The sequence below is a fragment of the Epinephelus fuscoguttatus genome, linkage group LG20 (genome assembly GCF_011397635.1).
Source record: "Epinephelus fuscoguttatus linkage group LG20, E.fuscoguttatus.final_Chr_v1".
NCBI classification, from domain to species: Eukaryota; Metazoa; Chordata; class Actinopteri; order Perciformes; family Serranidae; genus Epinephelus; species Epinephelus fuscoguttatus.
In genome coordinates this window covers 37,380,334-37,519,817 of record NC_064771.1, presented here as the reverse complement: position 1 = coordinate 37,519,817, position 139,484 = coordinate 37,380,334, and the positions used below count along the sequence as shown (strand labels likewise).

Below are 139,484 nucleotides of genomic sequence, written 5' to 3'. Positions count from 1 at the left end.
AAAATTAGGTGGGGAAAAGTGGATATATCGATATCAGTTACCGGCCAAATTAGTTGTTATATATCGGGATATTGGCAAAAAACTGTCCCTACTGAAAATGTCCTTACATCTAAACTCTCATCAATTAAATGAATAAATGTTTTCCTGCAGAGTTTTGCTGAAATGTTCAATATTATCCTGTTCAGAATGACCCTGACAAATTCATTTTACTGTGCAGTTTTTAAGAAAGTTAAGGGGAACATCTGATTTCTTTTCACTGATTTCTTTACATGACGAAATATTTCTGTTGTGCAAGTTTCATTCTGACAGATTCACGAATACTAACATATTAAGATGCCAGATTAGAGAAGCTTCTGCTGGGCTGCAGTGCACTCTTCAGGGCACATTATCGGTCTTCCTCTTTGGTAATTTCCCACAGAGAAGTTACAGGAAACGGTTTCTTTCTCAATCTCAGTTTGGACAAAATGAACCCTTAATGCAACAGCAGAAGTGCCACGTCTCTGCATTTCTCTGCAGCTTCCAGAAAGTCAGACCATTTCTTCATGGACCCACCCTACAGCCCCTTAAATCCCATGATTCATAGCTGTCCTCCTGACCTTTGCCTGTATATGTGTTTGTGTCCAGTTTGTGGACGGGCAGCTGTCCCCGTTTCGTGACAGGTAAATATTGTGTTTCACCTTCCACTCGAAGGGTAGATTCAAAAATAGTTTCTTTTTATCGGCCCCGTCTTGAGCGCTGAGTAAACAGCGCGTGCTGCAGATGCCCCGGCTTGGGTTACTCTGTTTTGTGTCTCTCACCTCACCTATTAAAGGACTGATGGGAATACCCAAATATTTTCCACGACCGTAATAACGTGCACACTCACGTTGAATCTGCGGGGGTCATATTTATTCCACCTCTCACTCACTGGTGATTATTAGGGGAAGGCCTGATTTGTCAGTAACTGTGAATGTCATGTCAATCACACAGAAGTGATTATGACCAGGAGCTTAAAGTGCATTCTGTATCCAGGCTGGAAACAAAGGCCGCTGAGTCACTGCTGTGTCAGTGAAACCAGGAGGATCACAGTATTAAGGCAACTGCAGATGTCCCGAGCTCATCCTCAGAGTCAGTGTCAGGGCAGATCTGAGTTTATTCTGATGCATCAGTATAAAGCCAACGTCTCTCTACATCATCTGTCACAGATTAAAATCTCATCTGCTCAGATCACACCTCGGCCTATAAAATGATATTTATAAATGATTAGTGGAAAAACTTTTTTCTGTCTCTTAATGCTTCTAAATGCAGCACTTGAAGCAGTTCAGTATATTTGCAGAAGTTGACTATTGCAATTTGGGATTGTACCCACATGGGTGAATGCACATAAGCCATCGGCTAAATAAATTCACTGTAATCATTCAATCACATTTCCCCAGAGTCCAAGGTGACGTCTTCGGATTGTGTTCTATGTCTGACCAACAGTCCAAAAACCAAAAAATGTTCAATGAACAATGATGTAAAATCAGGCTCAGCGATTGATCGAATTTTATTTTCAATATAATTTCAACTTCCAACGATTATGAAAAACAAGATAATCGAGACAAAACAACTAATGTGCTGCATTCGCACACTGCTTTCCTTTACAGCGTTGCACCCAGTGCCGTCAACCTGGCAACTTAGCAACTTTTCAGGCCTTCTTATGGCCGGTATATGCTGTGCGATTTTGGGCTGTCCCAGACGAAAGATGACCATCATGGGAGAAACGTGGCGATATCTTTGGTCGTGGCTCTAAAACAGTGGTCTTACGTTGCACTGTGAGACAGGTTCAAGAACAGCCGTTGTCAACGTCTTGCGACCAAAGATAACCTGAGATAAAATTCTGACGGTGTCAGAAATTTAGGATGACGATCTCACGGTGTGACAGCTGCTAGCCGACCTATGTCTACTAATCAGCCAACAGAAATGCAGCAGGAAATGACACAGTGGTCAACGCGACACCGGCGCTAAACCCAAACAAATGGTCGCTTGCCATGGAGGTAAAACGAACAAAAAGAAGTGTGTGGAACTCCCAGAAAGAGGAAAGTTTGGTGGAGCTGTGGCAGCAGAAGTCTTGTTTATTTGATGTTTCCTCCAGCTGCTATCATGACCGCCAGAAAAAAGACGCTGCACGGAAGGAAATTGCGGAGGAACTGCAACTTCCAGGTGAGCAAGCTAGCACCTAGCAAACACAATACACACACACACACACACACACACACACACACACACACACCGGCCGCAATAGTGCCCACAAAACTTAAATAAATTAAAATTAAATTACGCTGATGACGTTGCATATTGACGTACGTCGTAACCTGCGATTCAGTGGAAAACGGCCATCGTACAATCTGCACACATCAACCTTGACGTCGTACCAAAGTTTATTAGACCCACGTCGCACAGTGTGTCATGCAGTGGTCTTATAAGACTGCTAAAATCGCACAGTGTATAGAGGGTTAGGGTTTTATTTTAACCACATTTAAGACAAATTTATGGACTAATCATCTTTTTTTTAATTCAAGCACTGCAGTTAACTATAAAGCTAAGTAGAACGTATGTGTTCCCATGCAGGGGACAGTTTTATGTAACAATGTGGTTATTAAAGTAAGTTAGGTTTATATTTATTTTTTATATATATATTTTTTAGTGCAAGTATAAAGTAAAAAAAAATTCAAGATCCAAAGGTCCAAAGTGTCCCTCAGTGGGATTTTTAAACGGCCCGCAGCTTGTCTTTCACAATAAACATGTCCTGCCACACCATGTTGATTTATCAAGCAAAATCACTTTGCATTTCTTCCGTTCCCCTCACAATAGCAGGACTATCATACACTTGTAGACACGCACCAAGTAGGAACTACGCAGGTGTAACTAATGTTGTCTCATGAACAGACAGTAAACAAGTAAACAAGTGAACGGTTACCAAGTGACAGACATTTCCTGCAAGTGGCCCAAGGACGCTGCTTTCAGGAGCGCTGGAACCTTAAAAACTCAGTCAGTGAGCTCAGCAAAAAGCACCAAAGAAATTGGTTTTTTTTTTTTGGTTTGGTTTTTAACTCAGAGTCAGTAATGGCCGACACTTTGACTTCACATGTATGTCAGCGTGCAGGGTAAGAGAAACATGCTAATTAGCAGGGTTGTGCAACTTTATAAAGGTTCAACTTCTGTATTTATTCCCACAGTTTCATTTTTCTTTCATTCAGTTTCCGTTAGTTTCATTATCTGTCATTCATCTAGTAACACAAACATATTTTCTGGGACGTGTTCAATTCATCACCATACGGTAATACCTACTGGTCTTACTGGTGGATTAAATCCATCAAAGGTCAACCCATCCCTCCTCACTGCTATTTGCAGAGACACAAATAAAGACAGCGGGACAGATGCACTGACCCCAGCAGATGCAGAAGGGTATGGTTTCCAAGCAGATATTCACTAAATCTAAATTTAACCCCTCCGCTCCTATTTTCTCTTTAACAAGGGGAAACAAACTGCAATCAAGGAACATGATCGGCCCGGAACGCTCAGACGGAAAAAACGTGACAAGTTAAAGTAGCAGAAGGGGGGGGGGAGAAAATACATGATCTCTCGTCTCTTTTTATCCGTTCAGCAACTCCCCCTCTGATGTTTCAATTTTACCCCGAGCCGCAGCCAGTTGTGTTGTGTGGTCTTGAATTACACAGAGGAAGAGCGATGGAAAGAAAGACGGGCAGGAGACACACGATACAATGGGGAGAAACTGTGTGAGGCTGCCAACATCTCCGCTCTGCTTCCCGCCCGCTCATTCACTCCAAACATCCCTGATCTGAAACACTCATCTGGGTCTGTCTGCTGAAGTTACGCCGCCTGGATCGGTTCACAGTAACGTTTAAGTCTGAGCTCTCCTCCACAGTCCTCTCACCTCCCACCGTGTTTTCTCTCCACCTTTGTTGTGTGAGAAAAACATGCCGCGTTGACCTAATCACCTGAATGACTGTTTCCTTAAATCAACCCATTGACCTCATTCATGTTCTCTGATTGATTCATCTCTTCATGCAGCTGGTGAATCTCATTTAAATCAAAATTTCCATTAAAGCAATATGAAATAAATCTGCAATAAGTGAAACAGAGTGGGTTAAAATGCTTATCTCAAATTTTCTGCCTTCCTAATAATCCTTCAAGTTAAAACGAGAGTTACCACCTTGCGCTCGTCTTGCCTCTGAGAACCCGTCAAGTTGCAATTAAAGTCTCCATCCATGTCAGTGAAAACATGGATGCTTCACACACAGAAGATCTATACAATCAGCACAGCTTCAAGATTAGAGTCACCAATTCAGTATCTGACCAAATGTCTCCCCTTCTGTTCCTGAGATATGATGCTGAATTATGGCCGGAAAAATGTTTTTGCAGAACATAACGATGTCACAGTGAAGTTGACCTTTGACCTTTTGGATATTAAATGTCATCACTTCATTGTTTTGTCCTATTAAACATCTGTGTGAAAGCTTTTTTGTCATAATTAGTGTATGAACTCCTGAGCTATGGCCAAAAACATGTTCTGTGAGGTCAAAGTGACCTCGACGTTTGAACTTTGGCAACCGCACTCTGCCAAACATGAGGAAATTTCCTCAAGGCGTTCTTGGGATAACGTTTCCGTAACCACTTATCCTGTTAGAGGTCGCGGGGGGGCTGGAGACTATCCCAGCTGACACTGGATGAGAGGCAGGGTTCACCCTGGACAGGTCGCCAGACTATCACAGGGCTGACACATAGAGACGGACAACCATTCACACTCACATTCACACCTACGGACAATTTAGAGTCACCAATTAACCTGCATGTCTTTGGACTGTGGGAGGAAGCTGGAGCACCTGGAGGAAACCCACACTGACACAGGGAGAACATGCAAACTCCACACAGAAGGGTTCCCCCATGCACCAGGAACCCTCTTGCTGTGAGCCAACAATGCTAACCACTGCACCACCATACCGCCCTCTGTGCCTCCATGTCATCACTTCACACAATTAGTGTATGAACTCCTGAGTTATGGCCAAAAACATGTTGTGAGGTCACAGTGACCTTAACGTTTGACCTTTGGCAACCAAATTTTAATTAGATTCCAAGAAGACGTTTGTGCCAAACTTGAAATTCCCTCAAGGCATTCCTGGGATACCATATTCAGTAAATGACATGGATGCAAGGTCACGGTGACCTTGACCTTTGACCCCCAAAATAAATCTGTTTATTGTTAAGTCCAAATAGATGTTTGTGCCAATTTTGAAGAAATTTCCTCAAGGCGTTGTTGAGATGTTGCATTTATGATAGTGGCAGGGACAGTCAGACAACTGTGTCTCTGACCCTGGCTATCGCTCGGGTGAGTTTTTCAAATTTGGCACAAACATCCACTTGGAATCAATGATGAACTCCTACGAGTTTTGGTGGTCAAAGGTGAAGGTCATTGTGATGTTGTCTCATTCTCGTGAACACAATATCTCCAGAACTCCTTGAGGAAATTTCCTTAGATTTGGCACAAACATCTTGGACTCAATGGTGAGCTGATTAGAATCTGGTGGCAAAAGGTCAAGGTCACTGTGACCTCACAAAAATATGCTTTACTTTCTACATCTTTGACTGTGCAAATACTGTTTTATATTATTTGGCGGAGGTAATAAAAAGCCTTCTTTTCCTATTGATTATATATTTTCCTGTATTTCTCATTATTTTGATGTTTGATTTCAAATTGTGCAAAACAAAACTGAAGCTCACAACATAAACACGGCCTGGTAGTCCCCTGCGTTGGTCGGGTGTCCCCTTCTGTCATGCATCTATATCAAGAAACAGCCATTATCGGACCTGGGTGTCGGCAACGTGGGCATGCGACAACTCTTAAAGTCTGTCAGTCCGTATAGTGTTTACACTCTAAAGCCTGAGGAGTTTTATTGAGGCCGTTCACCTTCTTCATGTGCAGCCTCCACCAGGTCACTCAGTGTGGCCTCCACATTGTCGCTTTAAGCTCAGAGATGCCTTGTTGTTACCGGGTAGAGTTCCTTGTTTAAAACAAGACATGGAGGCATTGTGATGAATAGTTTTGCAGTGAAGTTAATCCTCAGTTCCTCCAGCGGCGGCCCTGAGCCTTTAACACCTCGCAGAGCCAAAGAACTCTGGACAGCTTCTTTGCGTGTCAGCCGGGCGCGGTGGACAGTATCAGGTTGGTCACACTGGCAGATCTGTAAATCGTCTGTGTGAAGGTCACAACTGATGGACGCTCCTCACCAGCATTAAAAGAGCATTAACATATCTGTTATAGTCTAATACAGGACAGGCGGGAACCTCGTGTGGAACGAGGTAAGTGCAGAGAACGTGCAGAGTTGATGTTCAGCATTGACGCTTTGAGTTCGCCATTTGCAGCTCGGGATCTGCTGCTATCAAATTACTGTGGCCACAAATATCAAGGTAAATGGTATTAACACGGTATTATCAAGTACTATTAAAGCTGGCATGTAGTAAAATTACCTCACGCCATGTTTACCTTGAAACATGCACACAGTGCTTTCTACAAGTGCTCACAGTGACACGCTGGGTGGGAATAGTGATGGGGTTAATACGGGTAATATGACTGTTTAAACTTTGGAAGAAGTCCCATCCCTCACAGTGATCAGTGCTTTTTTCATCCTCAAACATCATATATTAAAAGTATTTATCTTTTGGTTTTTGTCTATAGACTGAATCACAATGACGTCACGCTAACAACAACATCGAGTAGACAGCTGGCAGATGATTCCAGCTGTGCAGGCACGTAAAACCTGCGAACTTGTTGCTTTCTGTCATTTTCAGCTGTAATGTTTAAAGATGTATAGTTAAACACTGTGGTCCAAACTATCTGAATTTTCTGCTGTTCTAATTCTATGAACCGTGTCGCTCTTCTATGATCTTTGATAAACCACTCAGTCTGTTTTTACAAAAGTGCTCATAACATCTCAAATATAGCTTTGACTTGCAAATGACATGGCGCCCACTGCATAGAGAATACAGATATACATCACGTATCGCCATTCAGCCTGAAAATACCAAGATATGAATTTTTGCCCGTATCGCCCAGCCCTGAAACCCATCATGTTAAGATGTAATATGTGACTGTCTATGCTGTGTCACAAAAGCAATGCTGTGTGTCCATATGAAGCCAGTGTTATAGGAAAATAATTAAAGGAATGAGCTTTGCAAAGCAGCAGTCATGTCAACATCAAGTCATCATCGAGGTGCGTCTTATTATATCATTCATGATAACACCGGCATCATTTCTAATATCTTATAAAACATTCTTATCGTGATACTCACTATTTCGACTTGTTGACATACTGACGTCATACTGTTACCCACGGCAACGACAAGCATGGCTGAAAGCAAAATGATTACAGACTCAATAATATTATTATCACAAAAGTATTCTGAACTATCGTGATGTCATTTCAGGGCCATATCGCCCACCCACAGTGACCACAGCGTCCTGTGTCGCCTTTCCGTCAAAATAAAAGCACCAAGCTAATAAAAATGCAGTGAAACTTTTTAATTTAAAAAATATAATTTACAAGAAAAACCCCAAGCCACTGAGTTAACCTTTTTCTTTCATTGTATTTAATTGTATTACAAGTTATTGTCTATTTCAGTTGTCTGTTTTATTTAATAGGCACTTGATCCTAGTTTTGTACGTTATACCTGTAGTTTGTCAATGCATTTTTTCAATAAAGTTTGGGGCGGTGGGGGCGGAAGAGAGAGGAAAACTGCGTGCATGCTACATGCTCACCATGTAGCATGCTCTATCAACCACAACAACAACAACCACAACGACGACAATATGGTACTAAACCGGAGATGGAAATTGATAGTGCGCCAGAATTTAAAGGTATAACATGTAGTTTTTCCACATAAAAATGTCTAAAAACTACTAAAACAATATTATATATTTTGTTTAGTTGTGTACGTTGATTATCAGAAATGTTTCCAACAATTTTTCAAACCCAGATAAATATGAAATATTAATAAAAGTTACGGACCGTGTCATTAGGTCACATGTCAATGGCAACGTAACTCCAGTTACCATAGCCATTAATGAAGAAGAAGAAGCAGCAGACCGGATGAGACGTCAGAGAATGAACGTTACTGTTGCTAGGCTAAGCTAACTCGTCATGATTATGCATTGACGGTTGCTGCACTTTCTGACACCGAAGCTGTCCCGGTAAACAAGCCGGTAAAACGGAAACGTACGGATCAACCAAGCGATCCCAGAAGAATTTGGGATAAGAAGAGAGCTAAATCAAGGATAAATATTGGTGTGGCCTTTCCGAGATGGAGAGAGCTTCGTGAAAATCTAGGACTACAATTCGACGCTGACCTCACGTGTGTTCTACTAGACAGGTAAGCAAACATCTGGCTGATGTTATCGAAATATTAATCATTTCCACCAGTGTATTGCAAGCACTGCTGCCCGCCGGGGCACCAGCGCTCCGGCCAGCGGAGGCCGGCTAACCACAACATCTAACGATAGGTTTCTATAATGCTGAGCTGATGCCGGTAAATGAACTGCATTTATAAAAGAGGCAGAGGAATAGCTAAACATAAGACGCACTGAGCAAGAGAGAGCAGCAGAGAGGGAGAAGCCATCGCTAACTGTGAAGCTAAGTAACTAGCAGTTTGCTCAAATAACAAGCAGATTGCTAACCACTCAGCTAAAGTAAGTAGCTCACTCTGCCAAAAAAAACTGCCATGGTCGGTTTCAGTTTCACGGAGTGAGGAACGTCAGATCTGTATCTGTTATGTGACTACAACTCCCATGATCCCACGCTACTTTGTGATGTCGTCCAACTCCTCTGTTATTGTTTTGGTTTGAGACCCCTAGCGGCAGAAAATTACATATTGCACGTTTAAAGTTTTACTTAATAGTAAAAAGTATAATAGGCATTAATACATCATAATAATTTAATCCTGGAGTACTGTCTGTTCTCACTCACTGAGGTGCTCTTCCAAAGAAACAAATTATTCTGAAGGTCATTTCCTGTTCAGCAGAAACAGGTCGTGTTTTTGGTTATATGCTGCATCATCATTTTTTTTGCAAACAACAACAATAAAAGATTTCCAGAATCGTTCACTTTTTGTTTCCATTTCACTGAATTTCCTTTTTCCCAGTAGCTGCAGTTCTTCTTCTTCTACATTATTGTTTCTCATCTGATTTGCCTCTGGGGATATTTAACATTTAACAAAAACAAAATAAGGTCTTAGAAACAATAATAAAGTTTAGGCTGATTTAGAATAACATCATTTTGACAATGTCTGGATTTTTTTAATGAATGAAAAATGAAACAGTTTATAGGTTAAATTCATGTGTCAGTGTCTCGAGACAGAACCAAACACACGCTGAGGCTGATGATCTTAATATGCCACAACTTTACTGAGATTTTATTTCCTCCATCAAATGTGAAGCATCTTATTACTGCAGTGTAATTACCAGTAACTGGCCCATTATTGCTTTTGTCTTCTTGTATCTTGTTTCATTTTTTCAATCAAATATGTAATTTCTTACATCTTTTATTCTATTTCACTTTGATTTTGCTTTTTAAAAGCACTTACTTAGTTTACCACTACAGAAAAAAGGTATTAACCACCCAGCCAAATTTTAATTATTAAAAAAAAAAAGCAAGTATATTAGATGAGGTTACAAAATTGTGCGATAACAAAAGAGCACTATGCTCTGCTCTGATACGCTGGTGGCGTTTGCTGTAGGAGGTAAGCTGAGGAACGAGCCATTGAATCTTGTCACCAGCTAACAGCAGCTAAGGTTAGCATGTAGCACACTCCAGCAGCAGTAATGACACGCGTCCACAGGAGCCATCATTTCAAGCCTTGCATTCATTGTAGTCAAGTAGTCCGGGGCTGTTTGGTGGCTGTTTTGGTAAGGAACCAGAACCAGGGTGAGAGAGACAGGAATTCGATGGATGCGCCTTTCTGTCAAAATAAAAGCACCAAGCTAATAAAAATGCAGTGAAACTTTTTAATTTAAAGAATATAATTTACAAGAAAAGCCGGGAGCCATTAAGTTAACCTTTTTCTTTTTTTGTAACTCGATGGTGCGCCAGAACTTAAAGTTTTACTTTGGTGAATTTGGTGAATTACGGATCCACTCTCTAGACCGGAACCAGAATCCAGACAAAATTCGGAGTGAATAGAAACCAGGCTCTTCGCCGTACGTGAAGAGCCTGGTGATGCGAGGCTATGAAGCCAGTATTATGGGAAAATTATTGTAAGAAAGAGCTTTGCATGTTGACATCCATACAGCCAATAAACAACATCAGCAACAGAAAACCTCCAGATTAAAATCAACAACCAACAAAACCATCTCAGCCCTCAACATGAATACTTTAACAGCAGAAAAGCAAAATACTAACAGTATAAACTATAACTGAGCCAATCAGCAGCCAGTAAACATTAAATCAGCTCAACCACACAACAAATAATATTCATAATGCAAACACCAACACTGTAAACAACAACAACAACAACAACAACAACAGGGAGCCACAAACAAACCTTTAAAACCTCAACACAGTCTCATAGATTATTAATGGAGACTGGTGAGAGCCAGACATCAGCACAGACACATATTGTCATAAACATAAAGTCCTTACTGTGTTGATGTGAAGCTGTGACTCCCAAACAGTCTGGAGACAGGTGTAGTTAGCATCCTTAGCATCCTCAGCTAACAGGCTAGGCTAACCTCTGACGTCAGGCCGACGAAGAGGAGCAGCTGAAGGCCAGCTGGTGACAGAAGGCGGCAGGACGGCGCTCAGAAACATAATTATACTCCATTAAATCATAACTTGTTTAAGAAATGCAGCGGTGCAATGGTTAGCATCATAGTTAGCTTCACGGTTAGCTTCATAGTTAGCATCGTGACGTTAGCCGTTTAACAAGGAGGGCGGGGCACGAGCCAGTTAAATAGCTCACCTGATTCCAAAAGGTGCGTTTGATCTGTAACACCTGGAGGACAGCCGGAAGTCACGTGTCAGTTTAAGGCTCAGTGTAAGATGTCTGGTTTCGCCTCATACATGCAGATGAGTTACAACTAATGATCATTACTTTATTGATTAGTTAATCAGTCTATAAGGTTGATTAAGCTGTGAAACATGAAGAAATGTGTGAAAGAAAAATACATTTCCCAGAGTGCAATGTGGCATTATGTTTATTTATTTATTTATTTATTTATTTATTTATTGCAGTAAAAAAAACACATTTGAGAAGCTGGAGAGAAAATGACGGATTATGCTGGATAAATGAAAAGATATTGATCATCAAAACAGTTTCTGATTAATGAACTGTCTATAAATTAATAATCTACTAGTCAAACAGAGACTAACTGTGTCCATGCAGCTATTAAATTATAACATGATATTTTTAATATAATATAGAGCAGGTGGTCAACAAATCGAAAGATCAGCAGTTTGATCCCTGGCTCCTTCAGTCCGCATGTCCAAGTATCCTGAACCCCAAACACCTCCTTGTGTGGTAGCCTCGGCCACCTGTGTGTGAATGTGTGTGTGTGAACGGGTGAATGTGACCTGGTGTAAAAGCACTTTGAGTGCTCATCCATCCATTTACCATAATAACTGGGGGCTGTAGTTCAGTCCATAGGGACCAGGCTTGGGAACCTGGTGGGTCGCCAGCTCAAGTCCCTATAGACCAAGCATGCAGAGTGGACTGGCAGCTAGAGAGGTGCCGGTGTAGGTACCGAATGTGACCGGGCTGCCAGATTTGTTCGGCATCCCGCGACTTCTGATGATGCGACATACTATCATTGGCTGAGTGGTGCGTAGACGAACGGCATTGGCTGAGTGGCTGCATTTGAATGCGAGAGAAACTGCTTTATGCGAGAGGGAAAACAGCATTAGTGGCAGGATGGCAAACGAGTCGAAAAGGATGGAGAAAGATTGAGACACTACATTGAAAATAACACGTACCACCAACTTACAGTGCTGTAAGTGCTGTCTTGTTAATGTTTGCCGCTTGTCAGGTTAATGTAACTAAGACATCCGCTGGAAAAAAATATTTTTTTCACTGACTGTTTAGAGTTAATGAGTCAATACAGACACTGCTAACGGGGCTAAGAGCTAACGGTTAGCTAATTAATTTCAAAACGTGCACACAGAAATAGTAATGTTTGTTCAGTCATTGTGTTTATAGACTTTACAAACACCAGATTAGTCTAAACGGTGATATAGTGACGTGAAAAATGTGAGATATTCATATATATATATGTTGCTAAACTCCGCTGGTTTTCTACCCGGAAGTATTTGTTAACAACAAGGTGATTCCCTCTGAAGGGACACTAACAACTCAAAGTACACATCAAATAAAATTTCTCCAAACATGTTTCTTGTTATTTTAGGTAGTTATTATTCACGCTAATGTATGTTCAAGTGTCCATTTCCCCCGATAAGTTGGTTTTAATTCGTTATTTGATTCTATAAACACAGTCTGACCATCTCAAGCTTTTATTTTGGTACTTCCAGTGAAAGGCAGTGTGAATCTGCATATTAGCTAAATATTTAGTTTCACCCAGAACATTTAGATTTAGCATTTAGATTTAACATTTAACATTTAGATTTAACATTTACCATTTAGATTTAGCATTTAACATTTACCATTTAGATTTAACATTTAGATTTAGCATTTAACATTTACCATTTAGATTTCGCATTTAGATTTAACATTTAGGTGCCACATTTAATATTTAGATTTAACTATTTAATATATTTCTAAGTTAACAAATATTGCTGTAAATGTGGTAAAAGGTGACGTTAAAAAATTCACAACACTTTTTTAAACATTGTTTGAAGCTAAATGTGGCAAAATGTTGATGTTATTTTCAGCGTGAGCCACTTTACAAACGGCACCCCGTAGTTTCGGGCATGTATGGAAAAAAATTAATTTCCCCCTCAGGGATTAAAAAATTATATCTTATATTTCTTCTTCTTCTTCTTCTTCTTCTTCTTCTTCTTCTCAATCCTAATAAAAATAAAAACAGCCTTATAAAATGAATGTTCTGCTCCATTCATGGATAATTTTGCACATTTCTGCACAAAGTACCACCTCTACAAACTGCACAGCTCTGTCATTTTTAATTTGAATATATTGTACATGTTTTTATTGTTATTCTGTCATATCTATATCAGGGGCAGGAATCAGGAGTCACGATACGATATCATCACAATACTTAAGTCACAATAAAATATTATTGCGATCTTAAATATGTTATGACATGCTGAGTATTGTGATAAAACACATTGTTATGCATTACCTTTTTTCAACTGTAAATCATGTCCCCAAAGGAAAACTCTGCCAGCATCTGTTTTATCTAATAAGACAAAGTTTTCAGTGTTTTTTTGCAGCAGCAAAATGTGTCTAGTGGATTAAAAAAGCAATTGATTTATTCTAGTAGGCAACCTAAAGTTTAAATTGGATTTGAAATATTAATAATTTTCACTGTGTGACGATATGATATTCACACAAAATATTGCGATACTTTGCTGTATTGATTTTTTCCCCATCCCTTACATAAATGTGTCTTGATTTCTTGCAATACTTGTTTAGTTAATTTCATTTTCTATGCACCAATACACCAAAATAAAGTCCTTATGAATGAAAACCTAAAAAATTAATGTATTTTCTCCTCGGCTTTAATCGGACCTGTTGAGTCACAAAGGAGAAGCCATATTGCTCTGTAGTGACGACACACTGCAACATGTCTGCAGCTCCTAGACGCTGCAGGCTGTGACTGCATTAACATGTGTTCACATATACTGTGTACAGATCATGCACACTTATCATCTCTGCACACCTGACTGTGGTCTGTGCAGTGTTGTATGAGCTCAACAGAGGAGAGTGGGGACGCTGTGAATGACCTCTTTAATGCAGGTAACATGTAGAGCAGATCCAGGTGTGACATGGTGACCCTTAATCCCAACCTGCAGGGCGTCCCCTCACCTCTGTCTGGACAATTCAAATCTATCTTCTCATTCAGAAAATTAAATATAACATCCTCTAAAATTAAAAAAGCATCTGAATATTTTAATCTTTGGGAACAGTGAGAGGAAAGTGAGTTCATGTTGCCCTCACTGCCATTTCAGACAGCTGCAGCATCCATCCAGCTCCACTGGACGCTATTAATGCATGAAGACATGATTGATGAGAGAGTGACAGAGAGTGGACCTGGTATGTGTCGTGCAGTGTGTGCCCTCCTCTCTCTGTGGGGCATGTGAGGTGGGCTTCATGCAGCGGAGGTGAGATTGCCACGAGATGGTTAACAACAGCTGAACCTGTCAGTGCCACTCGCTCAAACAAAAGCCAGGGGGGTGGCATCGAGGGATGTGGTCTTTCTCTGGGGGGCGGGGCACATGTTTGGCACCAGGGAACGTCACGTAGGCACAAGAGGGGCACCTATGTCCACTCTGGAGCGGACAGGCCTGCACACATCTGAGCGAGCTTCAGGAATAGACGAGCTTAGAGGACGGCTTCTCTTTCTCTGCTCTGTTATTGTTAGCTGGTTTTAATCTTTACAAAGAGTTTTGGGACAGTTTTGTCTTTAACAGCTGATAGAGACAAGCAGGAGAGGACTGGGGACAGAGAGAGGAGGCATTAATACATCATAATAATTTAATCCTGGAGTACTGTCTGTTCTCACTCACTGAGGTGCTCTTCCAAAGAAACAAATTATTCTGAAGGTCATTTCCTGTTCAGCAGAAACAGGTCGTGTTTTTGGTTATATGCTGCATCTTCATTTTTTTTGCAAACAACAATAATAAAAGATTTCCAGAATCGTTCACTTTTTGTTTCCATTTCACTGAATTTCCTTTTTCCCAGTAGCTGCAGTTCTTCTTCTTCTACATTATTGTTTCTCATCTGATTTGCCTCTGGGGATATTTAACATTTAACAAAAACAAAATAAGGTCTTAGAAACAATAATAAAGTTTAGGCTGATTTAGAATAACATCATTTTGACAATGTCTGGATTTTTTTAATGAATGAAAAATGAAACAGTTTATAGGTCAAATTCATGTGTCAGTGTCTCGAGACAGAACCAAACACACGCTGAGGCTGATGATCTTAATATGCCACAACTTCACTGAGATTTTATTTCCTCCATCAAATGTGAAGCATCTTATTACTGCAGTGTAATTACCAGTAACTGGCCCATTATTGCTTTTGTCTTCTTGTATCTTGTTTCATTTTTCAATCAAATATGTAATTTCTTACATCTTTTTATTCTATTTCACTTTGATTTTGCTTTTTTAAAAGCACTTACTTAGTTTACCGCACTACAGAAAAAAGGTATTAACCACCCAGCCAAATTTTAATTATTAAAAAAAAAAAGCAAGTATATTAGATGAGGTTACAAAATTGTGCGATAACAAAAGAGCACTATGCTCTGCTCTGATACGCTGGTGGCGTTTGCTGTAGGAGGTAAGCTGAGGAACGAGCCATTGAATCTTGTCACCAGCTAACAGCAGCTAAGGTTAGCATGTAGCACACTCCAGCAGCAGTAATGACACGCGTCCACAGGAGCCATCATTTCAAGCCTTGCATTCATTGTAGTCAAGTAGTCCGGGGCTGTTTGGTGGCTGTTTTGGTAAGGAACCAGAACCAGGGTGAGAGAGACAGGAATTCGATGGATGCGCCTTTCTGTCAAAATAAAAGCACCAAGCTAATAAAAATGCAGTGAAACTTTTTAATTTAAAGAATATAATTTACAAGAAAAGCCGGGAGCCATTAAGTTAACCTTTTTCTTTTTTTGTAACTCGATGGTGCGCCAGAACTTAAAGTTTTACTTTGGTGAATTTGGTGAATTACGGATCCACTCTCTAGACCGGAACCAGAATCCAGACAAAATTCGGAGTGAATAGAAACCAGGCTCTTCGCCGTACGTGAAGAGCCTGGTGATGCGAAGCTATTGTTCATGTGAGCAGCCATGAAACTCATTCTGGTAGAGCAGCGTTGCACTTTGAGAGAGTGGCGTCTGCTCCTCATTTGCATAAAGTTTAATCGAGACTACTTTGTGTAAATCAGGGCGCCACCTCTGGAGACTCCCAAAAAAACTTATAAACTAACTGTTGTAAATCTAAGATGAAGGCAGATGCAGCAGCTACGTGGCTCATGTCTCATCTCAAATGTTTTGAGAAACACAAATCAGTGAGCTGTTTTACTAACATGAGAAAGTTTCCAAATGAGCCGCCATGTTGTGATTATGTTTGAGCACAAAAGCCACGTTGTTGTGATGAGGAAAAGATCAAGTATTTGGTGGCACAGTCACTACTGGAAATGTTGTAATGTCTCACTGAATAACACCCGCATTTGATGTCACAGTCGCCACTGGAAATGTTGTGATGTGACGCTAAAAAAACACTTGCTTTGGTGCCAAAATCCCAGCTGATCGTTGCCAGGAAACACCCACTTTAGATGCCACAATTTCTGCCGAACACGCTGCAGTTACTTGCTCAACACCTGTTTCTGGTGCAACAAATGCCGCTTGAATGCTGTGATGTGTTGCCAAAAAAAAAACGATACTTGTGGTGCCAAAATCACAGATGAAAACGCTGTGATATCTCACATAAAAACACCTGCATTTGGTGACACAGTCGCAACTGGAAATTCCACGCAAAAAAAACACGTGTTTCTGGTGCCACGGTCACTGCTGGTGTCTTTCTGAGATGGACCACCCATCAGTCGTCTAATGCTGGGAAGTGACGCCTCCCCTTACGTCAAAAAAACAAAATAAAACAAAAACCGTCCCTGTAAACACATGTCGGGCCGGATAGCTGATCCGGGCTGAAAGACTGAAAGGAATAAAAAGTTAGTGACAGCTTTCACTAACGTGCTAATGCTTGTGCCGTTTGTTCATGTATTTACTGGACTTAAAGAACTCAGAGAGTCTGTGACGAACCTGTCGCTCAAACACAGGGGATGGACGAAAGCACACTGATGCTGCTGACGCTCTTCTTAAGTTAGATTTTATATTGTGAGAAAGGGAGAACGTTAAAGATGGCTCCAGTGCATCATCCAGCCATGATATCAGCCCCAAAAACAATCTGGACACAGAAGCTCCTGTTAATGGTCCAATTACCCAATGCAGTACTACACAGTTAAACCATGTACACCGTGCTCAGAAAGAAATCCCTGATTTTTGTAACCTGGACTTTTAGTTCTGCATTTCTTTACCTATACAGGACTACGAGCTGCCCCCGGGCGTAAAAGGTGCTACTGATGCTCTGATTGGTTATTCTTCTTTGAGCACATGTGATTTATCATGTGATCCTGAGAGCTACGCTTCACTCTAAGTACCACAGAACTTTTTTTCATTGCATTCTACAGGTTTAATCCTCAGAGCCTGGTAAATACGAGTCCTGAGCCAAACTTGGAGGCCAAATCGATTCAATTCACAGCCACAGCAAAGTGCACAGAGGTGTATTTGTCCAGATCGCAGGAGGGATGAAAACATCCTACACTTATTATTCCAATTTTGATGAGCCTCATCAGATGACTGTCGAGCTCGGTGTGTCGGGCCAGGATGTGGAGGCTCAGGTACGGCAGGCGGAGAGCCAGGAACAGGCTTTGTCAATCCTGCTGCTGCAGATTTGATTCAATAATTTCATAATGTGCAGTAATCTGATGTTCTCTTGAGTTTAGTAAGCTATCCGTGCTGCATGTCAGGAGGGGCCCCATCGTGTGTGTGTGCAGGAATGTGCCTGCTAAAATGAAAAACATGAATTTTCCATTGAGGAGTTGGAGGACCTCTATAGGAGCCCGCTGTATAGATAGAGAGGCAGCCCTCTGGGGAGTACTTTCCTGAGGGCACCGTATAGTTTCCACCTGTGTTTAGCGGTGGGCAGGTTCACATGTCAGGAGGTTTCTAAGTTTGCCCCGCTCCACTCTCCCCCGCCCCTCCCTCTGCGGTTGTTTTGTGGCGTTGGAGGCAGGAGCAGGAAGCATTTGTTGTGCACAGGATGCCCCCTAAACGCACCGCTCCCACTCGGCTAATAACTTTAACACTTCTTCTTCCCTTTGGCCGCACACAAACGGGACGTGTTCACTTCCTCTTTGGCAGTCGCTTCCTCTGTGGTCAGCAGGCATGGCGTTCACTGTGTGTGTGTGTGTGTGTGGTCAGACCAGGCGAGTAAAGCGATACTATCTTATGCAAGCTGTTTCTCCCCAGGGATGAGCCAGTTATGTATTTTCCAACTGGGTTCTGTTTTTATTTGTTTTTTTCCATTTGATCCAACTGGTCCAAATATTAATAACCCTGAGGAAGGGCCTTGGCCTCCTCCCCACCCCAATTATTTTGGTACAGTCCCTAATGAGGGAAATGGCCTCTTTTGAATCTCCGCTTGCACAGAACCATAATTATCAAGGAAATTTAAATGAAGTTTGAATGTTCTTATATAAAGCAAGAAAAGTCATAAGAAGTAAAAGATTATAACTACGTTTATCTGTGAAACTCGTGTTTCATTTGGACTAAAAACACCTGCTTTCAGTGCCACAACTGCTGCTGGAAATGCAGTGACGTGTCACTAAAATACACTCACTTTTGGTGGCAAAATCACAGTTGGAAATGTCCCTGTGTATCACTTAACAAAATGTCCACTTTTGCTGTCACAAATATCGCTGGAAATGCAGTGACGTGTCGCTTAAACACACTCACTTTTGGTGCTATAAGCATCGCTGGAAATACAGCAATGTCTCCCGAAAAACACCGGCTTATGGTGTGATGATCTCCGCTGGAAATGCCTCTAAAAATGTCATGTTCATTGGTCTTATTTTGTTTAATTTGTATTGTATCTACTTGTTTGTCAGACTTGCATTGCATTATGGTCTATATGCGTAGGCAGAGTTAATAAAATGTCACATTATTTTCAAAGTGCAAAACGTAATACAGAAAGGAAGTCATAACCGTACCGAGGAGCACATGAGCTACTGTAAGTGATTCTAACATGACGACATCCTGGGATTTTTTTTTATATTATTATATGGAATTGCCTCTCTTTCAAAACTTCCCAAAAAGGAGCAGTGTGACCTCATAAATATGAGTCACTCATTGTTATATGTCAGGATTAAAGAAAGCAAACAACATGTCACAGTTAAGTTTTTATTCGCTGAAGCAGGATCTGATAAGTTTTTGTCTGACAACTACGATTTGAATAAAAAACATGAATGAGCGGGAGATGACTTGTACGCTGATGAGCAGAAGTCAGTCAGGAGGAAGTGCCCCTCACCCCGTCTCACCCTCCTCCCTCCTCCCATTCTTACACAAGCCTCACTCTGATTGATTCATCTCTTTCCCACTTTCTACAGAGACGAGCAGGAAAAACAGCATAAACACTTCTGGGATGGGGGGCGAAGGGTGAGGAGGGGGGTTTACAGGATGTTGTTTGAGTTTCAGATCCTGTTTTCATCTCTTTTCCCAAGAAGTAACTCAAGCGCAGGTGCAACAGCAGCAGCCCCCCCTCCATCTCCTCCACCTCCACCTCCACACCCACCCCCTCCTACTGCCAAGCCCCACCCTCGCTCCCTCCCCCTTTTTGCCCAAATAAGTACAGCTCTTCCCCCGTTTGGTGGCAACTCTTCTCCTCACAAAGCCTTTTATTGTTGTACGGACTTTTTGGCATCGGTCATGTATTAGCAGCGTGAGGAGATTAAGGAGGGCGGAGGGATCAGAGATTTTTCAGGAGGACTTTTTTGTTTTATGTAACAATTTTTTTGCTCTTAACAGGATGAAAATATTTACTTGTCAGTCATGTTGTACAGTTTGGACCAGGGCAGCTTGCTGTTTTGCTCTACAGGCTTTTCTCCTGGTGTTATTTCACGGAAGAACAACCCAAATGCCAGAATAATTGTTGAGTATAGTACGTTTCTGCAAACCACAGATATGTAACATTTTTGCATTTTTATGTAGGGGATATGTTGAAACTTGAGGCACAAAAAACACTGTTATGGTGAGGAAAAGATCATGTTTTGGCCTGAAATTCCTGGTTGTGTCTGCTAAGAAACACCCACTTTTGGTGCCACAGTTGCTCCTGGAAATGCCATGGTGTCTCACTTTAAAACATCCTTGTTTAATGCTGCAGTCACAGCTGGAAATGCTGAGATGTGTCGCCAAAAAACCCCCTCTTTTGATGCCACAGCCGCCACTGGAAATGCTGACACGTGTTGCTTAAAAACACCCGCTTTTGGTGCTTTAATCACCGTTGGAAATGCAGCAATGTGTCACCAAAAAAAACCACCCGCTTTTGATGCCACAATTGCCGCTGTTAATGTCATGATGTCTCACTTAAGTACATTCTCTTTTGATGACACAATCACCACTGAAAATGCTGCACAATGTAATCAATAAACACCTGCTTCTGGTGCCACAACTCCACTGGAAGGGCAGTGTTGTGTCACTAAAAATCACCCACTTTTGGTGCCACAATCGCCGCTTAAAATGCAGCAATGTGTCGCCAAAAAATTCTCACTGTTGGTGCCACAATTGCAGCTTGAAATGTGGCGATGTGTCACTAAAATACACCCACTTTTGGTGCCATAATTGCTGCTGGAAATGCAGCAATGTGTTACCAATAAGCATCTGCTTTGGGTGCAGCTGAAAATGCAGTGTTGTGTCACTAAACACACCCATTTTTGGTGCCACTATTGGCGCTGGAAATGCTGTGATGTGTCACTAAAAAACACCTGCTATTGGTGCCACAATTGCTGCTTAAAATTTGATAGTGTGTTGCTAAAAATCTTGCTTTTGGTGTTATAGTTGCTGCTGGAAATGCTCACTGTTGGTGCCACAATCGCAACTTGCGATGTGGCAACGTGCCACTGGATATGCAGCATTGAGTCACTAAAAAACACCCGCTTTTGGTGCAACAATTGCTGCTGTGAATGTCATGATGTCTCACTTAAGTACATTCTCTTTTGGTGCCACAATCACCACTGACAATGCTGCACAATGTAATCAATAAACACCCGCTTCTGGTGGCACAACTCCACTGGAAAGGCAGTGTTGTGTCACTAAAAATCACCCACTTTTGGTGCTACAATTTTTAAACAGCTGCTTGTTTGTTGGTGTCAAACAGCGGTCTGCAGCTTAGCAGCTGTATTGCCCAGGTTTCAAACCATCCACCATCCCCTGGATCTCCCGATGACAATGTCAGCTCATATAGACATAATCCGAACTGGGTCAGACTGTGCAGAAACGTACAATGCCAACATTTTCCTCTGGCGACTGGGCTGAGATGAGACAGTGGGTCAAGTGAGGCTTTGGCTTCCAGTGTTGCTCACAGTTAGAAGCTGCAGGGTGCCGGAGGCAAAACATACATTAGGCCCCACATGTCTGCAGGCACGCTTTGTTTTTTCCAACTAACACAAAAGCAATTCTGTTGCTGGACATGACATGATGTAACGGCTGCTTTTGGTTACTTAGAAACATAAATGTCAAAAGTTTAATGAACATAAAAAATCCCCGCTTGTGCCCCGCGTCCAGCACTGAACCCAAAACTTCACATCCCCCCAGAAAAAACTCAGGGGCTGCATTTCATTATAAATCATTCTGCAGTTTTTAAGTGCACTGCTCAGTAGAGTTTCCATGAGATCATCAGCTGTCAGTATGGGAAGCCAGTCGCTTATATTCTGAAATTCAAACCAGGGCACGCAGCAGCAACATGGCAGGCGAGCGGCGAGGGATCTCCCGCTGGGAAAGATGTAGAACTGGTGACACACAACCTGCAACATGAATACTTTATAATATATGAATGAAAACAGCCAAAGAGACACTGGAGAAAGATAAAGTGTGTATTGCTTTGGAGTCAAGAGGATTTTTTTTTTTACCTTGAGGGGAATAAAGGCTTTAAAGGGAAGTCACAGCAACACAATAAATGTTTATTGAATAAACAGGTGTGGCTGCTGTTTGTAAAGACCAAAATCTGTTCTGCAAATATGAAGAGTTCAGCATCAAGTTAATTTGATCAGTTTTACAGAGGAAATAAAATCTGCATCTTCTTCAGTTTCAAAAGTCTGATTTGAATCAATTGATATTCATATCGCTGTGAAATGACTGGAAGAAAACAGCTGCCTGGAAAACATTTAAAAACATTTCACAAGACCACGCCAAGAGAGTTATAGGTTGCAATTCGTTTATTACATATAATGGATGATGGGGATGAGGGTTAGGGGAAGCTGGGGAGAGGACTGAGGGATGTTGGATGGAGGGAGAGGGAAGAAGGGAAGGAAGGAAGGTGTGGGGGTTGGTTGGGGGGCTGGAGGGTGGAGTCCGATGGCAGTTTGGTGTCGGCTGAAGGGAGGAGGGGGCAATGAATCCAGGGACGTTGAGACATAGTGGGGGAGTCGTCTCTGAGAACAGAGTCACAGGGTGTGCAACTTTTTAGCACATTAGCTAACGTTAGCTTCCATAGCAAAACAAACAAGTGTGGTCCTCCTTTGTAAGATTGGCTTCCTGTGACATCATCCATCCACTGAGTGAGAGCATACGGGTCGGCCAGTCTGGTCCCGTTGGTCAGTGTTTACTTATTCAAGTAACACTGGCGGTCCCGGAGAGTGAGTGACCTGACATGGTGCGTTGGTAAATTCAGTCTGACGCTCTACACTAAAATGAGAGCCCTGTTGGTGGAAGAAACGCAGCGTTATATTTCTACATGAATGAACCAACGGTTAAGTTAATCACACATTCACTCCGCTCGGCGCTCTGCTGCTCCGTCTCCACAGACAGAGTGTCCAGAGTGCGCTCTGCCACTCTGAGAGTGCGCTGCTCTGGATAACCCAACGCTACATTCAGACAGCGCTCCCAATTTATGGGGTCCATGTCATTGATTCGACAGCCCATTAGTCCGACTGTCCGCGGTGCTGAACGGCTCGTGGCGGGCGTATGGTGCGCCGCGACCGGCTTGAGGTGGAGCAGGCTCACGGCTTTTTCATTTTAACCCACACCATGATCTTTTCCTGACCCTAACCAAGTGGTTTTTGTGCCTAAACCTAACCAGACCTTAACCACAGGGCATCACGATGATTTCAGAACGGACTTCGGAACAATGAGTTTAATATGGTCGGAACAATGGGCTGTCGAACCAGTGGGCAGTTCTCAATTTATCAACGCTCCAGTTTGTGTCAGAGTGCGCTACCAAAAACTTCTCCAGCTGTTTTTCTGATGCTGTGCACATTAATCATGTTTGTAAGGGAGTTTAAAAACACAAAATGCTTTTTTCCATCTCTGACATGGATCAGCTTCTATTTGTAAATATTCCTGTAATTGAAATGATCAGAAAAATAACAGATTTTAATAAACAACTCAAAGTGTTGTGAAACAGTGAGACAGTAAACAAAGTCTCCTCCTGCCCACAGAGAGGTGGAGGTGCATCCAGAGGAAACTCAAATGACGTTGGAGGATCGGGGAGAAAACACAGTGTTGGAGCATAAAAAGAAGCCAGCTGTTAAAAATAAACAGAAGAGCGTTCCAGTGACACTGAAGAGTGTTGGGCATTTAAAAAACAGGCCTGTCATCTCCCAAAGCCTGACCTTTAACCCTGAGAGGTGGCCTGATTTACACAAAGTGTCTGGGTTCAGGGGGAGAGAAGTGGGCTGACGGACAATCCTCCGTCCTCATAAACAATAAACACAAACGTGTCACATGTGGATTTTATTTTACTTTCTAAGAATGCAGGATGACGGTTTTCCAAACTGTACGATGAACTTTGATCCACAAAGTCTGCGAGATGCTCGTGAAAGGAAGGAAGACGTTGTGTGGTGCCGTGTGAAGCTAAAAATATCCTCCTCCAGACTTTAAAGTCTGAGGCTAAGACTTCAGGGGGCGGCGGGGGGATGTGCGTCAAAACACACACAGTGTGTCAGAGCAGGTGGTGTGTGAGAAACAAGGAGCGGCAGGTAGTTTGCTTTGTCGTGAGGTCCAATCATCTCCCAGCGCACTGTTTAGGTTTCCTCAGCTTTGTTTTGCTTGTGTCAGCCGCTCACGCTCTCATCTTGCTTTTGTTTTCTCCAGCGGGTGCAGGAGATGTTTTTATTTTCTGTTTTTCTGCACGCATGCTACACTGTGCACGGAAGTTCAACTGGTCCAGTTCCCAGCCCTGAGGCACGCCGCCTTATAGCTGCTGCGCTACGTGACATTTCTCTGGCCTCCTTAGGAAAGTTTACAACCTAAATACTGAATACTGTACATTAGTCCGAGGCCACGAGGACAGACACACAAAGACACCAGCAAGTGAGTTAGGGAAATGCAGCTCAAACACATCATGACGTCTACGCTGAAGTTATACTCAAGATTTTTGTTAGATGTCTTTTTTTAGATATTCAGGTAACATAAACTTTTGTTTTACAAGGATTTAAATCACATTATATTCCACCATGTTGCTGGGACCTGTTTCATAATGAAATAAAAATGCTGTTAACTTGGACTTCTCGAAATTTTCCACACAGCTTTGCCTGGTGTAGAGCTGAGGTAAGCAATTTTATTTTGGCGTCATTGGACGAAAATCCCATCATAAACTTTGAGTATATTGGTATTTAAGCAGACTGAGAGGAAACTGAACTTCTGCACCTCCTCTTGGCTCTGTTTTCAAGCTTTAGAAAATCTAACTTGTGATGGGAGAGTGCGTTCCTAATGGCTGTTCAACCGATGCAGATGTGCGTGCACGTCCCTTTAGATTGTGAAAGCCTGATTCAGTTGCGAAGAATCCTGCAGAGAACATTGTAGCGTCGGCATCGACTGCCTACAGAGCAGAGCAACCCAAAACAGGAAGACGGGCTGATCAAAGAGTCAAAAAGAGAGTCTGACAATAAATAAAATAAAACACGTGTCAGTATCAGTGAAGTGTTTCAGAGATGGAGAGAAAATGTTGCTAATAGTTTCGCTTGTTTATATCTATATAGCTAACATTAGCTTGAAACACAGTGTGCCCTCACCACACCTTACCATGACCTTGGTGATCCTTTGGTTTATCGTCATTATCAGGTCAAAATGTCTTGTTGGCGTGCTGAAATGAGCATGCAGGTCAAAGCACCGCTGTGCCTGAGTACAGCTTCACAGAGCTGCTTGCATGCTTAAGGCCTCAGTTGGCTTCAAAGTGCTTCTCTGATGTCTAACAATGTCTGAACCGCCCTCCTGTGGTGGCTGAAAAGGGCCAAAAACATTTCCATTGGTAAACACGTGCTGCAGCTTCAGAAACAATGCCAGTTCAAAAACACGTCAGAAAACACAAACCAAATACAACAACGTGCTGCAAGTGAAAAATGTTCCTAACAAATACATTTACAGCGAGCTGCAAATACAGAAATGAAGCCGAGTCAGAAACACACAAACCTCAGATGGAGCAGAAAAATGCAGCAGATCCAGTCAACGCAGGCCTCGTGATGGAGCGCTAACGTTAGCGCGACATTAACGCCAGCTACGTAAATCTCTTGCTAATTTGTAATGTTAACAAACAATCTCTTGTCTGGTTTCTCTTTTGGGGGCCTGTTCTACTCAGCACTCCCCCTGCTGGAGGCCTGGAGAACTTCTGCTGTTCTGACTGGATCTGCAGCGTTCTCATAGATTTTAATATTCCGTAGATACCAGATGCTAAAACGGCACTTTTTCATTCCAGTAGAGCTGCTCACCTGGCGCATACACCAAAAAGGTTTCCAGGTTTACTTCCACCATGTAAGACCTGCCTCCCCCGCTTTTCAAGTGTAACAAGGGTTAAAAAAAGAAAAGAAGTATATCCCAGTTTATTTAAAGCACACTGAACCCTCTGGTGTTTTTTACCCCCCTTGTCTCCTAAAGTAAAAGACAAGCCTAAACAACACACACACGGAGCTTATTGTGTAAAAATACCTCTTTTTTATTGAATTTCCATCATTACAATTGCACATAATCAGTTTGAGCAATCTAAAATATTCATAGAAATTCATTGAGCTCTAAATGAACAGTCATCAGTCTTTAGCAGAGGCTTTAGAGATGTGTAAATATACTGAGAACTTCACTTTCCACGGGGCAAGGAGCTGTAGCCACAGTGACCCTCCCCGAACCCGCCCAACAGCAACCGAAGACCCTCGTCCACGTACAGTAGCATCTCTGGATACGTCTTATTCTGAAAAAACAGCCCGCTGCCGCCGCCGCCCCGACACCCCGAATAAAAGAACACAACACCGCAACATCAGAAGTCACATACAGCTGTGTGTACCAGCAGTTTACCACCTGCAACAGAGAAACAGAAAGCCTCACGGTTCACAAGTCATGTCGTAGTATTCGACCTGGAGAACGCTCGAAGCCAGAAGTGTTGTGCAATAGATGGGTAAAACAAAGCCTTCAAGAAACCTCAGCACAGTTCACACACACACAAACGACAGATTTACACTCGATATAATCTGGCGCAACACGATCTGTAAAGGGCTGGAAGCGTTACACACGGGCTTTTCGATATTTTTGATTCATCCGCTGACACATTTTGAGGAGGAGGAAGAAGGTGAGCTGAATTTCCTCTGGTTCCTTTCAAACAAAAAACAAGAGGCATCTTGTTCCAGTAAAAGCTGCTCGCTCACTGGATTTTACCAGCGCATCATCCAGAAATACGTGCCTGTTGTTGGGTACTCAGATTAACTCAGAGGTTAAGAGGGGACTCATGATGGGATGTGACAATAATCGCCCCGCTAAGGACAGTTTCCACTCGGACGTCCTGCCCCCGTTGACCCCCAGTGACAGAGGTTTACTCAGCAGGTGAGCACGAGCCACAAATAGACTCGCAGACGGGAATTCCCACAAGCAGGCAGACAAAACTGTCGGTGCTCACACAGACAACACAAAGCCTGACGTGTTACAAGAGCGGAGACATCAAAAGACCTTTTCTTGATGCGGGTCTGAGGATGGAGGAAGGTGATGACTGTTTTATCAAGTGACTCGCTTCATTATCTCCCCAGAGAGGAACAGCAGAGTAAAGATAGAGCCAGCACACTGACTGGGACAGACAAACACACACATACACAGGAAAATGTCAAACGACGGGTGATTGGACTCGACTCTTTTCTCATTACATCACATTGAAAACTGAATATGAGTCAACAGTAACCAGAAGTGTTGGCGCTGTTTGCTGAGCAGAAGAAATAAACAGAGTTGGAGTTATAAGGTTCTGAGTGACGCTTCGGGATGCTGAGCGTCAAACATGTGACAAAACAGCCCCGTGGAGAATTTTAATAAACTGCTTTCTAAAGAGATCTACACAAACATAAATTAATTTAATACCATAATTAATAGAGAAACTGATAATTCTCAAATGATACTCAGATAACCTGCTGGTTGATGCTGAACGACAGGAAGGGAAACAAAATGACTGTCCCTTCACTAAGAGCTCTGTAAACATTTCAACAGCATCATGTTGTAACAACAGTCTCAAACATGCATAAAAAGGACCCAAAGTCTTAACAACGCGTTGCATGGCGGTGGCATGATGTGTAAGACTACGTTCTCACAACACAGAAACACGAATGCAAAGTCTCCTACGAATGGTCGCAGTTTAGGGAAAGATTGTGGTTTAAAATAACTACGTACGGGATTTAAGTGACATAATCTGGATTTTGCGGTAGGTGTTAGCCTCCGCCAGGGTTGTCCCTTGTCTCTGATCCTGTTTGTGATATTCATGGACAGGATCTCGAGGCGCAGCTGGGGGGAAGAAGCGTGAGATAGATCGGCAGTTTGGTGCAGCGTCTGGAGTGATGCGGCCGCTGTACTGGACCGTCATGGTGAAGAGGGAGCTGAGTGAAGAGGCGAAGCTTTTGATTTGTTGGTCCATCTACGTCCCAACCCTCACCTGGGTAGTGACCGAAAGAATGAGATCGCGGATACAAGCGGCCGAAATGAGTTTCCTCTGTAGGGTGTCTGGGCTCAGCCTTAGAGATAGGGGGAGGAGTCAGACATCTGGAGGGAGCTCGGAGTAGAGCCGCTGCTCCTTCGCGTCGAAAGGGGTCAGTTCAGGTTCGGGAATCTGATCGGGATCCTCCTGGGCGCCTCCTGTTAGAGGTGTTGTGGGCACGTCCCACTGGTAGGAGGCCCCGGGGCAGACCCAGAACACACTGGAGGGATTATATCTCTCATCTGGTCTGGGAACACCTCGGGGTCCTCCAGGAGGAGCTGGGAAGTGTTGCTTGGTAGAGGGATGTCTGGAGTACTTTGCTCAGCCTGCTGCCCCCCCGACTCAGCCCCAGATAAGCGGATGAAATTGGATGGACTTTGTGTAGTTCTGTTAAGTCCATAAAGTCATGCAACTACATGACTTTTAGCTTCATACGGGACACAAACAGCTGTCTCCTGGTCAAAAGTCCATGTTTGTTTGACCGATCCAAATTATTATTTTTGTTTAGTGTTATATTCTTGCTGGATCAGCGATTAGTTACACCAGCTGAGCCAATTTGGAGCCAATACTGATATTTCTGACATATTTAATTTAGTCTATTTTCCCAAGTTAATGTAAAAATTCAACCCTCACAACCAGGTGAGTCACATTTCCTAAATTAGTGCACCTACCGGTAAACGACAGTGACGTCATACATGACTGTTAGCGGTCTCAGTTTTAAACACGTGGGTAATGTGGTCAAAGGGTCGCAGGTAAGATAAGTCTGTAGCAGAGCAGATATTCTTAAATATATTTCAAAATAACGTGTCTCAAAGAGAAGTCTCTGCAGGTGAGAAACTCACGCTGCTATTTGAGAATTTACAGCTTCATTCAAAATCACATCAGAACCTCATACCTCCAGTCTCTCTCAGAAAAAGCCAAAAACCTTTTGCTGCAAGTGAAACAGCATCCACACAGACTGCAGCCTTTCATGGTCAGACCGACAGTTTTCTTACAGTAACAAACCCATAACGTGACTCCGTGACTCGGCTCCTCGGTACAGTGCAAAACATCACAGCAACATGCAGTGTCAGCGTGTCCCAGAGAGGAACCCGAAGGACAAAAACAGTGTTTAAGCATCATTCACAAAGACGGAGAAGTGTTTCAATGTCAGAGTTCACCACAGAAATACATCGTCAGGCACTTAAAGACCCACAAATACCACAGACACACCGAGATCACTGCTACGAGAGCATGCAGGTGATGATGAGTGAGAGCGGAGCAGGTGGGATGTCAGAGTGTCTGGATGTTCATCACGCTGCAGGCGGGTTGCACACGCTCACATTCCTACCCCGGCTCTTTGGTCACACTCTAAAGCAGTGAAATGATGATGGTTATCTGACAGAGGAAGAGGACCAGAGATGAAGGATGATGGATCAGGACAGATGTGTGACAGGCAGCGCTGCAACGTTTCACTCTGCTGAGAAGAAAGACTTCCTCATGCCATAAAACACTGAGGGAGATCACAGTTTCTCAAGAGTATATTTCCATCTTTGGCACAAAAACATACTGATGAGGGAGAGGGAGCCCTTCATGTCCTCATTACGGCAGCTGGCAGTGACTTTGGTCTGACAGACTGCCACCGACACTCTGACTCATCACAAAGGAAGAGTTAGGAAAGTGAGACGCACGTAGGAGTAAAAACGCAATCACATCCAGCGTGTCGTCTGCTCTCAGCAGAGCGGCTGTGGTGAAACGTTTGCTAACCGTGATGGGAGGAACTAATGGAGGAGGGGGAGTAGAGCGAAGCTGTATGAGCCACACATTTGTCTTTGTAGTGACACTTTAATGAGTTACCTGGTGGACAGTCAGCTAAAGGCAGCGGGACCTGAGCCCAGCAGGGAGCAGAGTGTGGTGTGAGGGATGAGAGGAAAGTTACAAAACAGGAAACGAGTTCAACGACAGCGTGGATTCAACTGGACGAAGCACAGAAGAGACTGTGAACGGTGACAAAACAGCACAAGCACAATTTTTTCAACAAATTAAAAAATGCTTATAAAAGGTAGTGAAACTCAGAGTACAACCTGGTGATGCTTGTTAAAGGCCCAATCTGTAATTGTTTTGTGAATTACAACTAAATCTACGTTGCTTGAAGACTTTGCCTGGAGCATGTTCACACAGTCGCTGATGATTGGAAATTGATTTCTAGCCCAGTTTTTAGGGATGCACGATAATATCGGCACATCGCTGGTAGCAGCCAGCACCAGCTTTAAAATGAACTGTCCCATGAAGATAAGTTTTTTTCAACCTCTAGGTATGCACAATAATATTGGCACACCATCTGGATCTGAATCTGCCAACATGCTTTTTCTTATTTTGCCCAACGAATGAATGTTACACACATTGAAAAGTATTTCATGTCTCCATCTGCTGGTGAGCCGTCATGGACGAGCACGATGAGCAAAGATGGAAAACAGGTGCAATTAAAAAGCAATTAATTTATCATATATGAGGGTAAATATAATTAATGTTTGTTTATTAATCGGTCCCTAGTTATTTTGTTATTTGTTATTTTGAGAAAGTGGCCCCCCGGGTGGAGCAGGCTGAATAATATTCCTCACCTTAAGGCGTACAGGAAGTCAAAAACCAGCCTCATTTACCTCCCTGTGACCCCACCCGTTTTCTTTTTAGGGGTTTTGGACTATTTTGGATTTAAAATGGCGATTTTGGCCGAATGCTGAAAAGTTTGCACCTCTGGATATCACCAGAGTCTGCAGAGCATTTTAGCATCTTTTAATTCCTTGTTTTGGTTTTGCAGCCCTGCAACTTTGCTTCAGTCGCACTGCTCCGATTAACCAGCTGCTTTCAGCGTAGTCCTGATACACCAAGTTTAAACTGCACCAAACAAGGGCAGACGAAGTTAGTGACTAGCTGCTGAACATAGACTTTGAGCTGTCGCAGCAGAGCGGGCGCCATCTTGCCATCGCCTTCATCGCGTGACTCAGAGGAGCATTTAGCAACTAAAGTTGGTGGAGACCAAAACAAAGCTAAAAGGAGAGTGGACTCACGTTAGTCGAGTCACCACAAACACAATTAACTATTTTATAAGGTGACAATATGTCAGTTTTGGAAAATGTTCTGCTGCCCCCAAGTGGCCAAAAAAAGACTCAGTTAATGCAGCTTTAAATGAGGCCGTTGTCTCATGTTCCTACTGTAACACTTGAAACCTGAACTACACTTTAACACAGCCAGGTGCCATGTTTTTAAGGTACCTGAATTATTCTTAAAAAGGGGTGTTCTTTCTAAAAATGATCACAGTGACTAAAAAGATGAGTTGAATGTATTCATAAATATATTTTACATCATCATCATATTCAGTGGTGGCATCCTGTGGGTGGTAACATGTTAAAACTAATAAATTTCACAGCAGATTCAAATCCTCTTTGTGTCTTAATTTAAATCACAGAATGAGCCTTTAAGCAACAATCAAACATCTTCAGCACAACAGACAAACACAAATGCAGAAAACATCAAGTGATAACCAGGTAACAAAATATTTATAGGCAATAGGATGATGGAAATTATCCAACTGTGACGACACCCTGCCATCCTGCCTCTTACACTATTTCAAGTTTCCCATTTTGTCATTAGAGTAGTACTTGCATAACAACGAGAGGCGTCAGCTGAGCTCCATGTCGGCAGCCCCGAGCTTCCTGCCATCAGAAACCACCATGAGAAAAAAGCCAAGAGCCAGAAGGCAACGACAGACGAGAAATGAAGAGAAATGCTGACGACCTGGAGCTGCGTCTACAACCAGAGAAACACAGAGCGATGAAACAGGAAGTGGAATTATGATGCTGTGAGTGTGGAGAGGGAGGACGCTGATGTGATGGGAGAGGCAGAGATCCCTGCATCGTCCTTATTACAACATAGTACTTTGTTTTCTATAGAGAGGCACATAGAAGGCTTGCAAGTTACAGTTTCAAAGCATTTACGTGTTTGAGCCAAGACGAACACGACAGGAACATAGAAAGCCCACACGAACACACGAGAGAAGTCTCTGATGGGGCGCTCAAGTTTTCAGAGGGAAAACAGCAGTTGTAATAAATAAGAGAAACTGCAGTAAATATGTCTGGGGAAAAAACCTGGATCTAAATAATAACAACAATAATTAATATAATATTATTAATAATAATAATAATAATAATAATATCCAGTTCTTTTCATGTTGAACATGGAGTGGAGAGGGATGTGATTGGCTCAGTACAGACAACAAGGAGAATATGGGCAATCTTCTCCCACAACTGACCACAATGTCAACACACACACACACACACACACACACACACCTCAATTAAAAATGTGTCCAGTAGGGCTGTACCGTTCGTCAGATTGAAATTGCAGTTTTGTTTACGTGTGCAGTCTCATTACGCTCGTGTTTCTGCGTTAGCAGGACGTCTGCTGCACCTAACTAACAGCTTCTAACGTTCCCTAAAGTTGCACTGTTGCAGAAAAAGTCCCGCATGTGACGTTTTGGTTCGTGGACGATCATCAGGCAAACAGTTCTGTGACAAAGAGCGGCTGCGAGTTCTCATTTATAAACACTGCGTACGCACAAAACGAGGCCTTCAAGAGGCGTACGCCACTTCCCACGCAAAAGCTGTGATCTATGAAAACAGACTTGATGGGAGAAACTTTGACCCACGCTTACGAACATTTTGGAGACGGGAAATTGGTGACGCAGATGATGAGGTGGAGCCTGACTGTAGAAATTGACAAATATTTTTTGACGTACGCCATTTTTGGCTTTTGTCCATACGTATTTTTTGAGTATGGATCCTACACAGTGTTTATAAATGACACCCCTGGTGACAGAATAAAACAGCGTGCAAGAGTTTTTCTACAGGTTGTGTTCTGCTCGTCCTTCTCCTACACACCTGTTTGGAAACAGAAGTGCAAAGTATTCTTTTGTCCTAAAGTTGCACCCACAACATGAGAGAGCGACACAACAAAGCTCTTGTTCTCCGCACATCTGTAACTATTAATTTGAACCACTGACTGTATAAAATAATGGACGCAGCCACTGTGACGTCACCCACTGGTTTGTGGTGACTTCTGAAGCTTTGAGTTCGACGTTTTAGTCGTCACCATCTTGGTTTTTTGGAGCTAGAAGTGACCATATCTGGATGAGAGGGTGGAGCTGTGGAGGAGCCTTAACGCACTCTTAACAGGTGAGTTTTATGAAAATTCAATGTACAGTTGTCATGAATGTTGTAATTAGTTACAGAGACCAAAACTGTTTTTGTACCGTGCTGTAAACGTGTTTATTTCTGCTGTAACGTTGGACATTTTAACTTTGAGGTCTGTGGGGACTGACTCACTCTTGGAGCCAGCCTCAAGTGGACATTAGGGGAACTGCAGTTTTTGGCACTTTCGTGCTGACTTCATTTTTCTTTAGCTTCAGAGGTCACTGCTTGGTCTCATTCATCTTTATGACGGCAGGGTTTTCGTCCCACCTGTGAGTGTCGTTTTTTGTTTGAAAGAGCTGTAAACACTCGGCGGACGACATCATAACCCGGCCTAACATACCCTGCTCACACCACAGAGTGACACAGCACGATTTATTTGGGTCTCCTCATGGCAAAGTAACTCATTCTAGGTCATGCCAACAGTCTACACTTTGTTCTTCCTGGTTCTCTCCATTCGTATGAAGGGCGGTGCCGTCAAACCAGTTTGCAAATGGGTCCATAGCACATATGTGCATATTTAAAGGTACACACTGCAGGATTGTCTGTTACGGTTTGTAAACACGATCGCCAGTGAAAGTAGAAGTAAAAGCCAACACCAGACTCGTTTGGCGTTTCGCCTCGTGATATGTGCATTTCTGTGTCTCTTGGAGCCCTGCTGCTTACGGTCTGGCACCTACTCCCTACCCTTTTATAGAGCCCAGACCTCACCTGAGCGCCTATTAACGTCCTGAATGTGAATCTGCATTTCCTTTTATAGCACAGGCATGACCTGCCTCACTCTCCCTCTGATTGGCTAGTTGGTGCTCGTTGCCTTCATTGGTTGGGTGGTTGGCGAGAGGAACGGGACTGGCTTAAGTATGAACATGATGGTAAGCCAATCACGTGCAAAGCAAGGCAGAGTAGGGCAGGTCACGCTTTCACCATCCTAGGAAATGCAAATTCGCCAACACAGCGCCTCACACTGACAGTGAGTCACAAGTGATGACTGAGAGCGATTAACTCGGGTGCTGGTGTGACCGAGTCTTAAATGGTCAACACAGCTCTGTTTACAGCACGCTTGACGTCTGCAGTGGTAGACGTGTTCATGTGTGTTGCAGAATTCGCTCCGTACATATATTTACAAATTTTAAGTTGCGTGTCGATGGCCCACACAGACTCTCACAGACGTGTGAACACAGAAAGTATCGTTTGAAACTTCGCACAGTGACAAACGTCGCTCTGTATGAACTCAACCAAACCACTGTTATTGTAAGAGTTAGAGATGGGAATCAAAATCTGAGTCCAGTTAAAACCAGTTCTAGATCGTCCGATCCTTCGGAGAGGTATGTCTCCAAACTTAATTCCTTTTATCTATGCTGGCATGTTTTTGTAGGCCTATTTTTTTTTTTACACAGAAAACTGATCAGGAATCATGAAGTGTAACGATAACGACATCATTAAATTTCATCAGTTCCCATCCCTAGTTAGGATCAAGGAAACGTTAGCGAGTATTTGCAACTTAAACTACCACAACACCAATTCCAAAGCTACGGAAACTATCAGACTGAACCGATTTCGGGAAGAAATTTTGCTCTTGAACCCTGTTTCACCGGACGTCAATACAGTAACAAAAATAACTGCAGAAGATACAGAACAGGAGTCAGAATCAAGGAAATTAATGTCTACAACCTGAGTTCTGCAAAAACTTTACGAAGGTTTGGAAAAACCTCAGGAAGGAACGGTTGAGAGACGGTTTCAGATTTCAATACGATGAGCACATGCATGTGTTGAACAGGACAAAATACAAACTACTGCATTGAAACGCTACGACCAAGAAGGACATGAAGGTACCCCAATGACCTGACACCTGCCGCTTTGCCATAAAACACATACACAACAGCAGCGTCACTGTAACTGATGACATCACAGGCACGATGAGACTGCAGAGGAAACATTTCATCAAACAGAGAAAATCATCTCGACTCTGAGCGCAACAATCACAACTCTAATCCCAAACCAGTGCAGCCCTACAAACACACACATATCATGCACCAGCTCACACACACTGACACACACACACTGACACACACTCACAGGCAGCCAGAGCCCAAAACGTGTAGTAGACCTCTGCTGTCATCAAGGGAGAGCAGTTGAAGTGCAGTACCTATGTGTGGCCACCAGGAGGGCCTTAAATCTGCAGGTCTCTACAACTGCTCCTCATCTGAGCCTGTGTCACCCACAGATATATTCTGTACATGCAGTCAATTAATAAACCGATGCAACACTTTGCTTTGAGTATACAAACATTTAGATTATACATAGATAGCATTATATCATTCATCTTTTTATATAATCTGCACCTCTTTTCACTTCTGTTTTTCAGCAAAAAGAAAAAAACAAAACAACCTCGAGTGTGACCGCGACGAGGCCGAACTCCTCACGGTCGCTCACTAACAACGTTTGAGTAGTAGGCGGTGCACAGAGGAGGGACACATCTAACCAAAGAGGGAGTTTTTGCATACAGACATCTTAAATTATGTGTGAGGCACCCGTCTCCCCCACCCCTCCGTGTCAGGTCATGTACAGAGGACATGGAGGCCAGGTGGGGGCGGGGACAGACTCCTCGCTCTGCTCCGTCAGCGTCTCCTCTGGACTCCTTCTGGAGGGAGGGGTGAGAGTAGGCAGGGGGGAGTCCTGCAGGTAACTGGGTGGGGGGGCTGCGATTGGTGCTTCTTGTTAGTTTGTTGTATTTTTTCTCTTCATGACAGATCTCCCCTCCCTCCTGTGCAAGTGCGGCGACTCAGTCCCCCAAGATGACTTTCACAAAGCTAGCCACGTCGGTTTCTTTGGCCTCATGGGAGGTGAAGAAGGGATGTTGCTGAGGAGGAGAGGACAAGGAGTCAGCCTGAGGTCAGGAGAATATCAGCTGTGTGTCTAATGATGCACTGAAGCACCTCCAGCAGCATCTACTCATATGTGAGGGACTGTCAGCCATATATAAGCTACGGTCTTAGTGCGCCCTCCAGTGTCTGATTAACAGCATTACAACATACATGCAGGCTGTGCATCGTTCAAACTGTAAAAAAAATGAAAATAAAACTTTTTTTTAAAAAATATTTCATATTCTTATTACTATATTTTAATTTTTATATATTTCTTAATTTTTATATATATCTATATCTATATATGTATATATAGATATAGATAAATATTTAAAATATATATATAAAAATTAAATATATATATATATATATTTCTATCTTTTTTCATATTTTATATAGAAACATCAAAAAATATGAATATAAAAAATAAAAATACATAAAATATATAAAAATAAAAATATATTGTATTTTCATTTTTATATATATTTTTTATATTTTATATATATTTTTAATTAAAAAATATATATATTATTAGAATTATAGGCATAGATTTCAAGGGGGGCACAGGGGACACAGCCCCCCTCAACATTTAGACCATGTGCATAAAAATATAAAAGTAGCAGAGGACTTTTTTTTGACAATATCAAAGACATTTACACCATAGATTGATGCAGAAAATGTACAAACTGGTGCATAAAAATTCACTAGAATGCAGGAAGTGTCTGACACTAAAGCTTTTTAGTGAAGGACCTCAAACCCCTTCATGTTATATGTCTTCTGCCCAGCGCTGAAAGGAAACCTTTGCCCTTGTTTGGAATACATAATAATATTGATACTAGAGATACTGGAGCACATTTTTTTGTATTTTTCAATGGTTGATTGCAAGCAGACAATAAAATATCATATTTAAAACAAAACAAAAGACAACACTCACCATGAGTTCTGTGTAAGTCGGCCGCTCTTTGGAAACTTTCTTTAAGCTGCAGACGGAAAAATCAACATCAGTTCATGACAGTTCATGTGTTAGTTTTTTTGTTTGTTTGTTTGTTTTTTTAATTTTTTACTCCATCATCCTAAAATACACTGTCACTCACAGAACCCTCTCACACCGATTCAGATGCGTTTTATCGTTCTATTCGGAGCAAAATTTCGCCGTACGTGAAAAAATGAAAAGACACATTTCCTGCTTTGCCTCGCTCCACTAGAGTCACCTATCTGACTGACATCACTTCCTCCCTGTCTTTCATTTGGCACCACATCTGCATGAGGGGGCGGAGCTGTGTGTGGTCCACATCCTCCTCCTCTTCATCATCCACCTGATTATTACTATCTGACCTGCTGACAGTAGCTGTCTGAGTTATGACATGATTCTGTTTCTCTGTCTTGATGCAGCTGTGTCCCGCTGCCACATTTTCATCACTTCTTGGTCAAATGTCTCTAACGGCTCTGACGGATACGAAAAACACAGAAAATCGAACCTGCTCTGAAAACTTAAATGACGGAAGAAAGTTGTGCGAACGTGACTGACACAACGTAAGATTGTATTGGACGATAAAAATGGACTCCGTGTGCAGAGGCCTTAAATCTAACCACAGTTCAACCACAGCGCTTGTGAAAGGTAAAGTTTCAAGGTATCTGCTAAGAGCGTACAAATGTAACGTATCCACAGTTTGCAGAAATGTACACCGCCAACATTTTTCCTTTTTGGATCGGGTTGCAAATGGAAACTTTAAGGTTTTGAGAACAATAATTTCAAGTGTTACAGGTTTGTGTATTTACAGCTTCACTCTCCTCCATGTCGGCAGCTGGACTCATGAGATCAATCGAGAATGAAGTCTTGATTTGCTTCAGTCTGCATCTCAGTTACCAGTGGACACATTTTACTGTCCCAAAGTGACATACTGTCATATCGCCCGACCCTAATGCTGTAATGTTTAACTCACAACAATGCCAACGTGTCTTTAACCATGCTGACAGGACAAAAGAACTCGTCACAGGATGAATGCCTGCGTGGGTAAGCAAGCAGCTCTGCCACTTCAGTTCAAATCAAAAGCAAGAACTGGAAAATTAAACCTGACGTTAGGGACATTTGTCAGTTTGAGCTTCTCAAATCGAAGGATTTGCCGTTTCTCTCTGTTTCATTCTAAAGTCCAGATGAAATGACATTTTGAGTCTCTAGCTTCAGTATCATGACATATTTCCAAATGAAACAGGAAAGGCAGGGGGAAGTAATGTTGGGAGGAGTTTGATTTGATGGTTGAAAAGCGGGCGTGCAGTAACAGCTGATGGGACGGTGGTAGAGATGAAATCCATCGTGTCCTCCATGTGACGGTGCAGAAGCAGTTCACTGTTAAATGCCTTGTTCATAATCTGGAGCTGAACTGAGACGGCTCAAATTTTAATCAATTTATGTTAGAGTACAGCGTCACTGTGTCGATGGTGAGATGCTCAGATATACTCCCTGTGCAGAGGCCTGACACTGTACATCCTGTCAGAACAACAACAAAAGAACAACATAATGAACTCAATCTGACGAAGGGGAAATTAACTGAAGCCCACTCAGTGCGCATCGACACACATTTCTATCTGCTTTATTGTAGAGACTCTGCTGGCTCGACGCCTGTGGAGATCAGTCTTGAGTGGGTTATTGTGTGGAAGGGAAAACAGAAGACAATCAGAAATCTGGAACTGAATGTTTTTCTGGCTGGTAAAATAAAATGAGAGTGAACAACAGACAGAGAGAGAGAGAGAGAGAGAGAGAGAGAGAGAGAGAGAGAGACGTACCACAGAGAGCTGAAGTCCACAAACTCGGGGGAGAACTGTTCGGCAGGAAGCTGGGGCGAAGGTTCTTCCACCACCTGCTTCAGCTGCTGGAAGGGCGTCCCCCACGAGTCGTACGGGAAGCGCAGGATGGCGAGCTCGATCTGAAACAGAGGTCACTCCGACACTGAGAACATGAACCGTGCATGACAGGTCTGGTTTGTCATCACACTTGACACCATCCAGGTTTCTGATCTCACGTGCACACGTGTCTTTGACTCTCTGACGTCAGCCACACTGTTGTCTCTGTATTTCTGATCTTCTTCTAATTGAGTGTCAATGTTTTTAACTATAATCTACACTTTAACATGTTTCTCACCCTGTGTTTCTACGTTTAGTGATCATATATTCTTGTTTGTTGTTCTGTGTGATTTTATTTCTGTTCAGACTGATACACATGATGGTGCTTTGTTTGCTCTTTGATTGTTTCTAACGTCTTTGTTCATGCTTCCTCAACTGACACCCCGAGTCTTAAATAAAGGTTTGATGCTCAGCAAGCTACAATTACTGTTTTTGCCAATGGGTCTGGGATTTTTTAGAGAGCACACATGGAGGGGCAGGTCAGGTCTCCGTCAGAAAGGGCCGTCTGTTTGGGAAGTACTGAGCATACGACTAGATAAGTGAGGCTGCTGTCACACCTGCCCTGTTTGGTTCAATCCAATCAAACTCAAATTCGTTTGCCCCCTCAGTGTGGTTCATTTTTGCAGGTGTGAACACAGCAAACCAACTGGACTGAGACCTTCTTGAAGAGGTGGTGTCAGTCCGGTTCCAAAGGAACTCTGGTGTGGTTGGTTTGTGGTGAGAAGGTGTTCGACCTGGATGTGAAGCAACTGCAGTCACATGACACATTGTTTGGGTTAAACATGAGCATGTTACAGTCCTGGAGGATTATTAATGTGCACCTCCTCCTGTACTGCCTTAATATGCACATTCAGCACATCCAATGCATCAAAACATTGTTTTCTAGTTGGAGCCGCGTTTGCCTCGTTTTCAAACTGTATGCTTTGACTAAAATGAACAATGACAGCAATATAGTCCACGATGAGCAGCGCTAAAATCAACCTGCGTAGTTGTCCCTCCATTGTGACATTAGAAAGTGTCACATTTATCTTGCAAGTGTACTCTTCTTCAACGTTTGCTTTACTTCCTGGATTTTTCCCACATGGAAATTCTGACCAATCAAGAGCAGCTTTCTCACACAAGGCATTTGATCTGGTCCTCTTGTAAATGCTGCCGTGAGAACACCAACCAACTCTAGGCAATTATACAACTTTGGAACAACATGAGTCCCTGATTCAGACCAGAGGAGACCACTCTAGGGCTGACAGAGACTTGGATTATACTGCACGAGTGTGAGAGTCTGTAAATGAATGTTTGATGTAGTTTAGCTGTTGTTAAACGTGGAACCCTACGACTTCAATTCATCAAAAGAAAACAAAGGTTTCTTCATGAATGTGTCATGACACAGGGCGAGTAACTGACGAACAAGTGATCATTTGGAGGGTGAAGTATCTCTTTAATGTTGTCATTTAGTTGAGTTGTTTTGTGGACTCTGAATTGGCACATTTCTTCATGCAAAGTCAAATTGTTTTGTGTTTTATTTATTTGCAGCATACTTTGCCACATGTGCTGATCGTATTATTCAGGTTTCTGAAATCAGGATATATTTACATGTAAATGACACTAACACACACAGGGATCCTCCAAAATCACAACCAGAACACAAGTCCACATGTGAACTACTAAAATATTATTCATGTTTTGTCAGGACATTAATGACAGCAGCTACAGAGCCACGTGGTTTCCAACTTATTCAAACCAAACCTCATCACCTGCTTCACTCTGCAGTTGCTTCAGTGCTGTCGGTCCACGTGGCTCTTAAATTCTCGAGGAGTCACCGATGCTCCAAAAATCAACCCAAAATCACTCAGAGTGCGTTTTATTCCCACGCTGATTACTCACCCGGTCTCAGCCGGCTCTGACGAGATCTCAGAGTTAAAACATAAACTTTTTATCTCTCAGAATTCATAATGAAACCATTTCTCCAAAATCTGAACTGTTCTTTTCACCTCTATCATTTAGAGCCCGTCTCCTCTGCCCACTAAACACTTATTGTAGCTCTTATTGGCGTTCACATTAGACTCATGCTGGAACATTTGCTGCTGGTCTGTAATGAGCGGTCAAAGAAGAAGAAGAAGAAGAAGAGGCAGAGAGAAGGACGAGCCGGGCTCATACGATGGCAAATTGCCACAGATTGCTGAATCCTTGACGCCAAAATATTCTCTGGTCTGAGTTGGAAATGTGCAAATGAGAAGGCAATGAATATTTAACAGCTCATAATAAAACGTCTAGACACCGCTCCGTCTCGAGCCGTGCTCATAGAGAGGCACATTTCTTTTTCATTATGAATCATTTTCACCCTTCACTTATTTTTATTTTTTTGCAGTAATGAAGACATTGAGATAAATGGAGATGAACACATTAAGGAACTGGTCTTCAGAGCGAGAGAGGTTTCCAACAAATATTCACAGCGAAATGAAAAATAAAAAGTGATTAAAGCTGATTTACCATCGTGATTCCTAAACTCCAGATGTCAGACTTGACGTTGTAGCCTTTCTGGTTCGTCTCCGGGTTGATCCGCTCCGGCTGCGGGACACAAGCAAAGGTGATGTCACTTATGGCAACGGTTGTCAGGGACGACCTGCACGCCTCCCTGTCATCCTAAACTTCTTGTACACACACGGGCCACTATGTTCCCTGATTGTAACTGGCCCTAAAAGCCACTCAGCCAATCAGCAGCAGGGCAGTTAAAATGTAACTAAATGTGTGGATGATAATGAGACAGAGAAGTGAACCTGTTCACCTGCCGACTGACGAGCCAGGCCTCAGATAGAAAAAGGCTTTTCATGTACAAGGTTTGTCCTTGTGGTGAAATCTGACCAAAGTTATGAGACGTAAATGTGATTTTAGACTCTCTGATTTTTCTCTCGTTCTCTGGACACTTAATCATCCAGAGCAAAGATCCAAATATCTGAATAAAACAAAACCACTGGATAAAGTTTTTTCTGCTAAAGCTAAAAGATGATTCACTTTTTTTTCCACTTGGGAGTTCCAGTGATGAGACGTGAACACAGCATGGACATATTACCAATATCTAAAGGTTCTGTATGTCATGTTTTGACATGTATTAATTGTTTTTTATTACCAATGAATGAACAAATTGTAACGTAATTTAAACTCTGAGACCTTCCTGACTTTCCCGGTTGCCTTAAAAGGATAGTGCACCCCCGACATAAAAAGTTGTTTGGAAAAACCTCATTTGAGCTCTGTTTTTAGCCTCATTGTAGCCTGTAGCTCTGTGCTTGCGTTGTATTTGCCACACAACTTTTTATGTCAGGGCTTCAGGACACTTGGATCACTACAGACGAGCAGTATGGAGATATTTTGTGGTTTCAATGATGTGTTTTTGGACGTTTGAATCTGGGGCGCCGTCAGCCTCCATTAGGTGGAGTTGTGTTGCTACCTCCTCTCCCCTTGGATCTCTGCAAGTGATGTGAGGACTCTAAAACTTCACCTGAGCCTCCCTCGGCATATGGGTGAGTAGATAATGGCTGAATCTTCATTTCTGGGTGCACTATCCCTTTAAACAGCCTGTGACTGATTTCTACGTGAAGGATTTGTCGTAACTTTCCGGGAAAATCAAAAGGATGTGACATTTCTCTGTTTTTTCTGAGCACCTTGTCACTCTTCAGCTGTACTACAGCGCTAACAGTGTGCAACAGAAGCTAACGTTAGCTAAGAAATTGAGTCTGCTGATGTCAATGAACAACCGGCTACCACTACAACACAGAGTTCACGTAAGCTCTGTTAACATTGCGTACATTTTGCAGTGACGGCTCAGAGATGGACCTTCACTTAAGCCCCATTTCCACCAAATAGTCTGATGGATGGTCCCAACAGAAGCGTTCCTTAGCGTCCCCATGTTTGGTCCCCCCTCTGTTGGGGTACCTAGCACACAGATCTGGTACTAAAAGGTGGAGCTAGAAACCCTGCAGTCTGATTGGTCAGTAGAGGACGCTCACTCTGGTTTTATGTAACCTCTGTTCATACATCAGTAAACTACAACTATAAAATGAAAGAGACAAAAATAACTTCATTCACTGGGCCGACTGCCGGCAACTTTTAAGGTGGAACGTTAACTTGTAATGTTACTCAATGCATGAGTTGATGACGTGAATCCATCAGCACACCTTAAATTTCACTGTGACAACTTTGACCATCACTTTAGTTTTTATATGACACACACTTTTAGTAATGACTTTAAAAATATAGATTCATTTGGAGCGGATTATGTGAAGGTCATATATTCTAATCCTCACTTCCTGTGGGCTACAGCAACACTAAACCCCTGAGCTTGCCTGAGAAGGACTAAATGCACAAAGCTGCTATTTTGAAATATCCCATGGAGAGAGACTCTCACTGCAGCCTGTTCTATTTTGTTGTGAAAATGTGGGCGTGCAGCCTCGTTCTGTGGACGATAAACCAGGTGCAGACTTCCATCTGTGTCACCGCTGATGAGGAAATACAGCGAGTGCTGGACGGAGCAGTGAGTGACAACAACCCCGCCCACATTTAAGAGGACTGTCTGAACAGACCCAGGGTCTAGGTACCATGTCTGAAGGCTTACTGCTGGTTCCAAAGGGTTTGGTGGAGACGGGGCTTTAACGGCCTCAGAGAGAGGTCACTGATGACAATGGTGTTTTGAAAGTTACATGAAGAACCTTTGAAGCTGATAAGGTGAGCAAAACAAGCAGACGGTCAATACAGTTGATATTGATACACCTTACAATCAGGGAGCAAGATGATCCACTATCTAAAGTCATGTTTGTGTCCACCTGAATGTCACCAGCTTCCCTCCAACTGTGTCTGTCTGCTGCTGAGCAGGTAGTGTACTACAGTGGGTTTTACAGCACTGTGACAGCAGTGAGAGTAACCAGAACAGTAAAGTTGTGGGCTGGACAGATGAACAATGAGCTCCTTTCACATGTCACATGCTTTAAAAAGAAGCTTCAGGTTTGTCACTACGACAGTTATAATTTGGTGTCTTCCTGCGTACCGCCATGTAGGGTTTGCAGCCAGCGTCCATGGTTTTGGCCACAGAGTCGACCAGGTAGCCGCTGATGCCAAAGTCGCACATCTTCACCTGGCCCTGAGTGTTGATGAGCACGTTGGAGGGCTTCACATCTGCAGAGACAGAGACAGACAGACAGACAGACAGACAGACAGACGACATGACGAGCAGCACTTTGAGTTGGTGTGCAGCCTCTTCATGGTCTCTTACAGAACAGCAGTCACAGTCTGCGGTCGCTGACACACACCAACTGCTGTTGTCACTTATAATTTTTCTGAATGATGACATGACGTCGTGATGCAACAGGAGACACACAGTGGTCGTGGCCGGGCCACTGAGGTTTACACAGGAAGCATTAACCCTTAAAGGACCATAATTATAACCGTGGCTATAACAGAGTGCAAGTTGAAGCTCCGTGGCTACAAATGATGTGTTCTTAATGTCTGCTTACTGTGTTCAAATAATGCTGCACTGTTTGGATATATGGATGTAATGTTTCTGTTGTTTCAGGCAGTGATTTATCTATATAAACCTGCCTGAGTTGTGTAATCCATGGGCTGAACACCTGATCGCTGCAGGATTATGCAGTTTAAAGGAAATTCAATTCGAGCATGGGTCTTATCTTCGTCAATTTATCCATCATCTCTATCATCACCTTTTCAAAGCTAAGCCTATTTTATAGGCTTCTGCTCGAAAATTGCATATCCATAATGAAATGAATATATCTCTGCAACCACAAGGTCTATTTGAATACTTTGGTGTCATGGTAAAGGGAACCCTTGTGAGATTTGTTAAGATGTGTAAATATCAGTGTGTGTGTTATATGTGAGGAGTAAATGAAGATGGCACACAGCACAAATGAAATATTTTGAGGGTCGCCTAAAAATAAAAAGCAGTTTCAGGATGAGTATCCCTTTGGAATGATGCAGCAGCAGCTCTAAACCTCGATCACATCATAGTACAATATGTGAACATTAACTCTGCAAAGGTTGACTCTGATAAAGTGAAGCAGAACAATATTAGAGAGGTTTTAGTACAGAAAATTCAGGCGAGCTCTCCAAAACTGCTCCATGTTTGCATGTGATTTTCGTCATGTACAATCCTGTATCTTTCATTTTTTGTTTCTGTAAATCCCGACTGATGTTTAGGGTATACACATACAACTGTCTGTTTTGGTTTTTTCCTCTATTTCCCACTCCAAACTGACCAATATGCACCTGCTACATTTGAACCTGAGTTTCTATTCTGAGCTTTGGAGGCCCGTATCTCCGCGACGGCTCGGCTGATTTGAGTGATTGACACCGCGTTTGATTCGTTGGAGCCAATAGAATGACGTTATACCCATGTCGGCTACTGTGAGTGGTCATTTTTGTGCTTCCCCCAGAACCTCCGGCCATCAAGTTTTCTGTCCGGATTCATTTGAATGACGAACAACATGTCGGTAAACAGGAATGAAGCATGATTTAACGGCAGAATGTGCTTTTCATGGCAAAAACAAGGTAAGAGAGATATTACAAATATACAGTACGTTGGTGAAAAGATTTCCGTTGTTGTTGTTGTTCTTTGGCCTGTAGCTCTCTGATGGTTTGAGTGCTTTGGTGCAATGTGTGGAAAGAGTGGAGTCTCAGCTTTCATTTGAGATGAACGGCATGTGTTTTGCATAACGTGTGGTCGAGTTACAACCCGAAATATACCGAGTGGGTCGGGATATCGGTGCTGTATGGAGTTGGATTTGTTGTTGTTTATTTAGTTGTTGTTTGAGCTGTGTTTGGGGCATGTAAAAAGGGTTTTTACAGCCGTGTAGTCCAGGTTCTGCTGTTTAATTTGATGTGCAAAATCACTATGTTCTTCGTGATCAGTGCATTGTTTCACACTGTGTTTGCAAAGTCGCTCCCCCAATTGGAGGACTTTCGGGGTTAGTTTGGATTCACCAAAGTCACACAATAACACTAACTAACTGATGGAGGCAGCAGTAGACCAGCAGCTCCTGTGTTCAGTGAGCTGAAATTACTGTTTTTCTCAATGGAGTCTGGCTTTGACGAGAGCATAGACGGAGAACCGAAGCCAAGTGACGGAAAGGTACAGCTTCAGTTCCCCATCTGTGCTCTCCTCAAAGTCACCAGACTCCATTGAGAAAAACAGTAATTTAATGCTGAACGCAGGAGCTGCTGGTCTACTGCTGCCTCCATCAGTTAGTTAGTTTGTTGGTATTATTGTGTGACTTTGAATCTGAAGTAACCCTTTAAAACACAAGTCACACACTAACACTAACTAACTGATGGAGGCAGCAGCAGACCAGCAGCTCCTGTGTTCAGCATTAAATGACTGTATTTCTCAATGGAGTCTGGCTTTGACAAGAGAATACATTACAACTTCAGTTAGCCATTGAAAATCACTGTGTGCCTGCAGGGTGAAGCAGTGAAAATATTCTAAATATGGCGTCTACTTCAACTGATACTGATTTTTGTAAGTGGCTAAAAAATGTGTTGCTGCTGACCCCGTCCACTGCAGGACATTGCTTAGCGTCTGTGGTGCTTCTCCAAACTGGAGGCATGTTGACCGCAATCTACTGTAGGTAATACACTGACTCTGGATGTATACTGTACCTTATAAAACCCCATCTCAAAAATCTTAACTACTCCTTTAATGGCTTTGTCTTTGGCCACTTGGAGGCAGATCAACCTTTAAACCGGTCGTCAACTGATGAACTTCTGTACTTACACTTAATATTTTGAGTGCGTAAGCGCGCTCACACTGAGAAGTATGGCAAAATGCAGTGCACTATGAGTACCTGGATGGTGCACTCAAAACGGTCAAGAAGTTGAGTGTGGAACTATGGACACTTCTCGCCCTCAATGGTCGCCATCTTGGCTACGAAGCTGAAGGGGAGGGACCACTTTTCAAACTGGAAATGGTGGCTGAGGACTGTGCGACTGTGAACGTTGCTGCATTGTACAAATACATGTGTTTTTTCACTAAGCACCACTATACTGTTGTCGGGTATAAGCCAGCAGTGTGTTTGTTGGGTTCATTTAGCAGTCTGTAATGATTTGGTACCACGAATGATAACGTGAATGCTAATGCTAGTTTGCTAACTAGCTAATTTGCGGTCATCATTTCTGGGGAGAGCACAATGGCCGTGTTTGGTTTGAGACAACACTACCCTGTCAAAATTTGCGCACTACGCCAATAAGTACATAGTGCACATAGTGTACTACATGGAAGTGTGCTAACGGAAGTATGTGATTTGAGACACACCAATAGAGAACGTCTGAAGTCATGTGGAGTTGTGTGTCTGCTTGCCCAGTCCACTTTTCAGTCTCTGTTAGCTCTGATTTGGTCTCCACCAACTGGCAAGAATAAAAATCGCTCAACTCACAAAATACCATGGATACACCAACTGTAAGATTTTGGGCCGATAACCGATTCTGATCTTTTTTTTCTTCCCTTGCTGGTGTTTATTTTGTTTTTGTAGTTATTTATTCCCCTTTTTGTTTGAGGGGAACAAAGAAATATTCACTATAAAAATAACTGACCCTCATGCCGACAAGAAGTCCAGTGTGATTTTTTAATCCACAAAACTTGTTTGGGGTATCAGAGGATAACAGCTAGCCGGAATAACAGCTACACTTGAAGTGCATGGAACCCACATTTTGAAAATGTAATAAAACTCTGCTAATGCATTTCAAAAACATCAGAAGGGCTCGTCCTTCATAATCCAAGTGCCCTGAAGCGCGCGAGACTAGCTGATGGCTAGTGGTGGTGCTAGTTCTCGAGTCTCGTGTGAGTTGCCATGTAAACACAGCACTCCTGCAGGGCAGGCTGACTGACCACGGTGAGAAATGATGCTATAAAAGTGGAGTAAATTATGTCTTTTCAAGTTAGTGTTGCATGCCGTGGCTTCAGGGCACTTGGATTACGACGGATGAGCCGTTCTGAAATTTTTGAAATGCATTAGCAGAGTTTTATTACATTTTCAAAATGTGGGTTCTGTGCACTTCAAGTGTAGCTGTTATCCTCTGATACCCCGAACGAGTTTTGTGGATTAAAAAAATCACACTGTCTTACTACAGTCAGTAAGTACTGTCTGTGTTTTCATTCTAAAGTGGACATTTGCTTTAAAGGTTGTTTCATAAATGTGTATTATTGAATTTGTGCTCATATAAAAAAAACGTAAAACTGTTAATTTATTTCTTTATATAGTAGATTTGTGTTTCCCTGGAACAAAAGAAGAATAAACAACAACAAAAACAAATGAAACACAAATATAAAAATATCGGTATCGGCAAAATTGTTATTGTGAACCACTGGTATCAGCATCTGTCCAGAATTATAAAATGATGCATCCATAGTTCACATGGAAAGTTGATTTGTACTTTATTTTTTTGTTTAACAATGCCATATATTATTTCATTGTTTATTCTTCTGAACTAGTTTATTTGCATTTTGTTGTATTGATTATTGATTTATATGATCATTATAACATGCACAGCACATATTTTTATCTACTTTTTTGTTGTTAGTCAGGTTGTTAATTTGCATTTTGGTAATTAATGTGCCCACATGTGCTGGGGTCGCCACTGCTGAAAGGTCAGACGAAAAATAGATTTAAATTTGTATTTGACTTTAACAGACTAACACACGCTAAACAGCGGGATGGTCCTTTAATGAGACGCAGATGGAGTGATGGTAAAGACGGCGTCTCGGTGCAGCTGAGTGATGATGACGCAGCACAGACGTGGATATTGACACTGTCTTGTCTCTGAGGTTTAATGGGTTCCCACTCAGGCTCTTACCTCTGTGTATGACTTGCAGATTACTGTGCAGATGCTCCAAAGCTTTTACTATCTGTAATAACAAAGCCCATTAATAAGCAGATGAGAGGGAGGCAGGAGGTCAATCACAATTCAGCTTTTTAAATCGTTGGCGTGATGCTGTTCGAAGTGAAGGAACCCACTGAGACGGCGATCTTTCCCAGGATGTCCTCGGGGATGGTCATGCCCTTCTCGATCACCTGCTTGTAGAACTTGTCGAGGGACGTGTCCATCAGCTCCATGCAGATCCAGACGTCGCCCTGGCAACAGACAGGCACATTTGGAAAGAGATCAGGAAAGAAATGGCAACAAAGCAGCAGGACGCGCTCCAGACGGGAAGCGACAGATTTTCCAGTGTTTACAGTCATGGCGAGGAAATCCTGAACATCCACTCGCTGCTGCAGGAAGTCGTCTGCATCCGAAAGTCTTCATCGACGCACGCTGCTGGTTTTAGTGTTGCTGAACGTCAACACGGAGATTTTGACTATAACTCAACTGAGTCACTGTCAGATACTGGATGATGTCGGCTTATCACAGATGTGTTAAATCAGAGTGTCACACACTTTAATTTGATGATTTTTAGACTTTTTAGAGACAAATTTCAGCCGAATTTAAGACTGACTTTTGGACAAATCATGTTTTTCTTATCTAAACATTACAGGGAAGTATAAAGGTAAGTAGTATATATGTAGTCCCATGCAGAGGCAGGGTTTATGTAGGAATATGGTTATTAGATTGAGTTATATTTTGCCAAAAGGAAAGTGGGAAGTTAAAAGATTTGTAACACCAGAGATGAGATGGGACCTTTCACACAGAACTGCTTCACTCATTGTGACAAAAAAAAGGAAATAAAGAAAATTAATTTAGATAAATTCAAATTTCAGACAATTTAATGACTGTTGAGGCCTAATATTTGAATTTTTGCATTTTCAAGCACCTGCAGACGCCCTGTAATATCCGCATAACCACTGGCAGGTATGAAAAATAATCTGCAGTGCAGTAAAAATAAAAACATAAACTTACATTAAACAAAGTGGGAAAATGTCAGTAAAACATACACAAAAAAATGCATCACTAAATAATCTACAAGCTGCATTTATACATTAATTGAACTCTCAATTTTCTCAATAAAATATTATATTTATTGTTTTATTTATAATTATTATTTATGATTTCATTTCCACTAAGATTTATTGTTCTAACTTTACTGTTGCTGCCATCTGATGATAAAGTTAACGGTTCAACCGGACAATTTATCTCCTCAACAACCCTCAATATAAGCCATGTGTTTTGGAGCCTCTCATAGTGACGCCACTCGTCTGTCTCACAGGTCGGCCGGTCATGATAACTACTTTTGTTGGATGATATATTGCCCCAGGAATATTTGTCGAATAATGATATTACTGTAATTTTGAGACCATTTTATGCCACCTATAATTATAATATAATAGCATTATAATGCAAGAACTTCCTTTCAAAGAGCAGTGAACTTTCTTTAGAATATTCACTGGAATAAAAATATGAGAAAAATATTTAACACATTTTTAAAAAGAAAAGTAATTAACACCTGCTAATATATAAGAGACAATATAATTAAAATGACAATACTTTAGTAGGAGTAGCCCAACCAAGTGATGCCTCTTGTGACTAATAACAAGCTTGGTGAACCGTAATCCCAACGGTGTGCTGCAGTCAGCTGCCGGGGATGGACGGCCTGAGAGCGGGACAGTTTGCTGGTGGATTTATGTAGTGAAGGATGAAGTTGTTGGAGGGGTGTGTCATATCATCTTGTTATATCCCAGTATATTTTTCAACATAATGTGAAAAATGATACCAGGGTTTTCCCTGGGTTTTTTGGAGACAGAGGAGGCAAAGGCCTGTGGCGGGGGGCATCTTGACAGCCGTACTTTTAGATACGCTCCTCTATTAAATATGAAAGAGGCCCCCGTATGCTTGAGCTTTACACTGCTGACTTGTATCATCAGAACAGACATGTCCTGTGATTTTCAGCCTTCTATGATCATATTAACCCTTTACAGCAGGCACATCCTGACAGCTGAGAATATTACTGTCAGGTATTGTCCCCCCTCACAGGACATGTCTGTTCTGATGATATAAGTCAGCGGTCCTGAAATGTGTCTGCCAGACGACAAAACAAGCGCGTCATACCGAATGTGCACCGCTACGGCGCCGCTTTGGGTTGTGAGCGCGCATGATGTGCATCTACATTGAAAGTAATGGGTTTGTGCGTGCATCTGAACGCCCCCCATGCACACACACATTTTGTTACAATTCTATGTTCTTAAATTAATGATATGTTTATGTATTTTTTTTACTAATTTGTCATATTGTAAAGAACATCGTTATCGCCAAAATACCCTGAAATATTGTGATATTATTTTGGGGCCATATCGCCTTAATGTGTTCATCTATATTGTGATTTTTGCTATCACATTTATATAATTTCTAAAAATCAGTATCAGTATCAGCCACAAAAATCCAGTATCCAACAGTACCATTGGACGCTGTCTGACATTTTTTTTTATTAATGCAGCAACAAAACAGAGTTTCAGTTTGCTGTCAAAACAATTTTGATTTTCTAACTTTTAGAAATCGCAATATTTTTCCTACAAAACTAATTTTTTCTGTAAACAAAAGCAGCCACACGACTCGTCTAAATAAAAACTTTAAAATTCTTAAATAAAGATCCAAATCATAACCAATCAGCAAAAAGACTGTGAATGTGAGCCGACGTTCAAGGCTAACTTCAGCTGTATTATAAACATATTGTGTTTTCCTGCACCGCTCAGACATTCAGGCTGTAATTACACTACAGACACACATGTGCAGGTGTGTAAACATCTGTACAACATGTTACCTCTCTGAACAGCGCTCCGTAGAAAGTGACTGTGTAGAAACAGTCCACCGTCCTCATGGAGATGTCCAGGTCCATCAGCAGCCTCTTCTGCTCCTGAGTGTTCACTGTGGCCCGAATCCGCTGATGATGGAGGACGACAAGAGACGACACACAACCCTTACTCATGTTTATGTCTTCATGTCTTTATGCCTTTCTGTTTAAGTGAACAAACACTGCACAGCTTTCAAGATGTTCTTCTTGTGACTTGACTTTCTTTTGAAGAGACGGAGGAGGCTGTTAGTTCTTGCTGGTTAACGTGAAAACGACCTTGAAGATTCTTTCATTCACAAACAAAACACACTCAGTTTAAAAGCATGAGAGAGTTCTGTGAATGCAGAAGTCGACCGTCCTCTGGTGGTGACTCACCTTCACAGCCATAATCAGGTCACTGGGCACGTGCCTCATCTTCTCCACCACGCCGTACGCTCCTCGGCCGAGCTCGCAGATCTGCTCCAGGTCATCTGCCTTCACCTCGAAGTTCTGCTCAGACAGATGGACAGATGAGAGAGGACACAAGCGCCATCAACAATCATTGCAGCTGTGCTAACACAACCTAGAGGAGGACAACAGAACTTTCCAACCTGGACCCAATATTTTCGTGTTCAAGTAACTCGTGGGAACGAGAACTTGTTCTGGTCTGTTTTGTCTCCCAGTCTCACTAAAGGAGAGGTCTCGTTCTGAAATTGAGGACTTTTTCCCAATGTCTAAATCAGCTAAATGTTCAGCCATGACACTGAAAATCTTTTAGGTAACACTGAGATACACTTCCTGTACTCCAACACCTCAAAGTATTACCACCACTCTCACTCATGTTTCCACTGTTTTCTGCTTCCAACAAGTCACCCCTCCTGAGATTTCAGAACTAACCTTCTCCTTTACCGAGACTTGAGTCCCTGTCCCACTGCACAATAAAACCGGCTAACATTTGACTTTTGTATTTAATAGGAAAAGATACAACTGGAAAAACAATACTGGACACAAAAGAGAAAGGAACAAAAGGCACGGGAAGGTGGGTGCTGTGGGTGCCACAGAACACACTACTGATAACGGTTAGAACAACACAGTCTGTAAATGGTTCAGAATTTCACCATAACTTATCAACCATCTGAACTAAGGCTGGAAATGAGCAGTAACAAAATGCTGATAAAATCTACAAGTAGCTGCTCGATATGTTTCATTCACCAGCCTAAACACCAACGATAATCTACTGAATCTACATGAAATCACAGCTGCAGTTCTCTGTCATTGTTGTCTTTATAGATATGTCCTTTTGTTGTCTTATCTTACTATATAATGAGGAAAACTGTGTGTGTGTGTGTGTGTGTGTGTTCCACGTTTTTCTCCTCACCGACATGGTCAATCCACGTGAAATTTGGCACAGTGGTAGAGGGTCATGGGAGGATGCCAATGAAGCAATATTACATCAATTGGCCAAAGGGGGGCGCTATAGCAACCCACTGAAATGTCAAACTTTGAATGGGCATATCTCATGCCCCGTATGTGGTAGAGACATGAAACTTTGCACAGAGATGCCTCTCCTCATGAGGAACACATTTGCCTCAAGAACCCATAACTTCCGCTTATATAGATTTTCCGCCATTTTGAATTTGTTGAAAAACACTTCAAATGGATCTCTTCCTAGGAAGTTTGAGCGATCTGCATGAAACTGGGTGAACATAATCTAGGGAGCAATATCTAAAGTTCCCTCTTGGCAAAAGTTGGAAAACTTCCTAAAACTGAGCTTCTATAAGGCAATGAATATTGCGGAGGGCGTGGCTCATCACATAAAGGTGTAGAACATCTCAAGGGTTTCACCCATCACCATGCAACTTTGTAGGCATATGACCACACATAATCTGAGGGGACCCCTCCATTATTGAGCCCATCAAACAAAATGGGGGCGCTAGAGAGCTCATTTCTTATCTAGGCCTAACCGCCATATGGATTTTTACTAAACTTGGTAGATATGTAGAACAGGACGCCTCAAGGTGACTGGAGAAATTTAACTCTAATTGGCAACTGGGTGGCGCTATAACAACAGAAAAATGCTTCAAAATGGCTAAAATGCGACCGATCGCTGTGGCTCCCCCTGTGGACCAATGCTGGTGTTGTTTCTAATGTTTGGTATGACTAAGTCATGGTATGGTATGCTGTACATAATGGGTATGGACTAGTTTGAAATATATATATATATTTTCACCTAATTAATATTCCTATTATCACTATACTGGTAGTCATCAGTTACTTGAATGCGCTGTCATCCATCATCGTGGCTTCTGACAGTTAATGTGTCGTATCGTCCACTGAGCAGAGGACTGCGGGTCAGAACAGCCCAAAAAGCATGCTGGCTTACAGACTGCAAAATCACACTGGATGTAGTAGAACATCCTGGTAGTTTTGGCACACTGCATTTGACGTACTCCGTATTGGGACATACTAAATCTTTTTCTGGCGCACTAAATAGTGTGGTCATACGTGCTCATTTACACTGTGCAGAAATATGTTTCCATGCACATGAGCAAAATGACCAGTAAAAGTTTCCTTTGCATAATGTTGTCAGACACTCACAGTGACAATCTGAGCCTGTCAGTGGCAAATTAAACACTTTTGACGGTGCGCCCCGAGTGGTGACGCTGCAGCCCGATGCTCTCGCTCAATACTGGACCAGTTTCAATGACTGTTGTTCCCACGAGTCCCTCAGACACAGGATCATGGGAAAATAGAGTCCAGGTTAAAAAAGCACCGGAGTTCCCCCTTTAACACAGGAAGAGAGATTAGAGAGTAGAACCAGGTGCTGGTATCTCTCCTCTCTGTTTTAAGAAGCTTTGAAGTCTGAATAAGCGTCTCCTCCTCAGAGCTGCGTCTCCTCCTCAGAGCTGCGTCTCCTCCTCAGAGCTGCACGATGCTAAACTTCATTTCTTTGACATTAGTGAAGCAAACACAAGAAATCATTCACTTTGACTTGGGGCCAACTCGAGCACAGAAAAAGCAGGCATCTCTGCCAATGGAAAATTCCACTTATTTCATGAGTTCAAAATAAATATTTTTACTGCCTGATGGGCAATAAAAGGCATTCCAGTCTCGCCACAATCAGAAGTGTTCAATTCGGCCGTAATGTTCACCGGGCCGTTCTTTATAGCTAACAGAGCCTGTACTGAGCAGCCAACCTCTGTGGACCTTACTCACCCAAAAATACACTGGGAGAAGGAAAGAGAGTAAACAGAGAGGAGTTACGTAAGAGTCCGAGGTAGGAGAGAAAAAATCATAATGAATGGGATCAGGAAGGAGGCGAAGATCAAAGTCAATATGATCCCAAAAAATAAAATTACCTTCTCTCCGATGGTTACACAAGCCTTTGAATCCAAATCTCTTGGGGGTCTGAAACACACACACACATTTAATTACTTACATAAGCTGGGGAGCAGTGTCTTCTGGGAAAAAAAACCTAACAAAATAAAATACAAAAAAACCAACACTTATTTATACAAATAATGAAATCATTTAATTAGATGTATTTGAACTTTTCACTTTTTAATCGTTGAAACACAAACAAATAAAAAAATTAAAAAATAAAACTTAAAAACAAATAAAACATTTTCTAAAGTAAATAAATTATAAAATCTAAATAAGATTAAAACATATTTTACAGATTTGGGCAACCTTAAATAGATAACTTAAATTGTATGAAATCATCACGAAAACACATAAAAATAAATAAATAAATATTCATTAATATAAATAAGGAAAACATTTAATTAGATATATTTGAACTTTTTATGTTTTTTTTGTTGAAAACACAAACAAAAAAAATAACAAAAACAAATAAAGTAAAACATTTTCTAAAATAAATAAATTATAAAAATTAAATAAGATCAAAGAATACCTTTTTACAAAATTTTGCACCTTAATATACATCACTTCAATTATATTAAATCGTCTGACACGATTAAGTTTACATCATCAACATTCTCACTGTTTTTTTTTAATTTTTTAATTTTTCTTATTTCAATTTTTTCTTTTTATATATATATATATTTTAATTCTCCTCCTTTCCTCTTTTTCATTTCATTTTATACCATCAATTATAACTGTTATTATACTTTGTATGTGTGTGTAGAGGGTTGTATGTCCTGTACAATATCACTGTAAAACAATATATACAGTCTAATAAAAAAAAGTATTAATCCAAAATATTTGGATTATTAAAATGACAAAATTAAAAATGAATAAATAAAAAAATGAAATAAATAAAATGAAAAAAAAAAAGAAATTAAATAAGATAAAATCAAATCAAAAATAAAATAAAATAAATCATGCGCTCTTGTGTATGTATTATGAGAATTATAACCACCATTCAAATATTTTACGACAATGTTCAGAATGGACATTAAAAAAGTAGTTCAAGTTAAAACAAGTGTCGTTATTTATGCATTATTTATATTTCATGTTGTTTCTGTGAAGAATAAAAAATACTTAAAAAGAAAAAAGGAACTGAAATTTAAAAATAAATAAAATGAAAATGTAATTAAAAATAAATATTAAAAAAATATGATTGTAATAAAGGCGTAGATTTACACAGTGTCTGACACTGATGTTTCATATGAAGTTGGCCTGAAACCAAAACGCCTCTGCTGCTGCTGCAGTTTCTCAATGAAGATGATTCACTTTAAGACGAACTGAACATTTAGTTTCTCTGCAGCTCAGAAACATTTTGGGTTCTGCTGCTCCACAAACAGTCTGAGTTTCACGTTAACAAGGAGACCGCGCTCATGGAGGAGGAACGACGTGCACAAATAACTGAAACTGCAAATGTCAGGGGAGCGATGTGACGAAATTAACACACATAACACATGAGACATGCTGATGTCCTCGTTATAAGAAATGTGGGAGAAATGATGACATGAGCATCATTTAACTTTTGTCTCCTGCTGACTGCTGTTTGTCAGATTTTCATTTCAGACGTTCAGCATTCTTCTGAAGCAACAAACAGGAGGATGAATTAAAGACCTTGGATGTGACTGTAAACACAGTGAGGAGACTTACACTGCGGCGGGAGGAGGCTGCTCAAACACCTCCTTGGGGAGCTTGAGCAACGGCTTCCTCTTACCTGAAACACACAAAACACACAACGTGATTAGAAACCCTCGACAGACATTTGTGTCAGACCATATGCGAGCCATTTGACTGATAGAGTATTTAATTCACACATTCCTGTGTCCAAAGACAGTCCAACTCATTTTCCACAAAACTTTGGTTTAATCGCTACTTGTGTGAACAGCAGTTAGCAAGTTACTGATTCATTCAACTCATCAATTAATTTAGAAAATGTGAGAAAACAGTGAAAAATGCTCGTCATAAGTTTCCAGAGCTGACGAGATGTCTTCAAACCAACTGTCCAAAACTCAAAGACCAGTGTTGGGGAAGCTGGATGAAGCTGAACTACAGCAAAGCTACCTGCAGGATGACATCTAGTTTGGTTCACTTAACCCACTGGTTCCCAACATGGGGTCCTGACCCCCACTAGGGGTCACCAAAGCTTGACGGGGGATCGTGAAGCCTTTTTGATTTTAAAGGGTTTGAGAAAACTTCTTGAAAATATTTAAAGTGAGCCTTTGTCTCAGCTTGTTTATTTATTTCTGTTGAGAAGACTAAATTAAATTGTTATTTTTTAAGTTTAGATTATTATTCAGGATATAAACCTAAAATACGTCTCAAAGGTTTGGGGCACGGTGAACACATGACCACAGGTTACATTCAATCTCTGCTCAGCAGCCTCGTCCGTATTTAGAGTTTAAACAGTTAAACAAAGAGGTGACAGAAGAATGGCCGACAGTCAGGGGGAAGAAAACACTAAGAAGATTATTAAGAGGAAGATTTATCACCAACATTTTATTGAACTTTTTTTCTAACATAGTGTCAGCGAGAGTTAATAAATCAAATATATGTACTTACACAAGAGGAAAAAAACCTCACAATAAGTAAATAAAATAATAATATAGAAATGCATAAATAACAATACATAAGTAATTCTTAAAAAAAAAAAAAGTCCTAGATAAATATGCACTATTAGATTATCTCGCAGCAAAAAAACCTTGAATTTGCAGCCAATTTTGTCAAAAATTGCGGCTTTCTTTTTTTTTTTGGAACATATTTTTTGGGGGGCATTTTGCCTTTAATGGGCAGGACAGGTAAGCATGAAAGGGGGAGAGAGAGAGAGAGGGGATGACATGCAGCAAAGGACTCAAACCCGGACTGCTGCGGCAACAGCCTTGTACATGGGGTGCCTGCTCTATCCACCATGCCACCGACGCCCCAAAATTGTGGCATTTTTATGTGATTTTTTTGCGGGACATTGCGGCTAATGACAAAAGGAGAAAAAAAAAGTGTTTTGTTTTGTTTTGTTTTTTTAAATGACTACCTCCAAAAAAATAAGTCATGTAATCACTTGCTATAATAATCATACTGAATATTACAAAAATAGCTGCAAATGTTTTTTATAGTTCTCTTCTTTAGTTTTATGTAATTAGTTTCAAAACATGGACTCCAATAACGTTGCAAAAATCCTGAGTGAATATTGTCGCTCTCAAACCAATGTGACTGTACAACAACCTGTCAGCTACACCTTCTGTAAACATAACATTTAATACATTCAACACATATTGTCTGCATTTACACAGTGCACATTCTTATGTCTCTCCATACTGCAATGCCATTAGCACATTAGCACACGTTTCACATGACGTCACATGCGCGACGACTTCTGGTCGGCCGGAAAATGCGGAAAAATCGCAGGACTTTTAAAAAAACTGCAAGCCCCAGCAAATACTGCAGACTTTTGTTGAATTTACGTTAATTATCGGGATCGCAATATTGCGATTTTCTGGAGGGACTGACTTATGTTGCTTCCTGTCTCGGCCAGGACACAATTGAAAAAGAGATTTTTAATCTCAAGAGGTTTTTCTGGTTAAATAAAGGTAAATAAAAAATAAATAAAATAATCTGGATCATCGAGACAAACCGAATCATCTTATCAGGTGATCTGATTCCACTTGAATCCCATATTAAATCAACAAATCTGAACGATTTTAAAAAACAAAAGCTGTGCAACATTTAATACTGAAGTGCTGAAATATTAGGACTGACATTTAAAGAATTAGGCCTCCGACTGATAACTGTCTCCCTTTTAGACGATCATCGATTTGTCAGTAAAATGTCACAAAACTGTAAAAACTGCTCATCACAATTTCTCAGATCCAAAGTGACATTTTTAAAATACCTTTTTTTTGTCTGACCAAAACTCAAAACACAAACACATTTTCTCTCATAAAAGTCGAAATACAATGCAAATTTCTGCAGGATGATTTTCTGTGTAACGCAGCAGCATCTCATTTGTGCAGATATGTGGCAGACTGATGAGACTCCAGAGAGGATGGTCTCACTGGCAGCCCAGCATACCACAAGATGAAAGCATACTTAACTTCTTAACATAGCTCAGGATGAGAGATCAGTTGATCACAGTGGTCAACCTTTAACTCTCCTCTTTCCCTTCGGCTGCAGCAGAGTGTGCAGCACTTAAACCTCATCACTAAAACTTCACACCAGTTTCCAGACGAGCAGCTAAATCTGAGACGAACGCAAATCCATTTAAGGAAAACGTCAATCAAACCTTGAGAATATTTTGAGTGATTCAGAGCTGCTTTTTTTTTTCTACGAGGCAGATTTGTGCTGAATAACTGGCTACATGCATCTACATCTGATGACTCCCTGCTTCTGTCCGGAGCTTGCAGCAGCCATCCGGCACTTAAAAAACTCCCACTGATGTAAAATGAGTCAAACTTCCTGCAGCCATCACTCCAAACAAAGACCGACACTTCTTATGTATCACGTCCAGGCTACGAGTCCTGAATTTCCTGTTGATATAGCAACTGCAGCAGCGACCGAGGCTCCATCTCATCTTTAGACACTTACGGTTGGATGCAGTAAGTGACTCCAGATCCTAAATGAATGGAACAGGCGTTGAGAGCAAGAAGAAGAAGAAGAAGAAAAAGAAGAAGAAGAGGAGGAGGTCTGGCGGCTCAGGTGTGCTCGCTCCATCTGGAGGTGCTGCACTGTCGGTTTAATGGCTGGGTGCCTTGTTAATGGGGCGTCACAGGTTGAGGGTGTGTGTGTGTGTGTGTGTGTGTGTGTGTGTGTCTACAGACAGCATCTGGCTCAAACCTCCTCAGACTGGGTTGAACTGCTACCAGCCTGTCAGCTGCAGTAAACGTGCACGCAGCTCTGTTCTGACAAAGCTAACTCCAGGAGGACAGGCAGCCATGTTGCCTCTGATGCACAACAACTTGTGCTTTTTCTTTGAGTGTGTGTGTGTGTGTGTGTGTGTGAGACGCTCCGAGCAGCTGACGCACAAAGTTTAAGGTAATAGTTAAGGTCACCACACCGTGCGCCGCCCTGTGATGTCACATGGTGCTAATTAAAAAAAGAAAGTAAAGGTGTGTCTTCTTTAAAAGACATGGAGCCGCTCCAGAACAATAACTGGAATTTCTCACATTGCTGTCTTGTGAGAAAATACAAACACATGTAGCTGTGGACAGATCTGTCAGTCAAACAACTGTCCTGAAGGCATATCACACACACACACACACACACACACACACACACACACACACACCCACAGTGCAGTGCGTCCAGTGTGTACTGGTTTGTTCAAACAGTGCAGGGTGTGACAGCGCTGTGCTATGCGGCCCTCCACTGGTGGCCTCTTGCTGCCTGCCTCCTGGTCTCCACTTTCCAAAGCAGCTTTGTTGCACTAAAATGTCAGTTTGAGCCCCTCCTACATGCATTTACACAGACAACAATAGTAACTGGAAACCAGCTCTGTGCTAACACACACACTGGAAACCAGGAAACACCCAGAGACAGAGAGACAGAGAGCACCTGCACAGTCCTCTCAGTGAGTTACAGACAGTTTTTATGTGCATGTTAATCTGCACCAACACACTGCACACACTGATAGAAACTAATGCTGATTGGCTGCTGATCTTTAAGGGAAGTCTTGACATATCTGCAACAAGCTACTTTCTGCTATGTCTCGTTCTCATTCACAAATCTACTTCCAAAATCTAAACCAAACTGCAACAAATCCAAGCGGCTCATTTAGATCAGACTGTCTGCAGCCTGGCGACTTTCACTTTCACATCAGTGTTGCACAAGCAGAGTCCAATGTTCACTGTGGCCTCACAGCTGATGGGAGACAGACACAAGTGCTGAAGCACATAACCAAGGATATTAATATAAAGGAAGTTCAGTATTTGTAGGAACCAGGCGACCACACACAGCTGCCAGCCTGCTGCTGAAAACAGCTCCCGACTGACCAGAGAAGTCACAAAAAAAATTCCTGATGTCTCAGTGACTGAGGGTGCTGTCAGACCGAGAGTCGTGTTAAAGTCAAGTTCAACTTAACTGTCATTTCCACATACAGAGTACATGGGAACAAAATTATGCTTTCTTCCAACACCAAGGTGCCGTCATACACATGCAAATATCACACATATATACATACATGTGTGCATATATACATATACAGATAAATAAAAGCACACGTGTTGAATGTAAGGGCAGTTCCAGCAGAGCCCTGGTGTTGCTTTGTTCTCTTGAGCTTATTTCAGGCATCTAACCAAAAACCGAGACGAGAGAACCAGGAGTGCTAAAATGCTAACTTATAGAGTCCGCCAGGAAAGAGCTGGTTCCCTTGTCCTGAACATTTGCGTGGGTGGTAGCGTAAGCTTCTTTCAGGCCTAGCTTTGTGCGTAAGCATGCTTATAAAGGAGGCCCAAGATTAGGGCTGCAACGATTAGTCAACTAATCGATGACTAATCGACTAGTAAAATAATCGGTGACAATTTTAGTAGTCGACTAATTGGTTTGAGTCATTTTTCATAGAAAAGTACTATAAAAGTACCCAAAATACTCTTACTGCAGCTTCTTACGTTCAGATATTGGCAGCTTTACACACTCTCCCATGACGGTGAACTAAAACCCTTTGGCGTGAGCACGAAACAAGACATTAGATGACATAATTTTGGGCTCTGGGAGAGACAGACCAACATTTTTCAACATATTAACACATTTTTCGATAAAATGATTAGTCGACTAATCGAAGAGTCGACAATGAAAATAATCCTTAGTTGCAGCCCTAACCCCAGATGAGATAAGTAATACCTCCTTCTTTTATAAAAAACATTTATATTTAATTCAGATTTTGATATTAGCTCCTGATGATCCGCCTCAAACACTAAGTGGAATCATGAGTTTTTGTGAGCAAGGAAACATATTAATATGTAGCCTACAGTATATCAACATGTTTCTCCTCCATTGTTGTTGCTATTTGCCCCACCCCTATTTGTCCCACCCCTCCTCCACCGTGATTGGACGGCTGGGTAAAAAGTGAAATTGACTAGCGCAAGTCACATCGGAGAACTCGCAGCAACTCACACCTCTTGTTGCCCTGTCTCGGCCAAGAAGTTGCAAATGAACACACCAAACCGACGGCTAACAAGCTGTATGTTCTGCGCCTGCGTGAGAGGACACACCCCTTCATACCAGCAGGGGGCATTTTTCTGTGTTCCTCATTCAAAAAGGGAAACTGGAAGACCGTCTTGACGCGAGTTAGCCAGTTAGCACATTAACAACAAAATCCAGTGTTTAAAGAACCGAGCATATTTACATTGTGCCATTGAACAATAACACAAACCATCATGAATCATTTCTGCTGTAGAGCTCAATGACTGAAGAAAAATAATCCGACCTTATGTAACAAGTTTGTTTTGATGTCATTCGCTTTGGACTTCAGCTCTTTGTTTACTTTCCTCACTTCCATTTCTCTTCTCATGTGCTGAGCTGAACTGCCAGTCAGAGTTAGTTTAATCACCGGTGGACTCCACTGTGCTGATGCTGATTCAACATGCTGAATCAGTGGAAAAAAGGGCACCAGTGGCCCAACTTTGACCGTTGGTCAACCGTCCCCTTGGTGTGTCGTGGCCCTTACCTAAAGCTGAACATTTTTTAACTCGCAGCGACTGGAAAAGCAGCAAATGTGCAGCGCTCAGTGCAGAATAGAATTCAGAAAATATGAACATTTCCTATCAAGAACTCAAGGTGGAGCTGCAGCTGCACTTGTTGCTGTCTTTCACATGTTGTTCTTCCACAAACTCATTCTTCCAGTCACTGTGACCATACAGCAGGGCTGTCAAAATTGCTCAAAAATGCCGTTCGAATATTCCTTCTAAAAATAACTCATAGGTTCAAACCATTCGAATTTTTTTTTTCTTCGCATTATGTCCACAAGAGGGCACACTAATACAAGGAAACATACTTGTATATGTATTAATACAAGGAAACATAACTACTTGTAGGTATTTTTATTTCAACATAAACGTCTTTGAAAACATTTACATACCTACACATTGATTGTGTGTGTCATCCACACCAGCTGCGCCACAACGCGCAGCTCCGTGGCCAGCTCGCGCCCTGCAGCGATCGTTTCGGCGTCTGGTCTATTTTCTGCACGAGCCGTGAGCTAATGTGTCAAGCAAAGGTGACGGAGACCTGGTCGACCAGCGTGGAGAAATGCGCGTCTGATGTGAACGGAAGTGCTCCGGCTCACGCAAGAATTTCGGTGCGCTGCGCTTCGCAGCACTTCCGCGGGCGGTGTGGCTTTATGCAGTGCATTCAGTGCAGCGGCCCAGGCCAACGCCCCCTCGCAAAGAGGACAGCTGCGGTGGTGTGTTTTTTTTCTCCACAATCGAATATCAATTTTCACATTCGAAGGTCCATTTTTTTTTTTCAAATTCAAATTTAAATTCGAATTTAGAATATCCGTTGACAGCCCTACCATACAGTAGCTCATGACAGTAGGTGAGGGTGGAAACGTAATTGGACTGGTAAATCATGAGCTTTGCCTTCACCACAATGGATCGATACAACGCCTGCAGCCCTGCTGACAGATGTAGACATACATCCCATAAACAGATCTTAAAATGCCAAAAATATTATCTAACATTATGTTCTCCTAATGGTTGTGCACAGATTATGAGTTTAAAAGCATGCGTTAGGCTTTTTCTTTGACACTTTCTATGACCTGCACGAATGGTGCAGATCCAGGTCCACACCCAAAACTAATCAGTTCCTGTTGGCCCGTGGACAGGCTCTCCTCCATGTTTCACTGAAGTCTGATGCATGAGATTGTCTGCTTATTAACAAACAGATTCTTCAGCAGAAGTAACAACAGGGGTTCCTCACGTTAAGACAACAAATCAATAAATACTTTGCATTTCATTAACCAGACATGCAACTTTGTCAGTCAGATGACTGACCTCACACAATGTCAGAACAAAAGCTTCCCTGTGTGATTACAATTAAGTGACAGCATCCTTTCTCTTTCTCCATGAGTGCGTACACTGAATCCTCTGCCTTAAAGCCGTCAGTGTGCTCAGATCATGAGACAAGAGGCAACATGCTCTAGAGATGGATTTATTCTCCAAACCTCAGCACGCATATCAACATGCACGACGCATTTCAGTCCACTTTCATACACACAGCAACATGAATACTGTGAGCTGCAGGCACAGATTTATAAAGTACAGTAAGTCATGAGAGCTGCACGCTGTGGTGATGCAGGCGATCCAGCAGGCGCACATGCAAATCAGACCGACATGCAGCTCATGTACAGAGACACGTCTCCACAAACAGGAACGCTGGATTCAGAGCTGGAGAACCTGCAGCTACTGACCGAGAAGAAATGGCACAAAGAGAGGAGCAAACAGAGGTGTAAGACAAAGAGAGGAGGTGGTGGGGGGTCGGAGGGGCACTGGGTTATGTAATCTATGTGCCTGGCAGGAATAAGCATGTGTTCTGCTTTGTATCACAAAGCAATGATCAAAAATGATTCAGATCCTCGACTTAAAGGTTCTACATGTTGATTTTTACATACTGTTTTTTTTTTTTATTGCCGATGGGTGAACAGGTTATAAAAAATCTTAAAAACTGAGACCTCCCCAACGTTCCCAGTTTCCTGAAACAACCCGTGGACTGATTTCTACGTAAAAGATTGGAGATAAATTTTTGGGGAAAATCCCAAAGATGACAAGTGTCTCGCCTCTCTTCAGCTCTGCTAGAAGTGGGCGGCACTTGCTAACGTTAGCTGTGAACGAACTACAGGAACCAGCCACATCACAGAGTCTGCTCGGAGACAGATCTTTAGTTTTTGGGGTTTGTGCTGGCTGAAATGAGGCTGCTAGAGCAACCGACTGAAGGCCTGTCTCCAGAGCTGCTGTCCGAACTCCTCCTGGTGGAGTAATGTTAGTCTCCGGGCGGCGGGGAGTGCGGCGGAGTACGCTGACTAATTCTTGTGTCATTTGAGCCAGAGGAAATCCCGGAGGAAACGCTGAAAAGTGAAATATGTTGTGATATTGTGATATTGATATTTTAGTCTGCTCATGTTAGCTAACGTATGTTTGCTTGCTAATGTTGAGGAACTGCTATCTAGCTAGCTCGGCAACCAATGAGCTAACTATAAGCTAAGGTTAGCTAACTAGCTGTATAGCTACGCTGCATGGATCTGCCGGTGGTTGCTTTGTGACGTAATAGATAAAGTAATTTAAAAATGGAAAAAGGTTTGGGCAGCATATATTTTTTCATACCTTCCTTTCTACGATATATGACGTATGTGTGTACGGTGCAATCTCAACAAGATAAAACTCACCAAAACTGTCTTGGTTAGTCTTGTTACTCATCATGTTAGTTGGTCTACTGTTCACTGCGCTAGTTTGGTCGAAATAAATCCACAATTCGCCGAGTTGTATTCAAAAATATGCTGTTTCTCCCCCCAGTCTCTCTCTGTCGTTGCTGACCACCTGTTAAATAGAGTGCTGCAGGGATGACCTTTGTCTCTACACCGCCACGGAAGTAAGCATTGCCCTGGGTCCCTCATCAAAAAGCCAGTGGGAATTTTACATTGGATTTTGGATTATTGCAGAAAATAAACTCAAACAAACAAAACACCAACAAATGCACCTCTTTAATCATTTATGGAGCGCAAATGTAAGCGCTAGGAGTAAAAAGCTAACGTTAGGCTAAACCAACTACACCACGGTCACATGATTTAACATCTCTACCACAATGACGCTATATAGTCTCATTTTGCCACTTGAACAAAAACCTGAAAGTCTCTTCCGCTTATGTTAACCACAGATGAGGGAGGTGACAAGGGAACGAAGAGTGCTAAAATGCTAACTCAGAGAGTTCGCCAGGGATGCGTCCTGTAACCCAGTAATGAGTTAGCATAGCACTCGCGACTCCCTCGTCTCAAAGTCAAATGGTTTTTGGTCAGATGCCTGAAATAAGGTCCGCGGTTAACACAAGCTGAAGAGACTTTCATGTTTTGTTCCTATTGGTCAGAGTGACGGCTGTGACGAGAAGTCGTGGATGACAAAAAGAAAATAAAACGTGTGAGGGGTCCCAAACACAGCGTCGACTGTCGTCTACTATGACACACTACATGAGACGAAACCATAGATTATCACGTACGACACTGATTGCTACTCACGATCCGAACCGAGACTGTACGAGGCTGCATCGGGCTGCAACTGGGCTGATATCGTGTAGTGTGCGCCCGGCGTTAGTCATCTATGACAGTGAACGGAGTGTATTTGGGATTTGGAGCGTTGGTCATTAGGGGTGCAGCGACACACATATTCGTATTGAACCGTTCGGTACAATGGCCTAGGTTCGGTACGCACTATGAAATGAACAATACGCAATTTTATTTATTTTTTTTTTATCAACTTCTGACGATGTGCTCTGTGCTGAAAGCTCAGTGGATCTGCGCTCGACTATGCCGCCTTAGGCTGCATTGTTTAGTGCAGATCCACTGAGCTGCGCCTCACACATTAATTCAGACCAAAACAAGCTGCTGAGACAGAAGCTACATGCGAAGCTAGCTCGTTGCAACATGGCTAATGCCTCAAATATACCCGAAATCGAAGATCCTCCACCATCCTTCAGATCTGACGTGTGAAACTACTTTGGTTTTCGTATTAAGTATGACCCTGATGGCAAGTGTGTCGTGGACAAAAATACAACGGTATGTCGCAAGTGTCACACAATGATAAACTACGACAGTGGAAATACAACAAACATGACAACACATTTACGCCGACATCACCCCGATGCGAAAATAGGTGGAACCAAACAAAAACAAGGAACGACAATAACACACATGCTACAAACTTTACCCGGTGCTAAGTATGCACAGCAGAAAATGTGTCAGGTATAGCTGCTCCAGATACATTTAATTTAATTTAAAAACTGTACTTTTGAGTTGAAACAAAAATGTTGGTCATTTGAATAAACTTCAAGTAAAAAAAGGCATGGAAATTTCTCTTTTTTTGTATCGAAAAAATATCAAACCGCGACACTAAAATATTGAACCAAACCGTGAATTTTGTGTATTGTTGCACCCCTATTGATCATATATCGATTTCTTCTGACATTTATAGATCAAATGATTCATTGAATTACAGAAATTATTGATAATTGTTGCAGCTGACTAATTACATGGTGGCTCATCTGACCTGTAACACTGCATCATGTGCTAAGTTTAATATTTCCCTCTGACAAGCAGTGAAGTGAAAGTATTAGGAAGCATAAAATGGAAACTCTGAAGTAAAGTAGAAGTACCTCAGGCTGCACTTACAGTAAATGTACTTAGTTACTTTCCACTGAGCTGACAGGGAGGCACAGTGAGAGATCTAAAAATATCCCATTTCAGATGTTCTCCAGATTATGTTGCATAACTCGAATACACAATTCCTTCCTTTATTCTTGCTGAGCTCAGCACTGAACTCACATACTGTGGTAGGCAGTGTGGGTTAATTAAAAGCAGCAGTACATATCATTCCCAGTGATTTGCAGCACATGAGCTCAAGTATGCAGTGAAATGCCAGAGTGAGGCCACAGGAGATGGGTGTCTGCTCCTGGTTTCTGCCACACCCGATATGAGCATGCAATCAGCCTCGTCATGCATGCGTGTCCATTTGTGAGCAGTGAAAGGAGAAAATAATGCTGACAGGGAGGTTTGCAGGGCGGTCAGAGTGTGCAGAAGCAGAGACATGCGTGCAGAAAGCCTCGGTGTGTGAGGGCAGATGATGGCCTGCCTGCGTGATAATGAGCCTTGGATCACGGGGGATATAAGGCGCCCGCTGCTAACCCACACATGCACTCCGGCTGGAATTCCAACAATCCCAAGAGTTTCTCAATGGAATTCCACAGAGCCAGAGGAAGACAGATCAATCGCAGACGGTGGGAGGCAGCGACACAAGGAAGGACAGGAAGAGACAGACACAGAGAGCAACACAGAGCAGGAGGGAGGGAGGGAGGAGATTTGAAAATAACTCCAGCCGGAGCCCTCGGCTCTTTGGCCCCCCTCTGACCGCTCTGGCAGTATGTGAGATACTCTACACTTCCAAAGATGGCAGCTCCTTTAGGTTACAGCTGTTGGAAGCTCCTTTGGGAATCATGTCGACACCGGCTCACGCTACACTTCCTGTGTGCTCGGCTCAACTTGAGTAATACTCTCAGGAAGCAGTGTCTGGGCGCCGGCCTCCGGTCACTTCAGAGCAACAACGCTGCTTCCACTCACAAAACACAAGACAAATACCTGAGACTGCACGGACGTGACACATAATGAGAGGCCTGAATAAACTGAGAGATCCTGCAGGTTCGTCTTGCCATAAACTATCTGGTTTGTAGACATGGGCAGCTGTTGTGTGTCCAGTGCAATCGAGGACCACCGATTTGGATCAAGTGTCACCTGGAATGGCTCAAAACCTCAAAATCCAGCACTTCCTGTGCCACCACCCTGTACAGACAGGAACACTCTGACCTGTATACAGATGCCAGACTCGCCTGCCTGCACGTAACAGCTTGATGTTTCTGCTCGGCTGCATGTCTGTATTCATATCGTTGTTGTAAATGTGTCCAAATTCCTTGTATGTATCAACATACTCGGCCAAAAAAAGATTCTTATTCTGAAACCACACAATGTAAAGGACACTATGTTTGTCCACATGCAAGCACATATTCTACCACTCATCTGATTTACTGCCAGGCAACAAGAACATGTGGGAACCAAGAATGAGTGCAGGGGCCAGATGCATAAAGCTGTGTGTACGAACAGAGGCAGAAATGGGCATATGACTTCTTTCCCTTAGATTTATATAGCAGAGTGCACGCCTTGTTCTGTTTAATAAACCTCAATCACTGTGGCGCTGGGTGCACATACACAGTTGGATATAAATGGATATAGACATGCCCCTAAACAACAACTGTTTGCATATCGATATTTGTGCCCATCACTACTTATTAGACATGTCGGCAAAGAAGAAGTGCAATTTAACCAACTTTGTCGAAAAATCTCCAACAGTGCAGATCAGCTGTCATTACGCACAGCTGTGTATATTTGTAGTGTCCGTACCACTAATTCATCCCGTTTCTGCAAACCATCACTGTGGTAAAATCTAAATAGTTATGATTATTAAACTTCAGAAGGATGATTGATGATTCATTAATATAGAGCTCGTGTTAAAACTGACTTTCCAGTTCAGTGCTCTACAATTTAGGATCAAATTAAACGACCATTACCACAGGGATATGATGTTGAATGTAAATAAAAATAATGATAAATCATTTAAAATAAATAAATGCACCTTTGAACAATATTTAACAGAGCGCTGTGCAGCCTGTGAATGAGTGATGGTTTGTGCGCGTATGCTTTGTTCAAACATCTTGTCCCTGGACACTAAATAAGAGACAGACTTTAGGCCTTGTTGCTGTTTTACATCAAGTATTATTTTGTTTTGCAAAGCTTCTTTCAGACGTGCACTTCATTACGTAAATGTGACAGCACATGTCAGTCTTTATCTGAAGAAGCACCCAAGTCTGCTTTTCTGTAAGAATCCTGACAGGTGACTTAGTGCATCAAACGTAGAAGCATTTCCGTAACATCTCTAACACGGCTGAAGCCTGAGATGAACACTGCCACAGCAACAGACGAAGGAGGATCCTCCACCTGTGACAAACAGGGTCGAGAGTCTCTCACATTCATAATGGTCGACAAACGGGCCTTCAACTGCAACATACTCAAAGTAGAATTACTGCCTTGTGGTTGTATGCCGCCGCGAACCGGCCAAGTTTCTCTGACAGTCTCCATCCATGTCAGTGAAAACATGGACGCATCACACACAGAAGATCTATACAATCAGCACAGTTTCAAGATTAGAGTCACCAGTTCAGTATCTGACCAAATGTCTCCCCTTCTGTTCCTGAGATATGACGTTAAAACATGATGATGTCACAGTCAAGCTGACCTTTGACCTTTTGGATATAAATGTCATGACTTCATCATTTTATTTTATTAGACCTTTGTGTGAAATTTTGTCATAATCAGTGTATGAACTTTGGAGTTATGGCCAAAAACGTGTTTTGTGAGGCGCTGACCTTTGACGACCAAAATCTCATCAGTACATTCCTGAGTCCAAGAGGACGTTTGTGCCTAATTTAAAGAAATTCCCTCAGTATGTTCTAAGATATCACGTTCACAAGAATGGACGTACAGATGGATAACCTGAAAACACAAAGCCTCCAGTCACTGATGCAGTTTAACCAGGGCTCAGTGGGACGTTCAGTGTGACAGAAGCATTCATGTAATGAAGAAAACAAGCTAACTGGGCTGATGACGGATTGGAAATGTGCAACATCGGGGCACTGGTGGCTTGGTGGTGGAGCGGGCGCCCCATGTACGGGGCTGTTGCTGCGGTGGCCCGGGTTCGACTCCAGCCTGTGGCCCTTTGCTGCATGTCGCACCCCCTCTCTCTCCCCCCTTCACACTTGAAAAAAAAAAGGAAATGTGCAACATGTTTTGCCGATATAGATATCAAACAAAAGCCAGAGACTGTGTGTCATGATAAATATCTGTGAGCTGTAAATTCACCACTTCCACACAGAAGAGAGGAGATAACGTTATCTCAGAGCCTCAATGCAGATTTATGATCATCATCATATGTGCATCAGCTCAACGCAGAGCTGCTGTTGTAGCCTTCACATTAAACATGGCTTAACAGAGACAGTTTCAAACACAAATCAGCTTCACTATAACTCGCAGCATTCACAGACAAACACTTGTCTTTATCTGGACACATTTTCCCCACAAATACAACATGCTAACGTTATTAGCACAAGCCTATGGCATTTTACATTGTATAAATTAGCCTAGCAGCTAGCAGAGATTTCCTCTGCTCATATTTCAGCCAGGATAAATCACACACAGTGTGTGGAGGCTTTATCGTCTTCACAATTTATTGTTTCTTATCTGTGAAATTAAAGTAAATCAAAGCTTTGCGTCACTGTGATGTCTAGTTACATTTCTGGGCAGAAGTATGAATCCAGCTTTATGGTGCAAAATCAAACAGCAGCTGACTGAACAAAGAGTCAGGTGGAAGTCAAGAGCGCTCACTCCGCAGCAAAATCTGGGGACCAAAATGTCCCCAGAAGTTCACTGCACTGCACACTGACTAGCAAAAATAAATAAATCAAAATAATGACTGCTCAATTTGAAGCGATCTCAGTCGACTGAGGCGTCTCTGATCATTTGAATCTCTGATTTTCAAGTGGCAGCCCTCGAACAATACTAAAAAAAAAATCATCACTTTGAGCTCTGGCACATTTTGTAGTATTTTTTTCCTGATTTTTAATAAACAGTTTATGAAACAGGTATCAAGAGACAAATCAGTTATCCAAATAATCTTCAGTTGCAGCCCTAATGGCTTGAAGCACATATAAAATATTCCACTGTGTTTTAATCTTTCATTTCTACACACACACACACACACACACACACACACACACACACACACATAAAGAGGCATGAACCAATTCACTGAAACTTTTTTCTGTCAAATCACTGCTGAGGTGTTAATTGGAGCTGGTGATGACTTGTTTTAGTGCTATAAAAAAGCATACAGGTGTAAAAACTGCTGACTGTTGGGTAATGTCAGCATGACGAGTGCCTTCAGGTTGCTCTCATACAATTACAACTGTTTTAAAATTCCACCCAGAGAAAACAGCCGGCGCAGACACTTTCCTGAAATCACCATCCACATGTGGAGAGAAATGTTTGGCAATAACTGAATTCTTGTTTTGGAGATGTACAGCGTTCGCTCATCAAATGCATGTAATGTCTGTGTAGTGCAAATATAATTTCCTCCAAAGGAAGCGGACTTGCAGCTTTGATCTTTATATATTTTTCACACAAACTGATATAAAGAGAAGAGCTGCAGGGTGGAGTTAAAGGCACCGGTAAGAAAAGAAGTACACATGCATTATGCAAGTAAACGGAGCAGATCAATGTCTCCATCCACCTGTAATAAATTCCATTATTTGCATTCACTATCTTTCACTGCAAGGCTGTGATACGGTGCAACACACCCTCCCTGCCCCATCCTCACCCCCATCCTCATCTCATTCCAGCAGCAAAATCTGGAAACCTGCTGCCATCACGAGCACGAGTTACTCCAGGTGACCTGGATTTATGTGTCTCTCATTTTCAGCAGAGCACACACTCATTTTTTATAGCACCAAACACACACAGCAACAGCACCACTGCTTGCATGCATGCAACAAAGCTGAAACAAACAGGAATTGTTTAAATGTCCTGAATATTGATGCTAGCTCTTTCCGTCAGAGAAGCTGCTGCAGCCTGAATGTATGCACGCTTACTCAGTCAACCCCCCACCCCCTGAAAAGAGAAGTACAGTTAGTGGATCATGTGAACAATGCTCTGAACAATTCGACTGTTATTGCAGCAAAAAAAGCCACTATAGGCCTGGAACTGAACCAACAATCGGCCCGTCGAAACAGCAAATTTAGTATCTGTGCAGCTGAAAAACCAAGCCTCCATTTGCATGACAAACGGGACATTTGTGCAGGAGCGCGAGGGCCGCCCGAGGCTGCAGGGGGACACGAGCTGGGAGGGCCGCTGTCACACTGCCATCGGCCAGCCGAGCCGAGCAGAGCACACTACAGCACTCAGCACAGAGCGCACAATGGTGAGGGCGAAAACTGTCCGGGGCCACACAGAGCAGCGCTCGAGAAGGAGACGCGAGACTTTACGTGCATCTGAGGAGGAATGATATGAGAATAGAAGGAAACCTGCAGCGGGGTGAAGGGACTTTGCTCAGTCTGGCATGATTTCAATAAAACACAAGGACATGATGCTTATTATAGCTTTGCAGATTTGTACTCATTTCCTTCAGTAGGTGTAAGTTATACAACACTTTGATGTTGTACAGTCTGTGTCAGAGGAACAGTTAGTAGTTTGGTTCTTTTTTTGGTACCAGCCAAAAAGTGTTCGTTACACTGAGCATCAAAAAATGTGGGAGTTTGTATCAAATGTCCGGTCAGGGTTATACTTCTTCTTTGATCAGATAGTTTTATCAGATAGTTCTGTATATTTTAGGGCTGTTTTATTTATTTTTATTATTTTATTTTATTTATGCAAAGTTCTTGACTGCTGCATATTAAAAGAACTTTGGGTTTTTTGTTACATGAAAAAGAGAAATTGTATTTTTGACCAACTGGAGTCACTGCAAAAAGCTGTTAGCACAACAACAACTACGATTTAAACACTGGAAAAATGCAATTTAATTTAAAGGTCTGGTACTCCAGCAGGGAGCGTGAGTAAAAAGCTCATCCAGCTCCTCCAGGATGTTGCAACTGCAACACCTGTGAAATCTGCACAACGTTGCAATTTTCTCCGATCACCGCAACTTTCCTGCAAATCTGAACCAGCTGCTGTGGTTTCCCACAAGTTTCACCAATCACAACAGTCCCCAACAAAACGTCACCAAGCCCACTTCCTTGTTCTGGCTGTGAAGACGCAGACGTGGATCACGAATGCCTCGCATGTACCAACAAAAATTACTGCCAGAGACCATGCAAGGAAATTCACTTATGTCCACCGTGTGCGACGCTGTGGTGGACCACAAACACCTGTTCTACCGCAAAAGACACCAGTGGACAAATCACCAAGACGGAGGCTGTTTAACAATCTACTGCACATGCTCAAAGGTTCAAGATGATTAAATTAAACATGGATGGTTAGTGGTGATGTTAGTAGGGTTGGGTATCCTGTGGGATTTTACACAACTGAATACTTATATTCACATAATGGATGTCGAATAAAGTAGAACAAAATCAGATGAAGTACTCTACCAGTATCAGCATCACTTTAAGAGAAGCTGTGTTGGTACTGATATCATATTTTTTTTTTTAAACGTTACTCAGCCGTTAACTTAAGTCTAGTAAAAATCACATCCTCAGAATAGCACTTTTTGACTCTCACTGCAACAAGTTGCCTTTGACGTTTAATAAATTTTAAAAAACTATTTGGCAATTTTAATTGCTCCTAGAATTTCATTGCTAAAAAAGCAACATGCACCTCATTTTTTTTTTATAAAAGCTGCTGTGAAATATGAAATTTTGGATGGCAAAAATCCCAATAAAGCCTGTGAAATCCTGAAGGGACTGTGTACTGATCTACAGCATGCCCTGTTGACCTGTCAATAAAACTACACTGTTGTTGTGTTGGTGAAGAGATCAGTCATCCAGGTCATGGTAATCTTTAAGAAACTCAAGCAGGTCCAGTTGCCTATGACACAGCACTTAAGATAGACTGTTGTTCTCTTTGCAAACCCAAAATGGAGGAAACAAGCGAGCCATGCTGAACAGATAATCACAACAACAAACAATCTGTGGAGTCAAGCGTGGGAGCAATTTGGATTCAACATTCGTGCATGAAGGCAAAGCTGTTTGTTGCCTTAGAGCAACGTTAGCTTGTCACTCCCTGTAGCACCAAAGGCGCCACGAAAGAACAAAAACCAACATCAACATTTGGAATTAGGCTGCAGGTGTTCACTTTGAATTAAGTTAAATTATATTTGTGTTAGGTCTCATGCCTTCAAAGACGACGTTTTCATAAACTGACAAGTGCAGCAATGACATGCTGGTCACAAGCAGCAGCCTGAAAAATGAAGCCAATGTGAAAGTGCCAAAATCTGCAGTTCCTCTAATGACCACTTGAGGCTGGCTCCAAGAGCGAGTCACTCCCCATAGACCCCCATGTTAAAATGACGCTGGCCTTCAAACAATGGAAAGAACCAGGAAGTCCAAAGTGAAGACTATTTGCATGACCCAGAATTTGTTAATTTGTCCTGAGGAGACGGAAATAAATTGTGCCGCGTCACTCTGTGGTGTGAGCACGACTGTTAGGCCGCGGTATGGTTGCAACAAACGACTTGATATGACTTGTCGTCCGCCGAGTGTTTACAGGTCTTTCAAACGACAAATGAAACTTGTAGTCAGGATGAAAACGCTGCCACCGTAAAGATGGATGAGACCAAGCGGTCTGAAGCTCAGAAGCTAAAGAAAAAATGAAGCCAACACCAAAGTGCTAAAAACTGCAGTTCCTCTAATGTCCACTTGAGGCTGAGTGGGTCTACCCATGTTTGAATGTCCAACTTTACAGCAGAAATAAACATGTTTACAGCCTGGCACAAAAACAGTTTTGGTCTCTGTAGCTAATTTCAACATTCATGACAACTGTACAGGAAATGATTTTTTTTATATAACTCACTCGTTTACATTTTCATTAAGACTTAAAGTTACAGACATTTAAGGGCGGGGCTGCTTTAAGTGAAAGGCTGTCTGTGAGGCGTTACTAGTCTATCAGTACAACCCACCCCTCGCTCCTCCACAGCTCCACCCTCTCATCCAAATATGGTGGCTTCTGGCTCCAAAATCAACAAGATGGCGACGGCCGTAATGCCAAAATCGAGGCTTCAAAACAGCAGTCCACAATCCAGTGGGTGGCGATGTCATCGTGACTACATCCATTATTTTTATACAGTCTATGGCTGGTTACTGTGACTTGACAGATATGTATTAATTTCTTTCAGCACTTACGTGGTAACATTTGTTTAGAGCTGCAGCTAACACTTATGTAATCACATTTTATTGATAAATTAATCCAGGCGACAATTTCTTTTCAAACTATCCAAAACCAAACAATATTCCATTTACAATCATATCAAACTGACAAAAGGCAGCAAACCTCAAAGTGGAGAATCTGGAACCAACAAATGTTTGGCATTACTACCTGATACACAACCAATGATTTTGGAAAAACATCTGTCACACAGAGCCCGAGGCGATGTCATCAGACTGACCAACCGTCCAAAATTAAAAATGCATTGAATTTAGGAACATATCAGCAGCACAGTCTCACGTATGATGAGCTGGATCTGGAGAACGTCCAGCATTGTTCATTTATAAACGACTTGGAGATGCATCGATTATCAAAATCTGTATTCGACCACTCGTTGCAGCACTAATAAATTATTTGTGTCAACATTACTGAGGCTTCATGCTTCACACAGCTGCAGCACGACCACATACCAGGCCTTGAGTCGACTCACAGAAGTAATTTCATTGTCGTACTCCAAAAAGTCCAGACTACAACTTTACGTGTTGAATAATCAACCAATCGATCAGCCGACCATCCGTTCAGCTCAGATCTGTGTGTGATGTGTGTGTGATGTGTGTGTGATGTGTGTGTGTTGTTTCCTGTGCCGTACAACATCAATGAATGACAAGAGAAACCTACTTCTGCTCTCAGGAAAGTCCCAAACCGACTCATTCATCTACAAAGAAAAAAATGTCTGTGCATTATTCATCATCATGAACTGGCTGCAACAAGACAGTTCCTCTGTGTAGGTGGGTGGACAATTGACTGTACCAGATAAACACTGTGAGGCTCTGACCATCGGGGGCTCTGTCTCCTACCTGTTCACGTCCTGTACAGCCCCTGACTCTGTGTGTGTGCGTGTGCGTGTGCTGCATGTTGTGCAATGAACCAGCCTCACTTTGGACTTCTTGGAAAACACGGTACAAGGGAGGAAAAACGCCTGAGCTGCTTTCACTGCAGCTGCTTTTTTTCTCCTGCAAGCTGCATTCACTGCTGATGTGTGAGAGCTCTGAGGCTGCAGGACGTTGCTCCACAGCTCGTGTTGTTGTTGCTGCACGGTGATAAAAGTTGGGGTCAAAGTGTGACATGCACGCTTTCGTACGCATGCTGAGGACAGAGCAGAACATCAGTGGACACGCACCCAGGGGTTTGACACATATCCAGTTGCCTGCAGCTGACAGAATGGGACTGTTTGCTTGGAGACTTGTGTTTTAATAGCCTGAAGAAGCCCCCTGTTCTTGAACTCACCACCGCTTCAATGCTCACAACACATTTCTATTATTAGATTTTCATTTTCTGTCCCATAAGCAGAAACAAATCAGCAGCCAATAAACACTCAAAGTTGCCCACTGACAGCTGCAGGCAGGCTGTCACGTCATGTTGCCCTCCTGCACCAAACCACGCATATTTGGAGCACTGCACGCGACATGGCTGTCAGTATTTACCTTGAGCCATGCATCAACTCGTACAGACTTTATTATAAAGAGTTGCAGTGTCCTTGTCTATCTCGTGACTATTAAAGGCGCCCCACATCCCTGCCTGTGCGCCGCTAATAACGTCAATATGAGTGAGTACACACAGCATCGTCTTACCAGGAACTGTGCAAAGGGGAAGATCTTAAACAGGAAATGCAACTGACCCTTCTAAACCATGTAACTTTAAAATGCACCGGCCGTGCTCGAGCTGCAGCGGTGCATGTTGCAAACCGTGCAGCCGTGATTGCACGTCGGTAGTTTTGCACAGATCGGTTTCATATTCTTACCTCCCTTTGGCTGAGACATTTCCCCTTTGCTTTGATGAGGGGGAGGGGAAGCACAAAAGACTTTGCCTTCTTTCTCACTCCCTCCCTCCATCGCCCTCGCACTGGAGCTTCAGCGGCTTGCTTTGCAACAAAGATGCAAAATACAAGCCTCGATCTTCATGCACTTGGAGCCTTTTTGCGTCCGGAGCGTGCGTGTCCGTGCACGGAGCGCTGTTACAATTGCACAGGCTCCGCAGGCGTCGGGAAAAGAGGTAATTTTGCAATTGCACTGCAAAGAATTCTCCGCAGCACTTACATGATGGGCCAAGGCTGGCAGCTGAAAGCTCCTAACTTGGATCAGTGTGAGCCCCTGCGAGAGAACGTTCTTCCTGCTTGGAGCGCAAAGGATCATGGGAAACGTAGTCTGCGGCGATAAGACAGCGAGCTCACATGTCTCAGTGCTCGTTTAGTTTTGACTGTGTGTGTTTATATGTTTAATGAGGTGTGCAGTGTGTGTGTGTGTGTGTGTGTGTGTGTGTGTGCGCAGTGAGGAAGAGTGACGTTTATACAAACAACATATTTAAGCACAGTTTTTTTTATGAGCTAAATTACTTTAAAAATAAATTATTATAAATCAAATTATTTTTAAAGTAATTTAGCTGATTAAAAAAACTGTTATAAAAATTATTATAAATCAAATTATAAATTTAAATATTGTATCTGCCGAGGTGGAGCTCAGTTTGATACTTCACACACAGTTTGGGGGTTTAATTTTAACACTGCATCACATTATATAAATTATAATCACGTGGGATTTTATTATTCTGTTTACAACATCTGTTACGCCAGTATTTCTCCGGACCTGTACCAGGCGTCTGGTGAAAGACAGTGTCACATGTTGAACAGCAGAGGTGGGACCAAGTCATTGTTTTGCAAGTTTCAAGTAAGTCTCAAGTCTCTGAACTCAAGCTCCAAGTCCTAAACTTTAAGTTTCCAGTCCTAAACAAGTCATAATGCGCTCTCTCTCTCTCTCTCTCTCTCTCTCTCTATCTATATCTATATATAGATATAGATAGATAGATAGATAGATAGATAGATAGATAGATATACTTTATATGACAGAAAGTAAGTAAAAGCATAATCAATCCTCTTTAATAAAAACACACAGTTCTGCTGAGCTATAAGAGGATACATATTATTATATTGTTCACATGAAACATGCACAGTTGAGCCAACGACTGATGCTTTTGCTTTTCTGAAAAGGCCAGTGTGCAGAATATGTTTTAAGAACAACCCTTAACTGTCCATAAAGTGTTCAAGAGGAACTGAAATAACCGAATACTCACATGCTACGAGTATCTTCAACAGATAATGTACTTTTTTTAGTATTAGTATCATACAAGTAAAGTGTGTCGTTCTCATGACGAAGGAAAATCCTCTGTGTTTAATTAATTACTCCTGAGATTAAAAATGATCTGAAGCTCAATTCTGAGGCTGTTCTGGAGATACTTTTCTCATAGGTTATAAATGTTGCAACATCTGATCATTCATATAAATTTCAGGCTTAAAAAATCAACTTCCGGTTTAAACCCCTCCCACTTCTATCATAAACTCCGCCCATTCCCAGTACAAATACAGATCATTTGATTGGTTGAACAGATACAGATAATGGTGTACTTGTTCTTCCCATATCTCTCTCTCTCTATATATATATATATATACACACATATATATATATATATATATTAATGTTGTATTTACTATTATTTTATTTTTTATTCATATATATAAATATATATATTGTATACTGATTTACTCTCACCAACACCTACAGTATATATTATGGATTAATTCAACATATTATGCACATAACTTATGTTACTCTTATTCTTGTATGTAAATATTGTAGTTAACATTATAGAAAAATACATATTTTATATTTCTGAATGTAACATACTGGTTTATACAGTGTGATGTAGCACAGTGCACATATCTGTAGATCTGTACGCACTCACAGACGCAGCACAGTGAGCAGATTCTTATTCTTAATTTCTATTATATATTTTGTATTTTTATTTCTATTTCTAATTTTTATTTATCTTTTTATTTTATGTATAACTATATATTTACATACTCTTTTTCTTACTTATAATTCTGTACTTTTTTACATTGGAGCGACTAAAGAATCACAATTTCCCCTCGGGGATCAATAAGGTAATATCAAAGTATTTCTGATTTTGACATATACATATATTTAAATATATATATATTTTATGAAGAAGGGGAGGTGGTAATCATACAAAGAAGAAAAAGCTTTACAGCTGTGATTTGAACAATGTCGCTCTCTCTCTCCATCTCTTACACTATACCCCTCTTTTTTATCATAACGTCAAAGATTATTGTCATTCATGAAATATTAACATAGCTAACATTAGCTAGCAAAAAAATAATTGTTGCTTAAAAAATATTTTGTTACTCACATGTGTCGGGCCACTTGTGATGTGTGCTACCCTGAGTCGGGGAATTAAGTGTCGACTTGCTGGGAATGAACAGCGTTAACGTTTGTTCATTCGGGAAATGAATTAAATTGTGTTCCACTTTTTAAATCTTTGATTGGGAGAATTCTGTCAGGTATTTTTAATCAAAAAGGCTCGAGTCCAGGTGAAGTCATGAGTCTTTTTTTTTAAAGTCCAAGTCAAGCTGCAGGTCTTATTTGAGTTTGCTTAGTTGAGTCATTAAATTTGTGACTTGTGGACACACCTCTGTTATACATTATAAATCCCCAGGGACGCTTTGTCAGAAGATGCAAACGAGAGAAATATTTCGCCCCCCCAAAAAAATTTCAGAAAGGGCCCCTGATGGCTGCTCATATTGGCACATTTTGCAGTGACAACTATAAACTCCCAGTTAAACCTCCCATAGAGGCGACATACAGTGCATCACCACTGCCCCAACATCCCCTGTGTGTGGGCCCTTGTAGCAGCTGTATGACAGCGGGATGCTGCTGGTTTGGACCGTCATACATACAGGTGTAACTATTAGCACAATTCAACGGGGTCTTGATGGGCTTTTTTGCCCAGGGCCCCCCAGAGTCTAGAACCGGCACTGTGAAGCCCTCTGAGACAAACTTATCTGGTCTGTATAAATAAATTAAACTTGACTTGAGTAAAGAACTGAATAAATATTACTTATGGATTATTTTGGGGTGAAGTTGATGAAAACATGAAATCAAAGGACATTCAGGACATTTTTCAGTTTATTTTTAAAACTTCAGTAAAAATCTTTATTATCAGGAAACATTGATCAATGAGACAGTGAATCTAGGCAACAACTTCAATCACAGTAATAAATACATTACAAGGTATTCTGACATCTAATGTGGTGTGAAGGCTCATAAGACTGGCCTGTAAAGAACATTATGACTAAAGTAAAAGTACAAAGTAAAAATGTGCCTGTTGGAGCGCCTGACATTCAACAGGATGATCCCAATAAGCACTGATTCAGTGATTTGCAGCTCAAACATGTCTCGCCTTGGTTGTGTACAGGACGTCTGCTCCTGGTGGCTAACAACAATTATTGGGAAAGAGCACAGGTGAAACACAGGTGAAACCAAAAGCCCTCAAACTGTAGCCAATCCTGTTCCATCCCTTTTAGAAGAATCTAGAAAACTGACTTCAGGGAGACGTCATAGAGCCACTGCAGCAACCAAGAGTTCTTACAAAAGTCTTTCCAAATACAAAAACTTTGCTAAATTCACAAACACAACCAGCAAATCACCAGATCAGTGCGTACTGGGTGATCAATGACATCTCTGACCCCTAAACTGTAAACGGGGTTTAATAGCACCAATATTTTAAATTAATACAAAGACAGTGTGGCAGGAACTGAATCTTAAGCATAAAGGATGAGACTGGAAATATTCATTTTTCTTATTTTCAATAAATCCCAAAACAAACATTTTGTCGGTCTGTTACTGACGTCTTTAAAAAAAGCTTGTAGATATGGCCGCAAGATGCAGTTCTGGTGTTCAAGTAAGCACTGACTGCTAAATGTTGAAAGCTGCAAAGGATCAAGACCTTTGATAGTTTGTGACACCTGCGTCAAAAATAACGTCATGGTTCAATGACGATCAGACAGTTGCTCACAGCTCAGTGGCCTAGTGGTAGAGTGTCCGATGGATTCAGACTGGGAGGTCGTGGGTTCGATCCCCGGCCAGGTCATACCAAAGACTATAAAAATGGGACCCGTTGCCTCCCTGCTTGGCACTCAGCATCAGGGGTTGGAATTGGGGGGTTAGATCACCACATGATTCCCGAGCGCGGCACTGCTGCTGCTCACCGCTCCCTCAGGGGATGGGTCAAATGCGGAGAACAAATTTAGAACAATCAGTGGAACTTTAACTTAAACTTAACTTTAAATGACCAAATATGTGTCAGGCCATGCTATTCTGCGGCAACGCTTTCACCCTCTATTGGTCAATTGGGAAAACATGCTTCAATGCATTCTTTCATTCATTTTGTGTAACTGCTTATCCTCTTGAGAGATGCGGGGGGTGGGCGTTGGATTGCAGCCATTCTTGGAACCCATCGGCTGTATTCGGCATCTGACTTCCGGCAGACGGCGATACAGCCATTGGGGGCAGACCCCCGATTTTTTGGCATTCCGGTTTGATTTGGGCGGAGGAGGCGAATTTCCGTTTATATATAAGTAAATATGCTGAACCATTGCGATGGATTCAGAGTTTGCAGTGATGCCAATTATGTTCCGCCTCGTTAGTTCACCGCACAGACCGTTTAACCTGGCAACAACTGCAGCCGGCTCAAACATGATTGGTCAATATCACCCGGACTACAAACAGCCTACAACTGGAAACCAGGGCTCTTCCGCTCTTCTTCCAGAGGCAAGATCTCCAGGGTTTGCCTACAGACTCTACATTCACTGAATGTAGAGTCTGTATATAGAGACCAGATCCCAGCTGACATTGGGTGAGAGGCGGGGTTCACCCTGGTCAGGTCACCAGACTATCACAGGGCTGACACATAAGCCCCTTTTTAAACAGGAATTGTGCAAATTTGCAGGAAAGCCCAATCAGTCTTTTTTCAGCATTGGCAGTATAAAAACAAAATCAGGGAGTGCAGCAAAATGCTGCCTACCTACTTTTGTTTATACAGAATGTGCCTTTTTCGGGGCAATGGGGGGCGTGAGCAAGTAACAAAACGTGTAGCTCAGCGTGTGACGTAAACAGTGACGTGGGAGGGAAGCCGCGGCTGGTCAGTCCTTTGGTGATTCTCTCGTAAGTCGGCCTGTTCTTCACCGTCCCCGTCATCTGACGGTTAATGGCCTCTTCATTTGCGAGGACAAGGAGGGCGCGCAATTCCTTGTCTCCCCAGTTGCTCATCTTTACAGTGTCTGTCAGGTTTGTGTTTCCCTCTTGCTACTAGCTGCTCGCTAATTCCTGCTATCAGCTGTTTCCTGTTTATCCACCGCCAGTGGCTCGCACGTGCGGCGTCATCAACAGCTCCTCCCACAAGTCATCAACAGCTCCTCCTGTTGCAGAAGGGCGCCTCACTCTTTTTAAACTAAAAGGGTTCCACCAATATGTCTACCCTACGAGGTGGAAAATTGGGCACCTCGGATCAACTCGCCAATCCAGCTCTGTGTGTCTGAACGCTCGCAGCTTGTCGGCAAAACGGCCCAACATTCGCCGACAATCTGGCAGTGTAAAAGGGGCTATAGAGACAGACAACCATTCACACTCACGGACGATTTAGAGTCACCAATTAACCTGCATGTCTTTGGACTGTGGGTGGAAGCTGGAGCACCTGGAGGAATATGACACAGGGAGAACATGCAAACATGGCTCCCCCACCCCGAACCAGAAACCCTTTTACTGCAAGGCGACAAAGCTAACCACTGCACCACCATGACGCCTTATTGAAAAATATCCACTGAGTTTAGTGATGATTGGACAAACTGTTATTGAGTTACGGCCAAATGTTACGCTGGTGGCGCCACCTATTGAGCGATTTCAATATGATTTTACACACCGGGTTCAATGCTGTTGTGAATCATATCCTTTGAGTTTTGTTATGATTGAAACAGTAGTATCTGGTTAATGTCTGATTTGTGTCTTACCACGCCCATTTTCAGCGCCCCCTAGTGTTCAAGTAGAATGAAACTTTCAGAGTATGTTTCAGGTACTTGCGTGAACATAACCTACAAGTTTGGTCCAGTGGTCGTGGAGTTAGGTCTGTTTACATGTCGTACTTGCATTTGGCCATGTTGTCGAGCTAGTTTGCTGTTTCTGTTAACAGCTGTACATTATTTACTCACTCTACAGCTGGCACTTCAAAATAAAAGCTTGTGCTAGAAATTTCACACCGACTTGACACACTCATGAGTCCCTTGCGGACCATTCAGAATGGACCTGTGACCCACTTTTAGACTGCCACCAATCAGTTAGGAACCACTGGTTATGACTGTTCAAACTTGACCTTTGATTATAGCGCCCTCATCAGGCTGATTGGGGTCATATTTCTTTGGCAGCATTTGCACACAACTTCCAGACGTTGGTGTGTCTACGGTGTACCATTTTACAAGAATTGTGAAACGATTTCTGAAGAAAACAAAATCAGCACAAGCATTTCCTGCAACAGCTGGTCACTGTAGTTTTCTCAAACAGGAGGAAAGCATGCATTTGTTTGGGACTATTGTCAGCGGTGGACTGATCCACATTTGGCCTTGATACACTCAAAGTACTTGTTGGTAGAAACATTTATTGAAAGGTTTTTTGTGGGATTTGTTGACGGTAAAAAAAAACATGGAACAGCACCAGACTCATCCTTGAAGACATGTTTCTTTGTGATTTTTACACTCATGATTTACAAACTGCTCTCAGACAGTCAGGTCGTTAGTTGCCCAGTGAAAACAGAAGTTAAATGAGACGAGACAAATGATCCAAACATCACACACGAGGACGATTCAGATCCACGTCCTCATGATGTGATATGAGTGAGATGTCACTTCACGTTTGGATTTTGTTCGGTGAGGTAAGGTGTCTCGGAGAGGAGGGCGGAGGGTCAGTTCTTGCTGGTTATGAGGGTTTGGTACAGCGGCTTCACCACAATATGGAGGAAGAGGGAGCTGTCGATGAGGTACTCCGACGTCCGGCGGTACAGGTCGGCTTCGGCCAAGAAATCCCCGTTTTCCTCCGTGCTCTGGTGGAAGTTGTAGACGTGTTTCACCACCACCTTCCCCTGCTGCTGAGCCATCACTATCACCGTCTTCTGGAAGTTCACCCCGGCAAAATCTGCACTGGATGTGGCCGGTGTGATGATGATGCGAGGGCGCCCTCCCTCCACACGTGTCGGCTGCATGGCGCCTGTCTCCGTGTACATCGGCCTCATGCTAAGGGGTAACCAGCGCGGTGAGAACAGGGCGTTCCAAGTCACACGTTTGCTGGAGTCGTGTCCGCTGGGCCCCAGCTGGGTCTGGAAGCTGGTGCTGCGGTCGTCACGCGAGGGGTTGCTGATGATCCATGGCGACCCCCACACTGGCGACAGGTAGTTCCTGGGCATGAAGAGGCTGCAGTTCACGTCAAAGTATTTGGCCATGTGCAGCGGCGATGCAGAATGAAACTGGTAGGACATGTACAGCAGGTCACGCACCGACTCCTGATAGCGAGCCAGGACCGATGACTGGGTCTGCAGGCGGAAGAGCTCCCGTGGCGGCATCATGGCATAACGCACCGCTCTCAAGGCGTTCTCCGCTGTCAGACCATCGGGCTCATTCTGAATAATCCAGGCCTCCAGCGCTGCAAAGAGCTCCATCTCACTCTGCAGGATGAGGTCCGAGCGCTGCAGCAGGGACATGAGCAGCTGGCTGCTGATGGTCACCCACTCCCCGCTCTGCAGCACTGATGACAGATTCCACGCCATAAACTGAAGACAGCTGTCCCTCAGAGTCACGTCCCCGGCCTGCAGGGCGTACTCGTACCAGCCCGCCACGTGGCCTGAGGTGGATTCCCGCGCCAGATTCTGGGTCATGTACTGGGTGATGCCCTGCTGGAGACCCATCACTTGGTACTTAGTGGCCAGCTTGTGTAAAGGTGTGGCCTGATCCAGGCGCAGAGAAATCTCTCCACAGTACAGATACCTGCTCAGAGACAGGAAGGAGAGGGTTAACGTCGGAGCATCTGAAGCACAACGTGTACCTTTTGAAATGACTTGTGTAGAATGAAACGTATGTACAAAATGTGACCATTTAGGCTAAAGGATGTTCCAAAAATATTTTACCCACATCCAGATGTTTTATTCCAGGCTGTTCTCATGCACTGCTATTATAATTAACTACCCGAATTTGTATAACCCATGTAATCAGTAAGGCTGCAATCACGTTACGATCATGTCACCTATGTAACTTTACGATGTACGATAAGTATGTAATGTGACAATACCATTTTTTAGATATCATACGAACTGTCGTATGAGGATACACTGACCATTCTAATGCTGCAATAACTTGCTTTGGCCACTTGGGGGCATAAGATGCCACAACAAGCTGAAAACTAACCTAAGAACCAGACAAATCTGCAAGATCATATTTAACTGTTCATTTGTATGAAATTTGCTCAGTGATGCTTGAAGCCAAAAATGTTTGACTTCTGTGGCATAAAATTACATCTTCTGCACCGAGCTAACTGTCAGCTATTATCAGATATTTTTCTGGTTTTGTTGTTAATGTGCTAACTGGCATACGAGCATCTTGAATCCATCTTTACGATCTTCCAATTTTTTAATGACAAATACTGCTGCCTGCTGGTATAGACAGTTATTTCCTCTCACTCAGGTGCAGAGCAACGTGCTAGGTGGCCGTTGGCTGTAGTCTTTGTGGCATGTTCAAATGCAACTTTTTGGCCGAGACACAGGCAACTTGAGGTGACGCAACAGTTAGACTTTGTCACCTCAAGTTCCTTGATGTCTGTTTGATGTTCTGGGCTAAAGATTGTAAAACTAGTGGAGGTAGCGACCATCACCCATTAGTTTGTGGACTCCTGTTTTGATTCAGATTCACATTGCCTTGTTAATCCCAATGAGCAATACATTTCTGCAGACTGTTAAATGTTGCTGTTGTCCCTGGCTTCATATGAGTAGAGGAAATGTCCGCTAGCTGCTAGGCTAATTTATCCAATGTAAAATGCCATAGGCTTGTGCTAATAACGTTAGCATGTTGTATTTGTGGGGAAATGTGTCCAGATAAAGACAAGTGTTTGTCTGTGAATGCTGCGAGTTATAGTGAAGCTGAGTTGTGTTTGAAACTGTCTCTATTAAGCCATGTTTAATGTGTGTTTAATGTGTGTTACAGCACTTCACAGGAACTCCACCACCACCTAGTGTTTTGGAGGTGTAACTGCAGAGCGACACGCACAAATATAAGTGCTCACAGCAGCGTAGGCCACATGTGTATGCTCAGCTGACGCACAAGTGTAAATCTGCCTCAACCCTTATCCTTCCAATATGGCCGACTCGCTGTTGATGTCGACACATTCCCTTGTCTCTGTGAGTTCTGATGATCCTTTTGAAATTATTCATTTGATTCATTGTTAAAATGAAAACAGCAGTAAGTGCAGCTTTAAAGAGTTAAGTTAGACTGAAATAATTCTTCTTCTGAAATAATCTCAAAGCAGCTTCTCACAAAAAGTCACTGTTAAAAAACACTTTTATTTTGGCGCTGTGTGAAAACATCCAGATTAGAACAGGAACAAGGAGACTGTGTCAGTCTGGCAGATGGCAGGTTTACTGTAGTTCAGCTTTTGATCAACCTCATTAGCATCTGAGATAAAAATAGATTAAGTTATTGATTGCTGTTGCAGCTCAGGCTCCTCTGTGTCTTGCTGCTATTGAACAACCCAGCAGTTCACTGATTGGTCAGTTTGTTTTATGTTGGACTCATTGATTGTGTGTCAGATGTGGGGCTGCAGTTTCAGAGCTCATCCCTCTAGAGGGCGTGATAACTCAATCAAAGTGGGTGAAGCAGAGGGTGGAAGTGACTCATGGAGTGAGGGAGATGGAAACGTGTCCTCACCTGATGAACTTGTCAAACACGGCGGCACAGTCGGAGCTCTCCTTCAAGACCAGCATGCTGCTGTTGCGGCTCAGCAGGATCTCCTCGAACACGGGGCTCTGCAGGGAGAGCACCAGAGAGTGGGCCTGGATCACCTTCACCTCGTCTGCGCTGGGCGTCTCCACCCTGAGAGACACGTCACTGCCGTTCCCCTGGATCAGCAGGGCCTCCAGACGCTGCACCAGGGTCAGGGAGTGGCTGATGGTGTCCCCGCCGCCGCCACTCCCATCCTGGACCATGTCAACCTTCAGCATGCCTGGTGGGGGGGAGGAGGAGGGAGGAGACGCAGAGTTATAAGAAAAGAAAATGTAAAAACCAAACAACTTTAAAGGCAGGATGAAAAAGTGAACTTTCTTAGACAGTGCACGGAAGTTGCATGTCAGTTGTTTACTGGGGCAGATAGTGGGGCAGTCACATCCAATTCCAGGCCATTGATCAGTCCAGCTGCACTCGCTGTCTGGATAATGAAGGATTGTGGGTCACATTTAATTAAAGCTTTGTCTCAGCTGAGGCGGTTGTAGCACGCCCCTCCTCCACCTCCCCTGCAGACTGCTGTTACTGTAACTGACGGGATCTGAGCCTTGATTCATGTACGCAAAGAGTGCTTCCTCTTTCTGATTCTTCATAAATATTTGGCACTTCCTTTCCCCCGATTTAAAAACGGAACAAAACGAGAGCTCAGCTGTGGGCCGTGATGTTCCCTTTAAACCACAGACTGGACTAAAGGCAGCTTGTGGTGCAGCTTGATCACGCAGCAGGAGGTACTCAGGTGTAGGAAGCTGGTCAGAGATCTTACTGTTTGGTGGAGAAAAAAGTTTCCACCAGGATCCAGAGCCCGGGGGAGGGGAGATATGTCAAGGTTGTTTCACCCAATAAATAAAGTTTAAATATTTGGAGATTTTCATACAAAATACTTGTAGAAAACAGTTGCAAACGGAGCATCTGTCAGCTTTAATGCGTCAAAATAAGACATAGATAGGTCACTGGTTTCAACAATAAGCACATTATTAGGAACTGTGCAACAATTATTCAGGTCAGGAGCATGGGCATAGCTCTTTTCCTATGGTGTACCCCAAATATTTGGGGGGACGCATATTAAGCTCCTCCCTTAATGTGCATTAAACACATATTCTGCATTCTGGGAAATTTTTCTGCATCAATTCATGATGGAAGTGTCATGGCACTGTCTGCTGCTTTACATCTCTTTACGATTAAGCGGAGCTGTGGCACAAAAACCACTTGGTCATAGTTACGAAAACATAACAACATATTTTGGCTTAAATGACAAGATTTTGATGCCGCAATCACTTCTGAAAATGACACTGATGTCTCATTAAAAACAGACAGTCCTGTTGTTTGTTGGTCTCAAACTAAGGCCTGTGGTGCTCTGCAGCTTGGCAGGTGTCTCGCCTGAGTGTCACACCATCCACCATCTCCTCCACCTCCTGATGACACAGTCAGCTCATATGTACAAATGTAACGTATCTGTTTACAGAAATGAACAATGCCAAGAAACAAATATTTTCTCCTGAGGAAAAAATAAGGAGTGCTGCACTGGGTTAAGGCACAGTGTTAATTGTAAAATGTCAGGTGCTCTTCAAGGACGGGGCGAATAGTCACATAAAGATGCTCACTCAGTGTGAAAGTCCATGTAGAGGTCATGTGACACAGGTCACGTGATATATTGGTTTAACCCAATTAGAAAAAAATACACATTGAAAGAATCTGTGAGTGAAAGTGAGGCAGATATATCCTATGTATAATCCACACATCTAGTACTAAAAAAGGAAGAAAGAAAACAACAGAGAAATAAAGTAAGAGTTGTTCTACACTGTGACAAACCTGCACTTTGCTAAATGTTAAAATCTTAATGAAGCATTTTCTCCTGGTGACTGGGCTGCTCAACTGTGCATAGTTTGTCTAATAGTAATTGCAACTAGGGCCCGACCGATTTATCAGCTGACCGATTTATCGGCTAGCCGACTGACCGATTGACGCCGATGTTAACACTTATATTTTCATCACTAATAAAATGCAGGGAATATGGTGTTTTACTTAGAAATGATGTTCTTGTGTTACTTTTTGCACTATAACCTGCCTCTGTTAAATTGACAATAATAAGAAGAACTGTGGTACTGTGAACATACATGTGAATGTCTTAATTCATATAGACTTTGCATGATTGGAGGTTTACTGCCTTTTTGCACATCATATTTTTGATTTATTTTGTGTTCAAATTGTTCATATGCTGCTTGTTCCACACAGTTTCTGATAATAAAAGTTGAAAATCTGAAAACAGTTTAGTGTTCTTCCTTCAGTTTACATCTTTGTAACGAGTGTTTGAACTATATTTAAGCCATCAAAAGCAGGTGTTTTGTGATTTTTTAATTTGAAAAACGTAAAAATTGAATCGGCCGATATATTGATTATCAGATTTTTTTATTCCATAATATTGGAATCGCCATCGGCCCCAAAAAATCCCTATCGGTCAGGCCCGAATTGCAAGCGTTGTTTTGGAGGTTGCACATTTTTGCTATGCACTTTAGTGAAGCATTCTTGCATCTCTGAATCACAGTCTCGCAGTTCATCAAAATAAAAGTCACTAATACTTTAATGTTTTTGTCACAGAGAATGAATGCACATGTCCTATATACTGAGGGACAGGTGGTGATCTCCAGTGATCAGAAGAGATATTGAATGTTTCACTGTTTTTTAAACTCCCTCTCTCCAACATGTCATAATAATTCAACAGCAAGATAGATAGATAGATAGATAGATTCACATCATTCTCACAACTACTTACACATTCATTTCTATATTTTTAAGATATATGACAAATACTAATGTGTATATATTTGTAGATATATTATTGTAATGTTAATAAAGCCCTTGTGCCACATTAAAAGTTAATGCAGAGGGTACAAAACGAAAAAATTAATTTTTCAGCCACTCTCTCTTTTCAAACCTTACATTTTGGTTCTGTTAGTTATTGATATAATATGTCATTCACTGCGTATGTCAAAGCACACCTTGATGTGTGATGTAACTATTAGATATATTAAGTGGTACGCTGAATAATTTTCATACTGTCTCTTATTGTATTCCTTTAGTACAGTGGTTCTTAAACTTTTTTAAAATAACTTACCCCTTTCGATTTCAATTCAATTTTATTTATAAAGCCCAATATCACAAATCACAATTTGCCTTTAGAGGGCTTTACAGCATACGACATCCCTCTGTCCTTGGACCCTCACAGTGGAGAAGGAAAAACTCCCCCAAAAAACCCTTTAAGTACCCAAGTACCCCCAGACCAGCACAAAACATCTTTTAAAAACACAAGAGGGAAGATACAGCGTGGCACAATCAGGATCTGAATTTCTACAAAAAAAAAACAACAACAAAAAAACAACAACACTGAAATGTACTTTTCACATGTTTAGAATCAGAAAGCAAAACTAATATTTTGTCATCATGCAAAGGCACTGTTGCATTGAGCTGTGTCTTTCTGGGAAGTGGCACTGACAATTTAGTGTTTTAGGAATTATGCATGACTGATACTATTTAAATTAACATTTAACAAACTTGCAGTACTCAAGGCGTCCCTCGGGGAACACGCACCACAATTTTAGAAACACTGATCTAAAGGACAAAAGTTCTTTGGTTGGACCGAGCCTTTAAATGCACCACGAAGGAACAAGATTCATTTTCATGAAAATAAATAATTACTATTATTAGTTTGAAAGCCTCATCAAACACTCATTTACAGTGTTGCCTGTGGCCCATACACCCACAATCATCAAACACACCAGACTCAGTAAATTCTTTGTGCTGCAGCTTGATAAAATGAAACATAACTGGATCACAAGTTATTCAACATCCTGTTCAATGGTGTTTGAGTCTTTATGTGTGAGCGTGCAGCTGCAGAGGAACCAAACTTACCTGCAGCAGCTGCCCCTGAGTGCACACACACAGCCAAAAACAGCATCCCAGCATAGATCTCCACTTGGTTCACCATCGTCTCCCTCTGTCTGTCTGTCCGTCCTCACTGCTGTACGTCTCTGTCCACTCTGCTGTGGAGGACGAGGGGGTCTGTGTCTGAATGTGGGACAGGGGTTCTCCTCGCAACATCCGGCCCACCACACACACACACACACACACACAGAGAGAACCTCATCGATTGCTGGGTGGAAACAGGCCTGGGTTGTTTCCATGGCTACCACTTTGATTCAGACTTTCCTATCCTTGGGTATTAATGCCTGCTGCATGACATTGATCCAACGAGGAGGCCGTGGGGACTCTCAGACAGCTGTGGACTGAGACACAAAACACTGTGGTTTGACCTGACTGGAGATCTGCAGGTGAGAACGGATCTGCTGCTATGAACGGAGAAATCTGAGAGCTTGATAATGACCTACTGCTGTGAAGAAGTGAGGCAGGAGTCACACCACACAGTTATGTGTGTCAGTGTGTTCACCCAATTCAGCACATGTGCGTGACACAGCAACACAAGCAATCTATTCACAGCCTCAGGCGACAGCACGCTTCATTAGGAGGGAGTAAGTTATACGATCAATATCCCTCGCTGATTGATCCTGACTGAAACTGTGGTCAGTTTTTGGAAAATATTTAAAATCACAAACCAAAAACTGCAAAACTCAAGTTATTTTTTCCGACAAGAAAATCAGTGAGACTGACTCTGCAGCTGATATCTGTGCAGCTTATGTTTGAGATCTGGTTTTGTGGTGTCACGTCAGAGTTGTTGACCCTGATCTGTGTCAGAGTCGATGGTGATCCACCAGGATGAGTTCTGTACCAGTCTGGCTCTGGACAGAAAGCATCTCTGTGTGTCTGGATGTTAGCCAACATGTCAGTCATTCAATCAATGTGCATATAGAAAAACTTGCCCTCTTCATTTTTCTTGAGAAAGCTTAATTAAAAGTTAATTTAGCTTGAAAAAACTCTAATATTACATTTTTAACCACATTTCGGGGACATGATCGGCTGGATAAATGTTGGCATCGTAAGTACATCAAACTTGCCTGTTATTATGCAGCATAATATCAAACTAAACATTCCAACACCACTGTGGTTTACATGTGGTTAGATTTAGGCACAAACACAACTTATTATGGTTAGGAAAAGATCATTTTTGGGTTTTAAATATCCAGTTTTGCAATCTTCCTGCAATCTTGATATCTTACCCCCCCCAATTCTTTTTAGAGGTCCTTCCTGTCATTAGCCCTGCTGCACTCACTATTACAAACACGTCCCTCACCTCTGGTTCTGTCCCTGATCGGTTTAAGACAGCCAGTGTCCAGCCACTCCTAAAAACCCCTGGCCCTGATCCAGCCGTTTTGAACATTTTCAGACCCATCTCAAAATTACCTTTCATTTCCAAAATACTGGAAAAACCGGTTGCTCAGCAGCTTCTCCAAGTTGTTGAAGGACATAATATCTTTGATAAATTTCAATCTGGTTTTCATCAAAACCACAGTACTGAAACTGCTCTGTTACGAGTCATGAATAACATCCTTATGCAGGCTGACAAAGGGGAACTCTCCATCTTGGTCTTACTGGACTTGAGCGCTGCTTTTGACATCACTGATCACTCCATCCTCATCAACCAACTAAATACATATGTTGGTATCTCAGGGAAAGCCAGACAATGGTTCATGTCATATTTGTCAAATAGACTTTTTTCTGTCTCCATAGGTAACTGTGTGTCCTCATCTACTCCGCTGTTATATGGGGTGCCCCAGGGCTCAATCCTTGGTCCCATTCTTTTCTCAGTGTATGCTTCCCTTGGGCCAGATAATCAGTCGTTTTGGTTGTATATCCTATCATTGCCACGCGGATGACACTCAGCTATATTTTTCAGTAAAGCCAGATGATCTTAGCAACCTAAACACTCTCCACAACCGTTTAGCCGCGATAAAGGACTGGATGTCTGTCAACTTTCTTCAGCTAAATTCTGACAAAACTGAGACTCTCATTTTTGGCCCCGAAAATACTGCTAAAGGCATCTTTCAGCATATTGGCCCACTTACCCCTATGTCAAAACAAACGCTGGGAATCTTTGCGTTATATTTGACCCTTAATTCAAACTTGAACAACGAGTCAATAAAATGGTTCACTCCTGCTTTTTTCAACTTAGGAACATCGCAAAAATGTTGACTGTATGTGTTATTGAATGTGTCTTTTATGGTCTTGGGGTCCTCTTTTCTTTGTGTCCCAATGTCAATGTAAAGCACTTTGTAACCTGCGTTAAAAAAGGTGCTATATAAATAAAGTGTTACTTACTTACTTACACAATCTCTGCTGGAAAAGCAGCAATGTCTCAACCACCTTTCATGGCACCATTCCCACAGGAAACATCCACATATGGTTCCTGTAAGGTTGCTTAAAAACTGTAAAGGGTCACTGCAAAATACCCACGTTTTTGCCTTAAAGGCTGCTGGAGAAGCAGCTATGGGATGCTACAAAACATCCACGTTTGGTGTCTAAAAAAACTGATGTAAAATCAGTGATAGGTCACTACAAAACACTCACGTTTGATGCCTTCATGGCTGCAAGAAAAACAGCGATGGGTCACCACAAAACTGCTGGAAATGTAGTGATGGGTCACGAAGAAATCACTCGTTTGATGTTTTAAAAGCTGCCAGAAAAACAATGATGGGTCACTACAAAACATTATTGTTTGGTGCCTTAAAAAGCTGCTGGAAAAACAGTGAAAGTTCTCCCACATTTGGTGCTTCAAAAAGCTAGTGGAAATGCAGTGATGGGTCACCACAAAACACCCATATTTGGTGCCCAAAAAAAACTGCTGGAAACAGAGTGGTGGGTCTGGTGCCTTAAAAATCCGCTAGAAAAACAGTGAAGGGTCATCACAAAATGTCCACTTTTGCTGTCTAAACAGCTGCTGGATAAACAGTAAAGATTTGAAAAAGCACCCATGTTTGGTGCCTAAAAAAACGCTGCAAACGCGGCAAAGGATCACACAAAACACCTGTTTCTGCTGCCTTCAAAAGCAGCTGGAAAAACAGTGATGGGTTGCGACCAAACACTCACGTTTGGTGCCTTAAAAGCCGCTGATAAAACTGCAATGACTCAATAAATCAGAAGTGGTTTTATTGTTTGCTGGTCTTGAACAGTGGTCTGCAGCTTGGCAGCCATCTCACCTCGGTGTCACATCATCCATCATCACCTCCACCTTCCGATGACAAAGTCAGCTCATGTACTGTGTCTGTTGACATGATACGTATGACACATGTTAATGTAACATATCTGTGGTTTGCAGAAATGTACAACACCAACATTTTCTTCTGACAGCTGGGCTGATTTGAGGAAGGAACAGTTATTTCGTGCTGCTGGCTTGAACTTCTGACCTTTACTTCCTTTTAGAGTCAGTTTACCCATATTGCAAAAAAAGCACACTCGTATGTCACCTTCTAGTTATCACAGCTTTGGTTTTATGGGTTCAGGTTTGCAGATATTTGCCTCTGAGATTTCTGTCTCCTCTCCAAACGCTAAGGTCAGAGAGGTGAACAGGAATCGATCTGTGGTGCTCACAGGATTGGAAAATGACACTACATGACTGAGAATTTCAGGTATGTAAAAAACTGGAGCGTGAAACCAAAACTATCTGCCTGACCAGACACCACATGAGATTAGTTGTATAAATATATGTTGTTTTTTCTAATTTGGGTAAACCCACCCTTAAATTTTGTGGCACAGCAATGCAACATCCACACGTGTGTTTAACCACCTCAAGTCTCTGCACCATGTGCACCAGCCACACTGAGCAGAGAGGCTGCAGCCAAAGCTTTAATGTTCACAACCATCTGCTTTTAAAACGCCACTCCTTGTATTTACACATCATGTCCACCAGAGGGCAGACTGACTGCGTCTCAGCAGCAGCCAGTATCTGACATGAATACGAATCACATCTGCCTCACCACAGACACACATGTAAAAACACTGACTCAAAAATAATAATTTAAAAAAAATCAGATGGCACAAGATGACAGGATGTGGAAAAATGAAGAGAAAAGAAAAATAAATAAAAGGAAATCTGGAGAAAAAGAAAAATTGGCAAGTGTAGTGAGTGAAAGTGGAGTCGGTTGGAGTAGAACTGGGTGTTCTAATTATATCTAGAGAATTAATTTTATTAGGACAAACCCATTGAGATGAGGTCCAAAACAAACATTTACAAAACAAATGGAAAACAGAGCAGTACAAGACAAAGTGTTCCATGAAACAAAAACGACAAAACAAACTAAACTAACTGAAAGAAAGAAAGAAGATGGAGAAGAAACAAAAAGTACAATCTCAGACTAGTCATAATAAAAATTATAAAATCAATGATCAGTCTCTAAATTGAAGGAAGAACAGTGATGTCACTACTGACGTCAGTGGTGATCACTTAAATGAGTAAAAAGATGAGATAGGAAGGAGCTCATCGGCCTCATCACAAACTAATGATGTTTTCCTCCCTTTTGAAACACAAGGATGAGACAGAAAGACGCTTATTTACTCTCACACTTATTTATTTATTCATTATCAATTAATTAAATCAACAATAAAATATAACAGCTGAGGTGACAGTATGAGACAAAAAATAAACACATAAAAATACACATAAAGCATTCAAAGAGCAAAGACTCAGGTTGTGTTCACACCGGGTGTGAATAAAACAATTCAGGCGTCTAGAGTCGACGTAAAGACACGATTATATGCGAATTCCTGCCAAGTGGTGCAATGGACATGACGCAAATGATGCAAATAAAGTGCAGCAAATAGCGCGATTTCCCGTCACGATTGGACCTTCAGCAAACAATTCACGCTGCAACGGCACTGAGATATCAGGACATATCGGTGGAAGTTCATTCATCAAATCAGAGATTTTATGCACGTATGATGCGAGTTATTTGAGCATATGAAACAAGTCAACACTACAAGTAACTCAATGAGAAAATCTGCATTGCGTTTGGTGTGAACACAACGTTTCTCACGCAAGTTTGAACACTAGAATTTTTTGTGTTGAGTCACTTCATAAGTATGAATAACCCGCGTCATACGAGTGTTGATGAGTTAAACTTCAGCTGTCATATGTCACTGGAGGATCTCAATGCTGATTGGCTATCGCAGCGCGAATTGGTCAACTTTCGCAAATAAGTATATGACATGAAATTACGCTACTTGCTTCATTCCTGTAGCTTAATTTGTCTATATCGCACCATTTGCATCGCGTTCGTTGCACTGCTGGAATTCGTGTCCAATCACATCTTTACGCTGACTTCAAGTGTAATTCACTTGCGTGGATTGTTTTATTCATGCCTGGTGTGAACACAACATAACGCAACACAACTAATTCGCATCATACACGTGTGAAATCAGTAAATCGATGAATGAACATCCGCCAGTATGTCCTCGGTGTCATATGTCCCTGGAGGATCTCAATGCTGATTGGCTATCGTGGCGCCAGTTGGTCAGTGAAGTTCGGATCTTTTAACTCTTGCAAATAGTGTGATGTGAAATTGCCCTAGGCACATAATTTTGCACAACTTAATTCACGTTGCTTAATTCACGTCATATGTGTCGTTTCACGCTGCCCGGCAGGAATTTGTGTCTAATTACGTCTTTACATCGACTTTACATGTAATTTAGTGTGAACACAACATCAGGCTGTTCTCCAGTAAATGATTTACCTTCAATGAAACAAACAGTGAGTAAAGATAATTAATTTCTCATAAAGGTCTGAGACTGACACGAAGATACAGAGTTAAGAGGAACCTTTTAATCTGACATTAATTAAATTATCTTAATTAAATCCTGCACATTCCCCCAACAGTAAATTATCCGTGGCCTCTCCCACATCCTGACAGTTTTTATTGTTATCTATAATGAGTTCAAATCTCTGTGTTAATGTGTTTCGATTGTGTCCACTTCAGTAGATTGAATGCAAACTGATGCTCTTTAATCATTGTTTCACATGACTGAGGTAACCACGCAGCCATCCGTGCTTGTTTGTTTTACTAAAATAAGTCAAAGGCAGACTTAATTGAGTGAATAATGAAGCATTTGTTCCAGACGGAGTCACTGCTTTGGTATGATTTGAACAAATAACACAGAAATGTGATATCAGTCAACAAGATAAAGATATTTCACAGCAGGACACAGTAACTGGCTGGTTACTGCTGCAGTCACCACCACAGCAAGCTGCATCCAATCTGACGGTCCTGCAGGTGCTGATCGATACCGAGCTCAGGGACCAGGATAACATGTTGGCATTGTTTCTGCAAAAAAACAGACGTGTCATATCAATGTTTCTAAAATGACGTAGTTCAGATTACATGTATATGAGCTGAGTTTCTCATCAGGAGGAGGAGGGGATGGTGGACGCTGTGACTGATAAGCAACAAGACAGCAGCAGAGCACTGCACGAGAGCGACGAACAACAAAAGTGGATGTATTTAACAAGACTTCAAGACATTTCCAGCTGTGCTTGTGGCTATACAAGTGAGCATTTTTAAACAGAATATCAAAATATTTCCAGCCCTATTTGCAGCAACAAAACCAAACTTGAACAAAATGCCGGGACATTTCTGGCTGGGTGTGGCGACAAAAACGAGGATTTTTAAGGAGACACAGGTAATTTTCCAGCTGTGTTTGCAGTGACAAAAGCATGTATTTTTAATGAGGTGTCTGGACATTTCCAGCCATGTTTTTGGTGACAAATGTGGCAATTTTTTAACAGGACATTGAAACATTTCCAGCCCTATTGTTGGCAACAAAAGCAGGTATTTTTTTAATGAGATGTCAGGACATTTCCAGCTGTGCTTGTGGCGACAAAAGCATGTATTTCTAACGAGGTGTTTGGACATTTCCAGACAGTTTTATGGTTACAAAAGTGGGCATTTTGATGAGAAGTTGGACATTTGCAGCTCTATTTGGCACAACAAAAGCAACATTTTTTTTTAACAAGATGTCACGACATTTCCAGCCGTATTTGTGGAAACAAAAGCAGGTATTTTTTTAAAAAGATGTCAAGAAGAATCCAGCCGTGTTTGTGGCGACAAGATGTCATTTCTAGTTGTGTTTTGGCAAATAAAACAGGTACTTTTAAACGAGATATCAAAACATTTCCAGACATAACTGTGAGAACACAAGTGAATAACTTGACATTCCTGGCAGTGTGTTTTTCAGTTTTGTGGCGACAAAAGTAGGCAATTTTTATTTGAGTCATTTTAGCCCTTTTGTGGCAATGAAAGCATTTTATAACAAGATGCCAGGACATTTCCAGCTGTGTTTGTGGCGACAAATGCAGTTATTTTTTTAACAAGACTTTGAAATATTTCCAGCTCTATTTGCAGCAACAAAAAGCTGGTATTTTTTGACGAGATATCAGGACATTTTCAGCCTTTTTTGTAGTGACCAAACTGGGTATTTTTTACAAGATGTGGTGACATTTCCTGCCATGTTTGTGGCGACAAAAGCAGGTATTTTTTAACAAGCTGTCAGAACATTTCCAGCTGCGTTTGTGGTGGCTAAAGCGAGTATCTTAAAAAGACATTGGGACATTTCCAGCTGTGTTTGTGCCAACAAAAGTGACCATTTTTTAACAAGACATTGGAACATTTACAGCCCAATTTGTAGCAACAAATACAGGTATTTTTCTAATAAGATGTCAGGACATTTCCAGCTGTGTTTGTCGCAACAAAAGTGGGTATTTTTAACAGGATGTTGTGACATTTCCAGCCACATTTGGGCGACAAAATTGGGTATTTTTAGTTAACTGTAACCAAGTTATTCTTGTACTTAAAGTTAAAGTTATTATCACATGCATTAGACGCTGTGCGTTTTGCACTAGTGAAACAGAAAATACCAGTAAACATGCAAAAAAAAAAAACTAAATACAGCTACAAGGAACTAAAACCTTTTAAGAAGCATCAGTGAGTGAAGTATTAAAAGCATGAATCAAAAACAAAGAGATTTTTCGGTAGGATGATCTTGGCACATCAGAGCATGAAGTCATGATGAGTGTGTGTCTGAGAGGAGATGAGATGACAGTGTTTGTCTGGAGAGCTGCTCATGTTACAGTCGCAGGGACTCTTATTGCTCGAGAGCTGCACAGAGGGACAGTTTGGAGAGCTGAGGTTATGGCAGGCGTCCAGGCTGAGGTGACCTGTGAGAAGAACTCTGCCTCAGCATCAGTTTATCTCACTGCAGCAGCTCCATTTGCTCTTCCTTTCTCTTTTCCCCTCTCCGGCAGCGCTCCAGCTGCAGTGAAAGATTTGTTTTTCAGTGGCAGTTGTTTGTGGGGGACGAGCTGAATGTAGGCAAATAGAAACTGACTTTAAGTCATGTGTGAAATTGGCTCCATGAGTTATACATCCTCTAAAGAGATGGTCATTATGTGTCTGAAAACGACCTCCTGGTGTACGTCCACAATTATGTAATCAGTGGCGGGAAGCGACTAAGTACATTTACTCAAGTCTAGTAAATATTTGAGGTTGTGTTTTTTCCGTTTTGGTCAACTTTCAAGAAGATTCTCTGGAACGGGAGTTTGAAATATGTTTTCTTGACCTGCAGAGGAGCAGAATTTAAAAGAGTTTACACTTCGCAAGAGCTCAATCAGAGATCAGTTCAAAGTAGATTCTCCTCCCACCCATCCATCCCCAGCCCCCAAGGACTGCCACTACACACATCCCAAACTAAATGAATTACACATATCGACCCTTTTAGGGCCAACGTCACAATGACGTCAGTTTGTTAGTTGAGGGCAAAACCTGCCTCTCCCCCACAGGGCTGTAGGCTCCATAGGAGTGTTAAAATGTGTTTGTCTTGTTGTGTTATTGGGAGCCAGAATAGAAGGAGTCATGGCTCAAAACCAGCCGCCACTGCCCGTCAACAAAAACAAAGACAACTATGGTTAAATGTGATAAGACCAAAGGACTGGACGGAGGCCATCATCAAAAATGCTCACATGTGCAGCGCACACTTCATATCAGGTTAGGGAAAAAGTATTTCCTGTTGTAGGGATGAATAAGGTTATGTGTATTAAGGGTTATCATGTCCACCTCATCAGAAACTGGGGAGGGATTAAGAGGAAGATTGGATTTCTCTGCAACGCTAACTTTTTAGCACATTAGCTAACGTTAGCTTCCATAGCAAAACAAACAAGTGTGGTCCTCCTTTGTAAGATTGGCATAGTAATCAATTAACAGCTCACAGAGGTTGCATTGATTTACAGATTTACATTGGGATGCATTCAAGCTCTATTCAGTAAGAATGGGTACTGGGCGAAGGTAAATTCTAACATGATGCGTTCAATGTAATCTTGTAAAATGTAGCTCTTGGCAAGAAACTTGAATAAATCAGCTGTTTGAAACAAGAAATTTGTTGATGTCTTCACAGCACTTTGAAATAGATATTACAGAGGGAATTATGATGTATCATACATAGCAAAATGGCTTTTTGTTTATTATTGTGTATTTATTTAAAAAAATGTTTTTCATGTGAAAGAAGGTTCTGTTAAAGGTTGTTTCATAAATGTGTATTACTGAATTTGGGCTCATTCAAAGGTCGTGTACTGAAGGACTGAATCACTTTAAAACTGTTCAAACAAAAGAAACGCCAATATAAAAACACGGTATCGGCTATTGGCAAAATTGTGAAACAGTTTTTTTGCCAAATTTTAAACACTGGTATCGTTATGGGCCCAGAATTTTTAAATCAGTGCATCCCTAGTTTAATTAGAAAGTTAATTTGTACATTTGTTATTATTGTGCACTGACATATTTTATTGTTCATTCTTCTGAACAAGTGAATTTGTAATTTTTTTGTGATTATTGATTTCTTTGATTATTATAACATATGTACAACATGTTTAGTTACTTTGACTGTTGAGCTGCAGCAAACTACATGTGTTTTTTGGGGGAGGGGGGCGAGGGGCAATGGGCTTGTCTAGGGCACCAAATATCCCAGGTATCCAAGGGCTGCCACTGCTCTCTCGTGTCATAGTGCACACATATAAAATTTTATGCTTCCAAGCTGGCTTCATTGCAGTAGCTGTAGCCGAAAGATGCATTATGATTTTAGTTCTGCAGAGAACACAATTTAGAGAAAACAATGATGAAAAAAAAGCCCTGGACTTTGCAGCAGTGAGGTCATGGTCTGACCTTTTGTTCATGTGATCATAATTCACTGGCAAATATTTCCAGGACTGATCAGATTCTTCGATTTGATGTGTTGTTTCACATTAAATTTTGATGTGGTTGACATTCAGACTTTTTCTTACAGACCCAGCGGCACAGTTTACATATAAATGTGAGATTTTTCTGTTGGCGTTTGTACTGATTTGTTAAAAGTCCTTTAAATATCCATACGAACTGTCCTCAGCTGCACCGGCAGCTGTGTGTCTGGACTGCAATTAGCACTAACCATGCTGGTGTGCTGCTGTTAAACGCCGTCGTAAGAGTGAACACGGCTCGTGTTCATGGTAAACAGGTACAAACTGGTGCGTTCAGTCACCAAAGATATAAGCATGTTCAATTAGCGTGTTGTTTTCACAGCACTAGGCACCATATTGTATCATTTCATTTCATTTCATTTCATTTATTTGCACATATGAAATAAGAAAGCAGAACATAGAAGTAATATAGTCATACATAGCATGTGCAGGTGAGGTAGAAACCCATTACAGGCTTATGTTAAGAAACCTCATCTAGACAAACATAACAAAACTATGCAAAACATAATGAAAAAACAAAACATACACGATAACAAACATGTTATCTGTGCAGGCCTCAGCGACACGCTCGACACGTTTTCCAGGGTGACTCCTGTCCATAAAAGGAAGATTTCTCTTGACCGTGGTGATGAATATCAACCACTGCATCAGAATCATTAAGCTGGATCCATTAAGCTTAACCCCTCATATCCACCCTGATGCTTATTATTCCCTCTGCATCATCAGCCTCTAATCTAACAGGCCTGATCGATAGCGGGTCATGTCTCTGCATGATTGCTGGCTGCTGGGGTTCGTTATTTGCTTGACTGACCCCTGCTGCAGCGTAGAGTCAGAGGTGAAACGCTGTATGCCAAACAAACACATAAAATGATATGCAGCTGCAGGGAGCGGGGAGCCAAATTGGAGCGCAGCGAGCTCACGTAGGCTTCAGGTTTGGTTCGTCAACAGAGTGAACTGATGGATGAATTAGTTCTTCAAATCTGCTCCTTTAATGCTCTGTTTGCTTTGGAGCTTTGCTATCGTCAACAATTTGCAGTCGTGCGATGTATTCTCTTAAAGGCTTTAGCTAAATTAAGGACACATTTGTCTTGTACAAAACATCTCGGCTCCCACGACGGCTGACCTCAGTGATTCTCTCACTTGTAATTGTGTTAGTTTCAACCGCTGTTAAGAATACATGCAAGAAATTAGGAAGCTGCTGCTGCTGCTGTGTGACATTACTCTTTGGTTCCTGTGTGTGTGTGTGTGTGTGTGTGGGTGCGTGTGTGCGTGCACGCGCGCGTGATTTCTTGTACTAATACGTTGTGAGGACATCTGTTCACACAGTACATTACGGGGACACACCCTCTAGTTGAGGACAAAAACTTGATCCCCACATGGTAACTTTATTGTTTGGTTGAGATTAGGTTAAATCTTAATGGGATCAATGAAGGTCAATGCACTGTCCTCTGCACTGACAAAAACAAGTGTGTTTTTAATCCACCTGAGACCTCAGTGACCTGATGCAGACCGCAGCCCACACCAACACTGTGTCCAGGGACCATCCTAAACACTATGCTATGTGTTAATGTAATATGAATGATTTTTTGTAGAACTGTAATATAACCTTCAGATCATTTTTTTAATTGAAGTCGTAAATTTATGAGAAACAAACACAAATAGTCTCTGAGAATAAAGTGATAAATTCAAAAGACAAAATTCACAAAATCAAAATAACAAACTTGAATATTCTTTGAGATTATAAAGTTAATCATCTGCAAGAAAATCTGAAATTCTCCGACATTAAAGTCACATATTTATGAGAAAAAAACAGAAAAGTAGTAGTGACATCACATTTCTAACCTGGAACACATGTTGAACCTATACTGGTGTAACAGTGGATCACTGTTACCACATCTGTGGTTCATAGTAAAAAGTACCACTAGACAAAAATAGCTGAGTCATGCACAGATTCACACGTATTATTCAGCGTATTATATATAATAAACCTGTGGGATTTTAACAAATGTATTAATTGACTGACTGTGTATTGTGGTTTTCTTGATTCTGGTGTTTCACAGCGGGATGCTCGGCTGTTCCGCCTCATTGATTGTAGCCTGTCAACGAGCAAATACTGTGCATTGATATATGAGTCAGTAGTAACAAAATATTTGCAAACTGAGGAGTGTAATGTGAGACTCATGCTAAGATAATTGTAATAGTAAATTGAAATCTGTCTGTGTCATGCACAAACTTACCTCTGCCTATTCTCCTCGACAGAGTCTTTAGGCAAAGTAATTCCCCGAAAGCTCACACACCTGTTGATAGTTCCTGGAGGGTAACAACAAGTGAGGAGAGGGTAGATGTGTACATGCCCAAATATAAACTCTGATAAATCAGTTCCTCCTGGATATCATGAGCTGTTTTTGGGGCTGAGATGCCTAATTTCACAGCAGCATTTATTTATTTATTTATTTTATCCTGGTGTCTGATTGTTGTTACTGTTTCTTGTAGTTGTGTGTTTTTATGGACTGAACTGAGTCTGAAATAAAGATTGATTGATTGAAAAACTGCAATGCATGTTTCAATGTTTAAAGGTGTTTTTTGCAATGAAATTGTAGGGTCAAGTAAAAAATGCATCAACAATTGTGATGCTGTCTCAGATTTGAAGCATATTATTAAGAGTATTCAGTGTTTCCAGCAGCATTAATATTTATGTGTTACGGTCGGGGGAGGGGTCAGCAGTTTGTTGATGCCGTTTAAAGCAGCACTGAAGGACCATCACTGTAGGCCGCTCTCCTCCTGCTCTCTCTGCTCAGTTAGCACGAGCTAACACACATGGCAACATGATCTCATCCATTCTTGTAGGATTATGCTGCTCGGGCAGAGGCCCCTGCAGCAGTGGTTATCATCCGACACCAAGCTGTTAATCTCACACTGACACCAAAATGGCTCAACTCTGTTGTTAAACCTGTCAAAAACTGTTGGGTAACGTTAGCTTTGTGATGCTAACAGTTAGTTGTGTCATTGTAGCAGTAGTTACATAATAAACAGAGAGGAGAGGTTGAGCTGATCGACTGTGTGCAGCTCTGCAGTGAAATGAGACCTAAACCATTTTAAAAAGTCAAATTTGTGGTAAAGTGCAAAATTGCAAGGTTGTTCAGAATTCAGGGGTATTGGCTGAATTTAATCACAACATCCTGGAGGGACTGATAAATATCTAAATAAATACATTCCTGATTTGATTTTGATACAAAATATGACTTAATTACGTGATATTAGTAAATCATAAAATAAAGTATGAATGCTGCAGCATCTGTGGTGTGATGACAGTGATCCAACCTGACAAAGTGAAGTGATGTGGTGCCCTGACCAAAAAAATAACGATTTTTTTCTAGAAACAGTATGACTTTATAATCTAAGGCAAGATCTGAGTTTCTATCTCATAAATTAAACACTTCAATCTCAGAAGTTCTGGGTTTTGTATTGGACTATTACCACCCATTTTTATATTTTGTTTTTACATTTATTTATTTTTTTTTTTTTTTACCTAAAATGGCCCCATTGTGCTGTTGTATGATTACTTACAAAAACAATACTCATATTTGATGAAAAAACTGGGAAATGTTACAAAGCATGTACCATCATGTGTCAGTAAAACTGCAACTTTCAAAAGCTGCAACTTCAATAAAAAGTTTGATTTTTCCAACACGTCGCATAGTTTTAAAAAGATAATGAAAATGTGTAAAACACAAAAAATATTCAGAAATAAGATTAACAAATAAAAAGAGTTATTAAAGCCAGTGTGTATATGAATATTCGTTTGAGACTTAAGGATTTGTATAGTGTATATTGTGTCGGTGTAATAAGTGATGGCTTTTCGGTCAGCTGATTTATTATTGTTAAACTACTACTTTGATTTTAAATGCAGTGTCTTTCTTTCTCAGTTTTTATTCAGCTGTGAGCAGCTTCTCAGCAGATCTCTCTGCGTTGCATCGTACCAACACACTCAAGCATTACTTACATACTTACTGACATTATTCTCATCATAGGATGCAGTAAAGAACATGGATTTCTTGTTTTCCAAGTGGAACATAAAGTGCTAGACTATGATAACTAGTACATATAATTACAGTCAGTGTGTAGCATGGAATTTAGACCCAGCATTTGTCTGCACACTGACAGCACTGTGTATATTCATGGTGTCTCTTTTCCAGTGTGAATGTGAAGTTGGATCACAGCCTAAAACATTATCACATTTTATTCCCTGTCAGACTCCATCAGTTTGTCCTTATTCCTCTCTTTACTCTTTTCCTTATCTCTTTTATTTATTTGATCCTTTTCCTCTCTACTTCACCTCTTTCCACCCACAGATCAATCCCTCCCCCTCCTCACCGTCCTCCCCTCACTGTCACTCCCCTCTGCCTCATTTCTCTCCTCTCCCACTGCTCACTACTTGCAGTGATGTACTGGCTGCCTGGACTCCACTTCTTCTCCTCCTCCTCCTCCCCTTCTCTGTCCTCCTCCACGTCTCCTCAGTGGGTGTTCAGCAGCGATGTCGGGGACTCTGTAGGAGCCTCTGGGGGACCGTCGCAGTGCAGGACCGGCGGTAACCAGGTGGAGAGTCGCTGTGAGAACTGGATGTGAAGGTAAGGCTGCAGACAGTGAGACTGACCATACAAGGGCAAACAAAGCCAAAGAAAACTCTCTCCATCTCCATCCAGTGTTTATGTGCGAGTGCCTGCGCTGCTCTGTTGTAAAAGGATGAAATGTTCCCGTTTCTTGTGCAATCAGTGCTGTTACACATCATTACTTCAGATGCTGGTGGAAGGTACAGTCTTATTATAAGTTATTTAGAGACACAGGGAGCAAGTCTGGACTGCTTCACTTTCAGTTGTTTCATAATCGACTTTGTCTTGCACTCTGTCTTTCATATTAACAAAATGTGCTTGAAGTGTTTACTTGTTATTTCAGCCAACTAAAATCTTCTGACAAAGAGACATTTGTCATTATATAAGCTGTTAATTTCTGCCAAATGTACTTCTGGATTCTGTCCTCATAGTAACACTGACAGGTCAGGACTCGGCCTCATGAATGAACTTTTAGCATCTCAATGTGCACAATGGGGGAATTTCTTTAAGGCTTCATCCTGGTGCTGCCTGTCAGCCATCGATTTCTCATTCAGGCACACCTTTCAACATCAAACCTTAAGTAGCGCTCACATCAACTCAGTTACCAGAAAAAATGTTGGCATTGTAGATTTCTGCAAACTCTGGATATGTTACATTTGCACGTAGCAGATTCAACGCAGTGGTTTTAATGTGTGGTTAGGTGTATGGATAAAAAAGACATGGTTGTGGTTAGTAAAAGATCATGTGTGGGTTAAAGTACCTGGTTTTGGAGGCACAATCCCCGCTGGAAAAGCAGCAATGTCTCAAAAGAAAATTGCTTTTTGTGCCACTATCCCGGCAGGAAACACAGCAACAGGTTGCTAAAAAAATTATCCACATTTGGTGCCGAAAAAGTCGCCGAATACACAGCGATGACGCACTAAAGAACAACTGGTTTTATTGTTTGTTGGTCTCTAACAGTGGTCTGCAGCTGGTTTGTGTCTTGTTTGTGAATTGCACACGGCGATGTAGAGGATTTGTTGAAGCTTTACATTTCTTTATGTTTCAACAATGCTGTCGTTAATGTGTCGTTATGTTTAGGCACAAAACCTTCTTGCTTTTGATCATGTTGTGGTTCAAGATACTCACTTTTTCATGGCCCAATTCTGGCTGGAAACTCAGCAAGTCTCAGTAAAAAGCAATCACTTTGCATTGCTTGAAAAACAGCAACGCATCCCTAAAAACAGCGTCTGCAGCGTGTTTGGGTGTTGTTTATAATTTGTAAGTTATTATGTTGCCGATACATTGAAACTCTATGTTTCTTTATGTTTCAACAACACTATGGTCAAAGTGTGGTTATGTTTAGGCACAAAAACCTCTTGGTCATGGTTAGAAAAAGATCATTTTTTGGCTTAAAACACCAAGTTTCGGGGGCACAGTCACCGCTGGACAAGCAGTGATGTCTTGGCAAGAAACATCTACTTTTCTTGCAACTGTCCCTCTTGAAATAATAGTGACAGCTAAAAAACACTCATGTTTGGTGACTGAAAAGTTGCAGGAAACGTTAGTAAAAAACAACCAGTTATGTTGTTTGGTGGTCTCAAATCTGCAGCTTGTTTGCATGTTGTTTGTAATTAGTTTGCCAATACGTAGCAGACACTTTGAAACTTAACATTCATTATGTTCCAACAGTGCTGTGAGTAATGTTTGGTTATGTTTAGGCATAATACTACTTTGTTATGGTTAGGACAAGATCATAAAGTTTTAGGGGCTAATTCCCGCTTAAAAAGCTGTGATGTGTCAGTAAAAAAACCAACCCCTTTCCATGCCACTATTTCAGCAAGAAAAGCAGTGACATGTTGCAAAAAAACGCCCGTGTCTGGGGCTGAAAAGCAGCTGGAAACAGAGTGATGACCTGTTTGTTGGTCTTGAACAGTGGTCTGCAGCTTTTTGTAATTTGTTATTAATTTGTACATTATTATGCTGCAGATACGTTCAAACTTGTGTTTCTTTATGGGCATTATCCTCGCAGGAACCACCTCAATTTCTTGGTAAAACCTTTTTGTGGCATTATTCACTGTACCGTGATGTGTCGCTAAAGAACACCAGTGTTCAGTGATTTAAAGTTGCTGGAAACACAGCAATACACCACCATCCAAATAACAAATTCAGCTCATATACCACAGCACATTAGAAACGTTGATATTATACGTATGAAACGTACAAATGTAACGTATCTGCAGTGCAAAGCCTAAACATTTTCTTCTGGCGACTGGGCTGCTCACTTTCATTATAGATGCCTGAATGCGTCCTCCTTCCTCTCATGTGAAACACTGATATGTTTGCTGTCCAGTAGAGCTGGCAGCACCCTTTATCTCCCAGCGCTGTTGTTTCAGGTGCACCGACTCTTGATGAATTATTAAGAGGACTCAGTGGAGCACAGATAGTTCAGCTTCCTGGGCACTGAGCCCCCCGCAGAGCCACATCCCTAAGCCTCCAGATGCATCTCAGCCCCGGGTAGAGTCCTAATGAGAAACATGCCTCGGCCTCTGATCTGCACGGAGTAGCTGCTCAGCTGTTCTGGTTTAAGTCGATGGGTTTTTAAGAGGGGATTCTTCAGAGAGTACAGTCCGCCGGCCCTTAACTGGAGCTGTGTGATCAACCTGTTCTGTTGTCACATCAATAGACCTGATTTCCCCTGTGTGAGAAGACTTTAACAGTCTGAGAGCAGATTTAATCAAACACTTCTGAAGTGAGGACAGCTCCATTTCCACCTTGAATCTGCAGCACCTGAGGGACTGAGCATGATGATTAGTCTGAACGGGAAACTTCCCAGAGAATAAAGTGTGATGAAGATTAAGTACAGGAGACAGAGAACTCCCCGAGCTTCAAGATTTCATTTGCACTTTCAGGATTTAAGAGGACCTGGGCCGGTGTAAAAGAAGTGGCTGCAGAGATATTGATTAGTCAGTGTAATTACTGTTCCCCTGAGCCATGTTGTGCCGGTAACCTCAAAACCTTCTCATTCATAATGGTCATCTTTCTTTCTGCTGGTCCTGAGATGAACCTCACAAGAAAATGGATCAGGTGTCGGAGAGAGGCAGTAAGTCACCATGTACAGATCTGCAGGAGCCATTTTACCGCAGTGGTGTTCCAAGGCAGTTTTACTTCTCTTCAGACTGTGCTTTTATATTGATTTCCTTTGCTTTTCCTCCTTTTACTCTGGGCAGTGGTGCTTGTGGCAGCTAATAATCTAACAGGTTCCTACAAAATATAACAACTGAAGGGACAATTTTGATAACTGATTGATTGATTGAAGTAATGCCACTACGAGTAATTCCAGCTTCTTCAAGGTGAATATTTGTCGGTTTACTTCAGTCTTTGCACTGTTTGGACAAAACGAGCAATTTGAAGACATCAGCGGCTGCTCTCATGCACTGTTTGTACGTATGCCTACATAAGTAATTTATCAATATTCTTGTATAACCTACATAAGGTAGGCTGCGATCATGTAACCAATGCACTGACTGGAGTAAAGCAGGAAGTAGTATAAAGACCAAAAGTTTCGGTGATGGATTGGTCACAAAACATACCAATGTACCAACGTCAGCAACCAACGCACCCAGCGTATCGTGCACGTCGTATCTGAACTGGGAAGTCCATGACCAATCGTCGATATGTGATGAGGTCAGAGTGAGAATGTGTTGTCACTACAGACTACATCGTAGACGACTGGCAGTGATCTGCACTGCTGGGCCATGCTGTACTGTGCGTTATCGTGTTTAGTTTGTTTCCATGCATATACCTTCACAGTATCCTGTTCTGCTTTTGCATCCTAAGGCTGCTTGAGAGCGGCGGAGATAGGCCCACAAATATTTATCCATATCTCATAATGATCAGACTTTGATCCTCTGACTGACGCTTCCTGCGTACAAGGAAATTCATATATTTTAAAAGGTCTCGGCTATTTAGTTGTTCTTTATCATTTTTTCATTTTAATATAAAGGTGTAACCACTGTATATGAACACATGAATGGGTCAGACCTGCAGCACTGAATTTAAAATGATGCTTCTGTGAAACAACATGAGCCTCATCCAGTTAACATCAGCGTCAGTTCTTCTGAGATCATTTTGGTGATAGTAACACAAAAGTAGTGTAATAAGTAACTGATTACTCTACACTGTAATACTGTAATTCAGTGACCGAGGAGAGGAAGGGGTCCGGTTTGAGGACCCCAGAATTGCATCCCTGCTTTATGCAGATGATATGGCTCTGTTGGCTCCATCACACCAGCACGTGACCTCCAGCATGCAGTGGAGCGTTGTGATGAGAGTCAGCACCTCCAAGTCTGAGGCCATGGTCTTCTGTCGGAAACCGGTGGTTTGTCCTCTCCAGGTTGGGGGAGAGTTACTGCCTCAAGCGAGGGAGTTCAAGTATCTCGGGGTCTTGTTCACGAGTGAGGGTAGAATGGAGCGTGAGATGGATCGGCGGGTCGGTGCAGCTTCTGCAGTGATGCGGGCGCTGCTCCGGTCCGTCGTGGTGAAGAGGGAGCTGAGCCAGAAAGCAAAGCTTTCAATTTACTGGTCCATCTACGTCCCAACCCTCACCTATGGTCATGAGCTGTGGGCAGTGACTGAAAGAATGAGATCACAGATACAAGCGTTGGAAATGAGTTTCCTCCGTGGGGTGTCTGGGCTCAGCCTTAGAGACAGGGTGAGGAGCTCGGACATCCGGAGGGAGCTCGGAGTAGAGCCGCTGCTCTTTCACATTGAGAGAGGTCAGTTGAGGTGGTTTGGGCATCTGATCAGAATCTTCCTGGGCGCCTCCTGCTGGAGGTGTTCCGGGCACGTCCCACTGGTAGGAGGCCCCGGGGCAGACCCAGAACACGCTGGAGGGATTACATAACTCGTCTGGCCTGGGAACGCCTTGGGGTCCCCCAGGAAGAGCTGGAAAGCGTTGCCGGGGAGAGGGACGTCTGGGGTGCTTTGCTTGGCCTGCTGCCCCCGCGACCCGGCCCTAAATAAGCGGATGAAAATGGATGGATGGATGGATGGAAATTATGACTTTCAAATGAATGTAACTAGTAATATGTAATACATTACAGCCTGAGAGTAACTTGTCCAACACTGGTCGTATTTTGGACGAGGACAGTCTCAATTTTTAACTGTGTATTATTTATGCACAAACACATGCTGTAGAAATCAGACGGACAGAGGTGAGCTCTTCTGTAAGAAGTAAAGTATATCTGCATTCCACCTCCTCTGGGAGTGAACCTCCCTTTAATACTGAGCAGGACATCCCATCTCAGCATGTGGGATCTTGTTACATAACAAAGAGTGAAATATGAGAATGTTTCATACATAAACAAAGCGACCAAAATGTGCATGAGTTAAATAAAGAAAGAAAAAAGGGGAGTCACATTCTGAGCTCACAAAGTGTCTTTTTATGGCCTGGATTTAAGTCTCTGTGCCAAAACGCCAGGAGCATGTGGTGTTCTGTGATTACGACTTCTTATCACGACACGAGTCACAGCTGAGACCAGAGGAGTGAAAAATACATCAGATCAACAGATTAATTCAGACGGGACGGCCGTTAAAGAGTGATAAAATGTCCTGACCTCATGTTACAACAAATGTTCATGACAACACAGACATTTGTCAGACTGCAACAGATAGGAAATGGCTTTTTTTTCCAAAACACAAAATACCATTTTTTTAGGTTAACTTTTTTTCTCAACCCTGTCACTACAGGGTCCAAGGAGGCATGGTGGTGCAGTGGTTAGCATTGTCACCTCACAGCAAGAGGGTTCCTTGTTCGAACCCATGGTGGAGGGTTCGAGTGTTCTCCCTGTGTCAGCGTGGGTTTCCTCCAGGTGCTCCGACATGTTCTCCCTGTGTCAGCGTGGGTTTCCTCCAGGTTCTCTGACATGTTCTCCCTGTGTCAGCGTGGGTTTCCTCCAGGTGCTCTGACATGTTCTCCCTGTGTCAGCGTGGGTTTCCTCTTCCTCCTCTAATATACTATATCGATATCAATCGTATACCATGATCCATGTCAGATAGTCCTGTCTCCTATGGATTATATTTCTATACTATCAAAGTGAAACAGCAAATTTGTTTGAGGGAAACATAATGCTGAGGGATTTTTTATTAGCACGATGAGGAAACGATGTTAACTAAAGTACCTGGCATGTTCCAATCCCAATCCAATCCATCTTTATTTATAAAGCACAGTTTAAATAAACTCAAGGTTTCCAAAGTGCTGTACATTAAGAAAAATAAACAATAAAATAAACAATAAAATAGACATTAAAACAGAAAACATAATAAATAAAGGGTAAAGCCTGTGCACATAAAATAAACAATCTAGGTGGTGTTAAAAGCCAAGGAAAAGAGGTGCGTTTTAAGAAGAGATTTAAAAGTGGCCACGGAAGAGGACTGCCTGATGTGCAGCGGCAGTTCATTCCAAAGCTTAGGGGCGGCAGTAGCAAACGCTCGGTCCCCTCTGAGCTTCCGCCTTGTTTTGGGAACCCTCAGGAGCAGCTGGTCAACTGACCTGAGGGATCGAGTAGGTGCGTAAGGGTGCAGAAGCTCAGAGAGGTACACTGGAGCAAGGCCATTTTGGGCTTTAAAAGCAAATAAAAGAATTTTAAAATGAATTCTAAAATGGACGGGTAGCCAGTGAAGTGAAGCTAAAATCGATGTAATGTGCTCAGACTTTCGAGTGCCAGTTAAGAGACGTGCAGCTGCATTCTGCACTAGTTGCAGACGTGCAATGGAGGACCCGCTGACCCCATGTAAAGAGCATTGCAGTAATCGCCGAGTGGTTACAAAGGCATGTATTACTGTTTCAAAGTGCTGTCTGTGCAGAAAGGGTTTAATTTTAGCAAGTTGTCTTAGCTGGAAGAAGCTGGTTTTACCACAGCTTTAATCTGGCTGTCGAACTTTAGTTCCGCGTCCACTTTACCCCCAGCTTATTAACAGTGGGTTTGGCGAACTGCGCCAGGGAACCCAGGTCGACTGGGGAGGTCACGGAAATGCCACCAAAGACAATCACTTCCGTCTTGTTCTCATTAAAATTTAAAAAGTTTCGAGCCATCCAAGCTTTGACGTCATCCAGACAATTTAGAAGTGGCTTAAGTGCAGAAGAGTCAGCCTTTTTAAGGGGGACATAAATCTGGCTGTCATCCGCATAACAATGAAATAAAATGCCGTGCTTCCTGAGAATGGACCCAAGTGGAAGAAGGTATAAAGAAAATAAAAGTGGGCCCAACACTGAGCCTTGTGGAACCCCGCAAGAGAGGAGCAGTGGAGGACACAGAGTCACCAAGGCCGACACAGAATGACCGGTGTGATAGGTAGGACCTGAACCAAGCCAGCGCCTGACCCCTGATGCCCACCCACTGCTCCAGGCGAGCAATTAGGATATCATGGTCCACTGTGTCGAAAGCAGCAGTTAAATCTAAAAGGACAAGAATTACCGAGTGACCAGAGTCAGTAGCTAAAAAGATGTCATTAAAAACCCTTAAGAGTGCTGATTCTGTGCTGTGCAATGTTTTAAAACCAGATTGGAAAATTTCAAGAATGTTGTGGTCATTAAAAAAGTCAAAAAGCTGAGAATAAACAATCTTCTCTAAGATCTTTGATATGAAAGGCAGTTTGGAAATGGGCCTAAAGTTAGCCATAACAGAGGGATCCAGTCCAGGTTTTTTAATCAGTGGCTGCACAACTGCATGTTTAAACTGAACAGGAACCACCCCTGATGACAGACTGCTGTTAATAATACTGAGTAAGTAAGGCCCGAGAGTGGGGAAAACCTCTTTAAAAAGTTGAGGAGGAACAGGATCATTGGGCGAACCAGATGGTTTTAAACCCCCCACAATCTCTTGCACAAACGCCAGGGTCACAGGCTCAAATGAGTCAAAGACAGCAGAACAGGGGAGAAACACTGAGGGGTCAGAGGCTGAAGGTGAAATAAGTGCTCTGGTAGAAGAAACTTTATCAATAAAAAATCGCAGAAAGTTTTCACACACAGGGGGAGAGGGCTCAGCTCCCACAGTCTGTGATGCATTCAGGGTAGAGTTGATCACTTTGAACAACACACGAGGTTTGTGACAGTTAGAGACAATAATGTCAGAGAAATATTTCCTTTTTGCCTCTTTCACAGAGGATTGATAACGACGCCAACAATCCCTCAATATTTGAAAAGACACCTCTAGTTTATCTTTTTTCCATTTACGCTCAGCTCTGCGACACTCCTGTCTGACACTGCGGGTTGTTTCATTCAACCACGGCTCAGGCTTAACTTTACGCTGCCTGCTCTTTAATGGGGCGGCAGAGTCGATGGCAGACTGGCAAGAGTGAAAAAACTGAGAGCAAAGAGCCTCTGTGTCAAGGTGTGCAGGATCAGTAGTGGCGCAGATCTGACTGAAAGCAGACGAGAAGTGAGCGGCAGTGGAAGGGTTGCAAAAAAGTTGTTGATATTTGTTCTGTCCACAACTGTTTCCAAGGATTTATTCAAGGATGCACATTCAAATTCTCGAAATCTCGACTGCAACCGGCAATTACCGCATGCATTTGTTTTGGAGAGCGAGAGGATTGACGTTACTAACGTTCTTATAAACTGAGGACAACCGCCTGCTGTATATTTGTGTTCATGGTCACAGTCACAGATAATTTTGTGGCGTTTGTTGTACTAGACAAAAACGATTCACATCAGCTAACGTTACATTTAGCTTGTTTATAACTTCCATGTCGTCATATATTGAAGTGAAACAACGTCTAACAAGTTACGGTATATTCTCTAAATAAAAACAAAAACTACATACCTGTGGATTAGGAAAAAGGCCAACTCGGGATCAGTTTTAAAACCTTTCAAATCTCTCAGCTCTCTCCACTTGGTGAATGTCCGACCGAGGTTTACACGCGTTTGGGCTTGAGCCCTATCACTGTCCCGTTTAGCCTTCTTCTGTTCTTCTGTTCTTTTTCTTTTAGATGGTGCTCCTTCTTCATCCGCCATGACATCAAAAGGACAACCAAGTCCTTATAGATACATCTGGTAAAACTGTTATGTGTTCAGCAATGCCCGTTGCGTACTGCTTACTCAAAGAACACTCTGTAAACACGGCTCCTTCTTCTTCTGTGGTTTAATGGCTGTGGGCCGCTGCGGGTGTGCAGAATTACTTCCGCCTCCAGGTGCTGTATTCTGGTTTGCTGACTTCCTCTGTGTCCAACCCGACCAAGGCTACGCTAAATAGCCATATACAGAAAGGATTTTTTGTCGCTGTTGGGTTCAAATAAATATGCGGATCTTCAAGGGGGGGTTGATACGAACTAGGGACAGTTTTGTGAATGGTAAAAAGTTCTGCACAGCTGCTTTAAATTAAAGATCTGAGACTGAAAAAAAAAAAATCCATCAAATTTTGGCTGCAATTTTTGCTTGAAGAGAAATATTCGCACATCCAACTATCTCAGATGCAGGTGCGTCAGAAAATATTACTTGAGTCTTTAAACAGATAATCCTGCACACTGCTCAGCTCCACAATCTATCACTAACACTAACCTTTTGGTCTTCCTTGAGCTTAAATAGAAACTGCTCCACTCATTTTACAGGTGTGCACTGGTGTGAGGGATTTAATCAGCTGTGGGTGTGCACCATATGTCACATTATATACCCAACAAACAAGGCTCCTTACACAATAAAATCTATTTACAAGATTATTTACAAAAAAAGATGATCCTATGAATGAACACATCGACCTTGTTTGTTAAGATCCATGTTAGTGAGCACTTCAATCTACCTACCTGACAGGTGAGGCAGATCAAGATGCTGATTAAACAGCATTGTTACCACACAGGTGTGCTTCAGGCTGGTCACACTGAAAGGCCACTCCAAAATTTGACAGTTGGGTAAACTATCTGATGAAGATCATGAACAAAAGCCCCAGAGCAGCTCGTAAATGGGCCCTGTGGTTACATTACTTTGTCAGCCACTATTTTTCTACTTCATCAGAAATGTTCGTCTGTTATTTAAACATGAACATGTAAGATAAAAGAATTCAAACCCACCACTCGGTTTGCCTTAATTCATAAAGAGCAGACCGATGAGACTGAAGATGAGGGGTTTCAGATCTTTTATCAGGTAACAGCGAAGACCATCAGGTGCCTTTGACCAATGACTTCAATTAAGGAGCCAATATTAGACTTGTGGGATGAAATGTTCTTGTCTCCTTTAACAAATCTGCTCCTGTCCTGCAGCTCGAACAAGAGACGACAACAACGCGTCATCACTCCTGATCTCACTTAACCTCCCCATCATTTACTAAATACAAAGTACATCATGAGCGGTTCACAAGCAGCTGGCTCCTGACGAAAGGCCGGAATGTAAATCTAAAGAAAGGCGTGAGGCAGTTATCTCACAAACCCCTCCCCTGTCTTCACAGCCACATACTAAATGGCACCATTGATCTCGGTGATTGCTTTTCGATCCGTGCTTTCTGCTAGTTTATTGTGCTGAGGTGAATTAAAGCAGCCAGGCACTGAGATATTTCCCAATTTTATGATCACATTCCTGCTACAAGTCATAAAATGCTCCAGTCACATGCAGGTTTTTGGCACATAAATAGCCTTTACAATCGCGGTGATTAAATACGACCAACTGTTAGAAGTGGCGAGTGCCCAGCTTACATCATGAGGGCGCTTTCACAGATTGGGCGATTGTGGCTCCAAATTGATGTTTACGTTGGTTAAGCATCCACAAATGGTTCGTCACTGAAAGCTTGAGAGATAACGCAGTCCAAATATGGCTTCATGGATGAGTGGAGTAAATTAGGAGAGCAGGCAGAGGAGAGACAGACAAAGACAAACAGGATGGATGGCTCCCAGGTGAAAAGTTAAGATGGGGGCACAGGATGATAATGACTCAGGGTAGGGGGGAGGCTGACGGGGTCATCGCCGTCAGCCCATCTGTTGTTGTGTACCTGCAGGTTAATTGACTGAGTGGATTTACTGACTTTTTGTTTCCACAGTTTGTCTTTGAAAAACAGCTAAGTAAAGCAAACACAACCTTCATCAGTCACAGTAAAGATGCAGCAACATAAAGCAGTTCATCATCTGCAAAGGTTTTGATATCGACATATCAGACAGGAAATGCATCTTTATATATATTGATAAAGTAATGCAATCTTAAAATTCTTTCCTGATCACAGCTACATAAACTTTATTATTAATACAAATATCCTGAGCTGATGTTTAATTTCACGCAAATAAAACCTAATTTAAAGACATGCAGTCTCATTTATAAACACAGAGTACGCACAATACGAGGCCTGAAAGAGGTGTACGCCACTTCCCATGCTAAAGTCGTGATCTATAAAAACAGACTTGATGGGAGAAGCTATTTTTTGGTGCACACCATTTTTGGCTTTTGTTCAAACATACATTTTTAGTCTGGATCCTACACACAGTTTTATAAATGAGGCCCATGGTGTATCCCACAGATTTCCCCTGATACTGGGTTTGTCAAGCTCTTTGATCAATGAGGCAGCAAATTAGTCAATTAATCCATCTACAACATTTATCAGCAGTTGTTCTGATAATCACTTAATTGTCTGAATAATTTTGCAGCTCCTTAAATCTGAGAAAAAGCCTCTTGTCTTGAAATTAATGAAAACCTTTGGGTTTTGAATCATTGGTTTAGCAAAAGTTTCGTCACATCAGCTTCTAGGAAATAGGGTACATTTATATATATATATATATATATATATATATATATATATATATATTTATACAGAATTATTGTATATTTTTTTCACTTTCTGTTCACTTTGACCCAAAGATTAATAGATTTTTTTTTTTGGGCTTTTGCCTTTTATTGACAGGAGAGAGTGAAATGAGGGAGTGAGAGAGAGTGAGAAGGATGACATGCAGCAAATGGTTGTGAACCGGAGTTGAACCCACGACCACTGCAGCAAGGCATCGCCTCTATATATGGGGCGCGGCACTATCCACTACGCTACCAACGCCACGACTAATTGATTAATTGAGAAAAGATAAATTGCAGGTAAATCAATAGTGAAAATAATTGTGAGTCGCAGCTGCAAGTTGTCCTTAAAGCCGCTACAAGGAACTTTTAACTAGATGTGCAAAAGTCTCTCGTTTCTGCTGATGTCTGTGCGTGACCTACAGCAGCAAATGAGACCATCGGTGTGAAGATAAGCTATTTCTATATAGTGTATATCCATACCTTTAGGAAACTGTCTATTTTAATTGTATCTGCTAAATCCCAACCTTGACTTAAATCTATTTTAGCATTACAAAGCTAAACCAACACTGTGATAGTTCGTTTTTAAATACCTTCAGAAAAGGTGGCCTTTTTGTTTAAACTGAAGACATTAATCGTTAAAAACAGGTCACAAGTATATAGTTTCATTTTTAATAAGACTTTTATTTCCCAAAGGAGCTGGTCACTTCAGTTTTTAGCAAATGTTACTCAGCCAGTACTAAATATTGTGCATTTGTTGGGGACTATTTTCAGTGGTGGATTAATCTACTGTTGGTGCTGTAGTGAGTATTTGGTGGCAGCAGCATGGTAAATGTGAGACTGCCACCCAATTATCAAAATAAATGTTGGCATTGTATTTTTTTTGTGTTTTCTGCAAACCAAGGATATGTTACACTTTTACGTTTCATACTTATAGCTGATATGTTGAAATGTTACTTTTCTTTTGTTGTGACAGTGCTGTGGTTAACGTGTGGTTATGTTTAGGCACATCACTTGGTTTTGGTGAGAGAAAGGTCATGTTTGGGCGTAAAATACCGGCTTGATGTTGCCACAACCACTGCTGGATATGTGCCAGCGTTACCTTAAAAATTACTTTGCTTAACTGACAGAGTGTGGGCCCCTTTGCAGTGGCCCAGGTTTGACTCTGACCCTTGGCCCTTTGCTGTATGTCCCCTCTCCCTCTCCCAACTGTCCTGGCTACCTAAAAAAGATAAAAAGATCACTGGAAATGTGCCAGCCTCACCACAAAAAATAGCCCAGCTGTTGTTAGAAATGTGCTGACGTTGTCTTAAGAATATCAAATGTTTGTGACAGCAGTCACTGCTGGAAATGTGCCAGCTCAGCTTAAAAATATCCGGTTGTTGTCATCACAAACACTGCTGAAAATGTGCCGACGTTGCCTTAAAAATATCCAGTTGTTTGCACCACAAACACAGTTGGACATTTATTGACATGTCATTAAAAACACACCTGGCCTCCGACAGCAGCCGTCTCACCTTGGTCTCACACCATCCACCATCCCCTCTTCCTCCTGATGAGACACTCAGCTCATTTACATGTCATCTGAAGAACTACCTCACTTTAGGAATGTTGATATGATACGTATAAAACGTACAAATGTCACATATCTGTGGTTTGCAGAAATGTACAATGCAGACATTTTCAAATTAAACTACAGTACTGTTACTAACTGCTTTATTAATTAAAACTCAAGTCCTTCTCTGTCTCCACCTTTTTCCCCAGGGTAAGCGCTGAGGTCATGATCGACTCGTCCAATGTGACGGCGTCCAGCCCCCAGGAGCTGGGTGTGAAACCCGAGGAGCTGCAGAAGTCCAAATGTGTCCTGGGCTTCATCCCGGTCATCTACTACAGTGTGCTGCTCTGTGTGGGAGTACCAGGTAAAAAAGTGACGATGTCATGTAGAAGAAAAACTGTGTGCAGGGTTGGTTCACACAAACTGCAGAAAAAGAACTATGTCTCATATGTAAGTGGTGTCTTCAATGACAGATAGTTTGGGCTCAATATGCCAAGGTTTTTGAGATTTCCAAGATTTCTGCCACCGTCCCTGCACAGTGGAGGCGAAGTGAATTTAATTTCTGGCACTCAAATAAAAAACATGAGAAAACTTCAACAGCAATGTCACTGAAAAAGCCCAGGACGTGAGTCAGATATATTATCGAGTAATTTAGTTGGAAGTGACATTTTAAAGTCAGAATATTAGCTGGTGCACAAGAGGATTTTATTCGCACTAAATCACAGTCACAGTTTGAATCACTGCATTGAAATCTATTTATAAAAGAACTGCGGAAGACAGAAGAAATCAATACAGCAGTGAGTTAGAGGTACATTACACAGCTCTAATGGACCAGTGACACTGTTGTAGCACATTAACTGAGCGCTGACGCCTCTTTTTACATGTTACAATAATCTGATCATCTGATAATCAGTTGGTTTGAGTTCATGAGTATTAATTTATATATTAATCCTCCAGCCAACTGTCTTTGGAATCTCTCAGCCTCAAAATGTTTCAGCTCAGTCATTTCTAAAGTGGAAATAAAAGTCACTTTGATGGACATCGTTCACCTCGGCTTTGTTCTCGTTACATAGGTTCATCTACAAGTCAATGATTTTGTCAGGGATGTGGTATTGATCCAGCAGGGATTTAGACAGAGTGACGTTCTAAGCTTTCAGACGTGTCACCAGAGAATTCGTAACTTTATATAATCGTACCCAAAGGAAAATAAATAGAAGGTCCAGAGTCAACAGCTATGAGCCTGAAGGGGCCCAGGTGATGTTATCCAAATATACAGTGAGAATATTCTCTGCAGATACTGTATCTTAGAGAAGAGATGCTGAATAAGATGCTCTGCAAAGAGACAAATAAAATCAATGCTTTGTTATTTATACTGCAACAATTGCATCTTCTTTCCCATAAATGTAGCACAGACTTTAAAAGGTAGGATTACTGAACCCATTCTGCACACTGTGGTCAAAGTGACTATAATCTGACTTTTTATGATTTGTGCTGCCCTAGGAAAATTATTAAATATAGAACTGTACAATTCAGAAATATGTGAAACAAAATGACCTGACCTAAAATAACCACATAACACATCTTTAACTCTCAAATCAATGGGATTAATTAACAAATAAAACAAGCATGTAAGACAACAAAACCTCAGGCTGAGCGGCAGCAGGACCAGCAGTCCCCACACCAGAGGCCTCTCCCCTTTGCTACTGGCACAGGAGCTCTTCAGCACCTCCTCCATGCCAGGTGCACTGCACCTCGTTAAGCAACGCAGCACACCTGTGCAGATCCACAGTGGAGGGGAAAGGCACAGCATCACAGAACACATACAGCCATGACAATAACTTCTTAAAATCACATTACATACCATTTATCATCACAGTTTGGTTTGGTTTAGGGAAAAATACTTGGTTAGGTTAAGTACAGGACTTTTTTTTTTTTTTTACATTAAATACGTCAGTAGTTAAAGTTAAAAAAAAAATCAACTTTGACGTCTGGTTTCACACCAGAGGACACAAGCCATGTTTCCATCAGCCTGTTTAGATGCGCATCTAGAAGTATCGCATTGGAAAATTATGATGGAAACGCCAAAATTTGAATTAAAATCCCCTGATTCACACAAACTAAAATACGCTCACTTTAGCCGGGTTTTGGTTGATTCGAAAAAATGTTGATTCGCAAAACGGGGGATGGAAACAGTTATGTTCGAATTAAGTCTGACGTAGCGCACCTCTCTCCATGGTGATATCCACACTCCGGGTCGGGAAGGCGGTAATGCATTTACAAGCTGGTTGCCAACCGCCAGAAAACGTAGAAGAAGAAGAATGCGAGACGGAAACGGACCAAAGTCGGTACATTTAATGGAAACACACAGGATTCATATTTCCACCTCAAAAACATTTCCAAACTCAGATCCATGTTAACTTATTCCGAGCTAGAAATGATCATCCATGCTTTTATTTCCTCATATCTGGATTACTGTAATTCTCTTTTCACCTGTCTCAATAAAACTTCATTAGACCGCCTCCAGCTGGTCCAGAACGCTGCCGCCAGGCTTCTGTCCAGATCTCATAAGTTCACTCACATCACTCCAGTCCTGGCATCCCTGCACTGGCTCCCTGTTAATTTCAGGATCCAGCACAAGATTCTAACCATCACTTACAGAGCCCTCCATGGTCAAGCACCTGCATACTTGACGGATCTGGTGTCCTTTCACTGTCCTGTCAGGTCACTGCGGTCCGCTGAAGGCCACCTACTTACTGTCCCTCACACAAGATTAAAGATGAAAGGTGATAGAGCCTTTAAGGCTGTTGCACCGAAATGATGGAATGCACTACCTCATGAGCTGAGAGCGGCCTCTTCCGTGGACATTTTTAAAAAGCAGTTAAAAACACATCTGTTTAGACTTGGTTTCCATTAATTGTCCATTGTATCATCTCTGTATTTCGCTGCACTTTACTTTTTATTTGTTTTTGTGTATTTTGCATTGTTTCTGTTATTGTATTTTTGTATTTTATCTTGTGAAGCACTTTGTGAGTCCTCTCTGTGAGAAGTGCTATATAAATAAATTTACCTTACTTTACTTTTAATACGCATTTCCCAATGATTCGAATCCCTTTTGGATGGAAACATGGCTACAGTCAGTAATTTCCTGGACGAAAGTCCATGGTTTGTTTAACCTATCCCCCAACCCAACTCTCCTACCCTACACTGACGTTGTTGTTCTTTGTACTACCTATCGCGTGATGTTGTCCAGGGAATCTTTGTCCACCATGGAAAAGGATCATAACTGACTTTACTTACTCTATTTGTGTTGTGTGTGTGCTGGAACAAAATTTAACTCATTGCGTGTCACCGCCATGTAATGCGTTGTGTAGAGGTCGTGGTCATTTCATGCTTTTCTGTGAGACAAACTGCAGTTATCACATCTTAAGTTAGCTACTGAGCACAGACTGGATTAATGGACACAGTTAATGTGACGTCACTCATTGGTTTGTGGACCTTTTTGAAGCCTCAAGTTTGGCAATTTCACTGCCACCATCTTGGATTTTTTGGAGCCAGAAGTGACCATATTTGGACGAGAGGGTGGAGATAACCCTTACGTTAGCTGCTAGCTCGGTTAGCATCTTGGTTAGATCTACTTACCTCAGAAGTAGGAGCTGTGAATGATGTCACACCCACGTTGACTGCGTTCCAAGTTGAAAAACTATTATGTCGTTAGCTTAACCAGTTCTAGTCAGGTTAGCCATTAGCTATGTTTCCATCCAAAAGTGATTTGAATCATTGGGAAATGCGCATTAAAAGAAATACAAATCGGAGTTTTCCACAGAATCAGAAACAAAACAAGTCTCGCATTCTTCTTCTTCTACGTTTTATGGCGGTTGGCAACCAGCTTGTAAATGCATTACCGCCTTCCCAACCCGGAGTGTGGATATCACCATGAAGAGTGCGCTACGTCAGACTTAATTCGAACATAACTGTTTCCATCCCCCGTTTTGCAAATCAACATTTTTTCTAATCAACCAAAACCCGGCTAAAGTGAGCGTATTTTAGTTTGTGTGAATCATGGGGTTTTAATTCGAATTTTGGCGTTTCCATCATAATTTTCCGATGCGATACTTCTAGATGCGCATCTAAACAGGCTGATGGAAACATGGCTACTGTTAGCAGTACCAGTTGATAACAACGCAGTAGAAGTTGGACAGTACAGTTACTGTGGTTGACTGTGGTGCTAATGCTAACTTTTGCAAGTGAAAAACAGGCTAAAACCATTATATCAAAATGTACTTTAAAAAATAAATGAACATCCGGCTCCTTAGAGGGTTTTTTAGTAAAACTGAATGATAAACAAAGGTTTTTTAGGCGACCAAAAAATTACAATGAACTTTTATGCCGTGACAACACACTGAAATAGCGACAGCTACACGTACACTCTGTGAATCTGGGGTTACACCACGGTTACGCTAGCTAATATTGTGGCACAGGTAGCGACTTACCGGACAGACCCAACAACTGTCACTGAAAGCAGCCACACCCTTTTGCTTAACTTCAAGCCTTAATGATATTTAAATGTGTGAGTTATATAAAATTTCATGCCCTGTGCAGTTGTCATGGATGTTTAAATTAGCAACAGAGAACAAAACTGTTTTTGTACCAGGCTGTAAACGTGTTTATTCCTGCTGTAAAGTTGGACATCTTAACATGATAGCCTAGAGGGATTGAGTTGTTCATGGAGTCAGCCTCAAGTGGACATTAGAGGAACTGCAGTTTTGGCACTTTGACGTTAGCTTAAATTTTTAGCCCCAAGTCTGATGCTTGCTACTAAGATAGCCACAGCTGACCTTGGCTCAATTCATAACTTCTCTCCCAAACTGTTTCCTGAAGGCTAATTGAAAATATTGATGCTGATGAACTACCGTCTTAATTTAGTTTGTTTGCCAAATAATAACAGCTGGCTAGCCTAGCTTAGCAGGTAGCTTTCATTTCAAACTGAATCTTTATTAACATAATAGCCTTGCCTAGCTTCACAGAGTAGCAGTAGCTTTATCAACATAATTCAGTTTGGTTAATCTACCTTTAACTGGGTGATAAATAGCAGATAATATGATCTAATTTTCTACTTCTGTTTATTTTTCTGTCTTTGTCTCTGTCAGTGAACATCCTCACAGCCGTGGCGTTATCCAGACTGGCATGCCGCACAAAGAAAGCTCTGTATTACTACCTGTTGGCAGTGACGGGCTCAGATATTCTCTCCCAGCTCTTCATCATCTTTGTTGGCTTCCTGCTGGAGACGGCAGTTTTTCACCGTGATGTCCCCGCGCTCCTGCTGCACTCCGTCAGTGCTGCCGAGTTCGCTGCCAACCACGCCTCCATCTGGTCCACCGTGCCCCTCACTGTGGACCGCTATGTGGCGCTGTGCCACCCCCTCCTCCATCGCCAGATCAGCTACCCGGCCCGGGCCAGGAAGATCATCGCGGTGGTCCTGGTGATGTCTTTTGTATCGGGCGTGCCCTTCTTCTGGTGGTCGGACATGTGGAGGAACAGCCACCCACCCACAGCCCTGGACACCGTCCTCATATGGACTCATGTCATTATCATCTACTTCCTGCCCTGCAGCATCTTCTTAGTGTTGAACTCTTTGATAATTCACACGCTGAGGGTGAGGCAGAGGCAGCACAGTTGCCAGGAGGAGCACGGGCCGAAGTCTGCGCCTCCTCGGCGACTTGGGAAAACCACAGCCATGCTGCTCGCCATCACCTCTGTGTTCTCCGTGCTGTGGGCCCCCAGGACTGTGGTGGTCATCTACCACCTGTACGTGTCCTCAGTTCACCGAGACTGGCGCGTCCACCTGGCCTACGACCTGTCCAACATGCTGGCCATGCTCAACACGGCCGTCAACTTCTTTCTCTACTGCTTCGTAAGTAAGCCTTTCCGCGGCGCCGTGCGGGATGTCGTGCTGCTCAGAGGGGGCCCGCTGTATCCTCGCCGCTCTCTGCCTCACCCGCAGGCCCCCACCAACACCTCCATCTCCTCTCTGTACAGTGGGAACAACAAGCGCTCGCAGCGAGAATCCACTCCCTTGTCACCTCGCAGGGCCAGAAAGCCCTCGTGACCCCGTGGCCTCCCCTCCTCATCCAAAACACCCATCATCCCACGGTCCCTGAGCACTTCTGACCCCTGAGACGCACACTGCATTCCAGCTGCGGTCATGGACAGCTGCCAGTCAGCCCTGGAGCTTTCTCAAAGGGTCTCAAATGAACTCGGTGTTTTTTTGTATTATAATCTGTCAGCGGGTGTTGTTTGTCCGTGTAAATCTGATAAGATGACAGCCTATTTATTTTTCTTCAGAAGAATTCAACAAATTAAAAGTAGATTTTTTTGGTATTTTTTCTTTTCCAAAAATGGAAGTAATGTGACAAAATATTTTTTATATTGTTACAAGAAAGAATATTGCTTGTTTTCTCTGATTAATTTGGTCGTTAAATCCACGATTAGGGAATAAGAAACGACAGGAAGGAAAATAATTTGCTGCACACTGCCGCAGTGAGTAAAATCCATTTATCTAATCTCCCACTTGTATCATGCCAAGAGGTGTTGAGTTTGCGTCAGTCAACTTTAATTGCCCTGCTCTGATATCCACTCTGCGAGCAGCAAAATGTAGAAATAAGAGTTTTAATTTGAACTGGCTGCTATTCCTGCTGCTGTGCAAAGATGCTGAATGCCCTGAGAGACACTCCGCCCTGCTGAGCATCGCCAATCGAGCAAAGAAATCGCACTCTGGCTCCACATTGCGCTCCCAGGCACAAAGACACCGGCTACTGAGGCGTCTGTTTATTTTTCATTACATGTAACTGGATGGAGCCTTAAATGAAAGCTGGCTGTCGAAACGGCAGCGGGAGTGAAGACCCTGCTCTTCAAACAGACATCACCAACATGGCCTCGGCTCTGGCTAAACAAACCGCAGATTAGCCTGATGGTCTACACACACACACACACACACACACACACACATACAAATGTCAGCTAGTACATTTCCATTTCTCACAACAGGAATTTTTATTGATTGACTGATTGATTGTATTAGATCTTTTCAAACAAGACAACAAAACAGAAATGTCATAATAAAGCCCTAAGGCTAATGTCCATGTTTCCCACTGGGAATGGGAACAGGGATTTTCACATGACATCATCATAATTGATGACATGTTACACTTGTTGTTTCAGCATTGAAAAATAAGAGAGCTGCACTTAAACTTCTGACTTCTGTTGATTTGAATATGAGCCATCTGTTGTTGATATGAATATATTTTTAACTGATGCCCTGTCACTGATTCCTCAAGCGGCACTTATTTGTTCTGGAAACACTCGTCACCTGGTTTCTAACAGTGTCTGTGCCGAAGCATGAGGTGATAGATGTGGCCAGAGGCATTATGTTTCAGGGACTTTAAGTTTGGCAAAAACGTCCACTTAGACTGAAGAATATATTGATATGATTTTGGCGGTCATATGTCATAGGTCAAGGTCACTGTGACATTGTCTCACTCTTGTGAAAACAATATGTCGAGAACACTGGGCCTCATTCACAAACAGTGCGTGCTTAAACTGTGCGTACGATCGTTTGACGCACAAATCCGGGATTCATCAATATTTTCTTACCTTTGTTCTTACTCTGCGAACAAATTTAGAACTGCGTACGCACAAATGAGGAAGACCGAACTGAGTTAGAAAATGCAAACATACCTTTTAAGTACATGCAGAGTCTATAAAACCACATTCATGAAAAAGAGATTTAATTAACATTTTTTAAAATAATTAATTTACTAATAAATTGGCCAAATGGATTGAATTACCATGAAATTGACACACGTTCACCCTCATCATTGTGACAATTAAAATATTAACAATAACATGAACAGAAAAACTATCACTCCATCAGCGTGCAGATGATCTGTAATGCCGACTGCCATATCCTTAAGGCTGTGGTCCGCTGGCCAGGAGGCACCCACGACTCATTTATTTTGCAGAACAGTACAGTGGGAATGCGTTTGGAGGCAGGGGCTGTGAGAAGTGGATGGCTTGTTGGTGAGCATCTTTTGTTCTAGTCTTTTATTTCAATTGTTTTTAGTTAGTATTTTTAGTAAGTCTCTATTCCGTTAATGTTAAAATGTTATATTGTTTGGGTGACCGGGCATATGGCCTTAAAACATGGCTGATGACACCATACGCAAACCCTGAAACCCCTCAAGAGGTGTGCTATAATAACATACATGCCCACACACGCGCTGTAGAGCGCACATTTGGCGAGCTTAAGGGCCGTTGGATGTGTTTGGATCAGATACGGCCAGTGGCAAACTACTTTATACCCCTGAGAAGGTGTGCAAGATCATCCTGGCATGCTGTGTCCTCCACAATCTTACAGTGACCCATGGCATTCCTGTAAGACCCGGCACCATCGCTTCTAACAAACTGTGAAATTTACTACTTCTCTCCTCGCATAACCGCTTCCTTCATTCATGAATCAACTCTAGGCAAGCGGTTTCCTTACATGGAGAAATGGGGGCATGGTAGTATGCTAATCACAAATTGCGAGCATGCGCCTGTCAATTTAGAATGATTCTGATTCACACACATACACAAGGTGGTGAGAACAAAATTGGCCGGTGCACAGGTGTCATGAATCCCACGGTGATTTTGCGTACACACTTATTTTGTGCGCAAAGTAAGAACATTTCCATGCACATACTGTATTAGTGAATGAGGCCCACTGTGAGGGAGTTTTCTTATATTTGGCACAAATGTCTTCTTGGACTCAATAATGTACTGATTACATTTTGGTGGCCACATGTAAAAGGTCAAGGTCACTGTGATCCTCCATCTATGTTGTTATCATGAATGTAAAATCTCACGAATGACTTGGGGGAATTTCTTTACATTTGGCAAAAACATCCACTTAGACTGAAGAATAAAGCGATTAGATTTTGGTGGTGATTGGTCAAAGGTCAAGGTCACTGTGACTTTGTCTCATTTTTGTGAACATGATATCACAAGAACACCATGAGGGGATTTCTTCAAATTTGGCAAAAACATTCACTTGGACTCAGTGATGAACTGTTTAGATTTTGGTGGTCACACGTAAAAGGTCCAGGTCACTGTGATCTTGCTTCAGTGTCATTCTCATGAATGCAATATCTCACCAACACCTTGAGGGAATTTCTTTACATTTGGCAAAAACATCCTCTTGGACTCAACAATAAACTGAATAGAATTTGGTGGTCATAGGTCAAGGTCACTGTGACCTTGCATCTATATCATTCTCGTGAATGCACTATTTCAAGAACACTTTCAAGGAGCTTAAGTGACACAAACATCCACTTAGACTGAAGAATAAACCAGAAAAAAATTAGACATAGCTAGTCAGGGGTCAGTTTGACCTCACACAATATGTTTTTGGTAAAAACTCAAGAATGCTAATGCAAATCATGACAAAATCTTATACAAACGTCCAGAGGAAGAAGAAGATATACTTTATGAATCTCCAAGGGGAAATTCAATTTTTTTTTTTGGTCCATAGGGGGACTTGAGCCGGTGACCCTCCGGTTGCCAAGCCAAGTCCCTATGGGCTGAGCTACTGTCCAAAGTAATGAAGTTATGACATTTTATATCCAAAAGGTCAAAGGTCAACTTCACTGTGACATCATCATGTTCTGCATGAAACGATTTTCTGGCCATTACTCAACGTCATGTCTCAGGAACCAATTCTGCATCTGAGACATTTGGTCAGATACTGAACTGGTGACTCTAGTCTTGAAACTGTGCTGATTGTATAGATCTTCTGTGTGTGGGCCACTGTTTCTAGTTTCCTGAGGTCTCATAAATTCTATGACATTAACTTCTGGTCTTTAAAATAACACGGTGAAGCCACATTTGAGGCTGGTTTAACCAGGAAGTGGTCGTAACTGTCTAACGAGTATATAATATCAGTTTCACGTCCAGTTGTTGTAAACTGTTGGATTTATCAGTTGTGTTGTTGTGGTGACAGCTTTATAGATAGATTCCAGCTGTGACAGTAACAGATGTAGCTTTGCTTTGATTTGATGCTCCAAAAATGTGTTTTTACTGAAATGTTTCACTCCCCGAATTTGAAAGTTGCAAAACCCACAGCAAATTATCACCATGTTTTGGCTTAAAATACACATTTTTGGTGGCATTATCCCCGCTGGAAAAACAGTGACGGTCGATAGAAAACACCCATGTCTGAAAAATCTGCTGGAAACAAAGTGATAGTTTGTAGTTTATTAGTCTCGATCAGTGATGACAAAGTCAGCTCTTATACTACATCACTCTAGAAATGTTGATATGATATGTATTAAATGTACAAATGTAACATATTCCTGGTTTGCAGAAATATACGATGCAAACATTTTCTTCAGACAACAGGGCTTTAATTTTTGGTTTTATGGCAACTAACTGTACTCAGCCTGCTCAGAACGAGGCTGCACGCCCACATTTTCACAACAAAATACAACAGGCTGCAGTGAGAGTCTCTCTCCATGGGATATTTCAAAATAGCAGCTTTGTGCATTTAGTCCTTCTCAGGCAAGCTCAGGGGTTTAGTGTTGCTGTAGCCCACAGGAAGTGAGGATTAGAATATATGACCTTCACATAATCCGCTCCAAATGAATCTATATTTTTAAAGTCATTACTAAAAGTGTGTGTCATATAAAAACTAAAGTGATGGTCAAAGTTGTCACAGTGAAATTTAAGGTGTGCTGATGGATTCACGTCATCAACTCATGCATTGAGTAACATTACAAGTTAACGTTCCACCTTAAAAGTTGCCGGCAGTCGGCCCAGTGAATGAAGTTATTTTTTTCTCTTTCATTTTATAGTAGTTTACTGATGTATGAACAGAGGTTACATAAAACCAGAGTGAGCGTCCTCTACTGACCAATCAGACTGCAGGGTTTCTAGCTCCACCTCTTAGTACCAGATCTGTGTGCTAGGTACCCCAACAGAGGGGGGACCAAACATGGGGACGCTAAGGAACGCTTCTGTTGGTACCATCCACAACTTTCACTGTGGAGACAGAAAAAAAGCGAACTGAACTGAACCGTACTGCTTGGTGGAAACAAGGCTTAAGTGTAGTAAAAAAAAAAAGATAAATCTTCATGCAGTGAAATCTTTCTGTTTCATCACAAACTTATTTTAATGCTTCACTCAACAATGCATTCTCAAGTACAGTTTATATATGTATACATCTCCCTCTCCTCCATTTACTCCTCTGACCACCCATTCAGGTTTAAAGTTTCCAGTGTGTGAGCCACCTGCCTGCTCTCGTCCCTCTGCAGTCCTCACTGTGTTTACTGTAACAGTAAGAGACACAGTGTCTGTCCCCCCTGTGTGTCAGTCTGCACGTCACCCCGCTGGTGTCCCACAGAGTTCTGAGAGACTGAACGCAGATGTGGATGCAAACAGTTTCTTTGAAGGCGTCTCCTGCTGCCTGACAACAACAGAGAGGGGTGTGAGGGAGCGTGTAGTGGGGACGACCTTACACTGGTTAAGACGGCAGGGGGTCAGAGATGTGACTGAATCAGCAGTTAAGACTGTAACGCGATGCAAAGACATTAAGAGCAGGCTTTGATTAAAGTTTAATGGAGCCTCGACAGAGCTGTCAGGGAGGAGAGGGGTGAGGTGGGACCAAGAGAGGGTTAGAGAGCAGGTAAACCCCAGCGGCCACACGCCTCCCCGTCTGCCTGCCACCTGTCCTTTGTGCCTGTTCAAACAACTGGTCATGTCCCACGACTCCGCTCCTATTCAGCCTGCCTGCTGCTCAGCAGGTGTCAAGAGGCATCAAAGCACCTCAGAGAGTGACATGTGTGCTTTATCAGATACAAATGTCTAAATACAGGAAATCATCAACCGCTGTTTATTCAGGGAAGATTGAGTTAGCTTTGACCTCTCTGACAGCAATGCCCTCAATTCACAGTCAGACGGGCCAGAAGGATATATAACATATAACATATAATAACAGCCATAATTAAATTATAAAAATGTCCATGAAAATAAATAACTAGCAGCAGTGTCTGGCAAGAAAAATAACCAACAATAAAAACAGTAAAATGATTAAAAAACAGAATAAAACTAAATAAATCTGCCAGTAAATAAAGATGTATAACAACTGCAATAAAACCAATAAATAATCTGTGAATAAACTAAAGAAGAAACACTGAACACCAACTATATCATCGAGTATACATCTAAAATGTCGGATCCTCTTACACATATTATGGACATTTAAAGGTTGTCTTAAAACATATTCTGCACATTGTCCTCTCCAGAAAAGCGTTTATGCTTTTCCCTATTTTCTGTCATGTGATGTCATGATGTCGGAAATTCATATCAAACTCAGCTAAAGTTTCAAATATTGAGGTAAATGTATGTTAAAGTGAACAAAATCCTCAGACTTCAGACCGCTCTGAATATTCTGTTTCCAACGTTTATCCTACTTTCGAGATTTCTTTATATGGTCATCTGCTCCAGGTGCATTAAGTGTCAACATTACCTACACTGCTACATGTAGCTACATGCTAATGCCAGGTAAAAGTGTGTAATTTTTGTTGCTGGTGTTCATGTCCCCCAGATTGGGGACTACATTCCTGCTGCAACATGTCCAGTTGTGTTTGCTTTGATTGGTGCTTTCTAACGAAAGAAAGTGCAGCTACACTCTGTTAGTCATTCCCTGGTTACAATGATGGCTCAGAAACACTAAGTGCACCATGGATGTATAAAGAGAACAAGATACAGCTTTGGAGGGTCCTCTTCCTTTCTGACATGAAAGTTGGGTGGAGCATGGCGCCAAGAAAGTTCAGTGCGAAGTATAAAAAGTACTCGGATAATTGGCTCTGCGTCTGCACTGTGTGGTCCAAAGTGCAGGCTCACTAGAGACTCCTGCAGGCCACGTAGGCAACCATTGGTTTAGTGCTCCACTAACTTGAATGGAGATAAAGTAATTTAGTTGTGCAGCTTTTCTAGACTTTCTTAATGTTATTGGATCAAATCCCGATAGTGAAACGAATCATTTCATGGGGGTTGTGGAAAAAATTCTCCACTGATTTACAGACATCTCTTTCGCGATGTAAGTCTATGGGGAAAAGTCTTTTTGGGCTTGTGACATAGTCTGGCCACTCTGTCAAACTGGCTCCAATGCCTGATGCTTTTCATGGGGGTCTGGTGCAGAGACTCAAAGAGTGCAGATGCCAGAGAACTTGGAAATGCACAGTGCCTTTATGTGACATCATAGAAAATGGATTTATTGTGTCAGTCTGATTAAAACCGGACTTTTAAGATACATGTAAACATGTTAGTGTGAGTGAAATGGTCCTAAAGTGAATCCGTCACAGTGGGACTAACACACCCAGATATAGTATTGTGTCGTTAGCGAACGAATCGTTCAAAAGAACGAATCTGTTGAGAGATCATACTGAATTGAATCACTTCCGGAACTGATTCGTTTATTTCTCAGTTCAGTTGAGCTCAGCAGCGAGCGTGCAGCCTGGGAGTGGAACTGCTGATTCGGTCTGTGAGTACGATGAATCACTCCCAAGTCGCTAGTCAGCCAGGGTGCAGGGAGGGACTGCCTACCGTGTGACGAATCACTCGGTGAACGAATCAATCAGTGAACGGCGTAGCCGTGAATCAGTTCAGTGAATTGGACAACACAGTACACAGTCATGGCTCCTCCCGCCAAGCACTGAACGATTCAGTGAATGAATCTTTTGAACGAATCTTTTTAATGAACTGTTTCTAGTGATTCAGTAACGTCTAAAGAACTGCTTTGCCCATCACTACCCAGATCATGTGACTCCTGCATGTATACAGTCACTCAGAGCCAAACTGGCCGAGGCGCTCTGAGCATGCTCCACAGTTTCCGCCCCGGGCTTTGACCCGGAAGTCCAATAGCATTAAATGTGTAAGAGAAGAAGAAGCCGGTAACAACATGGAGAAATCTACATCCAGAGCCGTGACTTTTTGGACGGACCAAATGTACAGAGCTGTAAAGTTGTCCACCATGGTAGCAGTTAGCTGCTAGCTAACCGTAGCTAACTTGTTTGTCCATTGTTTGGTCTGTGACGTAATAGGTCAACAGGAAAAAGGTCCAATACTAACAAGCTGAAAGGGGGCATATCTCCACCTATCGTAGAGGAGTTGCACATACTTGGCTCAATAAATGGATTCCCCTCCCGTGCTTGTATACTGGGACAAGAACAGTAGGCCAGTTAGATGTCCTCGTCCAGCTGGGACTGGAGCTCCACTTCACTGTACGTGTAAACGTACTGAGTGAGTAATCAGAGCAGACTGGGATGTTTCTGGAAGTGGGCTTCGAGAGACAGGCGCTAAGACAGAGGGTGAACACAGGTGTTCCACCACAGTATGAAGAAAATATTTTTTGACCATTAAAATGTGTAAATATGTTCTAAATCCAGGATACAAGTATGAACCTGAAAAAGAACACAATAGGTCCCCCAGTTGATACTGACCTTTGATAATTCCAATAAAGTTAATTCAAACACGACGACCACTCATGATATAATCTGAGGTGATGACTGAAGGGCAGAAATCAAGTACGGCCCTTTCAAATGTGTTCTTATTAACTTGTTTAACTTTCAGATGGAGCAACAGTTATTTTGGATGTCCAGCCTGAAAACATTTTGTTTCAGTGAATCTGAATGATGAATGTTTAAACGTTTGTTCTCCTGCATGTTCAGCCTGTTGTTGCTGAAGTGGCTTCATGTGCTCTGTTTACATTTTTCCTTTAGCACAATTGTAATGCAAAGTGTTCCTGTCTGCGCACTGAGAAGAGTTTTACATGGAGAGGAAATAAATGTTTAACACAGGATTGGTGCGGTTTATTTTGTTATGTACGATCACTGCAGAGTCTGGGACAGATTATCAGTTTGTTGGACTGCAGATTATAGACAAAGGCAGAAATATGTGCACCAAGAAAATTTACAGCCACATGTTGGATAGGGGAAACAAATCAGTCAGTGTTGTAGATGTTTTTCTGATTTATTATACAGATTATCCCAGAGTATAAAAACACAATCACATAGAGATAAAATACAGCCGTGCACTTACTGAAACATATATCATAGAAAGGTCAGACGAGAATGAATCAGTCCTCTCAGAGTCACAGAATGAGGGACTCTGCAACAGATCTTCTCTAATGTCTCTCTGGGGTTTCGGTTCAAGGAGACGGTGAATCGGTCAATAAGAGAGCTGCCTTAAAGACCTCTGCAGGGGACGTAATGTGGGACGAGGTCAAGGCTGAGACACAGTGGTGCTGTGGTCAGACTCGCACACTGAAGTGACAGCAGACACTGATCTATATCTGGAAATCCGACGGCCACAAGGAGCCACATGGACGGAGCCGCAGAGATAAATAAAACCCTGTTACGTTCACAGACCACATGGAGGACTTAATCACAAAGAATGGAGAGCTAAAAGCCCAGCGTCCCGTCACTGAGAGCCATATGGAGGAGCAGAAAAGAGAGAATGAAAGTCCAAACAAGACGCTGTCCACTCTGCAGAGGTCAGCCAGAGGACTCACAGAGGGAAATGAAGCAGGGATAATTAGCTCTTGAGCAACAAGTTTGAGTGAGTAAACCGGAGGAACATGTAAAGAGCAGGAGGAGGTTCACTCTGGGTGGACTGCTCCTTTAATCATTGACCAAAACCTCAGACTGTCACTTCCACTGTCAGCACTCAAAGCCCAGTTACAGAAGAAATCCTGTTTTTAAATATAACTTTATACAAGGTGGGAATGAACGAGTCACTCTTTTCCTCTGAGTTACGGACATGTAACTCCTTAAACAGAATCATATGCATGATGTAATCTGTATCAGCCTTTTACTATTGAGGGCCGACATGTTTAAAGGAAGACTCCCCCCCCCCCAATTAAGCATTTGTATATCAGTTACTCACACCGTGTTACACTGAATTCAGTAAGAACACTTTGTTTTTCTCACATGCCTCCATGGTGAACGAAGAATCCAAAAACCAAGAAAATTCTTGATGAATTGAAGTCATTGGGGTCCACGTTCAACAACAGCAAAACTATATCAACAATTCAGTTTACAAACCCTCACGCAACTTGTGCAGTATAATCCAAGTCTCATTTATCAGTCGTACGATCAGTACTTCCCAAACAGACAGACCTTTCTGATGGGAAACACACAGAAAGTGAATTGCTCTCTTCAAAGCCAGACTCCTTTTGACAAAAGCAATAATTTTACCTAACACAGGAGCTGCTGGTCTACTGCTGCCTCCATCAGTTAGTTAGTTTATGTTTTTGTGTGACTTGGTGTTTTAAAGGTTTAGTTCAGATTCACCAAAGTCACAAAATAACACAAACAAGCCACAGCTAAGCTGTAGGTCCACTGACAAAACGGTGGTAATTGACAAGTTGGTATGAGAATGGGTTTGATCCACACATGCCCTAAGGGCTCATTTATGCTCAACGTTAAATACGGATCCGGATACAGACGGAACCTTCTGTCCGTGCTCTGCGTTCATTTCGTCCGTATTTCTGCACGTTTCCATAAAGCTTACGGATACGGGCCAAATGGAGCAGTACCACTGGGAACGATGGGGGCAGTGTTGCTGTCACTACCTGATACGTAGCTCTAGTGAGACACGAAGAAGAAATAACAATTCAATTTCTCTCATCGGCAGTACTAGCGAAAAGAATTCTCCGTCCTCCAGTCGCGATATATTTAACAGCCTCACTGACCACCTCCTCCTACAACGCTGCCCCTGTTTTTGTCTTTTATGCAAGAGGTACATTATCAATATCTCCTCCACAGTCGCCATGTTTGTTTTTGAGTTTGTTGTTGTCATAAACCTTTGATGCTGGGCTGCCCCCTGGTGGATATATTGGTTAACATCCATGCCAACGTAAAGGGCGCATGGAAGTATGTGGGCAGTGACGGTAACATCGTTTGAAACGGACGTATACATTTTCGTACGTAAAGGGAGCATAAATGGGCCCTTAAAATGCACGCTTGGTCAGACCGGCGACAAACCTGAGATGTAGATTCAGACTTACACATATTATGTTTTTTTTGTTTGTTTTTTTTTTAAGCCAGTAGCCTTATGAAAATTAAAATCAACCTCAATCTTGAAATCAGAGACCAGACTTGGCTATCTGAGCTGTTGCTTTATAATAATGTTGGTTGTATTTTGCACCCTATTATCTCTATAGCAGCTTTCAACAGCAAGAACATTTAAAGTGCACAGTGACAGCCTGTTTTTCCATCCACCAGATGCCCTCACACTTTCCCTCCTTCCCCCGTCACCTATGACCCCACCCATCTACACACCTGTTTACACACCTGTTCCCACTTCATTCATCAGCTCTGCAGTTACCTGGCCCTCCTGCTCACCTGCTCAGCTGCACCTCATTCCCTCATCAGTCACTCAGTTCATGTACCGACCTACCTCCCTGGTCTCTGTTGCAAAGCTGCTGTTTGCTTGTGTTCTTGAGTAAAAGCTCCAGACACTTTGTTGGCTTGTCTGTCTGTCTGTCCGTCCCAGTATCAGCTACCTGCCTTTTAGTCTCGCCACCAGACAATCAGAGATCTCCGCCTTCTGATAGTCTGGGGACACTCCTTTCTAAAGTGTGTTTAACACACCGGCGAAAATGGCCGGCAACAAAGCAACGCCTCTTGCATTTTTGAAAAGGACACGCCTTCTCGGAAATGTGCGCTCCTCCTTTTCTCGTCTGCAAGGAAACAAACACACAGAGAGCTTGAAAATGGATGCCGAGAGATTTAACTCCGTTTTATCAAACGTGTGCTCAATCAATCAATCAATTTTATTTATAAAGCCCAATATCACAAATCACAATTTGCCTCACAGGGCTTTACAGCATACGACATCCCTCTGTCCTTATGACCCTCACAGCTGATCAGGAAAAACTCCCAAAAAAACCCCTTTAACGGGGAAAAAACAGTAGAAACCTCAGGAAGAGCAACTGAGGAGGGATCCCTCTTCCAGGACGGACAGACATGCAATAGATGTCGTACAGAACAGATCAGCATGATAAATTAACAGTAATCCACATGACACAATGAGACAGAGAGAGAGAGAGAGAGAGAGAGAGAGATGCAGGTAATGACAGTAGCTTACAACAACATTATTGAAAGTAATAATATTATAGTTCTGGCTACTGTGGTACAATATGTTGAAAGTATGTATTAATATCTGGCAGTATACATGTGTGACAATAGTCATATGTGTATAATAACAGAAGAAGTATGACTAATGACTAATGATGGCAGCAGCAGCAGGAGGCATCTGGCAGGACCACGGCAGCAGCACAACCACACACGTCACGCTGTCCAGGCACCGCTGTGATATGAGTTAATCTGAGAGACAGTGGAGCACAAAGGCTCCGGAGAAGAAGCCGAGTTAGTGACATCCAGAATGGCCGAGTTAGCAAGATGCAGTAATAGGATACGAGAGAGAGAGAGAGAGAGAGAAGGAGAGAAGGTGCCCGGTGTATTATAGGGGGGTCCTCCGGCAGACTAGGCCTAAGTCAGCCTAACTAGGGGCTGGTACAGGGCAAGCCTGAGCCAGCCCTAACTATAAGCTTTATCAAAGAGGAAAGTCTTAAGTCTAGTCTTAAATGTGGAGACGGTGTCTGCCTCCCGGACCGTAACAGGAAGATGATTCCACAGGAGAGGAGCCTGATAGCTGAAGGCTCTGGCTCCTGATCTACTTTTGGAGACTTTAGGGACCACGAGTAACCCTGCGTTCTCAGAGCGCAGTGTTCTGGTGGGATAATATGGCACTATGAGCTCTCTAAGATATGACGGAGCTTGACCATTTAGAGCTTTATAAGTTAACAGTAGGATTTTAAATTCAGTTCTGGATTTTACAGGGAGCCAGTGCAGAGAAGCTAAAACAGGAGAAATATGATCTCGTTTCTTAGTTCCTGTTAGTACACGTGCTGCTGCATTCTGAATTAGCTGGAGAGTTTTTAAGGACTTACTAGAGCTACCTGATAATAGAGAGTTACAGTAATCCAGCCTAGAGGTAACCAAAGCGTGGACCAATTTTTCTGCATCTTTTCGGGTCAGGATAGGCCTAATTTTTGCAATATTACGCAGATGAAGCTAACTGGAGTAGTTTCATGTCGTATCCGACAACGGGAGGCTTTTAACAGATGACGTCCTGATGTTAGCTTTGCTGCTGCTGTTAGCTGTCCCTGTCAGCTGCAGCCACTGATGCTTTCTAGACATCGTGATTTCCCAAAACTGAATAAATACCACACATAGCAACACAAAACTGCTTTGCTAGCTCAATCATGTTGTAACTAAGATATCCGCTGGAAAAAATATTTTTTTCATGGACCGTTTAATGAGTTATTACCTATTACAGACACTGCTAACAGCTAACAGGGCTAACAGCTAACGGTTAGCCCAGCTAAACATGCACACAGAAATAGTAATGTTTGTTCAATCACTGTGTTTATAGACTTCACAAACATCAGATTAGTCCAAACGGTGATACAGTGATGTGAAAAATGTGATATATAGGCTATATATAGAGCTAAAAGCTCTGCTGGTTTTCTACCTGGAAGTATTT

The 139,484-nt window shown here is 42.1% G+C and overlaps 3 protein-coding genes across 5 annotated transcripts; 1 reads left to right on the top strand and 2 right to left on the bottom strand.

The window, feature by feature from the left end:
* Nucleotides 1–32,223: 32,223 nt before the first annotated feature.
* map2k6 (mitogen-activated protein kinase kinase 6) lies at nucleotides 32,224–77,961 on the bottom strand. The gene is made up of 12 exons (XM_049563383.1): nucleotides 77,590–77,961; nucleotides 56,738–56,801; nucleotides 55,024–55,072; nucleotides 52,061–52,174; nucleotides 51,656–51,775; nucleotides 48,921–49,037; nucleotides 48,760–48,811; nucleotides 43,949–44,076; nucleotides 41,401–41,478; nucleotides 38,797–38,936; nucleotides 36,947–36,992; nucleotides 32,224–36,008 (listed from the first exon to the last, which is right to left on the bottom strand). The coding sequence occupies exons 1-12, from the start codon at nucleotides 77,678–77,680 to the stop codon at nucleotides 35,931–35,933; spliced, it is 1,077 nt and encodes a 358-aa protein (XP_049419340.1). The 5' UTR covers nucleotides 77,681–77,961; the 3' UTR covers nucleotides 32,224–35,930.
* A 6,509-nt stretch (nucleotides 77,962–84,470) lies between these two features.
* Nucleotides 84,471–91,818, bottom strand: btbd17a (BTB (POZ) domain containing 17a). 2 transcript variants are annotated; one of them, XM_049563334.1, is made up of 4 exons: nucleotides 91,757–91,818; nucleotides 91,630–91,718; nucleotides 87,652–87,946; nucleotides 84,471–85,722 (listed from the first exon to the last, which is right to left on the bottom strand). In XM_049563334.1, the coding sequence occupies exons 1-4, from the start codon at nucleotides 91,816–91,818 to the stop codon at nucleotides 84,648–84,650; spliced, it is 1,521 nt and encodes a 506-aa protein (XP_049419291.1). In that variant the 3' UTR covers nucleotides 84,471–84,647. The 2 variants fall into 2 exon arrangements, with proteins under 2 accessions (XP_049419291.1, XP_049419292.1); XM_049563335.1 differs by lacking the exons at nucleotides 91,630–91,718; nucleotides 91,757–91,818 and having other exon boundaries at nucleotides 87,652–88,670.
* Nucleotides 91,819–106,378: 14,560 nt separating this feature from the next.
* Nucleotides 106,379–130,695, top strand: gpr142 (G protein-coupled receptor 142). 2 transcript variants are annotated; one of them, XM_049563381.1, is made up of 3 exons: nucleotides 106,379–106,569; nucleotides 120,053–120,207; nucleotides 124,991–130,695. In XM_049563381.1, the coding sequence occupies exons 2-3, from the start codon at nucleotides 120,069–120,071 to the stop codon at nucleotides 125,947–125,949; spliced, it is 1,098 nt and encodes a 365-aa protein (XP_049419338.1). In that variant the 5' UTR covers nucleotides 106,379–106,569; nucleotides 120,053–120,068; the 3' UTR covers nucleotides 125,950–130,695. The 2 variants fall into 2 exon arrangements, with proteins under 2 accessions (XP_049419338.1, XP_049419339.1); XM_049563382.1 differs by lacking the exon at nucleotides 106,379–106,569 and adding an exon at nucleotides 112,349–112,447.
* The last annotated feature ends 8,789 nt before the right edge of the window (nucleotides 130,696–139,484 follow it).

Excerpts from the sequence above, each read along its gene's own strand:
- map2k6 (XM_049563383.1), bottom strand. The coding sequence starts at position 77,680 with ATGGAGGGAGGGAGTGAGAAAGAAGGCAAAGTCTTTTGTGCTTCCCCT. Across the intron at positions 55,073-56,737 it reads CAGCCTCCTCCCGCCGCAGT|ACCCCCAAGAGATTTGGATT; the intron begins GTAAGTCTCCTC and ends TGTGTGTTTCAG. Across the intron at positions 48,812-48,920 it reads TGGGAAAGATCGCCGTCTCA|ATAGTAAAAGCTTTGGAGCA; the intron begins GTGGGTTCCTTC and ends TTGTTATTACAG.
- btbd17a (XM_049563334.1), bottom strand. The coding sequence starts at position 91,818 with ATGTTGCGAGGAGAACCCCTGTCCCACATTCAGACACAGACCCCCTCG. Across the intron at positions 91,719-91,756 it reads CCCTCGTCCTCCACAGCAGA|ACAGAGGGAGACGATGGTGA; the intron begins GTGGACAGAGAC and ends ACGGACAGACAG. Across the intron at positions 85,723-87,651 it reads GTGTTTGACAAGTTCATCAG|GTATCTGTACTGTGGAGAGA; the intron begins GTGAGGACACGT and ends GTCTCTGAGCAG.
- gpr142 (XM_049563381.1), top strand. The coding sequence starts at position 120,069 with ATGATCGACTCGTCCAATGTGACGGCGTCCAGCCCCCAGGAGCTGGGT. Across the intron at positions 120,208-124,990 it reads GCTCTGTGTGGGAGTACCAG|TGAACATCCTCACAGCCGTG; the intron begins GTAAAAAAGTGA and ends TGTCTCTGTCAG.